The sequence below is a fragment of the Vicia villosa genome, linkage group LG4 (genome assembly GCF_029867415.1).
Source record: "Vicia villosa cultivar HV-30 ecotype Madison, WI linkage group LG4, Vvil1.0, whole genome shotgun sequence".
NCBI classification, from domain to species: Eukaryota; Viridiplantae; Streptophyta; class Magnoliopsida; order Fabales; family Fabaceae; genus Vicia; species Vicia villosa.
The window spans coordinates 41824370-41955071 of NC_081183.1; the positions used below are offsets into that span (position 1 = coordinate 41824370).

Consider the following 130702-nt stretch of genomic DNA (forward strand, 5'->3'; position numbering starts at 1 on the left):
GATTCAGTCAGTCAAAAGATTGTATATACAAGGGGCATGACATGTTATTATCTCATTCATCCGGGGCAATCAAGTCAAGATTCTGAGAATCTCTCAAAAGCATAAAACAGTTAGAGAGGCAAGCCTATCACTTGGGGCATGTTGCATTAGTCACAAATCTCAGCAAAAGCTATTTAGCTACTAGCAGCAGGGTCAGTATCTCCTTCGAAGTTCTAATTCCAGTAATCTCAAGAATCAAGTATACCAGGTTACCGACTCCGGGGGAAGATAGACTTCCCCATGCAAAGGGCCACATATGGCTAAGAAAATGTTTTCCAACAACAAGTGACATGGGGGCAATGAAAATTGAAATCTCAAGGGATCTTACCCACAAAGTTGTTTTCACAACAATATCCCCACAGAGTAATCCTCGAGGAATTATCTTCAAGTAATCTCTTCCCAACAGCGACTTGGTTCCCCAACACAGTTTACATCTCCAATACTGTCGGTTCTCCGCCATAATCTTCTTCTCCAACGGATTTATTCAAACTCGCTATCTCCATTAGAAGAAGAAACTCGAAAGACTATTCTTCTCTCTTGTCCCCGGTCAGGATACATCAGGATCAAATCACTTAAGCTACTTTCATCCCCGAGCGGTAATAAAAATCCCCAGCTGGGTATCCTCGAACGGAAGACAGGAATTCTCAACACAATCACCTTGTCATCATCTCCAGCAGCATACAGAGATTTATTTTCTCAACTAGCAATTGCTATACAAAATGACCAATATGCTTCGACTATATAGTCCATCCATACATCATTCACAACATACATAACATAATGCATTCTTGTTTATTTCGAGAACCTCATTACACAATACATGCATCATGACAGTGCATAAAACTAATTTTTTCCTTTTCAGGTCATTTCCTATTCAAAAGAACTTTATCATTCAAATACGGTGCAAAGACGATCGTATCAACGATTCAATCTTAACGCTCATTCAAGACACAAATGCAATTCTGATGCTTCATTCCAGGGCTTTCTCCAAAGATAATTCAAAGAACTTCTTATGCTTTCTAGGAACCTTTTTAGGTAGTCTTTTCTAAGACGTTTATCAACCTTTCTAGGTAGTCTTTTCTAAGACATTTATCAACCTTTTTAGGTAGTCTTTTCTAAGACGTTTATCAACCTTTTTAGGTAGTCTTTTCTAAGAAGTTTATCAGCCTTTTTAGGTAGTCTTTTCTAAGACGTTTCTTATCCTTTCTAGGAGCCTTTCTAGGTCAGTCTTGTTTAAGACATATCACATCCTTCCTAGGAGTCTTTCTAGGTCAGTCTTGTTTAAGACGTATCATAACCTTTCTAGGTAGTCTTCTCTAAGACGTTCATCATCATTTCTAGGAGCCTTTCTAGGTCAGTCTTGTTTAAGACGTATCATAAACTTTCTAGGTAGTCTTCTCTAAGACGTTTATCATCCTTTCTAGGAACCTTTCTAGGTAGTCTTCTCTAAGACGTTTATCATCCTTTCTAGGAACCTTTCTAGGTAGTCTTTTCTAAGACGTTTATCAACCTTTTTAGGTAGTCTTTTCTAAGACGTTTATCAACCTTTTTAGGTAGTCTTTTCTAAGAAGTTTATCAGCCTTTCTAGGTAGTCTTTTCTAAGACGTTTCTTATCCTTTCTAGGAGCCTTTCTAGGTCAGTCTTGTTTAAGACATATCACATCCTTCCTAGGAGCCTTTCTAGGTCAGTCTTGTTTAAGACGTATCATAACATTTCTAGGTAGTCTTCTCTAAGACATTCATCATCATTTCTAGGAGCCTTTCTAGGTCAGTCTTGTTTAAGACGTATCATAACCTTTCTAGGTAGTCTTCTCTAAGACGTTCATCATCATTTCTAGGAGCCTTTCTAGGTCAGTCTTGTTTAAGACGTATCATGTCCTTTCTATGAACCTTTCTAGGTAGTCTTCTCTAAGATGTTTCTTATCCTTTTTTAGGAGCCTGTTCCCAACCTCTTCAAGTAAACTTCTTTAACATAGTTATCCAATCTTTTCTAAAAACATCTTTTGCCCTTTCAAGGGAGCTTCCCAGTTAGTCTTCTCTAAGACAGTTCTTTCCGAGCTTTGTTTAAAGCCTAATCTTCTTTACATCAGTCAATTATCTACCCTATTCAGGAACCTCTCCAGGTAGTCTTTTGTAAGACATTATTTCATGCTGATGAATCTATTCTTCAAACGCAATCAACATATGATCCAGCCTGAAAAGCATCTGCTTAAGACAAGCATCTTGTCAAAAATCCGGATGGCATCTCTAAGCCCATCTCCATCATCATTTCCTGCATCAGCGAATGCAAATTTCTGGGTATTCTAGTGTTCAATCCTCTTCTACCTTCAGATCACAATTGGCAGACGCGCCAATCTACCTCTTCAAGTTTAAGAAGATTGAACAGGGGCAGATAGCTTAACGGGTATCCACGGATATTATAAACGGATTTTTAGTTACCCGTTTACTTACGGGTACGGATACGGATTTGATGGTATCCATACCCGCGGGTATCTATATCCGTTAATAGTGATTAAAATTACTTAAATATCCTTTTAAAATTAGTATACTTGAATATCTATTTAATATCAATTAGTATACTTTAATATTCTTTTAACATTTTCTCGCATTCTACATCAATATTCATTATAAGATGCTTTTAAATTTAATATAGTAAATGTATAACACATACTTTTTTATTAATAAAAAGATAAATTTTCTATTCAATATATAAAAAATTAGTAAATTTCAATTAAAAAAAGTATCCATGGGTATCCGTAAATACCCGCGGATATTTAAAATATCATGGATACCCACCCGGCAGATATCCACACGGGTATGGGGCGGATATGGATATCATTTTTATTAAATAGATGGGTAGCGGGAGACTAGTATCCGTACCCATGGGTATCCATTGCCATCCCTACTTACACCTAACAACAGCTGGAGATATATGTAGAAAATTTGAAGGGTTTAATGGATATGCACCGACAGTCATTCAATAGAAAACAAGTAATTTGTCATGTTATTAAAAAATTTTAAAAATAAAAGTGTGATGGAATTGGATACATAATTGTGATTGGTTGACAGTGTAAAACTATTTTACACTGTCAATGCATCACCCCTTTTCTCAAATTTGAAATAGCTAGTATAGGTGATCATGAACTTACTTGTAATGATTAATTGATAAAGTCCACTCACAAAAACATTTTCTTAACGCTAATCACTTTATCATATTTTTTGCTTTTGAATTTTTAAACAAAGCCAAATTTCAAATTTTCACTTAAAATTATCCACAAGATTGAATGATTGATGTGAGCATCAAGTTGCTAGGGATATCGCAAAAAGACCTTTATCATTATGGTTATCATAAACATATAGAAATTAAAAAACATATTTACTTATTTATTAAAAATATGCATTAACTTAAACCAAAATATCTATTGCAAATAAACATACACTAACCAAGCATGAAATTAGCCAACAGTTTTCTTTAAATGATGGTCTAATAGATTTAACATTGAGTTATCTCTCTCATTATTTTCTAGTACAATAATAAATTTGTGATTTTTCCAATTCGGAAGTGGAAAAGTAAGCTTAACAATGAAAGGAATGATGGAAATAAGTATAACTATGAAACTAAGTTTTTCTCCAGAGATTTAGAATGATTTATCATTCTCTAAATGTTGAATATGTAGTATTCTAAGGCAAGTACCAATTACTACATTAGTAAGAAATAGAAATTTGTTTTAAAAAAAATACAAAATAAACTAATATTTCAAAAAAATTACACATCTAATCATGTTTTGGGGTGTTTTCCACGTACGCGCCCTCTCAAATGGCGCCTCCTTTTTTTTAAATTTTTTTTCAGTTACCTGCAGATTTGGTGTTATCTGCGAATTTACCTGCAGACCAAACATTAAAATCCCCGTAGGTAAATTCGTAGGAAAATCCGCAGGTAACAATAAAACCGCAAGTAACTAAAACTTTTTTTAAAAAGGAATATGAGGCGCCATGTGGGATGACGCCTGCGTGGAAAACACCTCTAAACATGGTTAGATGGGTGACTTTTTTGAAATATTAGTTTGTTTTGTATTTTTTTTATAAACTTGGTTATTAAAAATAGGGTTAATACCCATTTTGCCCCCTGCCATATGGGATGTAGTTGAAAAATCCCCCTGCCAAAAAAAAAGTTTCAAGAAGTGCCTCGTAAAATTTCAGAAGTTTGATTTTGAATCTTTTTTCACGCCACCTCATTAAAAAGTCTGATGTGGAAAATTTTTTTTAATCTTTTTTATTATTTTTAATGACGTGGTTGGCTTAGGTGGCATTTTTATTATTTTTTATTTATTTTAATTCCATGTGGCATTTTTATTATTTTTTTATTGTTAATTTTAATGCCACATGTATTTTATATTATTTTTATTTTTGGTTAATATAAGAAAACATGTTAAAAATTTGTTGGAGGTGGGAGTTGAAACCACTCCCTGCTGAAGGATAGAAATACACTTAGAAGGGGGGGGGGGGGGGGTTTGAATAAGTGTAGCTTTAAAACTTGTAAGATAAAAACAATTTGCACAATGATTTTTATCCTGGTTCGTTGTTAACTAAACTACTCCAATCCACCCCCTTGGAGTGATTTACCTCACCTGAGGATTTAATCCACTAATCACACAAGATTACAATGGTTTTCCACTTAGACAACTTCTAAGTCTTCTAGAGTATACTGATTACAACCTGATCACTCTAGGAACAAACTGCTTAGATAGCCTCTAAGACTTTCTAAAGTATTCTGATCAACAACCTGATCACTCTAGTTCTTACAAATTAATGTAAACAAATTCTTTTAAGAGTTACAATGCTTCTTAAAAAGCTATTATCACAACTGTGATTTTCTCTTAAGTTTAAGCTTAATCTCACTAATATATTACAACAGCAATGTAGTGAGGTTGAAGATGAAGTTTGAGAGCTTTTTGAATTTGACAGCGTTTCTGTATATTTGCGCAAGTGTTGTGTCATACCCCAAAATGTGCCCATCATATTTCAGTCCATCTGACTTTCAAATGCTCAAAGATACACAAGAAAGAAGCATGCAGTCTCTCTCCTAAACAACAAACCCTCCAACTAGGGTTTTGCTTCTCTCAAAGTAAAATCAACTTCTGATACCTCAAGTGGACTTCATGGTCTCTCACATGCTTCAAAGGATCCTCATGCCAAGTTTCAAGCTCTGATTCAAAAGATTGCTCACTCAATGGCCCAAACGATCAATAATCGACTGGTTGACCTAAAAGTCAAACTATGGTCAAACCACAGTCAAAACTTCTGATTTTTGTTCAACATCCTCATTATGAAGTAACATTCATCATTTGATCAAGGTTTTATCATGATTCATCAAGGAGAGTTCAGAAATCATCAAAAGTCCAAGTTGCTAAATTAGGGTTTCTAGGTAAAAGTCAACTGAACTTTGACCAGCCGTAACTCTCTCATACTTTCTCAGATATTCCTCAACCAAAGCTCATTCTCAAGGAAATTTGATTCTCTACAACTTTGATGTTGGGCCCAAGGTCAAGAAATGCTTCCGCATAAGAGATATAAGCCAATACATTATAGGTCCTTCTAGAAGATCGCAAAAAGCTGTTTTTTGTCAGGAGCCATATCATTAAGATAAAATCTCCAAATGCAAAATATGTTCCAAAGTGGCTTGTAGAGGACATCATGGGCTTTCCTAAAAGTCCTAGAACATATTCATACGACAAAAATTGAGGGAGTTATGGTCTTTTGAAGTTGGTCAATCTTGGTGAAATGCATGAAGTCAATATGAGCAAAATGGATTTGTTGAACAAATGGGCCTAAGATTCTCATCTCAAACATGATCATAATCTTAATAAGGACCTCTAAAACCATGTTCATACTTATGTGATTCTTTTTATTTTATTTATTTATTTAGATTTTATTCAAATAAAAGCTAAATAAATAAGTAAAAAAAAACTAAAGTAAAGGAATTAATTTGCGTGGGCTTTGTTTTGGTTAAATGAAGGTCTAATAAACACCTTGAGGGCCAAGAAATGCATTGGTGCATGACCATGGTTTTATTTTTATTTATTTTGATAGTTATTTAATATAAATCAAAATAAATTGAAATAAAATACCTAAGATTGGATTCAGCCGTGAGAACTTATTTTCCAAGCCAAAATCAAATCTCCAAATTGATAGGAGCCATGTGAATGTGATTGGAAAGAAGTTGTACCAAAAATAGCAAGAATATATTACTTTTTTTTATCAAATTTCCATCCAACAATGATTTGATTTCTTTCCCATATGGTTGCCCTAATTCATTCCTATATATACTTAATAAGATCAGACTAGAAGGAGACGAAAAAAGGAGTGGAAGCATAGGGTTTCCAAACTTGCAAACTTTCACAAAAACTAGGGCAAGAGAAAACGAATTCTACAGCCTATTTACACCAATTGCAGTCATCCTATTAGCTTCCTGAAGGCGTTAGGAGCTTATTCCAATCGTTACTCAGTCTTGATCGAGCCTGTAAGCTATCGTTTGAGTCTCGCCGGAGGTAAGATTATCCACTTCTCGAATTCATTGATCCATGCATTATTAATCTATTTTCTGTGCCCAGTTATATTCAGGAACATGTTTGGAACGGATTGGAAGTACCACATGTGAGCTTCAGGCCTTTCGTCGTGATATGCCATGGTTGAAGTTTAAGAATGTATGGTCATCGGATCCATAGATGCAGTGATCGTTTGATCAAAGTAACCCCAGATTCGGATTCAGAATTCGATTTTATGGGGTTCTGGATGTTTTCTTGTATTGCATCGCGTTATGTTTTGTAGGTAGGAAACTGAGTTCGCCGGAGAAGACATATTGGTCACGCCGGAGGTGTGCTCTCAGTCCCGGTCAAATGTCGTTACCCAGTCGCTCTCTCGCGTGGTAGTTCCAAGATCCCGGATTGGTCAGTCAAACATAGCAGCTTCTCTCCCCTCTCCTAATTGGCTGCGCACAAATACCTGGGCCCCACGATTGAAACCTGTCCATTATGGTTTATGGTTTGTATTTCATATATTATTATTTTCACGTATAATATAATTGACTAACGGTTTACAGCACGCTTGGCAAGAGAAAAGAGGAGGCAACACACCAAACCTGGGTTCGAATCCCACCCAGTGTATATTATTTTTCAGGATTTTTTCCAACAGATCTCATGTGTTCTAGTCCTACGTCCTTACGACGTGTCATCACCTTTCCACCATCAGATGCTCACATAACCAGATCCAACGCCCAAGCACTGAAGGTCCACGATACACCCTCGGAAGCTGTTCACACTAGATCCCAGCTAAGTTTTTGTTTTTATTTTTCTTTCTATATTTTTATTTTTTATATTTTCTTTATTACTTTTCTTTTTCTTTCACTATAACTTTGTTTATTTTTTATTTAGTTTTTTAACAAATTAGTTTTAATTTCATACTTATTTATTTAATCGGGAATTCAACTTTTTTCATAAACATTAGAAATAATTGTTTTTAACAAATAAAAATTATTATGTTTATATATACTTTCAGCTAATTAATTAGATAATTATTTTGGGCTAATTCAATGCCTTAAAACCCGATTTTATCATGATCACTAATCGCTGTTATTACTAATCACTGTTATTATGTAGGTGTTATCCACTGACACATTTTTAGCCTTATAAACCTTTTTAGGTCACAATAAGTTTTCTTTTTAGGGTTTGTAGATCATTCATACACTAAAAGTTATTTTTCTTTGTGCAAATTTTTTCAGGGTTACCCCAGTATCCTCCGGTTACGCACCATATCGGATCAAAAGCTAAGTTTTTAATTCTTTTCCTATTTAAATATTATTTTACTTCTATTTTTGCCTTTTGCCCAAAATAGGGTTTGCCTCATTAGTTAATGAATCTGTCTTACATTCACCCCTATTATTTTCATTTTAATTTTCAGGGTCAATCGAAGGTTCGAGGGAGATCAAGGCATTCAATGTTTAAAACTTATTATTGATCCTTCTTATTTTTTTCGTCTGTTAATTTCCCCCGTCCCCGCAGGTGTTTATTGTAATAGCATAGGATTTTTATTTTCTGCAATTTTAAACTGCGTGGTTAGTAATCTTAGGGAGTGCAAGCCTTTAACAGAATTAGGATCACTAATTACAAGATAATATATATGAACTGAACCACATGATTGTTGCACCCACACACCTTTAGGGTAATCCCTCTGGTTGCCTTGTTGCCTTATACTGTTGCCTTAATTGCTGCCTTGTTGCCTTATTTTTGTTGCCTAAAAATAGTCAAGTCCCTCGATTCCGAGGATACCTAAAGCAAAGGTTGCCTTAAAGTTATTGAAACTCCCTCGAAGTTGCCTCGGTAAAAATGTGATGATTGTCCCAATTGCTAAGGTATCCTCGTATGATGCCTTAAATGACTATTATATCCTTCCCTTAGACTACCTGCCCTCTTTATGGCATGGGACAGTCTTGTGGCGAATGATGAACCTTGATGACCCTTCAACATCCAATTGAAAGACTTCCTGCCCTCTTATGGTATGGATAGACTCTTTCGCCCTGAAAAGCTAAAAGAACGATCTTTCAAAACTTAGGGTAGTTGCTACTAATTGCTTGCTCTAAAATTCAATTGCTTTTCACGCCTCTTTTCCAAATCAAAATTCCAAAAGACTACGCTTATTTACAAGCTAAAGTTCTTCTTCGAAAATCTTTTCAAACATTTCAAACAATTGAAACGAACAAGTGAGCTAAGCAATTAAGAGCCCATGGATAACCATGGATACAAAGGGTGCCTTACACCTTCCCTTTGTATAACTTACCCCCCGAACTCAAAATCTTTCAAAGGTCTTTCCTATTCTTTTAGCCTTTCCAATTGGATAAAATAAAAGTCGGTGGCGACTCTTGCTATCCGCAACATTTCGATAATAAAGTCAGTTCACCGTATTACAGAACTGGCGACTCTGCTGGGGATGCTTTCGATTAAAAGAGGGGTTACCTTAAAGTTTAGGATCACTTTAATTGTTTGCTTTGTTTGCTTTATTTTAAAGGCTGTTTTTGGTATTCTGCTGTGTGAAAGATCCTACACCCGGATCTAGTGTACCTTAGGTATGTGGCAAGAGACCAAGGAGACTGTACGACATGTATCGTTATGGTTGATCTGGTGGCCACCGTTAGTGCGACGCTTTGGTTTGTCCTGATGGCCCTTGAATATGATCGAGGAGACATTTGGCTACCGCGTGGTGTCATAAGCACTAATTCGCCCTTAGAACCCTAGTTGAACTTGACTTTAGCCTATAGGAAGTAGCGAGATAGTTGTCTTTGGATTCCTGACTGAATCCGGTTGATACTCGATGCTACACTCATTGAGATTGGACTCTAGGGACGCTTTTGGCTGGCCGATCGAGTGCCATGTTGAGACAATGCCCGCGAGAAAGATCAGGGATATGAGCACCATAGAACCCGGTTACTATTCTAGGACAGGTTGAACCAGCTAAACTTCAGTGGGGAGGGTACTTACCTACGAACTTCATGCAAGCTCCTAAGCCTAAGGACACTTGTGTGACTTGCTTGTGTGTGCTACTAACCCTTTCGTTTCCTTGCAGGTTTTTCTTGTAGGACTTATTTGTCCTTATCACCTTACGTTTTGCCTGATGCATTGCATCCGCATAACATCATGACATCATGACATCATAACATTGCATGTTTACTAACCCTTTCAAGGATCTTAGGGATTTAGGGTGCACAATTTCAGGTACTCTTATCAAGGACCGAAATCCTAATCAAGGGGCAAGAGGATTCATTTTCCTCTAGCCGCATACCTTCCAATTCAGAGACTTAGTACCTATCAAGGGGCAAGAGGATTTATTTTCCTCTAGCCATATTCAGAAGTTCCCGAATCAGAGGCTATGACCCACTGGATATGGTGAGCTTGATTCCCATAGAAGAACATCCAAAAATCAGAGTTCTTCAAACGAAGAAGCGACCAAATCATTTTTTGACGTTGCTAACTGAATTTCCAGAGATCCTTGAAAATATTGCATCTGCATTCATAACATTGCATCACAGGTTTCCACCACAGGTTTCTTACCCCCTCGTTGTTTATTTCAGCATCATGAATCTCGAGCAGTCAGTCAAAGACCTTCAAGCTCAGAACGCCCAGTTTCAAGATCTGATCCTTAACTTGTCCAAGGGGTAAGATGAACTGAAAGCACTCCTTACCAAGAATAAGAAGAAGAAATGCAAGAAGATTCTAAGGAAACGGCTTAGACCGATCTTGCAACTCAGGGATGCCGAGGCCTCTGAAGACAGTGACGAAGAGGATGATGCTAGTATCAAGACTGAGGCAAAAAGTAACCATGATTCTGCCAAGACTTCTGAGGAAGAAGAGGACTATCACCATGAGGATGAAAATCCTGATGACAAATACAAGTTGCTGGAGGAACGTATGAAAGCCATGGAAATTCAGAAGGTACCTGGACTGGATTTTGAAGATCTAGGACTCATCTCTGAAGTTGTTATACCTCCGAAATTCAAAATTCCAATTTTTGCAAAATACGATGGAGTCTCTTGTCCTAAGCTGCACTTGAGGTCTTATGTAAGGAAGATTCAACCTCATACTACCGATAAGAAGCTATGGATCCATTTTTTCCAAGAGAGCTTATCTGGAACTCAACTCGAATGGTACTATCAACTGGAAAGCACCAACATCCATACCTGGGATGATTTGGTTGTTGCTTTCTACCAGCAATACCAATACAATGTTGACCTCGCACCAACTCGCATGCAACTACAAAGCATGTCTATGGGACCCGAGGAAAGTTTCAAGGAGTATGCTCAAAAATGGAGAGATCTAGCCGGAAGAGTCAAACCCTCCTTAACTGATAGAGAATTGGTCGATATGTTTATGAGTACACTAACTGGTCCTTTCTATAGTCATTTGCTGGGAAGTTCATCATCTGGATTCACTGAACTCATACTGACTGGAGAACGTGTTGAAAGTGGTATCCGAAGCGGAAAAATTCAGGCGGCTACTTCTTCTGGTAACGTAAAAAGGCCATACAATGGAAAGAATGAATCCAACACCGTTGGGGCAGTCCTGGTCTCTAGTCAGGATCCAACACAACAACAACGGAAAGATGAACGTAAACAACAAGGTGGCCAACGTACTTGGAAATCAAAACCCAAGAGATCATTTACCCCATTACACATGCCATTGGCTCAAGCTTTGCAACACTTGCTCGATCGAAGTCTGATAACTCTACTGCCTCCATACTCAGCTCCTGCTAATCCCGTCCCCGGGTACAAACATCATGCAAGATGTGCTTACCATTCAAATAGTCCTGGTCACGATACAGAAGAGTGTGGGCCATTGAAACATAAAATTCAAGACTTGATTGAAGAAGGGATCGTTGAATTTGGCCAACCAGAGAAGCCACACAAAGTCTAAAGGATGGCTATTTAGATCATTAATTTACTCGCATTCGCAATTTCTTTCCTGTTTGTTTAAACATTCGTCTTATGTCAGACTCTATTTATTTTATCATAATCATTAATGCATTGCATACGTTTGTCTTGATTTATTTCTCTTCCTATTGCTATATTAAACTTTGTTTTTACTTGGTTTTCTTTATGATATTTAATTCTCGCTAAAGCTGTAAGCCTTTTGAGGGAGGATGACGAAAACGATACCGCAACCTCATACAGTATGCTTTTGAACGGACTATGCTGACGATGTACAGGCATTGTTTCAATTCCTAAACAGTGGAGATATAAGGATGTTAATCCCTCGTCAACCCCTTCGAGCCTAAGAAGTAGAAGTTTTCTTTCTCATATAGATTAAAACCTTTAATCATAACCTGGGGCAGGGTAGTTACTCAGTTACCTCAATTATACCAGGTGCTTTACACAAGTGATGGATTCCCGTAATTCTCAAGTCAGGCAGTCAATATCCACAAAAGAAAAAGAAAACTATTAAGTCAAAACCTATGAAGGAGACTTATCAAAAATCGAAACATCCCGCTGACTGTAATCTCAAAATAAACAGTTCAGGCAAAAGTTAGGGATAAAAAAGAGGTTACTACAAATCCTCGACAAAAGAAAAAATTACAAAAAGGATGACTGCCTTTTCAAATAAACGTTCGGTGCTTCAACCATCATCAAATTTCAACATTACGACTTCAAGACCTGCTAGAACTTAAATGCAAAGTTAACTGAGCATAAGATCGAAGAACATCACGAAGATTGGTATGGGTACAAATAAACTTTGAGCCTTTATCCTTTGTTTCTTAAACCGTAAGCCAAGCCACGTTACAACCCTTGAAAGTCCTAACTGAAGCATGGTTAGTTCGAAAGCATACTGTCACAAAAAGGGTATCCTGACTCCTTAAAGTTTACCAAAAATCCTGAGTTGATATCATGTTTTTACAAATATCACTTTCTTACATATTTTGTTTTACTAAAATCGTTTTTAAATTCCAAGGCAGATATATGCATTGCATTTTAATGAGTGTCATTATAAAACAATTTTGTCTACGTAATTTCAAATGTTTGGCATCAGGAAGAATCTGCATGGGGCATAATCAATGACTAAAAGTCCTCCTGACAAATAAATTTGCAGAGACGTCTCGTATGCATGACTCGATCAGCTAAAAGCTTGTTTACACAAGGGGCACGACATATTATTATCCCATCTATTGGGGGAAAGTTGGTCACGATTCATAGAATCTCTCAGAGGCACTGAAAAACTAGAGAAGTTAGTCCATCACTGGGGGCATGTCACATCAGTCACAAATCTCAACAAATACTATTTGGTTACTAGCATCAGACGATGTCAGTATCTGTCTCTCCTTTGAGGTTCTAATTCCAAATTCAAGTATCGAGCATACCAAGCTATTGATCCCAGGGGCAGGTATACTCTCGCAAGTGTTTTTCAACAGCAAGTACTCAAAGACAAGGGGTAATGGAAGATTGAAAATCTCTGGGAACCTTCCCCACAAAGCAGTTTCATAATATATCCCCACATAGTGAACTTTAAGAAGTTATCTTCAAGCAATCTATTCCCAACAGAAACTTGGTTCCCCAACGGAATTTATACCTCTGACATTGTCGGCTTCCCGACACGATCTTCTTCTCTAGCATGGTTTATTCAAACTCGCTATGTCCATTAAAGTTACCGCTCAGAAATCTGGTCGGATAGTATTCTCCTCTCTTGTCCCTAGGATACATCAGGATCAGGTCACTCGAGTTGATCTCATCCCCAAGCGAAGATCAAAAATCCCCAGCCGGATATCATCGAACAAAAGACAGGAATTTTCTTGTCATTATCTCCAACAACACACAGAGATTTATTTTCTCAACCGGCAGCTGCTATACAAAAATTATCAATATGCTCAGACTATATAGTCCATCCCTGCATCATTCATAAATACATGCATAACATACAGTACTCTCGTTTATTTCGAGAATCTCAATACATGCATCATGACATTGCATAAAATTAATCTTTCCTTTTCAGGTCATTTCATAATCAAAAGAATATTATCATCCAAGTGCGGTACAAATAAAATCGTATCAACGATTCAATCTCAACACTCATTCAAGACAAATACAATTCCGACACTTCATTCCGGGTCTTTCTTCAAAGATAATTCAGAAACAATCAAAGAACTTCTCATCCTTTCCAGGAACCTTTCTAGGTAGTCTTCTCTAAAGACATTTATCATCCTTTCCAGGAACCTTTCTAGGTAGTCTTGTTTAAGACATCTATCATCCTTTCTAGGAACCTTTCTAGGTAATCTTTTCTAAGATGTTTCATCCTTTCTAGGAGCCTTTCTAGGTAGTCTTGTTTAAGACATATCATATCCTTTCTAGGTAATCTTTTCTAAGATGTTTCATCCTTTCTAGGAGCCTTTCTAGGTAATCTTGTTTAAGACATTTCATATCCTTTCTAGGAGCCTTTATAGGTAGTCTTGTTTAAGACATATCATATCCTTTCTAGGAGCCTTTCTAGGTAGTCTTGTTTAAGACATATCACATCCTTTCTAGGAGCCTTTCTAGGTAGCCTTGTTTAAGACATTTCACATCCTCTCTAGGAGTCTCTCTAGGTGGTCTTCTCTAAGACATTCTTTACCCTTTTTAGGTTAGTTTTGTTCAAAGACATATCTCAACCTCTCAAAGATAATCTTACCTTAAATAGTTATCCAATCTGTTCTAAGACATCTCTTGCCCCTTCAAGGAGCCTCTCAGTTAATCTTCTACAAGACAGTTCTTCCTGAGCATTGGTTAAAGCCTAATCTCTTTTGCATCATCCAGGGATCTACCCTATTCAAGAACCTCTTCAGGTAGTCTTCTATAAGATATTACTTCATTTTAATGAATCTCTCCTTCAAATACAATCAATGCATATAACTCAGTCTGAAAAGCATCTGCTTCAGACAAATATCTTGTCCACATCCGGATGGCATCTTCAAGCCCAACTCCTACAAAAAGTCCCTATCTCAGCAAAGGCAAATTTCTTGGGTATTCTAGTGTTCAATCCCCTTCTAATTTTAGATTTCGACAGGCACACATGCCAATCTACATCCTCAAGTAAAAGAAGATTGAACAGGGGCAGCTGTCATACCCCAAAATTTGCCCATCATATTTCAGTCCATCTGACTTTCAAATGCTCAAAGATACACAAGAAAGAAGCATGCAGTCTCTCTCCTAAACAACAAACCCTCCAATTAGGGTTTTGCTTCTCTCAAAGTAAAACCAACTTCTTATACCTCAAGTGGACTTCATGGTCTCTCACATGCTTCAAAGGATCTTCATGCCAAGTTTCAAACTCTGATTCAAAAGATTGCTCACTCAATGGCCCAAACGATCAATAATCGACTGGTTGACCTAAAAGTCAAACTATGGTCAAACCACAGTCAAAACTTCTGATTTTTGGTCAACATCCTCATTATGAAGTAACATTCATCATTTGATCAAGGTTTGATCATGATTCATCAAGGAGAGTTCAGAAATCATCAAAAGTCCAAGTTGCTAAATTAGGGTTTCTAGGTAAAAGTCAACTGAACTTTGACCAGTCGTAACTCTCTCATACTTTCTCAGATATTCTTCAACTAAAGCTCATTCTCAAGGAAATTTGATTCTCTACAACTTTGATGTTGGGCCCAAGGTCAAGAAATGCTTCCGCATAAGAGATATAAGCCAATACATTACAGGTCCTTCTAGAAGATCGCAAAAAGCTATTTTTTGTCAGGAGCCATATCATTAAGATAAAATCTCTAAATGCAAAATATGTTCCAAAGTGGCTTGTAGAGGACATCATGGGCTTTCCTAAAAGTCCTAGAACATATTCATACGACAAAAATTGAGGGAGTTATGGTCTTTTGAAGTTGGACAATCTTGGTGAAATGCATGAAGTCAATATGAGCAAAATGGATTTATTGAACAAATGGGCCTAAGATTCTCATATCAAACATGATCATAAGCTTAATAAGGACCTCTAAAACCATTTTCATACTTATGTGATTCTTTTTATTTTATTTGTTTATTTAGATTTTATTCAAATAAAAGCTAAATAAATTAAGTAAAAAAAAACTAAAGTAAAGGAATCAATTTGCGTGGGTTTTGTTTTGGTCAAATGAAGGTCTAATAAACACCTTGAGGGCCAAGAAATGTCATTGGTGCATGACCATGGTTTTATTTTTATTTATTTTGATAGTTATTTAATATAAATCAAAATAAATTGAAATAAAATACCTAAGATTGGATTCAGTCGTAAGAACTTATTTTCCAAGCCAAAATCAAATCTCCAAATTGATAGGAGCCATGTGAATGTGATTGGAAAGAAGTTGTACCAAAAATAGCAAGAATATATTGCTTTTTTTATCAAATTTCCATCCAACAATGATTTGATTTCTTTCCCATATGGTTGCCCTAATTCATTCCTATATATACTTAATAAGATCAGACTAGAAGGAAACGAAAAAAGGAGTGGAAGCATAGGGTTTCCAAACTTGCAAACTTTCACAAAAACTAGGGCAAGAGAAAACGAATTCTACAGCCTATTTACACCAATTGCAGTCATCCTATTAGCTTCCTGAAGGCGTTAGGAGCTTATTCCAATCGTTACTCAGTCCTGATCGAGCGTGGAAGCTATCGTTTGAGTCTCGCCGGAGGTAAGATTATCCACTTCTCGAATTCATTGATCCATGCATTATTAATCTATTTTCTGTGCCCAGTTATATTCAGGAACATGTTTGAAACGGATTGGACGTACCACATGTGAGCTTCAGGCCTTTCGTCGTGATATGCCATGGTTGAAGTTTAAGAATGTATGGTCATCGGATCCATAGATGCAGTGATCGTCTCAAAGTAACCCCAGATTCGGATTCAGAATTCAATTTTATGGGGTTCTGGATGTTTTCTTGTATTGTATCGCGTTATGTTTTGTAGGTAGGAAACTGAGTTCGCCGGAGAAGACATATTGGTCGCGCCGGAGGTGTGCTCTCAGTCCCGGTTAAATGTCGTTACCCAGTCGCTCTCTCGCGTGGCAGTTCTAAGATCCCGGATTGGTCAGTCAAACATAGCAGCTTCTCTCCCCTCTCCTAATTGGCTGCGCACAAATACCTGGGCCCCACGATTGAAACCTGTCCATTATGGTTTATGGTTTGTATTTCATATATTATTATTTTCACGTATAATATAACTGACTAACGGTTTACAGCACGCTTGGCAAGAGAAAAGAGGAGGCAACACACCAAACCTGGGTTCGAATCCCACCCAGTGTATATTATTTTTCAGGATTTTTTCCAACAGATCTCATGTGTTCTAGTCCTACGCCCTTACGACGTGTCATCACCTTTCCACCATCAGATGCTCACATAACCAGATCCAACGCCCAAGCACTGAAGGTCCACGATACACCCTCGGAAGTTGTTCACACTAGATCCCAGCTAAGTTTTTGTTTTTATTTTTCTTTCTATATTTTTATTTTTTATATTTTCTTTATTACTTTTCTTTTTCTTTCAGTATAACTTTGTTTATATTTTATTTAGTTTTTTAACAAATTAGTTTTGATTTCATACTTATTTATTTAATCGGGAATTCGACTTTTTTCATAAACATTAGAAATAATTGTTTTTAACAAATAAAAATTATTATGTTTATATATACTTTCAGCTAATTAATTAGATAATTATTTTGGGCTAATTCAATGCCTTAAAACCCGATTTTATCATGATCACTAATCGCTGTTATTACTAATCACTGTTATTAGGTAGGTGTTATCCACTGACACATTTTTAGCCTTATAAACCTTTTTAGGTCACAATAAGTTTTCTTTTTAGGGTTTGTAGATCATTCATACACTAAAAGTTAGTTTTCTTTGTGCAAATTTTTTCAGGGTTACCCCAGTATCCTCCGGTTACGCACCATATCGGATCAAAAGCTAAATTTTTAATTCTTTTCCTATTTAAATATTATTTTACTTCTATTTTTGCCTTTTGCCCAAAATAGGGTTTGCCTCATTAGTTAATGAATCTGTCTTACACTCACCCCTATTATTTTCATTTTAATTTTCAGGGTCAATCGAAGGTTCGAGGGAGATCAAGGCATTCAATGTTTAAAACTTATTATTGATCCTTCTTATTTTTTACGTCTGTTAATTTCCCCCGTCCCCACAGATGTTTATTGTAATAGCATAGGATTTTTATTTTCTGCAATTTTAAACTGCGTGGTTAGTAATCTTAGGGAGTGCAAGCCTTTAACATAATTAGGATCACTAATTACAAGATAATATATATGAACTGAACCACATGATTGTTGCACCCACACACCTTTAGGGTAATCCCTCTGGTTGCCTTGTTGCCTTATACTGTTGCCTTAATTGCTGCCTTGTTGCCTTATTTTTGTTGCCTAAAAATAGTCAAGTCCCTCGATTCCGAGGATACCTAAAGCAAAGGTTGCCTTAAAGTTATTGAAACTCCCTCGAAGTTGCCTCGGTAAAAATGTGATGATTGTTCCAATTGCTAAGGTATCCTCGCATGATGCCTTAAATGACTATTATATCCTTCCCTTAGACTACCTACCCTCTTTATGGCATGGGACAGTCTTGTGGCGAATGATGAACCTTGATGACCCTTCAACATCCAATTGAAAGACTTCCTGCCCTCTTATGGTATGGATAGACTCTTTCGCCCTGAAAAGCTAAAAGAACGATCTTTCAAAACTTAGGGTAGTTGCTACTAATTGCTTGCTCTAAAATTCAATTGCTTTTCACGCCTCTTTTCCAAATCAAAATTCCAAAAGACTACGCTTATTTACAAGCTAAAGTTCTTCTTCGAAAATCTTTTCAAACATTTCAAACAATTCAAACGAACAAGTGAGCTAAGCAATTAAGAGCCCATGGATAACCATGGATACAAAGGGTGCCTTACACCTTCCCTTTGTATAACTTACCCCCCGAACTCAAAATCTTTCAAAGGTCTTTCCTGTTCTTTTAGCCTTTCCAATTGGATAAAATAAAAGTCGGTGGCGACTCTTGCTATCCGCAACATTTCGATAATAAAGTCAGTTCACTGTATTACATGTTGTATTAAGCTTCTCATCAGAACTTCTATTTATAGGCGTTTGAGAAGATGACCGTTGGGAGCATTTAATGCTTTGCGTATTCCGTACAGCATTGCATTTAATGTTTCACTCTTTTGTCAACTACCTCGAGCCTTGCTTTCGCTGTGTCTACTGATGGTGCCTTTAATAGCTTTCAACCTTCCTTTTGTCAGTCAGCGTAGCCTGCCAGCTAGTACTTGCTTCTGATCTGATGTTTGTGTAAACAACGTTTGAATATCATCAGAGTCAAACAGCTTGGTGCAGAGCATCTTCTTGTCTTCTGACCTTGATGTGCTTCTGAGCGTGATACCATGAGAACTTCAGTGTTTCTGCTTCTGATCTCAAGTCCTTCTGATGCTTCCATAGACCATGTTCTGATTCTGCTTGACCATCTTCTGATGTCTTGCCAGACCATGTTCTGATGTTGCATACTGAACCTTCTGAGTCAGTGCTTCTTGCGCTGATTTTGTGCATACTCTTTGTATAATTCCTGAAATGGAGATTGCATAGTATTAGAGTACCACATTATCTCATACAAAATTCATATACATTGTTATCATCAAAACTAAGAATATTGATCAGAACAAATCTTGTTCTAACAATCTCCCCCTTTTTGATGATGACAAAAACATACATAAATGATATGAATTTGCAATCAGAATATCAGACGGCTAAAGACAATTACACAGGCATAGCATAAGCATATAAACATATTGTGTGAATATGTCTCCCCCTGAGATTAACAATCTCCCCCTGAAATAAATAATCTCCCCCTGAAATAAATACTGGAAGAAATTTGTAAATAAAGGACTTCCCTGAGTATTTTCCTTTTCAGTTGAGACGATCACATATGCTTAGATCTTCAGAACATTCATAGCTTCTGATTCTTGCTTCTACAGGACAGCTTCAGAGCTTGAATTTCTTTTTGAGTCATTGCATGCTAGATTGTACCAGAGCATCATCAGAGCATCTCTACATCCTGAAATGTTACAGAACAAACTAAACGACAACAGTCAGAGCATGAATGAATCAGAACATAAAATATGTATCAGAACATATAATATGTATCAGAGCAAACACAATAATGTTTCAGAGCATATTTTAGAACTAAAAACATGCATCAGAACATATAAGGAATAAGAATGAGTTAGAGCATATTCTATCATCAGAATATCAGAACATTCTTCCTTCTTGCTTCTGATCTTGAAGCTTCATAGCACTCAGCTTGCTTCAATTTCCATGAGCTTGTTTCCATACTGAATTGCTTTTCCTCATGTATTTGCTTCTCATGTTGAGCTTTTAGAATTTCTTCAATCCTGCAAAACACGCAAAGACATAGATCTTGCAAGTTCTGTTAGAAATGTGGAGACTTTCTCCCAGCAACTGATAAAATAAATCAGATCATTTATCACATTTTTCTTCCCCTTTTTTGTCATAACATCAAAAAACAAAAAAGATTCAGATGAAAAACAAACAATATGAGAGAAGAAAGGATAATTTTCATTGATAGGCAAAGGAGAATTATCACAAAATACAAGGAAGATGCATAGAAGACAGATGCAAGAAACAAAGAAAAACAACTAAGACACAAAGACTAAGACGACCCTAGCTTAGACATAATCTTGGCCAGCATGTCATGAATCCCAGCATTGCTCTCAGTCTGTCTCTCCATGAAAGTGCGGAACTCAGCATTTGTAGTATCTTGCACGTCCATGCGAGAAGCTAGGTCAGCTTGGTTCTTCTGAATAACCTCTAGAGTCTTCACCAGAAGAGAGGGTTCACCAGAAGAAGCTTCACAACTTTTGTCCAGAGGGACAACATTCTGAACCGCAGCTTCCATAGTCAGATCATCACCTTGATTTTCCTCAACAGGAATAGTCCCAGCAGGACGATCTTCAGCATTAGCTTCTTCCATAGAAGCATCTCCTTCATATTCTGCAGCAGGAAGATCAGAATCTCCATTCTCAAGAGCCTGAAGAATGGCAGCAAGATTCCTTGGTGCAGAAGGACCTTCAACTTCTGGTGGGTCAACAACTTCTGGAGTGACCAAATTGGGGTCTTCCTCAGAAGGGTTTTCCCTCAGAAAGTCAAACAAGGACTTGAAGTCTCCAGCCAGAACTGGATACTTAGGTCTCTAGACCACAATATCCCTGCAAGGATTGTCCAGCAGCTCATCAACAAACATCTTCTCCTCAAGAATTCTCCTGTTTCTGATGGGATGATAATAGACACCATTATCAACTTCAAGAAGATATCCAGCATAACCAGGAGCAGCAGCCACTAGTCTCTTCTGAACAGCCAAAGCTCCCACCTGAAAATCTTGGCGAAAGCTTCTCCAGAGGTTTCTAGTAGAAACATCATCAAGATCATTGAAGAATGCATCTTTCAAGAGATCCAACCTACTGATAACTTCATTTCTGAACAGCTCCACGTAAATATGAGGTTCAGGTTCAGGAGGGTTGAAGGTGAATTTGTAGTCAGGGTAGAGAAGGCTGTATGGGTTTGATTTTCTGGTAGGAAAGGGATGGCATAGAGAAGGTGGAAGTGCTGTGGTTAAAGAAGATGGAATATCTGTGGAGATGGTTGAAGAGGATGGTATATTAGAGGGAAGAGTTGATGAGGATGGGATTTCAGAAGGAGTTGGGGGACAGATGTTTAGTGGAGTGGGGTTTAAAACAGGTGTAGAAAGAGATGGTTGAGGAGGATTTGGAATGGTGAAGGTGTTTTGAGGTTCAGAAGGAGGAGGTTGGATAGAAGATTGAGATTCAGAAGGAGGTGGTTGATATACTTGCCTGGAGAAATTACCCGTTCTTATTGCTTGAAAAGAATCTACTTTAAGAGGGTCATACGTAACTTTCTGCTTCTTAGCTTCCTTGGCAGCTTCTTCTGCAGCCTTTCTCTTCAGCCTTGCTTCTTGCTTCTTCTTATCCTTCTTCTGAAGGTCAGCTAGAGAAGGAAGCACTCTTCCACGAATCCATGCAGGATCAACAAAAGATTGAGTTCTAACAGAAGCTTCCAAGTAATGCTTAACGGCCTTGTGAAGTTCTGCTTGGAACAATGTAGCAAAGCCTTCAACTGGAGTTCTTCTAGACAGAATATCTGTGGGGATCACAGGAGAAGAAGTTATCTCCCTGATAAGTTGCAATCTTAACAAATCAACACCATTGATGACAGGGCCATGAATCATTCCAAAGAACCTGGACGTTCCAATAGTCCTTAGAGAGTCCATTAAATCACTTTCTATCAGAATATCTGAGATCATTCTGGCGAAAGGAATAGTATATCTGGGAAGGTGAGGGTACTTCTCACGTTCTTCATCTCTTGATTCTTCAATAGACAACTTCAGATTCTGAAAAAGAATGTTCGAGATGTTGATTTCAATTCTTCTTCCAATGCAGAAGAGAGTGTATTTGTGATCAGGACTGATATATGAGGAGGAGAACGATAGCCTTCTGTGATGGAGAGAACCCAGAATAATTTCAGCCCAAACTTGATAGAACGCCCTCAATGTACCAGTTTTATGAGATTCAATACCAGTAGCAAATGAGATTTGTTTTTCAACTTGTAGCCAACTAACTCTACCATGAAGAGGACCAGTGCATCCTTCTTCATCATCCAAGTTGTACAGTTTCCTGATCAGTTTCTCAGTTATCACAACTTCATGCCCTAACACGAAGGAGATGATAGCAGTTGGAGTAACGGTTGCATGAGCCCAGAAGTCTTTCAGAAGAGTCGGATAAATTGGTCCAACCAATCTACCAAGATAGTTTGACCAGCCTTGTGCCAAGATCCTTGCATCAGGTTGGAAACCATTTGCTTTCAGATTTTCAAAGTCAACATAAGACTCACAAAGAACTTCCATCTCTTCAGTAGGAATGGAGCAAGTTTTCAACGGAGCATACCCACGCTTGCTAAAAACCAGATGAGTGGAAGAAACTTCTGTTGGGCTTGAATAACTTGATGAAGGATTCATGGTGAGATGCTTAGTTACAGACACAAGCTAGGGTTTATGCGATGAATGCAGAAAGAGAGGGACGAATGAAGAGAGAGAGCGAAAAATATGAAATGAAGATGAAGCGGGGTATTTAAAAGATTGAATAAAGGAAAATAAAAAATGCAATATGTTTTAAGTGAAATGATTACAAAAAAAATGACATCAATTTGCATTTAATGAGATATGACGTTAGGAGAGATAAAGTGACAAAATGAAATGATTTGCACAGTTACCTAGGGCGGCGTCTCCTCAACTGCACGCATGCTTTTCTAGAAATAGTAAACACGTGTTCGTTTTCTGGAAAACTGGTGACAGCTGTTTTACTTTAAAAGAGATTCTGAATCAACTTAGATAATGAAACGTTAGTAATAACAGAATCAGAACTTCTAATTGATCATTATCAAAACTTTTTTTATACACATAATCCCAACACATTTCAGAATTTAACCATACATAAGATCTTCTCATCTTCTCATTCTAGGCATAAATGCATAGACTTAGCAAACTCCTTTCCAAGTGAAGCATTAGATGTTCCAAAAATAATATCATCAACATAAATTTGACAAATTAAAATGTCCTTCTTAGATGTTTTACAGAAGAGAGTCGTATCCACTTGTCCTCTAGTGAAACCATTGTCCAGAAGGAAGGAACTTAATCTTTCGTACCAAGCTCTAGGAGCTTGCTTCAATCCATACAATGACTTCTTAAGTTTGAAAACATGTTCTGGAGACTTAGAGTCTTCAAAACCAGGAGGTTGGTGGACATAGACTTCCTCATCTATATAGCCATTTAAGAAGGCACTCTTAACATCCATCTGATATAGAGTGATGTTATGTTGAGTGGCAAAAGAAATTAATAAGCGAATAGATTCTAACCTGGCCACTGGTGCAAAGGTTTCTGTATAGTCAATTCCTTCTTGTTGACTATAACCCTGAGCCACCAGTCTGGCTTTGTTTCTTACCACTTCTCCCTTCTCACTAAGCTTGTTTCTGAAAACCCACTTTGTACCAATGATGTTGAATCCTTTTGGTCTAGGAACCAAATCCCATACATCATTCCTTGTAAACTGATTTAGTTCTTCTTGCATGGCAATTATCCAGTCTGGATCTTCTAGAGCTTGATCAACAGAAGTTGGCTCGATCAAAGAAACAAGACCTAATTGACATTCTGCATTGTTCTTAAGGAATGCTCTGGTTCTGATAGGATCATCTTTCTTTCCAAGGATCACATCTTCTGAGTGAGCTGAGGTGAGTCTAAAAGATCTTCTGACTGTTGGCTCTTCAGAAATTCTGAGATTCTCTAAAGATGCAGCAACTTGATCTTCTGATTCTTTGCTTCTGAGATTTTCAGCTTCTAAAACTTTGCTTCTTGGTTCTTCAGCTTCTGATATATCAATATCTATATCTGCAAAATTCTCAAACTGCTTTGGCTTTTCAAGACCAAGCTTATCATCAAACCTGATATTGATTGATTCTTCTACAACCAATGTTTCAGTATTGTATACTCTATAGCCTTTAGAGCGTTCAGAATATCCAAGAAGGAAATAATTTTGTGCCTTAGAATCAAACTTACCAAGATGATCTTTAGTATTCAGAATGAAACAAACACATCCAAAAGGATGAAAATATGAAATGTTGGGCTTTCTGTTCTTCCACAATTCATAAGGAGTCTTATTTAGAATAGGTCTTATAGAGATTCTATTCTGAATATAACATGCAGTGTTTATTGCTTCTGCCCAGAAGTGCTTAGCCATATTGGTTTCATTGATCATGGTTCTGGCCATTTCTTGTAGAGTCCTATTCTTTCGCTCTACAACTCCATTTTGCTGTGGAGTTCTAGGGTAAGAGAAATCATGGGCAATACCATTTTCTTTGAAGAACTCCTCTGTAATATGGTGAACTGACTTTTATAATCGAAAATGTTGTGGTAAGCAAGAGTCGCCACCGACTTTTATTTTATCCAAATATCGGAAAGGCTAAAAGAACAGGAAAAACCTTTTAAATAAAATAGGGTTCGGGGGGTAATTATGCAAAGGGAAGGTGTAAGGCACCCTTTGCATCCATGGTTTTCCATGGGCTCTTAACTGCTTTGCTCTTTATTTTCAGAAATGTAGAAGAAAAGAATAGGGACTTTAGCTCGTAAATGAGCGTAGCGCTTTTGAAGATTTATGAGAAAGAATATGAAAAAAAAAGTTTTTTAGAGCAGGGCAAAGCAATTAAGGGCAATTACCTTATAGTTTGAAAATGAAGTTCTTTTAGCCTTTCAGGGTGAAAGGGTCTATCCTTGCCATAAGAGGGTAGGAAGCCTTTCATTTGGAGGTTGAAGGTTCGTCGCATTATCGTTCGCCATAAGACTGACCCATGCCATAGAGGGCAGGTAGTCTAAGGGAAGGATCAGAATAGCCTTTTCGTAGGCAGCCAGAGGATACCTCAGCCTTTTCGTAGGCAACTTCCGAGGGTCGAGATCATGTGTATTGAAGGTAGCATCATTAGGGACCATGATCTTAATCGAGGCAACATGGCTGAGGTATCCTCGTATTCGAGGGACTGGCTATTCTGCAAAAACACAAGGCAACAAGGCAATAGGCAACAGGCAACAGAGAGGTTACCCCAGAAGTGTGTGTGTGTGCACCAATCACGTGATCAGTATTCAGATATTTATCTTATAGTTAAGTGATTCTAGATTCAATTCAAAGTTATCACTCCCTAAAATTACTAACTACAGCAATTAATAATTAAAGCAATAACGGGAGAGGGAAATTGAAACCAGCGGAGGGAGAGGGAAATTGAAACCAGCGGAATAATAAACAATTAAGTCTAACGTAAGTAATAATTAGGGTTTAGGGTTACCGACTATGCGAAGCTTTGGTGTTTGGCAAACCCTGAAAAAGTGGGAAAATGGCAAACAGAAATAGGGTGAGTGCATTATCGGTTCGGAGGCAAACAAAGCTAACCCTAAAAAATAAAAAGATAAAGAAAATAAAATAAAATAAAATAAATAAAAGGCACTTAGCTTTGAATTTGATATGATATGGTTGGTGGTCGGAGGAAACCTCGGGGTTAACCCTGAAAATATATGGCAAAAGCAAAGGCAGAAGAGAGGTGAGTGTATACACAGTTCAAAGAGGTTTAAAGGGTAAATCCTAAAAATAAAAGGGGAACAAAATAGACTTTAAAATAAATTAATACTTAGCTTCGGCTCTTGATTGGCGCGTAGTCGGAAAGCGTCTGAAAAGTCAACCCTGAAAAGGCACAGAAAAAGAAATATTCAGTGTAGGGTTAATTCTCGCAAATCCTAATTAGGATTCAAACTGAGTATAATGGTAAGTTGATTTAATTAATTATTGGTCTCGCGACCTAATTAATTAAATCGGGGTAAGAATATTAAATCGAGTATAAAAATAATTTTAGGAATTTTTTGGAATTAAAATACAATAAATATGGATTTTTAAAGAATTTTAAATAATTAAAATTATACTTTAATAATTAAATAAAATAAGATAAAAATAAATAAATATATTTTTATTATTTGTGAAAAGGAAAAAAAATGAATAAATACTAATTTCATAAAAAGAATAACATGTGTAAAAAAGAAAAGCAAGAAAAAAAAACATATTCATATAAATAAATAAAAAAACAAGTTATGTAATTGAAAATAAAAAAAATTGAAAAATACTTAACTTTTGATCGGATGCGGCTCACGCGCGTGGCATATGGTGGATCTGCGCTCTTGAGATGCGTTGGATTGACTTGGATGACGATCTGATGGTTCTGGTGACGAAGGCACATGATAGCGCGTACGCCACAACGCATGTGATCTCTGGATTTAAAAAAAGAAGAACGCGCGTGTTTTTGTACCAATGAAGAGGCGACGCGTCATCATCTTCTTCCCTCCTCCGTCGTCTAAAGTCTGCAACGACTTTTAGTGACGGCATTTAACCGTTGCCATAGCCCTGTTCTTACGAATATAGCCAGAACAACATATAAACCTTTCGCGAGGCCATGAACGAGTTCGTCTGGACCTCGTGAATTCGCCTATGGCCTTAATTAGGCCTAAAAATACCTGTAATGAAAAGCCCTAAAAGGAAACCCTAACATCTAACAATGGTATGTTACGATATATGCGCGCAATTGAATAATCATCCACACAGAAACCATCCACGCATCATAATAAACAGAATTATGCCATCAAAACATGTGTATGCATCATGAATCGAAGCAATTGAAGAAAATTAAGTTCATACTAACCGTGGCTAAATGGAGAGTTTTCTGGGAGTATTGATGTCGTGCAATGATCCACACACCTTCAATGAACACCTAGGGACGTATTGGAACCTTTGAATCTCTTTGAATTGTCCCCTAACCTCAAAACCGAATTCAAGTTTTCTTGAGTTTTTGGAAGTTTGTTATGGTTTTTGGAGGCAAGGAATCCGTAACCCTAGCATCTGACTCTGTTATGTACTTATAGAGGAATGTTTAGGGCAACAAAATTGAATCAAATCCTCTTTAATCTTTGATTTGTATGTTATGGAGATTTAATTGAAAATTTCTCATGAATGCTTTCTATATTTGCTTAATTTCAATCCAATTTCTTCAAATATATTATTTGCACGAATTTAATTGATTATTTTGACATGAATGGTGATTGGATTTGATTCCCATATATTTTTTAATCAAATATTTGATTTTCTATAATTTATATGAATTATTTATCACCTTTATTTGATTAATAATTCATAAAAATTCAAATAAAAATCAAATAATTCGTGGACAACATGTATGGGGCCTTTGATGATTTGTGAATCAAGTTTGGATCATGAGATATTGGGCCTATTTGCAAAAAAGTTCATTTTGAATCCTTTTTCTCACATTTTTCTCTCCAAAATAGTCCAACTTTGACAAGGCCTATCTCCCTCAATTTTTGAGGTATGGAAGTGTTCTAGGACTTTTTAGAAACCTTAGAGAGTCCTCTAACCAGTGTATTTGGTCTCGTATCAAAATGATTTTCCATGCTCCTTGTATGTTCTTTTGAAAAAAATGTCTTTTGGTTGACTTTCGAAAAGGACCTGTAATGTTTTGGTACATATCTCTCAAATGAAGCATTTTTAGACTTGGCATGTGAGAGTCAAAGTTGTAGAGAATCAATTTTCCTTCAAGATGAGCTTTGGATGGAAAATTTTGGATGTTCCATGTGAAAGTTATGGCTGGTCAAAGTTAAGTTGACTTTTCCTATACAAAACCCTAATTTAGAAACTTTTTGATTTGTTGATTTTTGATCTTTCCATGATGAACCATGATCAATTCTTGATCAAATGGTGAATGATACTTCCATATGAGGATCTTGACAAAAAATCAGGAGTTTTGACTTTACTTTGACCATAGTTGACTTTTAGGTTAACCTAGTCGACTGTTGACTTTTTGAACAATTGAGTGACCAATCTTTTGAGATGAGACTTGATATTTGTCATGGAGATGATGTGAGATATATTGAGCCATATGAGATGCCGTGGAGCCATTGATTTACTGTTTTTCCTTTTAACAAACCAAACCCTAGTTCTCTGATCTTTGCTTAGGAGAGTATGTCTAGGAGCTTTAGGTATTGATTTGAATTTGAGCAAGAGAAATAGTATGGGCAAATTTTGGGGTATGACATCCTCAAAGAATCTGTTCTCAAATTCACCACCATGATCACTTCTGACCTTTATGGTTTTGCACTCCTTCTCAGATTGAATCTGAGTGCAGAATTCAAAGAACACTGAATGAGACTCATCCTTGTGTTTTAAGAACTTTACCCATGTCCAACGGCTATAATCATCTACGATGACTAATCCATATTTCTTCCCTCTGACAGATGCTGTTTTGACTAGTCCAAACAGATCAATGTGCAGAAGTTCTAACGGCCTTGAGGAAGAGACAACATTCTTAGATTTGAATGCAGGTTTGGAGAACTTGCCCTTCTGACATGCTTCACAAAGAGCATCTGATTTGTATTTCAGATTTGGGAGTCCTCTGACCAGATTTAGTTTGTTAATCTGAGAAATCTTTCTCAAACTAGCATGTCCTAATCTTCTGTGCCAGACCCATTGCTCTTCAGAAACAGACATAAGACAAGTCACATTCTGCTTCTCAATATCAGAAAGATCAATCTTATAAATGTTGTTCTTTCTCTTGCCTGTAAATAGGATTGAGCCATCCTTCTGACTTACAGCCTTGCAAGACTTTTGATTGAAGATTATGTCATAACCATTGTCACTTAATTGACTTATGGACAATAAGTTATGCGCTAATCCTTCTACAAGAAGTACATTAGTTATGGAAGGAGAGTTACCAATACTTATGGTTCCAGAGCCAGTAATCTTGCCCTTCTGATCTCCTCCAAACTTGACTTCTCCACCAGATTTAAGCACCAGGTCTTGGAACATAGACCTTCTTCCCGTCATGTTTCGCGAGCACCCAGAGTCCAGGTACCATGACATTTTGTGCTTTGTCTTCTTTGCTGCTAAGGATATCTGCAACAGAAATTATCTTCTCCTTAGGTACCCACAGTTTCTTGGGTCCTTTCTTGTTAGTTTTCCTCAAGTTCTGATTGTACTTGGGTTTAGCATGATAAGTAACAGGAGGAACAGCATGATATTCTTTAGGTTTGGCAGCATGATATTTTTTAGGTTGTGTCACTTGCTTCTTGGTGTGTGTAGTGTTAAAGCTTTTGGCATGTGAAGTGAGCCTAATATCATGTGAGTGGCCATATTTGAACTGATCATACAATGGCTTGTATGTGATTTTCAAATCATCAACAGGTTCAAATTTGTGTGAGGTATCACCCTCATAGCCAAAACCAAACCTTTTGTTTCCAGAAACACCATATATCATAGAAGCAAGATGACTTCTGCTAATACTTCTAGATAGGAACTTTCTTAAACTCGAGTCATATTCTTTCAGAATATGATTGAGACTAGGAATGGATTTTTCTGATTCAGAAGGAGATCCAATATCTTTGGATAATTTTAAAACTTTTTCCTTCAGTTCAAAATTTTCCACTTCCAGCTTCTTAGTTTCAAATTCAAATTGCTTTTTCAGCTTTTTGTATTTGATACTAAGATGAGCCTTGAGTTCCAGAAGTTCAGTTAAACTGGAAACTAACTCTTCTCTAGATAGTTCAGAAAATACCTCTTCAGAATCTGATTCTGATGTAGATTCTGATCCATCATCCACTGTGGCCATCAGTGCAAGGTTTGCCTGCTCACTTTTAGAGTCTGATTCTGATTCTGATTCAGAATCATCCCATGTTGCCATAAGACCCTTCTTCTTATGAAAATTCTTCTTGGGATTCTCCTTCTGAAGTTTTGGACATTCATTCTTGAAGTGTCCAGGCTCATTGCACTCATAGCAGATGACCTTCTTCTTGTCAGATCTTCTGCCTCCAGAAGATTCTCCTCTTTCAGGCTTCCTTGAACTTCTGAAGCTCTTGAACTTCCTTTGCTTGCTCTTCCAGAGATGGTTTACCCTTCTGGAGATCATGGATAGTTCATCTTCTTCTTCTTCTGATTCTGATTCTTCAGAATCTACTTCTTCAGCCTGAAAAGCGTTAGTGCATTTTTTATAATTAGATTTTAATGCAATAGACTTACCTTTCTTCTGAGGCTCATTTGCATCCAGCTCTATCTCATGGCTTCTCAAGGCACTGATTAGCTCTTCAAAAGAGACTTCATTCAGATTCTTTGCTATCTTGAATGCAGTCACCATTGGACCCCATCTTCTGGGCAAGCTTCTGATGATCTTCTTTACATGATCAGCCTTGATGTAGCCTTTGTCCAGAACTCTTAATCCAGCAGTTAGCGTTTGAAATCTTGAGAACATCTTCTCAATATTTTCATCATCCTCCATCTTGAAGGCTTCATATTTCTGGATTAGGGCAAGAGCTTTGGTCTCCTTGACTTGAGCATTTCCTTCATGGGTCATTTTCAATGACTCATATATATCATAGGCAGTTTCTCTGTTAGATATCTTCTCATACTCAGCATGAGAGATAGCATTCAGCAAAACATTCCTACATTTATGATGATTTTTGAAAAGCTTCTTTTGATCATCATTCATTTCTTGTCTTGTAAGCCTTACGCTAGTAGCTTTGACTGGATGTTTGTAACCATCCATCAGAAGATCCCATAAGTCACCATCTAGACCAAGGAAGTAACTTTCAAGTTTATCTTTCTAGTATTCAAAGTTTTCACCATCAAATACTGGTGGTCTAGTATAACCATTGTTACCATTTCCATTGTATTGCTCAGCTGAGCCAGATGTAGATGTATGTGATGGATCTTCACCAGCCATCTTGTACTGAAGCGTTTTTCTCTTCCTGAATCTTTTCTAAACACGGTTAAGTGCTTGCACCTTAGAACCGGCGCTCTGATGCCAATTGAAGGATAGAAAAACACTTAGAAAGGGGGGTTTGAATAAGTGTAGCTTTAAAACTTGTAAGATAAAAACAATTTGCACAATGATTTTTATCCTGGTTCGTTGTTAACTAAACTACTCCAGTCCACCCCCTTGGAGTGATTTACCTCACCTGAGGATTTAATCCACTAATCACACGAGATTACAATGGTTTTCCACTTAGACAACTTCTAAGTCTTCTAGAGTATACTGATCACAACCTGATCACTCTAGGAACAATCTGCTTAGATACCCTCTAAGACTTTCTAGAGTATACTGATCAACAACCTGATCACTCTAGTTCTTACAACTTAATGTAAACAAATTCTTTTAAGAGTTACAATGCTTCTAATAAAGCTATTATCACAACTGTGATTTTCTCTTAAGTTTAAGCTTAATCTCACTGAGACATTACAACAGCAATGTAGTGAGGTTGAAGATGAAGTTTGAGAGCTTTTGATTTGAACAACGTTTGTGCAAGTTTGTTCAGAGTTCGTAACCTTGCTTCTCATCAGAACTTCATATATATAGGCGTTTGAGAAGATGACTGTTGGGAGCATTTAATGCTTTGCGTATTCCGTACAGCATTGCATTTAATGTTTCACTCTTTTGTCAACTACCTCGAGCCTTGCTTTCGCTGTGTCTACTGACGTTGCCTTTAATAGCTTTCAACGTTCCTTTTGTCAGTAAGTGTAGCCTGCCAGCTAGTACTTGCTTCTGATCTGATGTTTTTGTAAACAACGTTTGAATATCATCAGAGTCAAACAGCTTGGTGCAGAGCATCTTCTTATCTTCTGACCTTGAAGTGCTTCTAAGCGTGATACCATGAGAACTTCAGTGTTTCTGCTTCTGATCTCAAGTCCTTTTGATGCTTCCATAGACCATGTTCTGATTCTGCTTGACCATCTTCTGATGTCTTGCCAGACCATGTTCTGATGTTGCATACTGAACCTTTTGAGTCAGTGCTTCTTGCGCTGATTTTGTGCATACTCTTTGTATAATTCCTGAAATGGAGATTGCATAGTATTAGAGTACCACATTATCTCATACAAAATTCATATACATTGTTATCATCAAAACTAAGAATATTGATCAGAACAAATCTTGTTCTAACAAGTTGAACCTACTCCCTTCCATTTGAAAGTCCAACGCCTAACCACTAAGCTAAGTGGTTTGTTTTCTTTAATAAATACTTTGAATGGTATTAATAACATACTGCATTTCTATTTACAATTCCAATAGTATATATATTTACATTAAAAGCAATACTGCATGGTATTATTTACTGAATGGTATTATTTAAAATTCCAATACTGCATGGTAATATATACTGAAATAATACTGAATGATATTATTTACAATTCCAATATTTCATCTAATATATATATATATATATATATATATATATATATATATATATATATATATATTATTTTTATTTACAATTACAATTCCAATACTATATACTAATTAATACTAATAGTTTAAATTAATTTATATATTTCAATATTTTATACTAGATGCAGTATACATTAAAAGCATAATATTAAATAGTATATTATTATTTATTAAAGCGTAGTATTAAAAAATATGTAAATTAGTATGCAGTATTGTAACACCCCACACATATATGTCTAGAATAATATGCATAAAGTATTAATTATGGTTCATAAGACAACAATTACATAATGTTTGCAGCGGAAATAGAAGTACACGAATACATAAGCCGAATGTATCATGGCCAAAATATAAGTACATCATATCAGTACATATCCAAAATACAATAACTAGTAAGCACGATAAGGAACTAAAAGAAACATCCAAGCATCGCCAAAAGATCTAATCCATCTTTCCCTTACCGCGATCTTGCCTCGAACCACCTGAAAAGAAATAATTGGAATGGGATGAGATTACTAAATCTCAGTGAGTCCACCTATCCTATTAGTCCGCTCGGATCTATAGGGATCATACAAATAATGAGCGAATCCACCATGGGTTCGGGGTTATTCTCACTTCCGGTACAAATACGGAGTAAACAAAGTGGCTCGTCCACCATTGGACTTGCCTCAAACAAATACACACCGTATAGCAAACAAGTATGTAAACCCGCATCCACACACGGGGAATCTAGAAGTGTAAATAAACCTCGGCTAGATTATGGAATAAATGCATCCTCGATGAGTAACCTCCTGCCTATTGTCAAGGGACTTGTACAAGCACACTACAAGATGGTTAAACGGGTTCGCACAAGCCTAAATGGCCGCGAGATGACCTTAGCCTAATTGGCGTCATTGTCCCATTAACCTTCTTCACGCAAGTGAGTTACGCCGAGTACAAACCGCCACCTTGACGCCTGAGCCCATCGGGCGAAAGCCTAGTATTAGTCTACGTGACTTCACTAGAGGTGAGTTACCTCATTATGCATTAGCCTACATGGCCGCATAACCCCATCATATCGAGCATGCAAGTGTGTTAACGCCAAGTGAGTAAGAACCCCGTACGGCACTCACGAGCACACTGCAACGGTAGCTCAGATGCACACCTTATCGAACAATACACATGAACGGGTTATTCCATTGGACTACACGGTACGGGAAGACTCATAGACCACATAGTCGGAGTGACATCCCAATCTAGCCTTGCGGCCACTTCGATTCAAGCATACAGAAATATGACATAATGTCAAGGTCACAAACAATACAATCAATCCAATCGTTTAACCAAAACGACAGCGTTCTCATATTTCCAAGTGTATTACACAATGACATAACACAACATTCAAGAATAATGAAGAAAATTCAACAAAACAACATAATATCCACATGTTACCGGTGTCGCTCTTAACTATATGTACGTCAGATATATCGAAAAATAATATTTAAACACCAAGGCTAATTTTCCTAGATAGTATACTTAATTAGCTTTCTAACGATATATGGTATGCGTCATACGGGTACACGAAACGGGAGATATGAATTTCCCAAGCTGCTGAATTTTTCCTTTCCCACTCAGTGTAACCGGTTACACCAGAACCCGTAACCGGTTACGGACACGCAAAATGCCCAGATTTCCCAATTTTCAACAGCGTAACCGGTTACACCAAAATCCGTAACCGGTTACACTGTACCAGAATCATTTTTCTGCATTTTTAAGGGTTCTAAACCAGTCCCAAAATGCTTCTAAGTTTATCCCCTGCATTACTAACAAAATTCCACGAATTTAAAACATGCACATTATTCAGAATCACCAACAAGCAAAGGATTTAAGGCAATACAACATGATTAGCTTCATTGATTCATTAATCATCACACAATCCCTAAACCCCAAATAGAAACCCCAACATGCAAAAACCCCATGGTTACTAACTAGGGACTCACCTTAGAGATTGAGAAGATGATGAGAATGGAGCTGAGAGCAGAATAGAAGATGATGATAGAGATAGAGCTTGGACAGATTTAGTGCATGCAAGGATGGAGCTGAGTTTGGATCAAGTTTGGAGGCTTCTTCTTCTCTTCCTCCCTCTTCCACGTTTCTTTCTCTTCTTTCTATAAAATTCTGGTTTTTGTTCAAATGGTTAGAATATCACCAAGAACCAAACAAGTTCTTATTCTCATTTAAGTGGGAAATGTCCATAATGCCCTCATTCTTACTAATTGGCATGATTTATGTGACTCATTAGCAAGAATGTGTATCATATTTGTCCATTACTCATCTCAATTTAATTTGGAATTGGTAATTGGACAATTATAATACCGGATATTACAAGTATATTATTATTTATTAAAGCATATATATAAAACGTAAATATGTAAATTAGTATATATATATGTATTAAAGAAGCTACAGTAAAATATAGTATATAAAACATATAAAATATAGTATATAAAACATAGTGTTAAAAAATTTATAGTAAATAGTATATAAAATATATATTAAAAAAGTTACAGTAAATAGTATATAATTAGTTGTATATAATTATTAATTAAATGTAAATCATTAGCTGGATACTATAAGAATAATTAAATGCAAACATATAACAATTTGGAATTACATCCCCGTGGCTAGGCGCTGCATCTTGAAGTGGCAAGGAGTGGGTTCAACTCTCACCTCCAACAAATTTTTAATATGTTTTCTGCACTTCTTGAAACTTTTTTTTAGGAAACTCATTCATTCTGTCTTTTGGCTATGTGATGAGAGACTTTTTACTTAGGTATTTTGAGATTTTACTATCAAATATGATGTGTTATAGTTTCTAACTAAGAAGTTACAAAAATATTGCATGAGCTTTTAGGACATTAAACATAAAAATTAAAACTAAAAAATTGGCATGAAATAGTAATTTTTTTTATAAGGAAGAAATTGTATTAAAGCGAGCACAAGATACTCAACCGGAATACAAGAAATAAAGACCGAATTAAAAGATCCGGCACAAAGTTAATCTCAAGTTAAAAATTTTACAACAAAGATTATCCCACGACACTCTTTCCTCCTACCATTAAATAAAATAGTATCTTTAATAACTAACTCATTTTCTTCATATGACTAGTCAATACTTCATGTTTACAAGGCATAAAATGTATAACTTTTATTACATCGAGTTTTAATGCATTCCTACCTATTATTTCCTTTTTGATATTCTCCATATCTATTATGAAAGGATAAAAGTGAAATAAAATAATAAAAAATTAATTAATTGAAATATAACTCTAATGACCATTAAGATTTTTAAGTCATATTTTTACTAAGGTTAAGAGATCATATAAGTGAGCTTAAAAGACAAACACATCAATACAACTAAAAGACACTATTTTATTGAAGATTATAAACACATTAAATCACCTAAGAGATATTTCAAAATAATTTAATTTGAAGAGTGAGAGTTTTCACAGTATAAAGTGATCAACAATTTAGTATTTTAGCATGACAAAAATAAAAAATTATGTCTAAAGTTCTTAAATTTGTTTATGTTATGATTATTTTTCTTTTCTTATTCATCAAAAGTTCGTGTTATGTTGGTAAGTACACATTGTTAATTTTTATTATTTAACTTTATTTAGTTATCTTATACATAATTTTCACTCTTTATTATTAACATACTTTTTTTTCTTATTTGAAATCAAAGGATTGGATTTATGCAGTTCTGATAAAGATTGTCCTCGTATACCTTGTTTGTTTACTGGAGTTCCAAAGTGCATAGATCACATTTGTGAATGTGTATAATATTAATGGTACTTCTAACATACATCTGTTATAGTTGTTTAATAAATGATATTATTTTTATCATTTCTTTCATGCTTTAATAATTGGTTTTTGTTCCTTTAAATTTATTTGATCAATTTAAAACTATATTATTATATGGTGCAAGATTTGTAAACTTTGTTCTCTTTCAAGTTATTTTTAGAGTAATGTCACTAAACAGTTAAAACTATCCTCTTTAACAAAAAAACTGGTTTAAAACTCGTGAGCAACCTGAGTTAATTAATTACCATTCGAATATATTAATTACCATATCAAATCTAAACAATATTTATATTTGAATGAAATATAAAATATATAGTTGTTGAACAAAATAGTAAGCACTTTTTGTGTATCGTATAAAAAAAAAAACTAGTGCGAAATTAAAACTGTTCAATAATTTTTATAATTTTGAGGAAGGTGATTTAAAAGATATTTGTTGATAGAGCTAAAGTAAAATGACGGTAAATAAAAATAAGTTTTGCATATGGAATGAGGTTATTGGAGTTAGATTTCATTATCCTATTTTAATGTACCCTTCTGATCAGTTACATATATTTTAAAAATCACTTAATATTATCACCAATCACTATATGAATAATATTTATGTATGAATAATATTTATGTCTAAATATTGAGGTGATATCAATTTTATTATTTAACTGACGATTTCCCAGTCGGTTAATCAATATAATAGTATTAAGCGTCAATAGTGTATGTGTGTTAGCTGGTATTTTTCGACACCATATTATTGAAGAAAATGAAATATTTTCTAAGATTGGAAGTTTTCGACAAATTTGTATGTTTGGGAGTCATTTGAGAATGTACGTATAAACACCGTCTTTACATCTTTTTTACAGTTTTATACAATTTTACCATTTTCAGAATTATATTCTCGTATTTACAGAATTTTACATTCTTGCAATTTAACATTTAATTGACTTTATTTTAATCCATTTACAAGTTCATAACTTTACTCTAAAAGCTACATAGATCAAACAAACTTTTCATTAATAAGAACAAGTTTTGTGTCGAAGTGTTTTAAATTATCAAAAGATAGAATTTGAAATATTAAACACATGTCCTAGGATCGATTTAGTCGATCATGTTAGTAACCAACAATCTTTGTTTTTGGAAGAGTAACGCTTGTTTACCAATTTTCACGGTAAACAATGTGAGTGTTAAACCTTAATCCATATCTAGAATTTAGTACTTAATAAATGAAAATCTTATATCTAGCTATGAAAAGCATTTCTATGTAAATTTCAAAATCATATATTAAATTAGAATTTGCTACACTATAACAAGCATTAATAACGAGGATAATCAACATTGTTAATGAATGACTAGGACATGCATAATATCATAATCAAAATGAATACTTGAGTGTTTGGATAAATATATCTAACCCTAAAAAAAGAGGTTTTGGATACTCTTTCTCCTATTAGCTTTACACAACTGGTAAAGAAAGAGGTGACAAAGCATCAATGATCAATCTCTTTGATCGGATAAAGCTACCATATATATCTCATATCTTCTAAAGTGCTCTTTGCGTTGTCAGTTGAGACAAATAGAGTAATAAGTGAACTTAAAAGGGATTAAGTCTTGCTCCATTCAACGGATCTTTACTAATTGGTAAAAGAAAGAATATTTTGGTAACATTAATAAATGATCAATTGCTCACTAGGGGGTGAAATCATACGGTGAAACTATGTTGTTGTTGGATTGATATTATGTCCATCTTGCAAAATCATACGGTGAAACTATGTTGTTATTGTTTCTTAATGTTGGGACATGTTAATTTCATGGAATGAAATATTATAGTATGTTATAACATGATTGGATATGGTTTAGATGATTAATGATTGAAGGAGATGTGTTTAGAAGGGGTATTTTAAGTAAAATGCAGGGAACATTCGATTTCTTAGCGAAATATTTCAAGAACAATTGATTGATATTATGAATGTGTGATAAATCTAGAAAATTGTATGTGTCAATTAATTGACACCCCTGACCAATCGATTGGTCTGTTGTTGCGAGTGAAAATTTTGGATATAATGTTCATGTCAATCAATTGGATGATCAGACGTAAACTTGTTATGTGGCGTGTAAGTGGAATAGTTTAGGTTGAAGTGGGTTGTTTAAAAGCTTCACCTGAGGTTTAATTAATAAGTTAAGTGAAGCACTTGAGAGGAAAACATATATGAATTCCAAATCTTACTTTATTGTGATGTTATATTTTCATGTATACTTATATGCTAATTATCGGTTGGATGTTGGTGAGGAACATTTGTTCTAAAAGTCCTATTGGTGAGGAACCTTTGTTCTAAAAGTTCTATTTGGTGAGGAAACTTTGTTCTAAAAGTCATATTAGTCAACTATTATGTGTGCTTATGAACCATACTGTGATGTGTTTGTGTTGGTGAACCATGTTATGATTTGTTTTCTTGTGTTAAATGTATAATAATTGAATTAATCATATGATGATAAGTGAAACCTAGGTTATGACTAGGTGAATGAATTAGAAAGATAACTTTGATTATGGTAAATAACTTAGGTTGAAATGCTCAGATGTAAGATGAGCCTCCCATTTGATTACCTCCTAGTAGGAATAAGAGTATGAAGTTATATATAGTTGCGTCTGATTCGACAATAGGAAGCATGTTAGCCTAAGAGGATGAAAATGGCATAGAAAGAGCCATATATTACCTCAGTCGAATCTTAGTCGACGCAGAAACTAGGTATAATGATATTGAAAAATTATGTTTATGTCTATATTTTTCATGTACTAAGTTGAAGCAATATATAAAGCCGGTTGATGTGTATGTTTCGTCGCATTATGATATTATTAAACATATGTTATCCAAACCAATTTTGCATAGTCGAATTGGGAAATGGACTTTGGCGTTAACTGAATATTCTTTGACGTATGTCCCTTTAAAGGCCATAAAAGGTCAAATTTATGCTAATTTCATAGTAGATCATGGTTTGGTCGAGGCATCGCAAAATATGACTGACCTTCGTCCTTGGCATTTATACTTTGATGGTTCTAGTCACAAAAATGGCGCAGGGGTTGGCGTATTAATTATTTCCCCTCAGGGAATTCCAACTAAATTCAAATGTCGGATCAATGGTTCTTGTTCTACTAATGAAGTTGAGTACGAGGCTCTGATTACTGGTTTGAGAGTCTTAGTAAATTTGGGGGCATCCCAAGTTGAAATAAGAGGTGATTCTGAGCTGGTAATAAGGCATATTGCATTAGAGAAAATTTAGTTATTTATTATGCCTTAGTGACTCAATTATTAGAACATTTTAAATAAGTCGATATAGCCCATGTTCCATGAGTGGAAAATTGTGAGGCAAATGAATTAGCATAAATAGCTTCACGTTACAAAGTTTCCAAAGGTAAACTGGAAGAATTAGTCGAAGTAAAGGAGAAAGAAGATTCATTTTCTTGGCCTACAGACGGTTTGTCCATGGCAAAACTGGGGGGTAGATGAAGATGTCGACTTCAACAAAGTAGAAAATGGCGAAATTTTTGTCATAGACAATATGTCCGATTTGGATTGGCGAAGGCCATTACTTCAGTATTTGAAAAATCCACTCGGGATAACTGATCGGAAAATTAAATATAGAGCGTTGAGCTACGTGATTCTAGGAAACGAGTTATATAAAAAGACTGTTGAAGGCGTATTGCTGAAATGTCTTAGCAAGGCCAATGTATATATAGCAATATCAAAAGTTGATGGTGGGTCTTGTGGGGCTCACCAGTCGGGTCACAAGATGAAATGGATGTTGTTTCGAAAAGGCCTATACTGGCCGACAATGCTAAAGGATTGCATTGAATTTGCTAAAGACTACCAAGAATGTCAGAAGTTTTTCAGTCATTCAACATGTACCAACTAGTGAGATGCATGCTATAATTAAGCCTTGGCCTTTTCGAGGATGGGCTTTATATTTAATAGGGGAAATTAAACCTTCTTCGTCTAAACAGCATAAGTACATTTTAGTGGGGATAGATTACTTCACAAAGTGGATAGAAGCAATTCCCATAATTAATGTCGATCAGGAAGTTGTGATTAGTTTTATACAGAAACATATTATTTTTATATATGGGACACCGAAAAATATTACTACTAATCAAGGATCAATTTTCACTGGTCGAAAAATGCAAGATTTTGCAGTTGAGACGAGGTTTAGATTGCTGACTTCAACGTCATATTATGCTCAGGCTAATGTTCAGGTCAAAGCAGCTAACAAAGTGATCATAAATCTAATAAATAAACACGTGGGAATAAAGCCAAAATAAATGGCATCAAACTCTTGACCAAGTTTTATGGGCATGTCGAACATCTCCAAAAGAAGCAACAAACACTACACCCTTTCGTCTAACTTTTGGGCATGATGTTGTACTACCCATTGAAATTTATTTGTAATCAACTAGAATTCAAAGACAATATGATATTCCATCAGATCAATATTGGGATATGATTTTAGATGAATTAGTGTATTTAGATGAAGAAAGGTTGACAGCTTTAGATACGTTGGTTAAACAAAAACAAAGGGTGGCGAAAGCAATTAATAAGAAAGTAAAAGCAAAAGTGTTTGTAGTAAATCATTATGTGTGGAAAGTAATTCTACCTATGGACCATAATGGTAAATCATTAGGTAAATGGTCACCAAATTGGGATGGACCATTTAAAATATTGCAAGTATCCACACATAATGCCTATGAGATTGAAGAGTTAACTTTAGATCGTCGAATCCTGAGAGTCAATGGAAAATATTTGAAAATATATAAACCTATACTTCAGGAAATTCATATAACAGAAACATAGGAAAAATATATTAGAATGGCCAAGCATGGACAAGAAGTACAAAATGTTGTTTATCCAAGAAACATCATACAAAAGCAAATCATAAAAGTACACGGCCTAAAACATTGGGAATTTGGTCTTAAAATTGACTAGCCTGGTTGTTTCAAAAGTGAGCTTCGAATTGAGTTTTTTCTTTGATCCCAAGGTCCTTTTCACCATGATCCATTCCTATGAGGGCCTATTGATTAATGTTGTTAGAGGAAGGAAGGTTTTCGACTTGAGCTAGAGTAGTTTTCTCTTGTTCAAGTTCAGCTATTTTCTTATTGAGTTCAACAATTTGAGCTTGATAATCAGAAATTTTGTTGTTAATCCTTTTCTCTTTGTCAGAATATTCTTGAACCTTCTCTCGAAGTTCTTCGACCTTCTTGGCAAAGGCAGCACTGAAATCCCACTCTCTGCGCATTTCAAGAAACTTATTCTTCACTTGAAGATTAGTGTTCTTTCTTAGTATTAGATCTCGCCAGAGTTGGTCGAAATATGCTTCAAAGTCGAAGAAATATTGAGCAATTGGTGAAGGAAGTGGTGCCTTGATGATTTCGTCGAGCATTTTCATTATTTCTCTACCAAGGGTGTCAGATTCTTCAAGAAACAGTAGAAAGTCGGGTTCAAAGAGATCAAGGATACAATGGGAGCATCGATGTCGTCTTCATGAGCTTCGACTTGAACTGGATTACTCACATTGGAGGAAGATTCTCTAAGTTTTTGCGAGCGTAAGAGAGCTTCTGAAGGGTTAGTTTTCTTCAAATCTAAAATTTATGACTGATAGAGAGAACTATTAGAATTTTTTTATCTTCAATCACATTGTTGATTTGAACCTGTGGATCAATTTGGTGAGGTTCGACATCTGGAATTGGGGTGATTGTCTCGATAGAGGGTTGAGGATTAGTTTCCTTGTGAACTTATGGAGGAATTGACTGATTTCCGACAATTGAAGCCATTTGGGTCGTTTCAGAGTTGTCTTTAGTCGTTGAATTAGTAACAACTATAGCTTATTGGGTTCGGCCAGGAAGAGTGTTGGTTGAATAAGCAACACTTTCAAAAGAATCAGTCTTCTGTGGACTGGGGAGGTTAATTTTTTCTGAACTCAGTTTGACAACAGCCTCAGTGTTCTTGGGAGTTTGATTGGGAGAATCCAGAACTATTGTTGGTTCCTATAGACAAAATTTTCAAACCAATTTAAGAAATAAGTTAAGTTGAGAAAAGACAAACTGAAAATAAGATTTACCTCGGCTTGGGATTTCAACGTTGATGGTTCATTTTGACCACTTACAACCGGTTTGGGAGTAGGTGGAGGTTTCTTGGTAATTTTATTCTTTTTCTTCGATGGAGTCGGAGCAGGGGGTCGAGAAAAAAATCTCACCTTCATCATCCTTTGGTGAAGTGGTTTTTTTAGAGTCTTCGCTTACAATTAACTGGTGATAACATAAATACAAGGTAAGAATATTATTAAACAGAGTTGATTCGTTAAGGGACGAAAAAGAGAAGTGAGAAGATTTACCTTTCTCACAATGGTTGTCATGGGTTTTTTGATGATGGTGGTAGTGTTCGAGCTACTTTGACGCTTTCGAGCCTGAGAAAACAAATCGAATCAAGAAAATAATGCAAGGAATACTCACAAGCCAAGATAGGAATACCTGTCTAGTTAGAGGTTGTTCATCTTCGAAAATTGGGTCATTACCGTCGAGACCTGTGCAGGCAAAGTTAGGAAATTTGTTCTCTTAATAAATAAAATAAAGTTGAAGTCACAAAGGCTTACTTATGTTTAATTTGTCTTCTAAGACAGTGAAGGCTGCGTTCAACTTTTCGACGAAAGCGGTGACATCTAATTGTTGATTGTATTGGCGCCAACAGTTGTCAAACTCTTTAGTCGTCAAGCAAGAAGTCTGAAAGAAAATTTTGGGAGCTCCAGAAATTGTTTATTATGAAACTTTAGACAATCTACATGTTATCGAGAAGTGAAGGTTCTTCCCGACCAACAAATATCAGTTTCACAAGTATAGAGACTTTTGGGTAACATTTGGCTGAGGCCAAATTGTCGAGACACCAGGTTTGGTTGATAACATGTGAAACTTTCCGATTGACTCTATTCTATAGGATAGAAGGGTTGGAGTCAAAAATGTCGCCAAAACAGCATTCAGGTGGACATGTTTTGTCGGTGTCTTTCCTGGGAAGATAGCCCTAAACCAGGCGGGGCCGAAGCATCTATTGGAGAATGGAGCCAAAAAGACGAAAGAAAAACCTTACAGAGTAAGAAAATTTTGATTAACTTCATGAAGTTCATTTTGTTAGACTCACACTGGGGAGTCTGCAAAGCAAGTTTGATGCCTTCGACACGTCGTTCGTGCATGACTTCCATGATCGTCGGTGAAATGGTGAAGCCAATGTGTGATTCTAATGTGGCATTTAGCCAATGTTGTAATAACCAGTAGAGGCCTGATAAGGACATTTGTTTTGGTTTTGAATGTAGATGTATGATCCTTAAAGAAGCAAGTCCTAATGCATGATAAAGATAGGCTAATAAGGGTTTGCCCAATGAGATCTTTCAACCTTCATGTATCTGGATAGCCATAGGGATGTAGGCTTTTGCTACTTGTAAAGACCCTGGACAAAACAAGAAGTATGATAACCAAAAGGTTAAAAAGGCTGCATGTTCTTCATCAGACACCTCAACATCGTCTGTAACATGGTGCTCCATAATATACTTGGTGATGGTGGCGTTGCTAAAATTGAATTCCATCTCTGTTGGAATTGTAGGGTCGAAGGTCTCTCCTAGAGATGAAAGCCCCGTGATAGCTGCAATGTCGAAAAGCTTAGGGGTCATCATCCCACAAGGAAAACGGAAAGTGTTAGTCGAGCCTTCCCAAAAGAAGAGAGAGGAGAGCAGCATGCTGGAATTAACTTTGTGACCATTCCTCGACAGTTGAATGGCGTCAATGCCTAATTCTTCCCACCTTTGTTGTTTCTTCGCCTGAATATTGTTAAGCCAAGCCAAGTAATCTTTGTTTCCAGGCGGAGGAGTCAAACAGAATACTTTCATAGCAGGGTCCATGAACTTCAAGTCTAGTTGACAGTTTTTCTCAAATGCAACGGGCATAGTGGATGAAAAAGAGGGAAAAACGTTTGTACCTTGCAAGGGTGTGACCGGTGATCTAGATACGGCCCTGAGAAAGACAAAAGTTTGTCAGAAGCATGAAAAGGAATCAGCATTTTATTTTTCCAGATAGTGAGTTTCGTTTCATCCGATGCAGGTTGGGGAGCGAAATCTAACCCTTTTTCTTCCTCTTCACGGGATATAATGGCAGCCAGAGGGTTAACGTCAGTGTTGTAGACAGTGGATATGGCAGCCATTGTTAAGAATTTTGAGTGTTAAGAGTTGGAAAGGAAAAGATTTTCAGAGAAGCTAATAGAATATAGGTGAAGAAGAGTTTTGGAAGAAAATGTTGAAAGGCTATTATAGGAAGATTTTTGATCTAGGAATTGCATCATTAAAGTAAGAGTCTGGAAGAAAACGTCATTTCAATTGTTTTGGAAACTGAAACGAGGAAGTGGTGGCAGTTAATAGCCCACTACCTAGGTAAACAGAATTCGAATGAGATCTTAGCATAGGTGTTTTGGCTCTCAAAAGCTTGGGAAATGAGAGGAGAATGATCCTTTATTTATAGTTGAGCTCAAAGATCAGGAAGCGTGTGAAATGATGAGAAATTGTATAAATTCGTGTGAAGGTTGAAGGCATGAGAAGTGTGACTTGCAATTCATAAAAACTCAACCAAAACTTCTGTTTCGAGGTTCTAATCACCTTTTGTCAGCTTTTTAAACTTGTTTAGACTAAATTTGCACCTTAATTCGTGCAATATATCGAGTATCAAATGCATTTGCAAAATGATCAATGTGGATTTTTCAGTTTCAAGGTCTCTTGTTCACCAATGTACAACTCACAACGTATGAGGCTTTTTTATTTCATTCTTTTTGCATTTGAAAGACATTGTTACAAGGAACACAATGTGCCAGAAAGTTTACATTTGGACATTTGAGCAAAATGTTATGTATCTTTGAAATTAGGAAAAACCAACTGATTTTTATACTTAGAAAAATTTCTAAGTATAGAGCTTCAAAATGAGCTATAATGTTTTGTGTAATTCCAAGGTCTTCCTCAATGATTTAGCTCTTGATCCTTGAAGATGATTTATAGAGCACATCGAGAAGAGTTCATAGAGAAAAAAGAGGCACTCAAAAAGTTGAGAAATGAACTAGTTATGGTCTTTGAAAGTTGATGAAAATTTCTTGAAAACTCCATAGATGACCTATAATCTTTTGCAATCTTTCATAATCTTCCATCCCCAATTAGCTATTGCATATCAAAGATGAAATGAAGTAGACACACTCAAGATTATAGTGCAAAAAGAGTGGGCTCAAAATGAAGAAAATTGATCAATTTGATCCTTTGAAGTTGACCCAAAATTATTTGAACTTTAAAGGAGGACCTATAATGTCTTCACATCTTTGATGACTTTCTAAGCAAAATCACTTATTAACTTGTGAAGAGAAGTTGTTGATGGTGTTAAGGATAATCATTTGAAAAAAGAAGCACCCAAAAATGCTGAAAATTGAGAGAGTTATGCCCTTTTGGTGATGGGATTATGAAACATCTTGAACCAACTTTGAATCTCTTGCACATTGCTTGCTATCTAAGGCATTATGAAGTATATTTGACCTTGAAATGATGTTATCTTGAAGCAAACTTAAAGATGAAGCTCAAAGCTTGATGAAACTTGTTGAAGAAGGAATGGAAATAAACACATGAATCTATAGAGTTTATAGATGAATCAAGCCACATGATCTTAAGATGACTTGACCAAATGAAGTTAAAAGGTGCTCAAAACATGACACTTTGATGATGGGAGTATTCTTTTGACATTTAAGCCATTAAGCTTCCATGAATGACTAGTTACCTGAGAGTCAATCCTCAAAACCCTAATTTAGGAGAGGACATGAATGCACTTGATTCAACACCTACAATGTACCAAATATGATGAAAAAAACATCATTTTGTATTTTGATTAAAGATTAGTATAACAAAGAAATGTATTTACACGATGAACAAACATGAGTGCTTGGTGATCCCTCAAAAGGCAAGATTAGCACAAAACCAAAAGTCACTTTCAAGATTGTGATCTTGATGTGTTGCATGAATGTAAGATGATCGAGGATCCTTAAGTTCAAAAATCAGGGTATGACACAAACGTGACCCGTGTCCATAGAACGTGGAATGGGATTGGCCGGGAAGAAATTTTCCAAGGAAACAGAGATATGGCCCACGTCCATAGTCCTAGACGTAGGATCGTCCAAGAAGATACTTTGTTGTGCATTCTTGAATAACAACTCATTTGAGTTTATGTGAACTCATGTTGTATTTTTTTCATACAAAGCTTAATTTCCCTCAGATGCTTAAGTTCTTGTTCTACTGTGAGTGTACACAAGTAGAACGAATTTGAATGGCTTAAGTTAAGAAATCAATAATAGATCCATTTAGAACCAAGTGGATCCATAAGATAGAGGAACTGAGTGAGATTATTATTTCACCCACTATTATTGTTGTTTTCAGGTGTTTATTTGCAGGTTAAATGCAAGGACAAGTTTGTTTGACGATGTTGCGAAGACTTTTGTTATCGTGATCTTCCGCTATGGGTTATGTGCAAATGTGGATATTATACATAGATCTTATTTTTTGATTAGGCACTCATGTATATCAATTTCCATATTTGTATATTTTATTTTGGACATGTATATATAGTGATGTTGTTAGGCACTTGGGTTGTATCAGTACCAATTAACATTGCGTATAATGTGTTTTCTAGAAGTATATTATACAGGGTGTTACACTCCACCTCCACTATTTATTTCCTAAAGAATTCTCCTTCAATTACTGATGTTACTCTCTATTTTCTATTCGATAAAACCTGAATGAATCAAATGGGATGTCAAGACCTCTATTTAAAAGGTATGAATACACATTTTTTCCTAACAACCACATCAGGTTCCACAACAAGCATCTGTAGTAGCTTTTAAGAAGAAGACTATATTAGAATGTTGACTTTTGATGAGGTGATTTAAAACTCTGACTGTTCGAGGGTTCAAAACCCTAAATATTATATATGCTGCAGAGATCATCTCAGCCCTAAATATATGTTGCTAGTGTGTTAGCCATGATGGAAAGACATCTTGATAACAACTTATCAGCTCTGGGCTTTATCTTTCATTTTCCGTAGTCAATCATTCCGAAGGTAACTAAGTCTTGATAACATGTGATGAAGTAATAAACCCATAACTATATAGTTCTCATTTAGGTTGTTGAGTTTCTATATAAAATAAATATTGTTTCATTTCATGTACTGTTTCATAGTGAAATAAGAATCAAATTGATATATATAAGATAATTGATATATAAATAATTATAAGTAATGCAGCCATGGTGTGTGTGATAAGTAAAATAAGAATTAAAATTAGAATTAAAATTAGAATCAGAATCGAAGAAAGAATGGAAATGGCTAATTATGTTATTAGACTATCACTTCCAATATAATCAGATATATGATCAATCGTAATGTTATTACAAGTACTATCCTAAATAAATATATTTCTATATCAGAAGAATACAAAACTTAGGGATTACGTACCTAGTCATGCATCGTGACAGTTTTGGTGACATGCATAGCAAGAAAATAAAACAATTCAAAAAATTCCAACTATGTCCAAATACCTAAAATATAATGGAAAATAGAAAAAACTATAAAATAAAATCAAAAAAATAAACCAAATTGACTATAAATTTCTAAAATTCAAATAAAGGTAGCTCAAATTTTTTTGGAATTTTTTGAGAATATGAAAAATTCAAAAAAATTAAAAAGTGGTCAAGATGAAGGAATTTGGGATTTTTAGACCGCATTCCCGTAAGAAGTCCCTTCTATGGGAGTCTTGATCCTTGATTTTTTTAGGGATTTTTAGGCCAAATTTTAAAAGAATTCGACAAAGTACGAAAAAACACTATTTGCAACTCCAGAATACACAATTTTGGGCGAGAGTAGTACTAGGATGGGTGACCTCCTGGGAAGTCCTTGTGTTGCACCTCTTTTTGCGGATTTTTAAATGTTATTTTTTTATTTTTGTTAATCGGCGTAAAAGAATCGGAGAAAGTAAGAGAAAACAAATATTTTAGAGTTAATTATATGCATTATGCCGCTAAGAAGTGAAAGAAATCAAATATATACAATTAAAGCGCAAAGGGTAACAGGTGCGATCATACCAGCACTAATGCACCGGATCCCATCAGAACTCCGCAGTTAAGCGTGCTTGGGCGAGAGTAGTACTAGGATGGGTGACCTCCTGGGAAGTCCTTGTGTTGCACCTCTTTTTGCGGATTTTTAAATGTTATTTTTTTATTTTTGTTAATCGGCGTAAAAGAATCGGAGAAAGTAAGAGAAAACAAATATTTTAGAGTTAATTATATGCATTATGCCGCTAAGAAGTGAAAGAAATCAAATATATACAATTAAAGCGCAAAGGGTAACAGGTGCGATCATACCAGCACTAATGCACCGGATCCCATCAGAACTCCGCAGTTAAGCGTGCTTGGGCGAGAGTAGTACTAGGATGGGTGACCTCCTGGGAAGTCCTTGTGTTGCACCTCTTTTTGCGGATTTTTAAATGTTATTTTTTTATTTTTGTTAATCGGCGTAAAAGAATCGGAGAAAGTAAGAGAAAACAAATATTTTAGAGTTAATTATATGCATTATGCCGCTAAGAAGTGAAAGAAATCAAATATATACAATTAAAGCGCAAAGGGTAACAGGTGCGATCATACCAGCACTAATGCACCGGATCCCATCAGAACTCCGCAGTTAAGCGTGCTTGGGCGAGAGTAGTACTAGGATGGGTGACCTCCTGGGAAGTCCTTGTGTTGCACCTCTTTTTGCGGATTTTTAAATGTTATTTTTTTATTTTTGTTAATCGGCGTAAAAGAATCGGAGAAAGTAAGAGAAAACAAATATTTTAGAGTTAATTATATGCATTATGCCGCTAAGAAGTGAAAGAAATCAAATATATACAATTAAAGCGCAAAGGGTAACAGGTGCGATCATACCAGCACTAATGCACCGGATCCCATCAGAACTCCGCAGTTAAGCGTGCTTGGGCGAGAGTAGTACTAGGATGGGTGACCTCCTGGGAAGTCCTTGTGTTGCACCTCTTTTTGCGGATTTTTAAATGTTATTTTTTTATTTTTGTTAATCGGCGTAAAAGAATCGGAGAAAGTAAGAGAAAACAAATATTTTAGAGTTAATTATATGCATTATGCCGCTAAGAAGTGAAAGAAATCAAATATATACAATTAAAGCGCAAAGGGTAACAGGTGCGATCATACCAGCACTAATGCACCGGATCCCATCAGAACTCCGCAGTTAAGCGTGCTTGGGCGAGAGTAGTACTAGGATGGGTGACCTCCTGGGAAGTCCTTGTGTTGCACCTCTTTTTGCGGATTTTTAAATGTTATTTTTTTATTTTTGTTAATCGGCGTAAAAGAATCGGAGAAAGTAAGAGAAAACAAATATTTTAGAGTTAATTATATGCATTATGCCGCTAAGAAGTGAAAGAAATCAAATATATACAATTAAAGCGCAAAGGGTAACAGGTGCGATCATACCAGCACTAATGCACCGGATCCCATCAGAACTCCGCAGTTAAGCGTGCTTGGGCGAGAGTAGTACTAGGATGGGTGACCTCCTGGGAAGTCCTTGTGTTGCACCTCTTTTTGCGGATTTTTAAATGTTATTTTTTTATTTTTGTTAATCGGCGTAAAAGAATCGGAGAAAGTAAGAGAAAACAAATATTTTAGAGTTAATTATATGCATTATGCCGCTAAGAAGTGAAAGAAATCAAATATATACAATTAAAGCGCAAAGGGTAACAGGTGCGATCATACCAGCACTAATGCACCGGATCCCATCAGAACTCCGCAGTTAAGCGTGCTTGGGCGAGAGTAGTACTAGGATGGGTGACCTCCTGGGAAGTCCTTGTGTTGCACCTCTTTTTGCGGATTTTTAAATGTTATTTTTTTATTTTTGTTAATCGGCGTAAAAGAATCGGAGAAAGTAAGAGAAAACAAATATTTTAGAGTTAATTATATGCATTATGCCGCTAAGAAGTGAAAGAAATCAAATATATACAATTAAAGCGCAAAGGGTAACAGGTGCGATCATACCAGCACTAATGCACCGGATCCCATCAGAACTCCGCAGTTAAGCGTGCTTGGGCGAGAGTAGTACTAGGATGGGTGACCTCCTGGGAAGTCCTTGTGTTGCACCTCTTTTTGCGGATTTTTAAATGTTATTTTTTTATTTTTGTTAATCGGCGTAAAAGAATCGGAGAAAGTAAGAGAAAACAAATATTTTAGAGTTAATTATATGCATTATGCCGCTAAGAAGTGAAAGAAATCAAATATATACAATTAAAGCGCAAAGGGTAACAGGTGCGATCATACCAGCACTAATGCACCGGATCCCATCAGAACTCCGCAGTTAAGCGTGCTTGGGCGAGAGTAGTACTAGGATGGGTGACCTCCTGGGAAGTCCTTGTGTTGCACCTCTTTTTGCGGATTTTTAAATGTTATTTTTTTATTTTTGTTAATCGGCGTAAAAGAATCGGAGAAAGTAAGAGAAAACAAATATTTTAGAGTTAATTATATGCATTATGCCGCTAAGAAGTGAAAGAAATCAAATATATACAATTAAAGCGCAAAGGGTAACAGGTGCGATCATACCAGCACTAATGCACCGGATCCCATCAGAACTCCGCAGTTAAGCGTGCTTGGGCGAGAGTAGTACTAGGATGGGTGACCTCCTGGGAAGTCCTTGTGTTGCACCTCTTTTTGCGGATTTTTAAATGTTATTTTTTTATTTTTGTTAATCGGCGTAAAAGAATCGGAGAAAGTAAGAGAAAACAAATATTTTAGAGTTAATTATATGCATTATGCCGCTAAGAAGTGAAAGAAATCAAATATATACAATTAAAGCGCAAAGGGTAACAGGTGCGATCATACCAGCACTAATGCACCGGATCCCATCAGAACTCCGCAGTTAAGCGTGCTTGGGCGAGAGTAGTACTAGGATGGGTGACCTCCTGGGAAGTCCTTGTGTTGCACCTCTTTTTGCGGATTTTTAAATGTTATTTTTTTATTTTTGTTAATCGGCGTAAAAGAATCGGAGAAAGTAAGAGAAAACAAATATTTTAGAGTTAATTATATGCATTATGCCGCTAAGAAGTGAAAGAAATCAAATATATACAATTAAAGCGCAAAGGGTAACAGGTGCGATCATACCAGCACTAATGCACCGGATCCCATCAGAACTCCGCAGTTAAGCGTGCTTGGGCGAGAGTAGTACTAGGATGGGTGACCTCCTGGGAAGTCCTTGTGTTGCACCTCTTTTTGCGGATTTTTAAATGTTATTTTTTTATTTTTGTTAATCGGCGTAAAAGAATCGGAGAAAGTAAGAGAAAACAAATATTTTAGAGTTAATTATATGCATTATGCCGCTAAGAAGTGAAAGAAATCAAATATATACAATTAAAGCGCAAAGGGTAACAGGTGCGATCATACCAGCACTAATGCACCGGATCCCATCAGAACTCCGCAGTTAAGCGTGCTTGGGCGAGAGTAGTACTAGGATGGGTGACCTCCTGGGAAGTCCTTGTGTTGCACCTCTTTTTGCGGATTTTTAAATGTTATTTTTTTATTTTTGTTAATCGGCGTAAAAGAATCGGAGAAAGTAAGAGAAAACAAATATTTTAGAGTTAATTATATGCATTATGCCGCTAAGAAGTGAAAGAAATCAAATATATACAATTAAAGCGCAAAGGGTAACAGGTGCGATCATACCAGCACTAATGCACCGGATCCCATCAGAACTCCGCAGTTAAGCGTGCTTGGGCGAGAGTAGTACTAGGATGGGTGACCTCCTGGGAAGTCCTTGTGTTGCACCTCTTTTTGCGGATTTTTAAATGTTATTTTTTTATTTTTGTTAATCGGCGTAAAAGAATCGGAGAAAGTAAGAGAAAACAAATATTTTAGAGTTAATTATATGCATTATGCCGCTAAGAAGTGAAAGAAATCAAATATATACAATTAAAGCGCAAAGGGTAACAGGTGCGATCATACCAGCACTAATGCACCGGATCCCATCAGAACTCCGCAGTTAAGCGTGCTTGGGCGAGAGTAGTACTAGGATGGGTGACCTCCTGGGAAGTCCTTGTGTTGCACCTCTTTTTGCGGATTTTTAAATGTTATTTTTTTATTTTTGTTAATCGGCGTAAAAGAATCGGAGAAAGTAAGAGAAAACAAATATTTTAGAGTTAATTATATGCATTATGCCGCTAAGAAGTGAAAGAAATCAAATATATACAATTAAAGCGCAAAGGGTAACAGGTGCGATCATACCAGCACTAATGCACCGGATCCCATCAGAACTCCGCAGTTAAGCGTGCTTGGGCGAGAGTAGTACTAGGATGGGTGACCTCCTGGGAAGTCCTTGTGTTGCACCTCTTTTTGCGGATTTTTAAATGTTATTTTTTTATTTTTGTTAATCGGCGTAAAAGAATCGGAGAAAGTAAGAGAAAACAAATATTTTAGAGTTAATTATATGCATTATGCCGCTAAGAAGTGAAAGAAATCAAATATATACAATTAAAGCGCAAAGGGTAACAGGTGCGATCATACCAGCACTAATGCACCGGATCCCATCAGAACTCCGCAGTTAAGCGTGCTTGGGCGAGAGTAGTACTAGGATGGGTGACCTCCTGGGAAGTCCTTGTGTTGCACCTCTTTTTGCGGATTTTTAAATGTTATTTTTTTATTTTTGTTAATCGGCGTAAAAGAATCGGAGAAAGTAAGAGAAAACAAATATTTTAGAGTTAATTATATGCATTATGCCGCTAAGAAGTGAAAGAAATCAAATATATACAATTAAAGCGCAAAGGGTAACAGGTGCGATCATACCAGCACTAATGCACCGGATCCCATCAGAACTCCGCAGTTAAGCGTGCTTGGGCGAGAGTAGTACTAGGATGGGTGACCTCCTGGGAAGTCCTTGTGTTGCACCTCTTTTTGCGGATTTTTAAATGTTATTTTTTTATTTTTGTTAATCGGCGTAAAAGAATCGGAGAAAGTAAGAGAAAACAAATATTTTAGAGTTAATTATATGCATTATGCCGCTAAGAAGTGAAAGAAATCAAATATATACAATTAAAGCGCAAAGGGTAACAGGTGCGATCATACCAGCACTAATGCACCGGATCCCATCAGAACTCCGCAGTTAAGCGTGCTTGGGCGAGAGTAGTACTAGGATGGGTGACCTCCTGGGAAGTCCTTGTGTTGCACCTCTTTTTGCGGATTTTTAAATGTTATTTTTTTATTTTTGTTAATCGGCGTAAAAGAATCGGAGAAAGTAAGAGAAAACAAATATTTTAGAGTTAATTATATGCATTATGCCGCTAAGAAGTGAAAGAAATCAAATATATACAATTAAAGCGCAAAGGGTAACAGGTGCGATCATACCAGCACTAATGCACCGGATCCCATCAGAACTCCGCAGTTAAGCGTGCTTGGGCGAGAGTAGTACTAGGATGGGTGACCTCCTGGGAAGTCCTTGTGTTGCACCTCTTTTTGCGGATTTTTAAATGTTATTTTTTTATTTTTGTTAATCGGCGTAAAAGAATCGGAGAAAGTAAGAGAAAACAAATATTTTAGAGTTAATTATATGCATTATGCCGCTAAGAAGTGAAAGAAATCAAATATATACAATTAAAGCGCAAAGGGTAACAGGTGCGATCATACCAGCACTAATGCACCGGATCCCATCAGAACTCCGCAGTTAAGCGTGCTTGGGCGAGAGTAGTACTAGGATGGGTGACCTCCTGGGAAGTCCTTGTGTTGCACCTCTTTTTGCGGATTTTTAAATGTTATTTTTTTATTTTTGTTAATCGGCGTAAAAGAATCGGAGAAAGTAAGAGAAAACAAATATTTTAGAGTTAATTATATGCATTATGCCGCTAAGAAGTGAAAGAAATCAAATATATACAATTAAAGCGCAAAGGGTAACAGGTGCGATCATACCAGCACTAATGCACCGGATCCCATCAGAACTCCGCAGTTAAGCGTGCTTGGGCGAGAGTAGTACTAGGATGGGTGACCTCCTGGGAAGTCCTTGTGTTGCACCTCTTTTTGCGGATTTTTAAATGTTATTTTTTTATTTTTGTTAATCGGCGTAAAAGAATCGGAGAAAGTAAGAGAAAACAAATATTTTAGAGTTAATTATATGCATTATGCCGCTAAGAAGTGAAAGAAATCAAATATATACAATTAAAGCGCAAAGGGTAACAGGTGCGATCATACCAGCACTAATGCACCGGATCCCATCAGAACTCCGCAGTTAAGCGTGCTTGGGCGAGAGTAGTACTAGGATGGGTGACCTCCTGGGAAGTCCTTGTGTTGCACCTCTTTTTGCGGATTTTTAAATGTTATTTTTTTATTTTTGTTAATCGGCGTAAAAGAATCGGAGAAAGTAAGAGAAAACAAATATTTTAGAGTTAATTATATGCATTATGCCGCTAAGAAGTGAAAGAAATCAAATATATACAATTAAAGCGCAAAGGGTAACAGGTGCGATCATACCAGCACTAATGCACCGGATCCCATCAGAACTCCGCAGTTAAGCGTGCTTGGGCGAGAGTAGTACTAGGATGGGTGACCTCCTGGGAAGTCCTTGTGTTGCACCTCTTTTTGCGGATTTTTAAATGTTATTTTTTTATTTTTGTTAATCGGCGTAAAAGAATCGGAGAAAGTAAGAGAAAACAAATATTTTAGAGTTAATTATATGCATTATGCCGCTAAGAAGTGAAAGAAATCAAATATATACAATTAAAGCGCAAAGGGTAACAGGTGCGATCATACCAGCACTAATGCACCGGATCCCATCAGAACTCCGCAGTTAAGCGTGCTTGGGCGAGAGTAGTACTAGGATGGGTGACCTCCTGGGAAGTCCTTGTGTTGCACCTCTTTTTGCGGATTTTTAAATGTTATTTTTTTATTTTTGTTAATCGGCGTAAAAGAATCGGAGAAAGTAAGAGAAAACAAATATTTTAGAGTTAATTATATGCATTATGCCGCTAAGAAGTGAAAGAAATCAAATATATACAATTAAAGCGCAAAGGGTAACAGGTGCGATCATACCAGCACTAATGCACCGGATCCCATCAGAACTCCGCAGTTAAGCGTGCTTGGGCGAGAGTAGTACTAGGATGGGTGACCTCCTGGGAAGTCCTTGTGTTGCACCTCTTTTTGCGGATTTTTAAATGTTATTTTTTTATTTTTGTTAATCGGCGTAAAAGAATCGGAGAAAGTAAGAGAAAACAAATATTTTAGAGTTAATTATATGCATTATGCCGCTAAGAAGTGAAAGAAATCAAATATATACAATTAAAGCGCAAAGGGTAACAGGTGCGATCATACCAGCACTAATGCACCGGATCCCATCAGAACTCCGCAGTTAAGCGTGCTTGGGCGAGAGTAGTACTAGGATGGGTGACCTCCTGGGAAGTCCTTGTGTTGCACCTCTTTTTGCGGATTTTTAAATGTTATTTTTTTATTTTTGTTAATCGGCGTAAAAGAATCGGAGAAAGTAAGAGAAAACAAATATTTTAGAGTTAATTATATGCATTATGCCGCTAAGAAGTGAAAGAAATCAAATATATACAATTAAAGCGCAAAGGGTAACAGGTGCGATCATACCAGCACTAATGCACCGGATCCCATCAGAACTCCGCAGTTAAGCGTGCTTGGGCGAGAGTAGTACTAGGATGGGTGACCTCCTGGGAAGTCCTTGTGTTGCACCTCTTTTTGCGGATTTTTAAATGTTATTTTTTTATTTTTGTTAATCGGCGTAAAAGAATCGGAGAAAGTAAGAGAAAACAAATATTTTAGAGTTAATTATATGCATTATGCCGCTAAGAAGTGAAAGAAATCAAATATATACAATTAAAGCGCAAAGGGTAACAGGTGCGATCATACCAGCACTAATGCACCGGATCCCATCAGAACTCCGCAGTTAAGCGTGCTTGGGCGAGAGTAGTACTAGGATGGGTGACCTCCTGGGAAGTCCTTGTGTTGCACCTCTTTTTGCGGATTTTTAAATGTTATTTTTTTATTTTTGTTAATCGGCGTAAAAGAATCGGAGAAAGTAAGAGAAAACAAATATTTTAGAGTTAATTATATGCATTATGCCGCTAAGAAGTGAAAGAAATCAAATATATACAATTAAAGCGCAAAGGGTAACAGGTGCGATCATACCAGCACTAATGCACCGGATCCCATCAGAACTCCGCAGTTAAGCGTGCTTGGGCGAGAGTAGTACTAGGATGGGTGACCTCCTGGGAAGTCCTTGTGTTGCACCTCTTTTTGCGGATTTTTAAATGTTATTTTTTTATTTTTGTTAATCGGCGTAAAAGAATCGGAGAAAGTAAGAGAAAACAAATATTTTAGAGTTAATTATATGCATTATGCCGCTAAGAAGTGAAAGAAATCAAATATATACAATTAAAGCGCAAAGGGTAACAGGTGCGATCATACCAGCACTAATGCACCGGATCCCATCAGAACTCCGCAGTTAAGCGTGCTTGGGCGAGAGTAGTACTAGGATGGGTGACCTCCTGGGAAGTCCTTGTGTTGCACCTCTTTTTGCGGATTTTTAAATGTTATTTTTTTATTTTTGTTAATCGGCGTAAAAGAATCGGAGAAAGTAAGAGAAAACAAATATTTTAGAGTTAATTATATGCATTATGCCGCTAAGAAGTGAAAGAAATCAAATATATACAATTAAAGCGCAAAGGGTAACAGGTGCGATCATACCAGCACTAATGCACCGGATCCCATCAGAACTCCGCAGTTAAGCGTGCTTGGGCGAGAGTAGTACTAGGATGGGTGACCTCCTGGGAAGTCCTTGTGTTGCACCTCTTTTTGCGGATTTTTAAATGTTATTTTTTTATTTTTGTTAATCGGCGTAAAAGAATCGGAGAAAGTAAGAGAAAACAAATATTTTAGAGTTAATTATATGCATTATGCCGCTAAGAAGTGAAAGAAATCAAATATATACAATTAAAGCGCAAAGGGTAACAGGTGCGATCATACCAGCACTAATGCACCGGATCCCATCAGAACTCCGCAGTTAAGCGTGCTTGGGCGAGAGTAGTACTAGGATGGGTGACCTCCTGGGAAGTCCTTGTGTTGCACCTCTTTTTGCGGATTTTTAAATGTTATTTTTTTATTTTTGTTAATCGGCGTAAAAGAATCGGAGAAAGTAAGAGAAAACAAATATTTTAGAGTTAATTATATGCATTATGCCGCTAAGAAGTGAAAGAAATCAAATATATACAATTAAAGCGCAAAGGGTAACAGGTGCGATCATACCAGCACTAATGCACCGGATCCCATCAGAACTCCGCAGTTAAGCGTGCTTGGGCGAGAGTAGTACTAGGATGGGTGACCTCCTGGGAAGTCCTTGTGTTGCACCTCTTTTTGCGGATTTTTAAATGTTATTTTTTTATTTTTGTTAATCGGCGTAAAAGAATCGGAGAAAGTAAGAGAAAACAAATATTTTAGAGTTAATTATATGCATTATGCCGCTAAGAAGTGAAAGAAATCAAATATATACAATTAAAGCGCAAAGGGTAACAGGTGCGATCATACCAGCACTAATGCACCGGATCCCATCAGAACTCCGCAGTTAAGCGTGCTTGGGCGAGAGTAGTACTAGGATGGGTGACCTCCTGGGAAGTCCTTGTGTTGCACCTCTTTTTGCGGATTTTTAAATGTTATTTTTTTATTTTTGTTAATCGGCGTAAAAGAATCGGAGAAAGTAAGAGAAAACAAATATTTTAGAGTTAATTATATGCATTATGCCGCTAAGAAGTGAAAGAAATCAAATATATACAATTAAAGCGCAAAGGGTAACAGGTGCGATCATACCAGCACTAATGCACCGGATCCCATCAGAACTCCGCAGTTAAGCGTGCTTGGGCGAGAGTAGTACTAGGATGGGTGACCTCCTGGGAAGTCCTTGTGTTGCACCTCTTTTTGCGGATTTTTAAATGTTATTTTTTTATTTTTGTTAATCGGCGTAAAAGAATCGGAGAAAGTAAGAGAAAACAAATATTTTAGAGTTAATTATATGCATTATGCCGCTAAGAAGTGAAAGAAATCAAATATATACAATTAAAGCGCAAAGGGTAACAGGTGCGATCATACCAGCACTAATGCACCGGATCCCATCAGAACTCCGCAGTTAAGCGTGCTTGGGCGAGAGTAGTACTAGGATGGGTGACCTCCTGGGAAGTCCTTGTGTTGCACCTCTTTTTGCGGATTTTTAAATGTTATTTTTTTATTTTTGTTAATCGGCGTAAAAGAATCGGAGAAAGTAAGAGAAAACAAATATTTTAGAGTTAATTATATGCATTATGCCGCTAAGAAGTGAAAGAAATCAAATATATACAATTAAAGCGCAAAGGGTAACAGGTGCGATCATACCAGCACTAATGCACCGGATCCCATCAGAACTCCGCAGTTAAGCGTGCTTGGGCGAGAGTAGTACTAGGATGGGTGACCTCCTGGGAAGTCCTTGTGTTGCACCTCTTTTTGCGGATTTTTAAATGTTATTTTTTTATTTTTGTTAATCGGCGTAAAAGAATCGGAGAAAGTAAGAGAAAACAAATATTTTAGAGTTAATTATATGCATTATGCCGCTAAGAAGTGAAAGAAATCAAATATATACAATTAAAGCGCAAAGGGTAACAGGTGCGATCATACCAGCACTAATGCACCGGATCCCATCAGAACTCCGCAGTTAAGCGTGCTTGGGCGAGAGTAGTACTAGGATGGGTGACCTCCTGGGAAGTCCTTGTGTTGCACCTCTTTTTGCGGATTTTTAAATGTTATTTTTTTATTTTTGTTAATCGGCGTAAAAGAATCGGAGAAAGTAAGAGAAAACAAATATTTTAGAGTTAATTATATGCATTATGCCGCTAAGAAGTGAAAGAAATCAAATATATACAATTAAAGCGCAAAGGGTAACAGGTGCGATCATACCAGCACTAATGCACCGGATCCCATCAGAACTCCGCAGTTAAGCGTGCTTGGGCGAGAGTAGTACTAGGATGGGTGACCTCCTGGGAAGTCCTTGTGTTGCACCTCTTTTTGCGGATTTTTAAATGTTATTTTTTTATTTTTGTTAATCGGCGTAAAAGAATCGGAGAAAGTAAGAGAAAACAAATATTTTAGAGTTAATTATATGCATTATGCCGCTAAGAAGTGAAAGAAATCAAATATATACAATTAAAGCGCAAAGGGTAACAGGTGCGATCATACCAGCACTAATGCACCGGATCCCATCAGAACTCCGCAGTTAAGCGTGCTTGGGCGAGAGTAGTACTAGGATGGGTGACCTCCTGGGAAGTCCTTGTGTTGCACCTCTTTTTGCGGATTTTTAAATGTTATTTTTTTATTTTTGTTAATCGGCGTAAAAGAATCGGAGAAAGTAAGAGAAAACAAATATTTTAGAGTTAATTATATGCATTATGCCGCTAAGAAGTGAAAGAAATCAAATATATACAATTAAAGCGCAAAGGGTAACAGGTGCGATCATACCAGCACTAATGCACCGGATCCCATCAGAACTCCGCAGTTAAGCGTGCTTGGGCGAGAGTAGTACTAGGATGGGTGACCTCCTGGGAAGTCCTTGTGTTGCACCTCTTTTTGCGGATTTTTAAATGTTATTTTTTTATTTTTGTTAATCGGCGTAAAAGAATCGGAGAAAGTAAGAGAAAACAAATATTTTAGAGTTAATTATATGCATTATGCCGCTAAGAAGTGAAAGAAATCAAATATATACAATTAAAGCGCAAAGGGTAACAGGTGCGATCATACCAGCACTAATGCACCGGATCCCATCAGAACTCCGCAGTTAAGCGTGCTTGGGCGAGAGTAGTACTAGGATGGGTGACCTCCTGGGAAGTCCTTGTGTTGCACCTCTTTTTGCGGATTTTTAAATGTTATTTTTTTATTTTTGTTAATCGGCGTAAAAGAATCGGAGAAAGTAAGAGAAAACAAATATTTTAGAGTTAATTATATGCATTATGCCGCTAAGAAGTGAAAGAAATCAAATATATACAATTAAAGCGCAAAGGGTAACAGGTGCGATCATACCAGCACTAATGCACCGGATCCCATCAGAACTCCGCAGTTAAGCGTGCTTGGGCGAGAGTAGTACTAGGATGGGTGACCTCCTGGGAAGTCCTTGTGTTGCACCTCTTTTTGCGGATTTTTAAATGTTATTTTTTTATTTTTGTTAATCGGCGTAAAAGAATCGGAGAAAGTAAGAGAAAACAAATATTTTAGAGTTAATTATATGCATTATGCCGCTAAGAAGTGAAAGAAATCAAATATATACAATTAAAGCGCAAAGGGTAACAGGTGCGATCATACCAGCACTAATGCACCGGATCCCATCAGAACTCCGCAGTTAAGCGTGCTTGGGCGAGAGTAGTACTAGGATGGGTGACCTCCTGGGAAGTCCTTGTGTTGCACCTCTTTTTGCGGATTTTTAAATGTTATTTTTTTATTTTTGTTAATCGGCGTAAAAGAATCGGAGAAAGTAAGAGAAAACAAATATTTTAGAGTTAATTATATGCATTATGCCGCTAAGAAGTGAAAGAAATCAAATATATACAATTAAAGCGCAAAGGGTAACAGGTGCGATCATACCAGCACTAATGCACCGGATCCCATCAGAACTCCGCAGTTAAGCGTGCTTGGGCGAGAGTAGTACTAGGATGGGTGACCTCCTGGGAAGTCCTTGTGTTGCACCTCTTTTTGCGGATTTTTAAATGTTATTTTTTTATTTTTGTTAATCGGCGTAAAAGAATCGGAGAAAGTAAGAGAAAACAAATATTTTAGAGTTAATTATATGCATTATGCCGCTAAGAAGTGAAAGAAATCAAATATATACAATTAAAGCGCAAAGGGTAACAGGTGCGATCATACCAGCACTAATGCACCGGATCCCATCAGAACTCCGCAGTTAAGCGTGCTTGGGCGAGAGTAGTACTAGGATGGGTGACCTCCTGGGAAGTCCTTGTGTTGCACCTCTTTTTGCGGATTTTTAAATGTTATTTTTTTATTTTTGTTAATCGGCGTAAAAGAATCGGAGAAAGTAAGAGAAAACAAATATTTTAGAGTTAATTATATGCATTATGCCGCTAAGAAGTGAAAGAAATCAAATATATACAATTAAAGCGCAAAGGGTAACAGGTGCGATCATACCAGCACTAATGCACCGGATCCCATCAGAACTCCGCAGTTAAGCGTGCTTGGGCGAGAGTAGTACTAGGATGGGTGACCTCCTGGGAAGTCCTTGTGTTGCACCTCTTTTTGCGGATTTTTAAATGTTATTTTTTTATTTTTGTTAATCGGCGTAAAAGAATCGGAGAAAGTAAGAGAAAACAAATATTTTAGAGTTAATTATATGCATTATGCCGCTAAGAAGTGAAAGAAATCAAATATATACAATTAAAGCGCAAAGGGTAACAGGTGCGATCATACCAGCACTAATGCACCGGATCCCATCAGAACTCCGCAGTTAAGCGTGCTTGGGCGAGAGTAGTACTAGGATGGGTGACCTCCTGGGAAGTCCTTGTGTTGCACCTCTTTTTGCGGATTTTTAAATGTTATTTTTTTATTTTTGTTAATCGGCGTAAAAGAATCGGAGAAAGTAAGAGAAAACAAATATTTTAGAGTTAATTATATGCATTATGCCGCTAAGAAGTGAAAGAAATCAAATATATACAATTAAAGCGCAAAGGGTAACAGGTGCGATCATACCAGCACTAATGCACCGGATCCCATCAGAACTCCGCAGTTAAGCGTGCTTGGGCGAGAGTAGTACTAGGATGGGTGACCTCCTGGGAAGTCCTTGTGTTGCACCTCTTTTTGCGGATTTTTAAATGTTATTTTTTTATTTTTGTTAATCGGCGTAAAAGAATCGGAGAAAGTAAGAGAAAACAAATATTTTAGAGTTAATTATATGCATTATGCCGCTAAGAAGTGAAAGAAATCAAATATATACAATTAAAGCGCAAAGGGTAACAGGTGCGATCATACCAGCACTAATGCACCGGATCCCATCAGAACTCCGCAGTTAAGCGTGCTTGGGCGAGAGTAGTACTAGGATGGGTGACCTCCTGGGAAGTCCTTGTGTTGCACCTCTTTTTGCGGATTTTTAAATGTTATTTTTTTATTTTTGTTAATCGGCGTAAAAGAATCGGAGAAAGTAAGAGAAAACAAATATTTTAGAGTTAATTATATGCATTATGCCGCTAAGAAGTGAAAGAAATCAAATATATACAATTAAAGCGCAAAGGGTAACAGGTGCGATCATACCAGCACTAATGCACCGGATCCCATCAGAACTCCGCAGTTAAGCGTGCTTGGGCGAGAGTAGTACTAGGATGGGTGACCTCCTGGGAAGTCCTTGTGTTGCACCTCTTTTTGCGGATTTTTAAATGTTATTTTTTTATTTTTGTTAATCGGCGTAAAAGAATCGGAGAAAGTAAGAGAAAACAAATATTTTAGAGTTAATTATATGCATTATGCCGCTAAGAAGTGAAAGAAATCAAATATATACAATTAAAGCGCAAAGGGTAACAGGTGCGATCATACCAGCACTAATGCACCGGATCCCATCAGAACTCCGCAGTTAAGCGTGCTTGGGCGAGAGTAGTACTAGGATGGGTGACCTCCTGGGAAGTCCTTGTGTTGCACCTCTTTTTGCGGATTTTTAAATGTTATTTTTTTATTTTTGTTAATCGGCGTAAAAGAATCGGAGAAAGTAAGAGAAAACAAATATTTTAGAGTTAATTATATGCATTATGCCGCTAAGAAGTGAAAGAAATCAAATATATACAATTAAAGCGCAAAGGGTAACAGGTGCGATCATACCAGCACTAATGCACCGGATCCCATCAGAACTCCGCAGTTAAGCGTGCTTGGGCGAGAGTAGTACTAGGATGGGTGACCTCCTGGGAAGTCCTTGTGTTGCACCTCTTTTTGCGGATTTTTAAATGTTATTTTTTTATTTTTGTTAATCGGCGTAAAAGAATCGGAGAAAGTAAGAGAAAACAAATATTTTAGAGTTAATTATATGCATTATGCCGCTAAGAAGTGAAAGAAATCAAATATATACAATTAAAGCGCAAAGGGTAACAGGTGCGATCATACCAGCACTAATGCACCGGATCCCATCAGAACTCCGCAGTTAAGCGTGCTTGGGCGAGAGTAGTACTAGGATGGGTGACCTCCTGGGAAGTCCTTGTGTTGCACCTCTTTTTGCGGATTTTTAAATGTTATTTTTTTATTTTTGTTAATCGGCGTAAAAGAATCGGAGAAAGTAAGAGAAAACAAATATTTTAGAGTTAATTATATGCATTATGCCGCTAAGAAGTGAAAGAAATCAAATATATACAATTAAAGCGCAAAGGGTAACAGGTGCGATCATACCAGCACTAATGCACCGGATCCCATCAGAACTCCGCAGTTAAGCGTGCTTGGGCGAGAGTAGTACTAGGATGGGTGACCTCCTGGGAAGTCCTTGTGTTGCACCTCTTTTTGAGAAAGTAAGAGAAAACAAATATTTTAGAGTTAATTATATGCATTATGCCGCTAAGAAGTGAAAGAAATCAAATATATACAATTAAAGCGCAAAGGGTAACAGGTGCGATGATTCTTTTACGCCGATTAACAAAAATAAAAAAATAACATTTAAAAATCCGCAAAAAGAGGTGCAACACAAGGACTTCCCAGGAGGTCACCCATCCTAGTACTACTCTCGCCCAAGCACGCTTAACTGCGGAGTTCTGATGGGATCCGGTGCATTAGTGCTGGTATGATCGCACCTGTTACCCTTTGCGCTTTAATTGTATATATTTGATTTCTTTCACTTCTTAGCGGCATAATGCATATAATTAACTCTAAAATATTTGTTTTCTCTTACTTTCTCCGATTCTTTTACGCCGATTAACAAAAATAAAAAAATAACATTTAAAAATCCGCAAAAAGAGGTGCAACACAAGGACTTCCCAGGAGGTCACCCATCCTAGTACTACTCTCGCCCAAGCACGCTTAACTGCGGAGTTCTGATGGGATCCGGTGCATTAGTGCTGGTATGATCGCACCTGTTACCCTTTGCGCTTTAATTGTATATATTTGATTTCTTTCACTTCTTAGCGGCATAATGCATATAATTAACTCTAAAATATTTGTTTTCTCTTACTTTCTCCGATTCTTTTACGCCGATTAACAAAAATAAAAAAATAACATTTAAAAATCCGCAAAAAGAGGTGCAACACAAGGACTTCCCAGGAGGTCACCCATCCTAGTACTACTCTCGCCCAAGCACGCTTAACTGCGGAGTTCTGATGGGATCCGGTGCATTAGTGCTGGTATGATCGCACCTGTTACCCTTTGCGCTTTAATTGTATATATTTGATTTCTTTCACTTCTTAGCGGCATAATGCATATAATTAACTCTAAAATATTTGTTTTCTCTTACTTTCTCCGATTCTTTTACGCCGATTAACAAAAATAAAAAAATAACATTTAAAAATCCGCAAAAAGAGGTGCAACACAAGGACTTCCCAGGAGGTCACCCATCCTAGTACTACTCTCGCCCAAGCACGCTTAACTGCGGAGTTCTGATGGGATCCGGTGCATTAGTGCTGGTATGATCGCACCTGTTACCCTTTGCGCTTTAATTGTATATATTTGATTTCTTTCACTTCTTAGCGGCATAATGCATATAATTAACTCTAAAATATTTGTTTTCTCTTACTTTCTCCGATTCTTTTACGCCGATTAACAAAAATAAAAAAATAACATTTAAAAATCCGCAAAAAGAGGTGCAACACAAGGACTTCCCAGGAGGTCACCCATCCTAGTACTACTCTCGCCCAAGCACGCTTAACTGCGGAGTTCTGATGGGATCCGGTGCATTAGTGCTGGTATGATCGCACCTGTTACCCTTTGCGCTTTAATTGTATATATTTGATTTCTTTCACTTCTTAGCGGCATAATGCATATAATTAACTCTAAAATATTTGTTTTCTCTTACTTTCTCCGATTCTTTTACGCCGATTAACAAAAATAAAAAAATAACATTTAAAAATCCGCAAAAAGAGGTGCAACACAAGGACTTCCCAGGAGGTCACCCATCCTAGTACTACTCTCGCCCAAGCACGCTTAACTGCGGAGTTCTGATGGGATCCGGTGCATTAGTGCTGGTATGATCGCACCTGTTACCCTTTGCGCTTTAATTGTATATATTTGATTTCTTTCACTTCTTAGCGGCATAATGCATATAATTAACTCTAAAATATTTGTTTTCTCTTACTTTCTCCGATTCTTTTACGCCGATTAACAAAAATAAAAAAATAACATTTAAAAATCCGCAAAAAGAGGTGCAACACAAGGACTTCCCAGGAGGTCACCCATCCTAGTACTACTCTCGCCCAAGCACGCTTAACTGCGGAGTTCTGATGGGATCCGGTGCATTAGTGCTGGTATGATCGCACCTGTTACCCTTTGCGCTTTAATTGTATATATTTGATTTCTTTCACTTCTTAGCGGCATAATGCATATAATTAACTCTAAAATATTTGTTTTCTCTTACTTTCTCCGATTCTTTTACGCCGATTAACAAAAATAAAAAAATAACATTTAAAAATCCGCAAAAAGAGGTGCAACACAAGGACTTCCCAGGAGGTCACCCATCCTAGTACTACTCTCGCCCAAGCACGCTTAACTGCGGAGTTCTGATGGGATCCGGTGCATTAGTGCTGGTATGATCGCACCTGTTACCCTTTGCGCTTTAATTGTATATATTTGATTTCTTTCACTTCTTAGCGGCATAATGCATATAATTAACTCTAAAATATTTGTTTTCTCTTACTTTCTCCGATTCTTTTACGCCGATTAACAAAAATAAAAAAATAACATTTAAAAATCCGCAAAAAGAGGTGCAACACAAGGACTTCCCAGGAGGTCACCCATCCTAGTACTACTCTCGCCCAAGCACGCTTAACTGCGGAGTTCTGATGGGATCCGGTGCATTAGTGCTGGTATGATCGCACCTGTTACCCTTTGCGCTTTAATTGTATATATTTGATTTCTTTCACTTCTTAGCGGCATAATGCATATAATTAACTCTAAAATATTTGTTTTCTCTTACTTTCTCCGATTCTTTTACGCCGATTAACAAAAATAAAAAAATAACATTTAAAAATCCGCAAAAAGAGGTGCAACACAAGGACTTCCCAGGAGGTCACCCATCCTAGTACTACTCTCGCCCAAGCACGCTTAACTGCGGAGTTCTGATGGGATCCGGTGCATTAGTGCTGGTATGATCGCACCTGTTACCCTTTGCGCTTTAATTGTATATATTTGATTTCTTTCACTTCTTAGCGGCATAATGCATATAATTAACTCTAAAATATTTGTTTTCTCTTACTTTCTCCGATTCTTTTACGCCGATTAACAAAAATAAAAAAATAACATTTAAAAATCCGCAAAAAGAGGTGCAACACAAGGACTTCCCAGGAGGTCACCCATCCTAGTACTACTCTCGCCCAAGCACGCTTAACTGCGGAGTTCTGATGGGATCCGGTGCATTAGTGCTGGTATGATCGCACCTGTTACCCTTTGCGCTTTAATTGTATATATTTGATTTCTTTCACTTCTTAGCGGCATAATGCATATAATTAACTCTAAAATATTTGTTTTCTCTTACTTTCTCCGATTCTTTTACGCCGATTAACAAAAATAAAAAAATAACATTTAAAAATCCGCAAAAAGAGGTGCAACACAAGGACTTCCCAGGAGGTCACCCATCCTAGTACTACTCTCGCCCAAGCACGCTTAACTGCGGAGTTCTGATGGGATCCGGTGCATTAGTGCTGGTATGATCGCACCTGTTACCCTTTGCGCTTTAATTGTATATATTTGATTTCTTTCACTTCTTAGCGGCATAATGCATATAATTAACTCTAAAATATTTGTTTTCTCTTACTTTCTCCGATTCTTTTACGCCGATTAACAAAAATAAAAAAATAACATTTAAAAATCCGCAAAAAGAGGTGCAACACAAGGACTTCCCAGGAGGTCACCCATCCTAGTACTACTCTCGCCCAAGCACGCTTAACTGCGGAGTTCTGATGGGATCCGGTGCATTAGTGCTGGTATGATCGCACCTGTTACCCTTTGCGCTTTAATTGTATATATTTGATTTCTTTCACTTCTTAGCGGCATAATGCATATAATTAACTCTAAAATATTTGTTTTCTCTTACTTTCTCCGATTCTTTTACGCCGATTAACAAAAATAAAAAAATAACATTTAAAAATCCGCAAAAAGAGGTGCAACACAAGGACTTCCCAGGAGGTCACCCATCCTAGTACTACTCTCGCCCAAGCACGCTTAACTGCGGAGTTCTGATGGGATCCGGTGCATTAGTGCTGGTATGATCGCACCTGTTACCCTTTGCGCTTTAATTGTATATATTTGATTTCTTTCACTTCTTAGCGGCATAATGCATATAATTAACTCTAAAATATTTGTTTTCTCTTACTTTCTCCGATTCTTTTACGCCGATTAACAAAAATAAAAAAATAACATTTAAAAATCCGCAAAAAGAGGTGCAACACAAGGACTTCCCAGGAGGTCACCCATCCTAGTACTACTCTCGCCCAAGCACGCTTAACTGCGGAGTTCTGATGGGATCCGGTGCATTAGTGCTGGTATGATCGCACCTGTTACCCTTTGCGCTTTAATTGTATATATTTGATTTCTTTCACTTCTTAGCGGCATAATGCATATAATTAACTCTAAAATATTTGTTTTCTCTTACTTTCTCCGATTCTTTTACGCCGATTAACAAAAATAAAAAAATAACATTTAAAAATCCGCAAAAAGAGGTGCAACACAAGGACTTCCCAGGAGGTCACCCATCCTAGTACTACTCTCGCCCAAGCACGCTTAACTGCGGAGTTCTGATGGGATCCGGTGCATTAGTGCTGGTATGATCGCACCTGTTACCCTTTGCGCTTTAATTGTATATATTTGATTTCTTTCACTTCTTAGCGGCATAATGCATATAATTAACTCTAAAATATTTGTTTTCTCTTACTTTCTCCGATTCTTTTACGCCGATTAACAAAAATAAAAAAATAACATTTAAAAATCCGCAAAAAGAGGTGCAACACAAGGACTTCCCAGGAGGTCACCCATCCTAGTACTACTCTCGCCCAAGCACGCTTAACTGCGGAGTTCTGATGGGATCCGGTGCATTAGTGCTGGTATGATCGCACCTGTTACCCTTTGCGCTTTAATTGTATATATTTGATTTCTTTCACTTCTTAGCGGCATAATGCATATAATTAACTCTAAAATATTTGTTTTCTCTTACTTTCTCCGATTCTTTTACGCCGATTAACAAAAATAAAAAAATAACATTTAAAAATCCGCAAAAAGAGGTGCAACACAAGGACTTCCCAGGAGGTCACCCATCCTAGTACTACTCTCGCCCAAGCACGCTTAACTGCGGAGTTCTGATGGGATCCGGTGCATTAGTGCTGGTATGATCGCACCTGTTACCCTTTGCGCTTTAATTGTATATATTTGATTTCTTTCACTTCTTAGCGGCATAATGCATATAATTAACTCTAAAATATTTGTTTTCTCTTACTTTCTCCGATTCTTTTACGCCGATTAACAAAAATAAAAAAATAACATTTAAAAATCCGCAAAAAGAGGTGCAACACAAGGACTTCCCAGGAGGTCACCCATCCTAGTACTACTCTCGCCCAAGCACGCTTAACTGCGGAGTTCTGATGGGATCCGGTGCATTAGTGCTGGTATGATCGCACCTGTTACCCTTTGCGCTTTAATTGTATATATTTGATTTCTTTCACTTCTTAGCGGCATAATGCATATAATTAACTCTAAAATATTTGTTTTCTCTTACTTTCTCCGATTCTTTTACGCCGATTAACAAAAATAAAAAAATAACATTTAAAAATCCGCAAAAAGAGGTGCAACACAAGGACTTCCCAGGAGGTCACCCATCCTAGTACTACTCTCGCCCAAGCACGCTTAACTGCGGAGTTCTGATGGGATCCGGTGCATTAGTGCTGGTATGATCGCACCTGTTACCCTTTGCGCTTTAATTGTATATATTTGATTTCTTTCACTTCTTAGCGGCATAATGCATATAATTAACTCTAAAATATTTGTTTTCTCTTACTTTCTCCGATTCTTTTACGCCGATTAACAAAAATAAAAAAATAACATTTAAAAATCCGCAAAAAGAGGTGCAACACAAGGACTTCCCAGGAGGTCACCCATCCTAGTACTACTCTCGCCCAAGCACGCTTAACTGCGGAGTTCTGATGGGATCCGGTGCATTAGTGCTGGTATGATCGCACCTGTTACCCTTTGCGCTTTAATTGTATATATTTGATTTCTTTCACTTCTTAGCGGCATAATGCATATAATTAACTCTAAAATATTTGTTTTCTCTTACTTTCTCCGATTCTTTTACGCCGATTAACAAAAATAAAAAAATAACATTTAAAAATCCGCAAAAAGAGGTGCAACACAAGGACTTCCCAGGAGGTCACCCATCCTAGTACTACTCTCGCCCAAGCACGCTTAACTGCGGAGTTCTGATGGGATCCGGTGCATTAGTGCTGGTATGATCGCACCTGTTACCCTTTGCGCTTTAATTGTATATATTTGATTTCTTTCACTTCTTAGCGGCATAATGCATATAATTAACTCTAAAATATTTGTTTTCTCTTACTTTCTCCGATTCTTTTACGCCGATTAACAAAAATAAAAAAATAACATTTAAAAATCCGCAAAAAGAGGTGCAACACAAGGACTTCCCAGGAGGTCACCCATCCTAGTACTACTCTCGCCCAAGCACGCTTAACTGCGGAGTTCTGATGGGATCCGGTGCATTAGTGCTGGTATGATCGCACCTGTTACCCTTTGCGCTTTAATTGTATATATTTGATTTCTTTCACTTCTTAGCGGCATAATGCATATAATTAACTCTAAAATATTTGTTTTCTCTTACTTTCTCCGATTCTTTTACGCCGATTAACAAAAATAAAAAAATAACATTTAAAAATCCGCAAAAAGAGGTGCAACACAAGGACTTCCCAGGAGGTCACCCATCCTAGTACTACTCTCGCCCAAGCACGCTTAACTGCGGAGTTCTGATGGGATCCGGTGCATTAGTGCTGGTATGATCGCACCTGTTACCCTTTGCGCTTTAATTGTATATATTTGATTTCTTTCACTTCTTAGCGGCATAATGCATATAATTAACTCTAAAATATTTGTTTTCTCTTACTTTCTCCGATTCTTTTACGCCGATTAACAAAAATAAAAAAATAACATTTAAAAATCCGCAAAAAGAGGTGCAACACAAGGACTTCCCAGGAGGTCACCCATCCTAGTACTACTCTCGCCCAAGCACGCTTAACTGCGGAGTTCTGATGGGATCCGGTGCATTAGTGCTGGTATGATCGCACCTGTTACCCTTTGCGCTTTAATTGTATATATTTGATTTCTTTCACTTCTTAGCGGCATAATGCATATAATTAACTCTAAAATATTTGTTTTCTCTTACTTTCTCCGATTCTTTTACGCCGATTAACAAAAATAAAAAAATAACATTTAAAAATCCGCAAAAAGAGGTGCAACACAAGGACTTCCCAGGAGGTCACCCATCCTAGTACTACTCTCGCCCAAGCACGCTTAACTGCGGAGTTCTGATGGGATCCGGTGCATTAGTGCTGGTATGATCGCACCTGTTACCCTTTGCGCTTTAATTGTATATATTTGATTTCTTTCACTTCTTAGCGGCATAATGCATATAATTAACTCTAAAATATTTGTTTTCTCTTACTTTCTCCGATTCTTTTACGCCGATTAACAAAAATAAAAAAATAACATTTAAAAATCCGCAAAAAGAGGTGCAACACAAGGACTTCCCAGGAGGTCACCCATCCTAGTACTACTCTCGCCCAAGCACGCTTAACTGCGGAGTTCTGATGGGATCCGGTGCATTAGTGCTGGTATGATCGCACCTGTTACCCTTTGCGCTTTAATTGTATATATTTGATTTCTTTCACTTCTTAGCGGCATAATGCATATAATTAACTCTAAAATATTTGTTTTCTCTTACTTTCTCCGATTCTTTTACGCCGATTAACAAAAATAAAAAAATAACATTTAAAAATCCGCAAAAAGAGGTGCAACACAAGGACTTCCCAGGAGGTCACCCATCCTAGTACTACTCTCGCCCAAGCACGCTTAACTGCGGAGTTCTGATGGGATCCGGTGCATTAGTGCTGGTATGATCGCACCTGTTACCCTTTGCGCTTTAATTGTATATATTTGATTTCTTTCACTTCTTAGCGGCATAATGCATATAATTAACTCTAAAATATTTGTTTTCTCTTACTTTCTCCGATTCTTTTACGCCGATTAACAAAAATAAAAAAATAACATTTAAAAATCCGCAAAAAGAGGTGCAACACAAGGACTTCCCAGGAGGTCACCCATCCTAGTACTACTCTCGCCCAAGCACGCTTAACTGCGGAGTTCTGATGGGATCCGGTGCATTAGTGCTGGTATGATCGCACCTGTTACCCTTTGCGCTTTAATTGTATATATTTGATTTCTTTCACTTCTTAGCGGCATAATGCATATAATTAACTCTAAAATATTTGTTTTCTCTTACTTTCTCCGATTCTTTTACGCCGATTAACAAAAATAAAAAAATAACATTTAAAAATCCGCAAAAAGAGGTGCAACACAAGGACTTCCCAGGAGGTCACCCATCCTAGTACTACTCTCGCCCAAGCACGCTTAACTGCGGAGTTCTGATGGGATCCGGTGCATTAGTGCTGGTATGATCGCACCTGTTACCCTTTGCGCTTTAATTGTATATATTTGATTTCTTTCACTTCTTAGCGGCATAATGCATATAATTAACTCTAAAATATTTGTTTTCTCTTACTTTCTCCGATTCTTTTACGCCGATTAACAAAAATAAAAAAATAACATTTAAAAATCCGCAAAAAGAGGTGCAACACAAGGACTTCCCAGGAGGTCACCCATCCTAGTACTACTCTCGCCCAAGCACGCTTAACTGCGGAGTTCTGATGGGATCCGGTGCATTAGTGCTGGTATGATCGCACCTGTTACCCTTTGCGCTTTAATTGTATATATTTGATTTCTTTCACTTCTTAGCGGCATAATGCATATAATTAACTCTAAAATATTTGTTTTCTCTTACTTTCTCCGATTCTTTTACGCCGATTAACAAAAATAAAAAAATAACATTTAAAAATCCGCAAAAAGAGGTGCAACACAAGGACTTCCCAGGAGGTCACCCATCCTAGTACTACTCTCGCCCAAGCACGCTTAACTGCGGAGTTCTGATGGGATCCGGTGCATTAGTGCTGGTATGATCGCACCTGTTACCCTTTGCGCTTTAATTGTATATATTTGATTTCTTTCACTTCTTAGCGGCATAATGCATATAATTAACTCTAAAATATTTGTTTTCTCTTACTTTCTCCGATTCTTTTACGCCGATTAACAAAAATAAAAAAATAACATTTAAAAATCCGCAAAAAGAGGTGCAACACAAGGACTTCCCAGGAGGTCACCCATCCTAGTACTACTCTCGCCCAAGCACGCTTAACTGCGGAGTTCTGATGGGATCCGGTGCATTAGTGCTGGTATGATCGCACCTGTTACCCTTTGCGCTTTAATTGTATATATTTGATTTCTTTCACTTCTTAGCGGCATAATGCATATAATTAACTCTAAAATATTTGTTTTCTCTTACTTTCTCCGATTCTTTTACGCCGATTAACAAAAATAAAAAAATAACATTTAAAAATCCGCAAAAAGAGGTGCAACACAAGGACTTCCCAGGAGGTCACCCATCCTAGTACTACTCTCGCCCAAGCACGCTTAACTGCGGAGTTCTGATGGGATCCGGTGCATTAGTGCTGGTATGATCGCACCTGTTACCCTTTGCGCTTTAATTGTATATATTTGATTTCTTTCACTTCTTAGCGGCATAATGCATATAATTAACTCTAAAATATTTGTTTTCTCTTACTTTCTCCGATTCTTTTACGCCGATTAACAAAAATAAAAAAATAACATTTAAAAATCCGCAAAAAGAGGTGCAACACAAGGACTTCCCAGGAGGTCACCCATCCTAGTACTACTCTCGCCCAAGCACGCTTAACTGCGGAGTTCTGATGGGATCCGGTGCATTAGTGCTGGTATGATCGCACCTGTTACCCTTTGCGCTTTAATTGTATATATTTGATTTCTTTCACTTCTTAGCGGCATAATGCATATAATTAACTCTAAAATATTTGTTTTCTCTTACTTTCTCCGATTCTTTTACGCCGATTAACAAAAATAAAAAAATAACATTTAAAAATCCGCAAAAAGAGGTGCAACACAAGGACTTCCCAGGAGGTCACCCATCCTAGTACTACTCTCGCCCAAGCACGCTTAACTGCGGAGTTCTGATGGGATCCGGTGCATTAGTGCTGGTATGATCGCACCTGTTACCCTTTGCGCTTTAATTGTATATATTTGATTTCTTTCACTTCTTAGCGGCATAATGCATATAATTAACTCTAAAATATTTGTTTTCTCTTACTTTCTCCGATTCTTTTACGCCGATTAACAAAAATAAAAAAATAACATTTAAAAATCCGCAAAAAGAGGTGCAACACAAGGACTTCCCAGGAGGTCACCCATCCTAGTACTACTCTCGCCCAAGCACGCTTAACTGCGGAGTTCTGATGGGATCCGGTGCATTAGTGCTGGTATGATCGCACCTGTTACCCTTTGCGCTTTAATTGTATATATTTGATTTCTTTCACTTCTTAGCGGCATAATGCATATAATTAACTCTAAAATATTTGTTTTCTCTTACTTTCTCCGATTCTTTTACGCCGATTAACAAAAATAAAAAAATAACATTTAAAAATCCGCAAAAAGAGGTGCAACACAAGGACTTCCCAGGAGGTCACCCATCCTAGTACTACTCTCGCCCAAGCACGCTTAACTGCGGAGTTCTGATGGGATCCGGTGCATTAGTGCTGGTATGATCGCACCTGTTACCCTTTGCGCTTTAATTGTATATATTTGATTTCTTTCACTTCTTAGCGGCATAATGCATATAATTAACTCTAAAATATTTGTTTTCTCTTACTTTCTCCGATTCTTTTACGCCGATTAACAAAAATAAAAAAATAACATTTAAAAATCCGCAAAAAGAGGTGCAACACAAGGACTTCCCAGGAGGTCACCCATCCTAGTACTACTCTCGCCCAAGCACGCTTAACTGCGGAGTTCTGATGGGATCCGGTGCATTAGTGCTGGTATGATCGCACCTGTTACCCTTTGCGCTTTAATTGTATATATTTGATTTCTTTCACTTCTTAGCGGCATAATGCATATAATTAACTCTAAAATATTTGTTTTCTCTTACTTTCTCCGATTCTTTTACGCCGATTAACAAAAATAAAAAAATAACATTTAAAAATCCGCAAAAAGAGGTGCAACACAAGGACTTCCCAGGAGGTCACCCATCCTAGTACTACTCTCGCCCAAGCACGCTTAACTGCGGAGTTCTGATGGGATCCGGTGCATTAGTGCTGGTATGATCGCACCTGTTACCCTTTGCGCTTTAATTGTATATATTTGATTTCTTTCACTTCTTAGCGGCATAATGCATATAATTAACTCTAAAATATTTGTTTTCTCTTACTTTCTCCGATTCTTTTACGCCGATTAACAAAAATAAAAAAATAACATTTAAAAATCCGCAAAAAGAGGTGCAACACAAGGACTTCCCAGGAGGTCACCCATCCTAGTACTACTCTCGCCCAAGCACGCTTAACTGCGGAGTTCTGATGGGATCCGGTGCATTAGTGCTGGTATGATCGCACCTGTTACCCTTTGCGCTTTAATTGTATATATTTGATTTCTTTCACTTCTTAGCGGCATAATGCATATAATTAACTCTAAAATATTTGTTTTCTCTTACTTTCTCCGATTCTTTTACGCCGATTAACAAAAATAAAAAAATAACATTTAAAAATCCGCAAAAAGAGGTGCAACACAAGGACTTCCCAGGAGGTCACCCATCCTAGTACTACTCTCGCCCAAGCACGCTTAACTGCGGAGTTCTGATGGGATCCGGTGCATTAGTGCTGGTATGATCGCACCTGTTACCCTTTGCGCTTTAATTGTATATATTTGATTTCTTTCACTTCTTAGCGGCATAATGCATATAATTAACTCTAAAATATTTGTTTTCTCTTACTTTCTCCGATTCTTTTACGCCGATTAACAAAAATAAAAAAATAACATTTAAAAATCCGCAAAAAGAGGTGCAACACAAGGACTTCCCAGGAGGTCACCCATCCTAGTACTACTCTCGCCCAAGCACGCTTAACTGCGGAGTTCTGATGGGATCCGGTGCATTAGTGCTGGTATGATCGCACCTGTTACCCTTTGCGCTTTAATTGTATATATTTGATTTCTTTCACTTCTTAGCGGCATAATGCATATAATTAACTCTAAAATATTTGTTTTCTCTTACTTTCTCCGATTCTTTTACGCCGATTAACAAAAATAAAAAAATAACATTTAAAAATCCGCAAAAAGAGGTGCAACACAAGGACTTCCCAGGAGGTCACCCATCCTAGTACTACTCTCGCCCAAGCACGCTTAACTGCGGAGTTCTGATGGGATCCGGTGCATTAGTGCTGGTATGATCGCACCTGTTACCCTTTGCGCTTTAATTGTATATATTTGATTTCTTTCACTTCTTAGCGGCATAATGCATATAATTAACTCTAAAATATTTGTTTTCTCTTACTTTCTCCGATTCTTTTACGCCGATTAACAAAAATAAAAAAATAACATTTAAAAATCCGCAAAAAGAGGTGCAACACAAGGACTTCCCAGGAGGTCACCCATCCTAGTACTACTCTCGCCCAAGCACGCTTAACTGCGGAGTTCTGATGGGATCCGGTGCATTAGTGCTGGTATGATCGCACCTGTTACCCTTTGCGCTTTAATTGTATATATTTGATTTCTTTCACTTCTTAGCGGCATAATGCATATAATTAACTCTAAAATATTTGTTTTCTCTTACTTTCTCCGATTCTTTTACGCCGATTAACAAAAATAAAAAAATAACATTTAAAAATCCGCAAAAAGAGGTGCAACACAAGGACTTCCCAGGAGGTCACCCATCCTAGTACTACTCTCGCCCAAGCACGCTTAACTGCGGAGTTCTGATGGGATCCGGTGCATTAGTGCTGGTATGATCGCACCTGTTACCCTTTGCGCTTTAATTGTATATATTTGATTTCTTTCACTTCTTAGCGGCATAATGCATATAATTAACTCTAAAATATTTGTTTTCTCTTACTTTCTCCGATTCTTTTACGCCGATTAACAAAAATAAAAAAATAACATTTAAAAATCCGCAAAAAGAGGTGCAACACAAGGACTTCCCAGGAGGTCACCCATCCTAGTACTACTCTCGCCCAAGCACGCTTAACTGCGGAGTTCTGATGGGATCCGGTGCATTAGTGCTGGTATGATCGCACCTGTTACCCTTTGCGCTTTAATTGTATATATTTGATTTCTTTCACTTCTTAGCGGCATAATGCATATAATTAACTCTAAAATATTTGTTTTCTCTTACTTTCTCCGATTCTTTTACGCCGATTAACAAAAATAAAAAAATAACATTTAAAAATCCGCAAAAAGAGGTGCAACACAAGGACTTCCCAGGAGGTCACCCATCCTAGTACTACTCTCGCCCAAGCACGCTTAACTGCGGAGTTCTGATGGGATCCGGTGCATTAGTGCTGGTATGATCGCACCTGTTACCCTTTGCGCTTTAATTGTATATATTTGATTTCTTTCACTTCTTAGCGGCATAATGCATATAATTAACTCTAAAATATTTGTTTTCTCTTACTTTCTCCGATTCTTTTACGCCGATTAACAAAAATAAAAAAATAACATTTAAAAATCCGCAAAAAGAGGTGCAACACAAGGACTTCCCAGGAGGTCACCCATCCTAGTACTACTCTCGCCCAAGCACGCTTAACTGCGGAGTTCTGATGGGATCCGGTGCATTAGTGCTGGTATGATCGCACCTGTTACCCTTTGCGCTTTAATTGTATATATTTGATTTCTTTCACTTCTTAGCGGCATAATGCATATAATTAACTCTAAAATATTTGTTTTCTCTTACTTTCTCCGATTCTTTTACGCCGATTAACAAAAATAAAAAAATAACATTTAAAAATCCGCAAAAAGAGGTGCAACACAAGGACTTCCCAGGAGGTCACCCATCCTAGTACTACTCTCGCCCAAGCACGCTTAACTGCGGAGTTCTGATGGGATCCGGTGCATTAGTGCTGGTATGATCGCACCTGTTACCCTTTGCGCTTTAATTGTATATATTTGATTTCTTTCACTTCTTAGCGGCATAATGCATATAATTAACTCTAAAATATTTGTTTTCTCTTACTTTCTCCGATTCTTTTACGCCGATTAACAAAAATAAAAAAATAACATTTAAAAATCCGCAAAAAGAGGTGCAACACAAGGACTTCCCAGGAGGTCACCCATCCTAGTACTACTCTCGCCCAAGCACGCTTAACTGCGGAGTTCTGATGGGATCCGGTGCATTAGTGCTGGTATGATCGCACCTGTTACCCTTTGCGCTTTAATTGTATATATTTGATTTCTTTCACTTCTTAGCGGCATAATGCATATAATTAACTCTAAAATATTTGTTTTCTCTTACTTTCTCCGATTCTTTTACGCCGATTAACAAAAATAAAAAAATAACATTTAAAAATCCGCAAAAAGAGGTGCAACACAAGGACTTCCCAGGAGGTCACCCATCCTAGTACTACTCTCGCCCAAGCACGCTTAACTGCGGAGTTCTGATGGGATCCGGTGCATTAGTGCTGGTATGATCGCACCTGTTACCCTTTGCGCTTTAATTGTATATATTTGATTTCTTTCACTTCTTAGCGGCATAATGCATATAATTAACTCTAAAATATTTGTTTTCTCTTACTTTCTCCGATTCTTTTACGCCGATTAACAAAAATAAAAAAATAACATTTAAAAATCCGCAAAAAGAGGTGCAACACAAGGACTTCCCAGGAGGTCACCCATCCTAGTACTACTCTCGCCCAAGCACGCTTAACTGCGGAGTTCTGATGGGATCCGGTGCATTAGTGCTGGTATGATCGCACCTGTTACCCTTTGCGCTTTAATTGTATATATTTGATTTCTTTCACTTCTTAGCGGCATAATGCATATAATTAACTCTAAAATATTTGTTTTCTCTTACTTTCTCCGATTCTTTTACGCCGATTAACAAAAATAAAAAAATAACATTTAAAAATCCGCAAAAAGAGGTGCAACACAAGGACTTCCCAGGAGGTCACCCATCCTAGTACTACTCTCGCCCAAGCACGCTTAACTGCGGAGTTCTGATGGGATCCGGTGCATTAGTGCTGGTATGATCGCACCTGTTACCCTTTGCGCTTTAATTGTATATATTTGATTTCTTTCACTTCTTAGCGGCATAATGCATATAATTAACTCTAAAATATTTGTTTTCTCTTACTTTCTCCGATTCTTTTACGCCGATTAACAAAAATAAAAAAATAACATTTAAAAATCCGCAAAAAGAGGTGCAACACAAGGACTTCCCAGGAGGTCACCCATCCTAGTACTACTCTCGCCCAAGCACGCTTAACTGCGGAGTTCTGATGGGATCCGGTGCATTAGTGCTGGTATGATCGCACCTGTTACCCTTTGCGCTTTAATTGTATATATTTGATTTCTTTCACTTCTTAGCGGCATAATGCATATAATTAACTCTAAAATATTTGTTTTCTCTTACTTTCTCCGATTCTTTTACGCCGATTAACAAAAATAAAAAAATAACATTTAAAAATCCGCAAAAAGAGGTGCAACACAAGGACTTCCCAGGAGGTCACCCATCCTAGTACTACTCTCGCCCAAGCACGCTTAACTGCGGAGTTCTGATGGGATCCGGTGCATTAGTGCTGGTATGATCGCACCTGTTACCCTTTGCGCTTTAATTGTATATATTTGATTTCTTTCACTTCTTAGCGGCATAATGCATATAATTAACTCTAAAATATTTGTTTTCTCTTACTTTCTCCGATTCTTTTACGCCGATTAACAAAAATAAAAAAATAACATTTAAAAATCCGCAAAAAGAGGTGCAACACAAGGACTTCCCAGGAGGTCACCCATCCTAGTACTACTCTCGCCCAAGCACGCTTAACTGCGGAGTTCTGATGGGATCCGGTGCATTAGTGCTGGTATGATCGCACCTGTTACCCTTTGCGCTTTAATTGTATATATTTGATTTCTTTCACTTCTTAGCGGCATAATGCATATAATTAACTCTAAAATATTTGTTTTCTCTTACTTTCTCCGATTCTTTTACGCCGATTAACAAAAATAAAAAAATAACATTTAAAAATCCGCAAAAAGAGGTGCAACACAAGGACTTCCCAGGAGGTCACCCATCCTAGTACTACTCTCGCCCAAGCACGCTTAACTGCGGAGTTCTGATGGGATCCGGTGCATTAGTGCTGGTATGATCGCACCTGTTACCCTTTGCGCTTTAATTGTATATATTTGATTTCTTTCACTTCTTAGCGGCATAATGCATATAATTAACTCTAAAATATTTGTTTTCTCTTACTTTCTCCGATTCTTTTACGCCGATTAACAAAAATAAAAAAATAACATTTAAAAATCCGCAAAAAGAGGTGCAACACAAGGACTTCCCAGGAGGTCACCCATCCTAGTACTACTCTCGCCCAAGCACGCTTAACTGCGGAGTTCTGATGGGATCCGGTGCATTAGTGCTGGTATGATCGCACCTGTTACCCTTTGCGCTTTAATTGTATATATTTGATTTCTTTCACTTCTTAGCGGCATAATGCATATAATTAACTCTAAAATATTTGTTTTCTCTTACTTTCTCCGATTCTTTTACGCCGATTAACAAAAATAAAAAAATAACATTTAAAAATCCGCAAAAAGAGGTGCAACACAAGGACTTCCCAGGAGGTCACCCATCCTAGTACTACTCTCGCCCAAGCACGCTTAACTGCGGAGTTCTGATGGGATCCGGTGCATTAGTGCTGGTATGATCGCACCTGTTACCCTTTGCGCTTTAATTGTATATATTTGATTTCTTTCACTTCTTAGCGGCATAATGCATATAATTAACTCTAAAATATTTGTTTTCTCTTACTTTCTCCGATTCTTTTACGCCGATTAACAAAAATAAAAAAATAACATTTAAAAATCCGCAAAAAGAGGTGCAACACAAGGACTTCCCAGGAGGTCACCCATCCTAGTACTACTCTCGCCCAAGCACGCTTAACTGCGGAGTTCTGATGGGATCCGGTGCATTAGTGCTGGTATGATCGCACCTGTTACCCTTTGCGCTTTAATTGTATATATTTGATTTCTTTCACTTCTTAGCGGCATAATGCATATAATTAACTCTAAAATATTTGTTTTCTCTTACTTTCTCCGATTCTTTTACGCCGATTAACAAAAATAAAAAAATAACATTTAAAAATCCGCAAAAAGAGGTGCAACACAAGGACTTCCCAGGAGGTCACCCATCCTAGTACTACTCTCGCCCAAGCACGCTTAACTGCGGAGTTCTGATGGGATCCGGTGCATTAGTGCTGGTATGATCGCACCTGTTACCCTTTGCGCTTTAATTGTATATATTTGATTTCTTTCACTTCTTAGCGGCATAATGCATATAATTAACTCTAAAATATTTGTTTTCTCTTACTTTCTCCGATTCTTTTACGCCGATTAACAAAAATAAAAAAATAACATTTAAAAATCCGCAAAAAGAGGTGCAACACAAGGACTTCCCAGGAGGTCACCCATCCTAGTACTACTCTCGCCCAAGCACGCTTAACTGCGGAGTTCTGATGGGATCCGGTGCATTAGTGCTGGTATGATCGCACCTGTTACCCTTTGCGCTTTAATTGTATATATTTGATTTCTTTCACTTCTTAGCGGCATAATGCATATAATTAACTCTAAAATATTTGTTTTCTCTTACTTTCTCCGATTCTTTTACGCCGATTAACAAAAATAAAAAAATAACATTTAAAAATCCGCAAAAAGAGGTGCAACACAAGGACTTCCCAGGAGGTCACCCATCCTAGTACTACTCTCGCCCAAGCACGCTTAACTGCGGAGTTCTGATGGGATCCGGTGCATTAGTGCTGGTATGATCGCACCTGTTACCCTTTGCGCTTTAATTGTATATATTTGATTTCTTTCACTTCTTAGCGGCATAATGCATATAATTAACTCTAAAATATTTGTTTTCTCTTACTTTCTCCGATTCTTTTACGCCGATTAACAAAAATAAAAAAATAACATTTAAAAATCCGCAAAAAGAGGTGCAACACAAGGACTTCCCAGGAGGTCACCCATCCTAGTACTACTCTCGCCCAAGCACGCTTAACTGCGGAGTTCTGATGGGATCCGGTGCATTAGTGCTGGTATGATCGCACCTGTTACCCTTTGCGCTTTAATTGTATATATTTGATTTCTTTCACTTCTTAGCGGCATAATGCATATAATTAACTCTAAAATATTTGTTTTCTCTTACTTTCTCCGATTCTTTTACGCCGATTAACAAAAATAAAAAAATAACATTTAAAAATCCGCAAAAAGAGGTGCAACACAAGGACTTCCCAGGAGGTCACCCATCCTAGTACTACTCTCGCCCAAGCACGCTTAACTGCGGAGTTCTGATGGGATCCGGTGCATTAGTGCTGGTATGATCGCACCTGTTACCCTTTGCGCTTTAATTGTATATATTTGATTTCTTTCACTTCTTAGCGGCATAATGCATATAATTAACTCTAAAATATTTGTTTTCTCTTACTTTCTCCGATTCTTTTACGCCGATTAACAAAAATAAAAAAATAACATTTAAAAATCCGCAAAAAGAGGTGCAACACAAGGACTTCCCAGGAGGTCACCCATCCTAGTACTACTCTCGCCCAAGCACGCTTAACTGCGGAGTTCTGATGGGATCCGGTGCATTAGTGCTGGTATGATCGCACCTGTTACCCTTTGCGCTTTAATTGTATATATTTGATTTCTTTCACTTCTTAGCGGCATAATGCATATAATTAACTCTAAAATATTTGTTTTCTCTTACTTTCTCCGATTCTTTTACGCCGATTAACAAAAATAAAAAAATAACATTTAAAAATCCGCAAAAAGAGGTGCAACACAAGGACTTCCCAGGAGGTCACCCATCCTAGTACTACTCTCGCCCAAGCACGCTTAACTGCGGAGTTCTGATGGGATCCGGTGCATTAGTGCTGGTATGATCGCACCTGTTACCCTTTGCGCTTTAATTGTATATATTTGATTTCTTTCACTTCTTAGCGGCATAATGCATATAATTAACTCTAAAATATTTGTTTTCTCTTACTTTCTCCGATTCTTTTACGCCGATTAACAAAAATAAAAAAATAACATTTAAAAATCCGCAAAAAGAGGTGCAACACAAGGACTTCCCAGGAGGTCACCCATCCTAGTACTACTCTCGCCCAAGCACGCTTAACTGCGGAGTTCTGATGGGATCCGGTGCATTAGTGCTGGTATGATCGCACCTGTTACCCTTTGCGCTTTAATTGTATATATTTGATTTCTTTCACTTCTTAGCGGCATAATGCATATAATTAACTCTAAAATATTTGTTTTCTCTTACTTTCTCCGATTCTTTTACGCCGATTAACAAAAATAAAAAAATAACATTTAAAAATCCGCAAAAAGAGGTGCAACACAAGGACTTCCCAGGAGGTCACCCATCCTAGTACTACTCTCGCCCAAGCACGCTTAACTGCGGAGTTCTGATGGGATCCGGTGCATTAGTGCTGGTATGATCGCACCTGTTACCCTTTGCGCTTTAATTGTATATATTTGATTTCTTTCACTTCTTAGCGGCATAATGCATATAATTAACTCTAAAATATTTGTTTTCTCTTACTTTCTCCGATTCTTTTACGCCGATTAACAAAAATAAAAAAATAACATTTAAAAATCCGCAAAAAGAGGTGCAACACAAGGACTTCCCAGGAGGTCACCCATCCTAGTACTACTCTCGCCCAAGCACGCTTAACTGCGGAGTTCTGATGGGATCCGGTGCATTAGTGCTGGTATGATCGCACCTGTTACCCTTTGCGCTTTAATTGTATATATTTGATTTCTTTCACTTCTTAGCGGCATAATGCATATAATTAACTCTAAAATATTTGTTTTCTCTTACTTTCTCCGATTCTTTTACGCCGATTAACAAAAATAAAAAAATAACATTTAAAAATCCGCAAAAAGAGGTGCAACACAAGGACTTCCTAACTGCGGAGTTCTGATGGGATCCGGTGCATTAGTGCTGGTATGATCGCACCTGTTACCCTTTGCGCTTTAATTGTATATATTTGATTTCTTTCACTTCTTAGCGGCATAATGCATATAATTAACTCTAAAATATTTGTTTTCTCTTACTTTCTCGAATTCTTTTACGTAATCCCTAAGTTTTGTATTCTTCGGATATAGAAATATATTTATTTAGGATAGTACTTGTAATAACATTACGATTGATCATATATCTGATTATATTGGAAGTCATAGTCTAATAACATAATTAGCCATTTCCATTCTTTCTTCGATTCTGATTCTAATTTTAATTCTTATTTTACTTATCACACACACCATGGCTGCATTACTTATAATTATTTATATATCAATTATCTTATATCAATTTGATTCTTATTTCACTATGAAGCAGTACATGAAATGAAACAATATTTATTTTATATAGAAACTCAACAACCTAAATGAGTTTATTACTTCATCATACCATGTTATCAAGACTTAGTTACCTTCGGAATGATTGACTACGGAAAATGAAAGATAAAGCCCAGAGCTGATAAGTTGTTATCAAGATGTCTTTCAATCATGGCTAACACTTGCAACATATATTTAGGGCTGCGATGATCTCTCCAGCATATATAATATTTAGGGTTTTGAACCCTCGAACAGTCAGAGTTTTAAATCACCTCATCAAAAGTCAACATTCTAATATAGTCTTCTTCTTAAAAGCTACTACAGGGTGGTTGGGCAAAAATAGGGCGATTAAAGCCCCACTTGGCTGGGCTGGAAGAAACTTATTGAGAAAGAAAATAATGCTTGTTGTGGAACCTGATGTGGTTGTTAGGAAAAAATATGTATTCATACCTTTTAAATAGAGGTCTTGACATCCCATTTGATTCATTCAGGTTTTATCGAATAGAAAATAGAGAGTAACATCAGTAATTGAAGGAGAATTCTTTAGGAAATAAATAGTGGAGGTGGAGTGTAACACCCCGTATAATATACTTCTAGAAAACACATTATACGCAATGTTAATTGGTACTGATACAACCCAAGTGCCTAACAACATCACTATATATACATGTCCAAAATAAAATATACAAATATGGCACTTGATATACATGAGTGCCTAATCAAAAAATAAGATCTACGTATAATATCCACATTTGCACATAACCCATAGCGGAAGATCACGATAACAAAAGTCTTTGCAACATCATCAAACAAACTTGTCCTTGCATTTAACCTGCAAATAAACACCTGAAAACAACAATAATAGTGGGTGAAATAATAATCTCACTCAGTTCCTCTATCTTATGGATCCACTTGGTTCTAAATGGATCTATTATTGATTTCTTAACTTAAGCCATTCAAATTCGTTCTACTTGTGTACACTCACAGTAGAACAAGAACTTAAGCATCTGAGGGAAATTAAGCTTTGTATGAAAAAAATACAACATGAGTTCACATAAACTCAAATGAGTTGTTATTCAAGAATGCACAACAAAGTATCTTCTTGGACGATCCTACGTCTAGGACTATGGAGGTGGGCCATATCTCTGTTTCCTTGGAAAATTTCTTCCCGGCCAATCCCATTCCACGTTCTATGGACACGGGTCACATTTGTGTCATACCCTGATTTTTGAACTTAAGGATCCTCGATCATCTTACATTCATGCAACACATCAAGATCACAATCCTGAAAGTGACTTTTGGTTTTGTGCTAATCTTGCCTTTTGAGGGATCACCAAACACTCATGTTTGTTCATCGTGTAAATACATTTCTTTGTTATACTAATCTTTAATCAAAATACAAAATGATGTTTTTTTCATCATATTTGGTACATTGTAGGTGTTGAATCAAGTGCATTCACGTCCTCTCCTAAATTAGGGTTTTGAGGATTGACTCTCAGGTAACTAGTCATTCATGGAAGCTTAATGGCTTAAATGTCAAAAGAATACTCCCATCATCAAAGTGTCATGTTTTGAGCACCTTTTAACTTCATTTGGTCAAGTTCATCTTAAGATCATGTGGCTTGATTCATCTATAAACTCTATAGATTCATGTGTTTATTTCCATTCCTTCTTCAACAAGTTTCATCAAGCTTTGAGCTTCATCTTTAAGTTTGCTTCAAGATAACATCATTTCAAGGTCAAATATACTTCATAATGCCTTAGATAGCAAGCAATGTGCAAGAGATTCAAAGTTGGTTCAAGATGTTTCATAATCCCATCACCAAAAGGGCATAACTCTCTCAATTTTCAACATTTTTGGGTGCTTCTTTTTTCAAATGATTATCCTTAACACCATCAACAACTTCTCTTCACAAGTTAATAAGTGATTTTGCTTAGAAAGTCATCAAAGATGTGAAGACATTATAGGTCCTCCTTTAAAGTTCAAATAATTTTGGGTCAACTTCAAAGGATCATATTGATCAATTTTCTTCATTTTGAGCCCACTCTTTTTGCACTATAATCTTGAGTGTGTCTACTTCATTTCATCTTTGATATGCAATAGCTAATTAGGGATGGAAGATTATGAAAGATTGCAAAAGATTATAGGTCATCTATGGAGTTTTCAACAAATTTTCATCAACTTTCAAAAACCATAACTAGTTCATTTCTCAACTTTTTGAGTGCCTTTTTTTTCTTCTATGAACTCTTCTCGATGTGCTCTATAAATCATCTTCAAGGATCAAGAGCTAAATCATTGAGGAAGACCTTGGAATTACACAAAACATTATAGCTCATTTTGAAGCTCTATACTTAGAAATTTTTCTAAGTATAAAAATCAGTTGGTTTTTCCTAATTTCAAAGATACATAACATTTTGCTCAAATGTCCAAATGTAAACTTTCTGGCACATTGTGTTCCTTGTAACAATGTCTTTCAAATGCAAAAAGAATGAAATAAAAAAGCCTCATACGTTGTGAGTTGTACATTGATGAACAAGAGACCTTGAAACTGAAAAATCCACATTGATCATTTTGCAAATGCATTTGATACTCGATATATTGCACGAATTAAGGTGCAAATTTAGTCTAAACAAGTTTAAAAAGCTGACAAAAGGTGATTAGAACCTCGAAACAGAAGTTTTGGTTGAGTTTTGATGAATTGCAAGTCACACTTCTCATGCCTTCGACCTTCACACGAATTTATACAATTTCTCATCATTTGACACGCTTCCTGATCTTTGAGCTCAACTATAAATAAAGGATCATTCTCCTCTCATTTCCCAAGCTTTTGAGAGCCAAAACACCTATGCTAAGATCTCATTCGAATTCTGTTTACCTAGGTAGTGGGCTATTAACTGCCACCACTTCCTCGTTTCAGTTTCCAAAACAATTGAAATGACGTTTTCTTCCAGACTCTTACTTTAATGATGCAATTCCTAGATCAAAAATCTTCCTATAATAGCCTTTCAACATTTTCTTCCAAAACTCTTCTTCACCTATATTCTATTAGCTTCTCTGAAAATCTTTTCCTTTCCAACTCTTAACACTCAAAATTCTTAACAATGGCTGCCATATCCACTGTCTACAACACCGACGTTAACCCTCTGGCTGCCATTATATCCCGTGAAAAGGAAGAAAAAGGGTTAGATTTTGCTCCCCAACCTGCATCGGATGAAACGAAACTCACTATCTGGAAAAATAAAATGCTGATTCCTTTTCATGCTTCTGACAAACTTTTGTCTTTCTCAGGGCCGTATCCAGATCACCGGTCACACCCTTGCAAGGTACAAACGTTTTTCCCTCTTTTTCATCCACTATGCCCGTTGCATTTGAGAAAAACTGTCAACTAGACTTGAAGTTCATGGACCCTGCTATGAAAGTATTCTGTTTGACTCCTCCGCCTGGAAACAAAGATTACTTGGCTTGGCTTAACAATATTCAGGCGAAGAAACAACAAAGGTGGGAAGAATTAGGCCTTGACGCCATTCAACTGTCGAGGAATGGTCACAAAGTTAATTCCAGCATGCTGCTCTCCTCTCTCTTCTTTTGGGAAGGCTCGACTAACACTTTCCGTTTTCCTTGTGGGATGATGACCCCTAAGCTTTTCGACATTGCGGCTATCACGGGGCTTTCATCTCTAGGAGAGACCTTCGACCCTACAATTCCAACAGAGATGCAATTCAATTTTAGCAACGCCACCATCACCAAGTATATTATGGAGCACCATGTTACAGACGATGTTGAGGTGTCTGATGAAGAACATGTAGCCTTTTTAACCTTTTGGTTATCATACTTCTTGTTTTTGTTAGAACAAGATTTGTTCTGATCAATTATCTTAGTTTTGATGATAACAATAATATGAATTTTGCTTAAGATAATATGGTACTCTAATCCAATGCAATTTCCCTTTCAGGAAATATATAAAGAGTACGCATAATTCAGCGCTCAGAAGCTTTGTCTCAAGGGTTCAGCATGCAACATCAGAACATGGTCTGGCAAGACATCAGAAGATGGTCGAAGCAGAATCAGAACATGGGTCTATGGAAGCATCAGAAGAACATGAGATCAGAAGCACTGAAGCTCAGAAGATGGTATCACGCTCAGAAGCACTTCAAGGTCAGAAGATCAGAAGATGCTATGCACCAAGCTGTTTGACTCCGATGATATTCAAACGTTGTATTCACAAACATCAGATCAGAAGAAAGTACAAGTGGCAAGCTACGCTGACTGACAAAAGGAACGTTAAAAGCTATTAAAGGCTACGTCAGTAGACACAGCGTGAACAAGGCTCGAGGTAGTTGACAAAAGCGTATAACATTAAATGCGATGCTGTACGGAACACGCAAAGCATTAAATGCACTCAACGGTCATCTTCTCAAACGCCTATAAATATGAAGTTCTGATGAGAAGCAAGGTTAACAATTCTGAACAAAACAACGCTTATCAAACTTGCTGAAACGCTGTTCAAATCAAAACTCAGAATCTTCATCTTCATCAAAGCTCACTACATTGCTTTTGTAATATATTAGTGAGATTAAGCTTAAACGATTAAGAGAAATATCACAGTTGTGATTATCGCTTTTAAGAAGCATTTGTAAACTCTTAGAATTGATTACATTAAGTTGTAAGGAACTAGAGTGATCGTGTTGATCAGAATACTCTAGGAAGTCTTAGGAGTGAACTAAGCAGATTGTAACTAGAGTGATCGTGTTGATCAGTAGACTCTAGAAAAGTCTTAGAGGGTATCTAAGCAGTTGTTCCTGGAGTGATCAGTGTGTGATCAGAAGACTCTGGAAGACTTAGTTGCGGACTAAGTGGAAAACCATTGTAATCCGTGCGATTAGTGGATTAAATCCTCAGTTGAGGTAAATCATCTCTGCGGGGGTGGACTGGAGTAGTTTAGTTAACAACGAACCAGGATAAAAATAACTGTGCAATTTATTTTTATCTGTCAAGTTTTTAAAGCTACACTTATTCAAACCCCCCTTTCTAAGTGTTTTTCTATCCTTCAATTGGCATCAGAGCGCCGGTTCTAAGGTGCAAGCACTTAACCGTGTTTAGAAAAGATTCAGGAAGAGAAAAACGCTTCAGTAAAAGATGGTTGATGAAAGTGAAAAGTCTACACCTACACCTGCATCTACATCTGGCTCTGCTGAGCAATACAACGGTAACAATGGTTATACTAGACCGCCGGTATTTGATGGTGAAAACTTTGAATACTGGAAAGATAAACTGGAAAGTTACTTTCTGGGTCTAGATGGTGATCTATGGGATCTTCTGATGGATGGTTACAAACATCCTGTAAATGCCAGAGGCGTAAAGCTGACAAGGCAAGAAATGGATGATGATCAGAAAAAGCTTTTCAGGAATCATCATAAATGCAGAACTGTTTTGCTGAATGCTATCTCTCATGCTGAGTATGAGAAGATATCTAACAGGGAAACGGCTTATGACATATATGAGTCCTTGAAAATGACTCATGAAGGAAATGCTCAAGTCAAGGAGACTAAAGCTCTAGCTTTAATCCAGAAGTATGAAGCCTTCAAGATGGAGGATGATGAAGACATTGAAAAGATGTTTTCAAGATTTCAAACTCTTACTGCTGGATTGAGAGTTCTTGACAAGGGATACACCAAGGCTGATCATGTAAAGAAGATCATCAGAAGCTTACCCAGAAGATGGGGTCCTATGGTGACTGCATTCAAGATTGCAAAGAATCTGAATGAAGTTTCTCTGGAAGAGCTTATCAGTGCCTTGAGAAGTCATGAAATAGAGCTGGACGCAAATGAGCCTCAAAAGAAAGGTAAGTCTATTGCATTAAAATCTAATATCAAGAAATGCACTAACGCTTTTCAGGCTAGAGAAGAAGATCCTGAAGAATCAGAATCTGAAGAAGAAGATGAACTGTCTTTGATCTCCAGAAGGCTAAATCAACTCTGGAAGACCAAGCAAAGGAAGTTCAGAGGCTTCAGAAGTTCAAAGAAATTTGAACGTGGAGAATCTTCTGATGACAGAAGATTTGACAAGAAGAAGGTCATGTGCTATGAATGCAATGAGCCTGGACACTACAAGAATGAATGTCCAAATCTTCAGAAGGAAAATCCCAAGAAGAAGTTTCATAAGAAGAAAAGTCTTATGGCAACCTGGGATGAGTCAGAAGATGATTCAGACTCTGAAGACGAGCAGGCTAACTGTGCGCTGATGGCGACAGAAGATGACGGATCAGAATCTACATCAGAATCAGATTCTGAAGAGATATCCTTGACTGCAAAAAGGACAAAGCACAACATGTCATGGTACCTGGACTCTGGATGCTCGCGACACATGACAGGAAGAAGGTCTATGTTCCAAGACCTGGTGCTTAAGTCTGGAGGAGAAGTCAAGTTTGGAGGAGATCAGAAGGGCAAGATAATTGGCTCTAGAACTATAAAGTCTGGTAACTCTCCTTCCATTTCTAATGTACTTCTTGTAGAAGGATTAACACATAACCTCTTATCTATCAGTCAATTAAGTGACAATGGTTATGATATAATCTTTAATCAAGAGTCTTGCAAGGCTGTAAATCAGAAGGATGGCTCAATCCTATTTACAGGCAAGAGGAAGAACAACATTTATAAGACAGATCTACAAGATCTTATGAGTCAGAAGGTGACTTGTCTTATGTCTGTTTCTGAAGAGCAGTGGGTCTGGCACAGAAGATTAGGTCATGCTAGTTTGAGAAAGATTTCTCAGATTAACAAACTGAATCTGGTCAGAGGACTCCCTAATCTGAAATTCAAATCAGATGCTCTTTGTGAAGCATGTCAGAAGGGCAAGTTCTCCAAACCTGCATTCAAGTCCAAGAATGTTGTTTCTACCTCAAGGCCACTAGAACTCTTGCACATTGATCTGTTTGGCCCAGTCAAAACAGCATCTGTCAGAGGGAAGAAATATGGATTAGTCATCGTAGATGATTATAGCCGCTGGACATGGGTAAAATTCTTAAAACACAAGGATGAGACTCATTCAGTGTTCTTTGATTTCTGCATTCAGATTCAATCTGAAAAAGAGTGTAAAATCATAAAGGTCAGAAGTGATCATGGTGGTGAATTTGAGAACAGATCCTTTGAAGAATTCTTCAAAGAAAATGGTATTGCCCATGATTTCTCTTGTCCTAGAACTCCACAGCAAAATGGGGTTGTAGAACGAAAGAATAGGACTCTGCAAGAAATGGCCAGAACCATGATCAATGAAACCAATATGGCTAAGCATTTCTGGGCAAAAGCAATAAACACTGCATGCTATATTCAGAATAGAATCTCTATCAGACCTATTCTAAATAAGACTCCCTATGAATTGTGGAAGAATAGAAAGCCCAACATTTCATATTTCCATCCTTTTGGATGTGTATGCTTTATTCTGAACACTAAAGATCATCTTGGTAAGTTTGATTCCAAAGCACAAAAATGTTTCCTTCTTGGATATTCTGAACGCTCAAAAGGCTACAGAGTATACAATACTGAAACATTGATTGTAGAAGAATCAATCAATATCAGGTTTGATGATAAGCTTGGTTCTGAAAAACCAAAGCAGTTTGATAATTTTGCAGATTGTGATATTGATATATCAGAAGTTGTTGAGCCAAGAAGCAACGCATCAGAAGCAGAGCTTCTCAGAAGCAAAGAATCTGAAGATCAAGTATCAGCTTCTCTGGAGGATCTAAGTATTTCTGAAGAACCATCTGTCAGAAGATCATCCAGACTCATCTCTGGTCATTCAGAAGATGTCATTCTTGGAAAGAAGGATGATCCAATCAGAACAAGAGCATTCCTTAAGAACAATGTAGATTGTCAATTAGGTCTTGTATCTTTGATCGAGCCAACTTCTGTTGATCATGCTCTAGAAGATCCAGACTGGATAATTGCTATGCAAGAAGAACTGAATCAGTTTACAAGGAATGATGTTTGGGATCTTGTTCCTAGACCAGATGGATTCAATATAATTGGTACAAAATGGGTCTTCAGAAACAAGCTCAGTGAGAAAGGTGAAGTGGTAAGGAACAAAGCCAGACTGGTGGCTCAGGGTTATAGTCAGCAAGAAGGGATTGATTATACAGAAACCTTTGCACCAGTGGCCAGGTTAGAATCTATTCGTCTATTAATTTCATTTGCCACTCAACATAACATCACTCTTTATCAGATGGATGTCAAGAGTGCCTTCTTAAATGGTTATATAGATGAAGAAGTTTATGTCCATCAACCTCCTGGTTTTGAAGACTCTATGTCTCCTAATCATGTTTTTAAACTTAAGAAATCATTGTATGGATTGAAACAGGCTCCCAGAGCTTGGTATGAACGCTTAAGTTCTTTCCTTCTGGATAATGGTTTCACTAGAGGAAAAGTGGACACTACTCTCTTTTGTAAAACCTTTAAAAGGGATATTTTAATTTGTCAAATATATGTAGATGATATTATTTTTGGAACATCTAATGCTACACTTGGAAAGGAGTTTGCTAAGTCTATGCAGGCTGAGTTTGAAATGAGCATGATGGGAGAACTCAAGTATTTCCTTGGAATACAAATAAATCAAACATCAGAAGGAACGTATGTTCATCAAACCAAGTATGTGAAGGAACTTCTGAAGAAGTGTAATCTTCTAGACTGCAAAGAAGCCAAAACTCCTATGCATCCAACATGCATCCTAGGTAAGGATGAGGTAAGTAAGAAGGTAGATCAGAAGTTATACAGAGGTATGATTGGATCTCTTCTATATCTGACTGCTTCTAGACCTGACATTCTGTTCAGTGTTTGTTTGTGTGCTAGATTCCAATCAGATCCTAGAGAATCTCATTTAACTGCTGTTAAGAGAATTCTAAGGTATCTGAAAGGTACTACTAATGTTGGCTTAGTTTACAGAAAATCTAAAGAATACAACTTAGTAGGATTCTGCGATGCTGATTATGCTGGAGACAGAATTGAAAGAAAAAGTACTTCAGGAAGTTGCCAGTTTCTTGGAAGTCATTTGATCTCTTGGTATAGCAAGAAGCAAGCAACTATTGCTCTATCAACAACAGAAGCAGAATATGTCGCTGCTGCTGGTTGTAGTTGTCGCTACCGCGAAAATTAACAGAGTCGCCACTAACATATTTATCCTGAAAAGGAAGGGAATGCCAGCAAACCACAAAACAAAACAACGGTCTCACGACCAGAGAAAAAGGGTAAGGGAGTCGGTTACGCGAGGGGAAGGTATTAGCACCCCTCGCGCCCATCGTACTCGATGGTATCCACGCCTGTGTCTAAATCTATGGGTGTGTAACAAATCTACGCTAATATGGACTAAAATGAATGCAGAATGTAGGGAAAAGAAAGGATTATGCTCGCACGGGCCCTACCCCGCTGCCTACGTATCTGTTTTGCAGAATCAGAGTTACCGTAGCTCGGCTAACTAATTTTTGTTTGTTTTGTGTTTTTTAGGTGAACGAGTTACATCACACTCCGCTGCTCGACCTTTGGAGACTTATGCTTGGGAATGGAGCGGAAATAACAAGTTCTTAAGAAAAGAAAATCAAAGAGTGTGGTTTGTGTTTTAAAGAATGCATGAGGAAAACCTAAGCTAAGGGGGAAAGCTTGCTACCTAATGTTATCATACAAAGGGTGCAAATCTAACTAAACTAACAACCTACGAGAAAAGGGGGAAGCAAACAAGTATAGCACACAAACGAGCATCCGCTCGTGAAGCAAACAAACCAACGGTACTGACCGAGTGGTAGAAAAGCGGTCCCGCCATAGCCAAGGGGAGCAGCTCAACCCAAGTCAACCAAGCATTAGACCTCGCGAAAATGATCGGGCCATAGACAAGAGGGCGGACCCCTCTCAGCAACCAAGCCGTCACGGATCGTAAAGGAAAACGGTGCGTGCGTACACCGAGCATCAACGTCGAGCGACGCGAGCTATAAGAAAGGCGGGGGTCCGATTGCATGAACCCTTTACCTGACATACTCGATAACAAGATCTTTTGCACGTTCGGAAGCAAGCAACGCGAGGCGTGCGCATACCAAACAGACTCGATGAGACTAGGCGGGGGTTGATTACGAACCCTTGACCGCATGCCTTCCATGAGGACTTAACGGAGTGCCATATAGGACTTATTACACCGTGACTCCCTGCCGCAAAGCACAAATGTAAACACACCAACAAAAACAGAGCCTCTTTCGAGGGCTTGGCCAGATGCATGTCTAAGTCCTACTTCTCATGTTAAAGGATGATGCGAGAAAGCGATAAAGTGCGAGAGAAATAAAATGAAAAGGGATCAATACCAAACGGATGATGATCCGTAAACTAAAGCGAAGCAAAGCGAAGAAACTAGAATCCCGCGAGCGAGCTAGCAAAGCAAAAACAAATGGTCAGCACACCGATTAGCCATAAAGCGCACAAATGTCGACTCGCATGTCGAGCATAATCACGATACACCTGCAAGAGTAACAAGCAAACCAAACAAGCAGATATAAAGTGATAAGATCGTGTCTCCAAGTCGAGAGCACGATACGAGTCAATGAGATATAATCGTATTCCGCAAGTGAAGCGGAACACTCAAGCAATGAGTATCAATCGGTGACCGTCCAAACGCCTTGCACACTAGCACACAAGTTAGAGATAACAAACATCGCAATCGGAATTGCGTTCTTATTATAAAGCGAAAGAAAAACGATCAAATAATATGAATATGAAATGAATAACAAAACTTCAAAGAGAAATCAAACATAAACGGGATACAAATTAATGAGAAACAAGCATTTAACTAGATAGTACACTTCTCAAGCTTTCCAACGGTATAAGGAACATGTAAAACAAAGCTATGAGTAAAAAGTTATGCACGAAAGAAATTAGAAAAGAAAAGAACCAAAAACAAGTAAGGGAACCGGTTCCCCTATATGGGAACCCGGGTTCCAGCACAAAAACACACACAGGAACCGGTTCCCCCAGACTGGGAACCGGGTTCCAGGGCATTCTGCCCAAGTCACGAACCAAAAGAACACAGCAGGAACCGGTTCCCCCAAACTAGGAACCGGGTTCCAGGGCACTCTGCCCAAAAACCAAAGCAACACAACACAGCAGGAACCGGTTCCCCCAAACTGGGAACCGGGTTCCAGGGCATTCTGCCCAAAACCAAAGCGCTTTAGATTGAGCAGGAACCGGTTCCTCCATTTTGGGAACCGAGTTCCACTGTAGGAAAACCAAATTTTATCATTTTTAAAGACTTGGAAACCATTCCCACTCAATCTAAACCAACACCAACTCGCAAGCATCACGCACAACATCAAAGCGCAACCGAAACATAGTGAAACAATCATGGGAACAAGGCACGGTATCAAGGCAAAGATCGATAGCACAAGAGAATATGTGAACCAAATATCAATGTGAGGCATGCTATTAGCAATAAGCGAGCAATTATCAAGCACCAAAGCGACAAAACCAAACATATATTGATTTCAATGATTAAGCACAAATGAAACATATTGGAAAGAAGTAGACATAAGTCCCTACGTCAATTAGGCCAAACAAACACAAACCAAACAAAGCGCGACGCGTAGAGCCGAACCACAACTCAAACATCATCACCAACAATCACGTAGACGCGACATAAGCGACAAGCATTAACACATACAATGGTAATCAAACTATGACAATACCTCAAGTAATGATTTAAGCACCTACCGAAGCAAATAGCAAGCAAAAGATTTCAACACATGCATTGGCACAAACACCTTGAGTGTGAAACAAGATACAAGTATTAACAACAACAATCACATCAATATGTCACCAACGGCAAGAATTAACACATGTGAAGATGATCAATTATAGCAAATGTACTCAAGTCATAACCTAAGCATTAAACTAGGCCATTATCAAGCAAAAATTCTACACAAGCATTTAAACGAACACTTGGAGTGTATCGCAAGACACATGCATGAATGTTAACAATATTGCACACATAATCACCAAGGAGCCATGGATTCGAACGCAAATAGCGTAATTCTAGCCACAATTCATATGAACACAATTAACAATACACAAATTCATCGATCAATCATCATCACACATCCATTGAGACAAGAGCAAGAAGTAAATCTAAATTTGAATTCATGTAATGATCATCAATCAAGCACTTAATTCATGATTAGAAAGCTTACCGAATGAAGATCTAAACCGACGCGCGAACACGAACACGACACGTATGCGAACACGACGCGAAGCGAAAAGCGAATCCCAAGGAGAGTGAGAGAGGGGCGCGCAAGCTAGGGAGAGAGGAGGAGAAGAACTTCGAACTCGGAACTTTGATTTTCAATCCATGTTGTTCTTGATCTTGAAGAAAATTGATGAATATTGATGAAAGCTTTATGTAATTTGTGGTTTTGATCTATGAGAATTGAGAGAGAATTGAGAGAATGTGTTTGTGAAGTATTGGTGAATTGAAATTATGAGAGTTCCCCCCTTGATTTGTGAAGAGCAAAATGTTTATATATTGTCAACGCGAAATGTCCAAATTGCCCTCGGTGCGTCTCATTTTGGCTCGCTTTTAAGGAAACTCGGTTCGGCTCTGAATCCCGGAACGAAACCGATGCCATTATGAAGATGACCAAATTTGTGATCCGTCGCCGCGAGAATCACCTTAATCCGATAAGCGATGAAGAAAATACGCCTGTTTGAATGACGAGAAACGTCGATCCATCCGGCGCGACTGTGCGAAATTTTGTGAGTACCGCTCAAAGAACTCGATAAAACCCTATCTTCGGCTCAGAATCTGAACAGGCATGTGTGACGAAGAATCGAAGCTAACAAAATTTCTGAGAGAATACCGCCGGAATGGACTTCATACGATAAAAATCGAAGAAGTTATGAATTTTCGAACTCGGCGCGACATACCCGAAAACACACTTTTTACCGAAACAACGCGACGATCCTTAAAATTCTGGGAATTTTCCATGCATATTTGGCCTTCGGTCCGAACATATGAAATCTTGGTAATGACGCCACGGAGCTCCAGTTAAATTTTCAAGCGAATCCGACGAGCGGATTAGGAGATATGAATTTTCCGAGGCGCAGAACCTTACATTCAGCATTATTCTTCACTATGAAACCTCAAGTAATTTGCCAATTTGAAGACCTTCCTTAAAGAATTAGCTCCCGAGCCGAACACGAAAGTTGTAGATCTTGTCGAAACAATGGGGACAACGCGGGAACTTAACTCGTATCACCTTTCAAATAGTATTTATGAATTTCCTCGTACTTTCACCGTTTAAACCACTCTTTCACACTTTACCCTCCTAAACCCATGAAAACTCTTTATTCTTTTTCTTCCATTTTTGGATGACGAAATAAACGTCATTATTAACTTATAGCTCCAATAAAGAGGGCAAATTTTGGGGTGCAACAGCTGCCCCTATTCAAACTTCTTGAACCTGGCGAGTGAGAAACGAAAGTTTCGAACCGTCGAGGTGGAAGGAGGTTGAATACCAGAATGAACTCGAAAATTTGCGCTCTTGACCAATAGAAGATTCCGTCTTGTAATAAGAAGGAATGTACCACCCCGCGAGCAGGGGAAAAAACTTCAACTGATCTGGATAATAAATATGCTCCAACTTGTGAAAAAAAAGAGGAACGGGCACCCACAGGCAGGGGAAAACACTTCAAATGATCTGGGCATCAAGAGAAGGAACATCTCGACTGATCTGAATATCAGGCGTAGCAAATGTCTCCGAACTTGCATCGGGATAGATGTCTTAAGTCGATCTGGGAATCGAGGGAGGTACGCCGGTTGATCTGGACATCAACGGGTAAAAGTATCTCTGATCTGGGAATCTGGGCAGACATCTCTTCTGATGCAATTAAATCATCAGGTAGATATTCCAACTAATCTGGGAATTAGCGGCTAGCTCCTTCGTAAGACCACGGGGATCCGGAGGCGGTTCCTTCAACTGAAATGGAAATCAGGATAGGAACAATATCTCTTCCGAACTGTGTACGCCGGGGAAAGAATGCCTTTAAACTGATCTGGACATGATGCCAGAAAATAAGTAGGACAATCTTCATCTGAAAGACAAAGTCGATCAGGCAAACATCTCCATCTGATCTGATGATATCAGTGGCTTGCTCCTTAGTAAGATCACGGGAGATCCGGAGGCGGTTCCTTCAACTAATCTAAAACTGGATATTAGGATAGGAACGGATGTTTCTTCCGAACTGTGTACGCCGGGTAAAGAAAACGTCCTCAACTGATAGTAAGGTATCAGGACTGGGCAAACGAGTTTCTTCTTCTGAACGAACTAAATCGTCAGGGAGTAGATATTTCCCACTGATCTGACGTATCAGAGGGCTTGCTCCTTCGGAAGATCTTGGGAGATCCGGAGGCGGTTCCTTCAACTGAAAGTATGATTTATCAGGAATGGGAACAAATATCTTCCACCGATCTGGGGGCATCGGGAATAGGAATGTCTTTGAACTGATCTGAGCCATGCCAGAAAATAAGTAGAACAATCCTCTTCTGATTCGAAACATCAGGATAAGCGCCTGTATTGACTAGGCGAATATTACTCTCTAGGGAGCATTTGAATCTTCATAACTTTCCTGCAGAAAAGAGACAGATATGATATGATTAATGTATGATGTATGTATGAATGTGTATGGAATAACGTTTCCGAGGAGGAAGACGCTATACGCTTTTGAGAATGCAATGCAAATGATGCGTGATTCGAACGTTGCTTAGAGAGACAACGGAGGAGCACTGAATTGCTGAAGAAGTCCTGGAGAGAGTATGGTACTCTGCGGAGAGGACAAGATGGGTGACCAAGGGTCACAAACTGTGAGCTGGCCAAGATGGATCAGAAATCTGCTGGAGACGATCAAATTTGGATGCGAGCTCTGGGTGGGGAATAAATCTTGCTTGAAGATATGAACATCTCACTTAACTGCTTGGGGAATACCCTTGCAACTTCATATGGAGAAGCAAACTCTCGACACTCTGGGGATGTGAAGGTAAAGACAAGTTATGGAGATAACTCTGATGAAGAGTAACCAACTTGCTTGTATAGGACGCATTCCGCTGGGGATGTCCTAGATGAGAACAGATCCTGCTGAGGATGCATGTGAATCTCTGCTGAGGGAAGAAATTCAGTGGGGGAAGATGAATACTTCTGCAAAGCGAACTGCTGAGGGTATGAGAGATCCGCTGGGGATAGGGAACTTAGCATAAGAACCTTCTGTTAAGGCAACTCCACTGGGGAATAAGATGACTCTCTTGGGGAAAACAGGTCAGTCTGTTGGAGAGAGAGACACTCTACTGGGGAAAATGAGGCATTCAGGCAAGGAACCTCATTAAGAGCTAGCTGGGGAATCAGGCACCATTCATCATGATTCAACTGGGGAGAAGTCATTCCGTCGGGAATAAGGCCTTCTGGAGCATAGAGAATGCATTAAGATGAACTTTGCTGAGAATATGAGAATCCTGGAGCAAAGAAAGTCTCATATGAAAGTACTCAGCTGGGGGAGTGAGAATCTCTCATTAAGAAGCACTCGGCTGGGGAGCGAGAATCTCTCATGATTAAGTCCGCCGATATGCTGGTGCAACGCGCTGGCAAGCATGTACCTGCGAGACAAACAAATGCAAATGCCCCTGGATATAGCATGGTATCTTAGCCTGCCATCCTGGTTACACAAAACTTCGAAGTAGATTCAAAGGATTTTATCATTTCTAATCATGTATTGTAAAAGCAATGCAGTTTTCATATGCAAAGTTTAACACAAACTCATGACGTTTTATGCAAACAAAACAGTAAAAGAAAGTAGCTTTTGAGATGAAAAGAAGTTTATTAAACATGCCCGAAAGAGGGCGAATACATTTCCGAAGCAGTTCCTAGTAAGAGGTAACCACAATTTATTGAGTACAAGAGAAATGGCAATGTGAAACGGATATCCATTGGTTTCGATCCCGCTATCACCTTTATAACTCCGACGTTCTCATCTCCTTGCTTTGGAAGACCGTACTCATTAGGATTGATCACTGCCCGATTTACAACTGATTGATACGACCTCACCAAACTTGTGGACCCGACAGGGTTTAAGAGTGCCTTTAGGGATTTGAGCTGCCAGGTGCATACTCAAGAACACGGAGTCTTGCTTATCCCTCGGTCGGGAGCCCCAAACAAAGTGATTGGATGTTGTGAATGCTTTAGGGATTTGAGCTGCCAGGTGCAAACTCAAGAACACGGAGTCTTGCTTATCCCTCGGTCGGGAGCCCTAAGCATGTATGAAGAGTGATTGCCAAGGTGGCATGCGAGATGTAGTCATTCGCTTTTGTCCCCTTTTTGCCTAAGCCGCCCTTTCGGGTTTTCAACTTAGCGGGTATATTTGTTTCTTTTTCATTCTTTTGCCTGATTCATTTTCTTTTCTTTTTTTTTCTTCTTTCCTTTTTTTTTTGTCAGGTCTATGCGAAGTATTTTTTGACTACATCTGCGTTCACAGGGTGCGGAAAGTTCTCGCCATCCATCGTTGCAAGCATCATGGCGCCGCCAGAGAATACTTTCTGCACAACAAAGGGGCCTTCATACGTCGGAGTCCACTTGCCTCGAGGATCGCCTTGAGGGAGAATGATTCTTTTGAGTACCAGATCACCTGGTTTGTAGCTTTGGGGTCGCACCCGCTTGTCAAAAGCTTTCCTCATCTTCTTTTGGTACACCTGACCATGTCCGATAGCCGCTAAGCGTTTTTCATCAATGAGGTTCAACTGATCCATCCGATTTTGTACCCATTCTGACTCGTCAAGCTCGACGTCTTTCATAATCCTCAAGGAAGGAATCTCAACTTCAACAGGCAATACCGCTTCCATACCATAAACAAGTGAGAAAGGAGTTGCCCCAGTCGATGTACGCACAGAGGTGCGATAGCCATGCAAGGCGAAAGGCAACATCTCGTGCCAATCTCGGTAGGTCACTACCATCTTCTGCACAATCTTCTTAATGTTCTTGTTGGCCGCTTCGACAGCGCCATTCATCTTCGGACGATACGGGGAAGAATTGTGATGCTTGATCTTGAAGGACTCACAAAGCTCCTTCATCAACTTATTATTAAGATTCGATCCATTATCAGTAATGATCTTCTCAGGAATCCCATAACGACAGATTATGTTGTGTTTGATAAAGCGAGTAATCACTTGTTTGGTAACATTCGCATAAGATGCGGCTTCAACCCACTTGGTGAAGTAATCGATGGCAACCAAAATGAAGCGATGTCCATTAGAAGCAGTAGGCTTAATCTCTCCAATCATGTCAATGCCCCACATTGCAAAAGGCCACGGAGAAGTCAAGACATTCAAAGGCACAGGCGGCACGTGCACTTTATCAGCATAGATCTGGCACTTGTGACAAATTCTGACATGGTTATGACAATCAGTTTCCATAGTGGACCAATAGTAACCAGCCCTCAAGATCTTCTTAGCCATTGTATGCCCACTAGAATGGGTACCAAACTCGCCTTCGTGCATTTCCTCTATGATTTTCGAAGCTTCTTCCTTCACAACACATCGGAGCAACACACCGTCATGATGCCTCTTGTACAACACCCCACCGTTGAGGTAAAACTTAGCTGCAAACCTTCTCAGAAACTTCTTATCAGTCACCGACGCTTCGGGAGGATACTCTTGAGTTTCGAGGAACTTTTTGATATCATGATACCATGGATTTCCATCCAGTTCAACATCAGCCTCAAAGCAGAATGCCGGCTCATCCAACCTATTGATGGTGATGTTAGGCGCTTCATTGGCCCATTTCACTTTGAACATGGAAGCCAAAGTAGCGAGAGCATCAGCAAGATTGTTCTCTTCTCTAGAAATATGCTCGAATGTGATCTCATCAAAGTATGGAATGAGTCTCATCACATGCTCCCTGTATGGAATCAGATTCTGATGGCGAGTTTCCCAATCTCCATTGATCTGGCTAATGACAAGATTGGAATCCCCATAAACTTTCAAGTACTTGATTCGCAAATCGATCGCAGCTTCGATGCCATAGATGCAGGCTTCATACTCAGCCATGTTATTAGTGCAATCAAAACAGATTCTGGCTGTAAACGGAATATGAAAACCTGAAGGAGAAGTAATTACAGCTCCAACACCATTCCCGAGTGCATTAGAGGCACCATCGAACACGAGCGTCCATCGCGATCCTGGTTCGGGTCCTTCCTCTGGTCCGGGAATGTTACAATCTCTGATGTACAAAACATCCTCATCGGGGAATTCAAACTTCATCGGTTCATAATCTTCGACAGGCTGATGCGCAAGATAATCTGCCAACACACTACCTTTGATGGCTTTCTGGGTAGTATACTGGATATCATATTCAGTCAAGATCATTTGCCACCTGGCTACTCTTCCGGAAAGAGCGGGCTTCTCAAAAACATACTTGATAGGATCCATCTTGGAAATCAACAAGGTGGTGTGAACCAACATATACTGCCTCAGCCGGCGAGCAGCCCACACCAAAGCACAGCAAGTTTTCTCGAGCAGTGAGTATCGGGATTCACAGTCGGTAAACTTTTTGCTAAGGTAGTATATTGCATGCTCTTTTCGGCCAGACTCATCATGTTAACCCAGCACACATCCCATTGAATTTTCAAGAACTGTGAGGTACATAATCAAAGGCCTTCCTGGAACTGGAGGCATTAGTATCGGAGGTTCTTGCAGATACTCTTTCACTTTTTCAAATGCTTTTTGACAATCATTATTCCACCTGGCCGTCTGATCTTTTCTTAGCAACTTGAATATTGGTTCACAAGTGGCCGTAAGATGAGAGATGAATCTAGCAATGTAGTTCAACCTCCCTAAGAAACCACGAACCTCTTTTTCTGTTCTCGGCTCAGGCATCTCTTGTATGGCTTTTACTTTGGCAGGATCGACCTCAATACCTTTTCCACTAACAACAAAGCCCAACAACTTTCCGGATCGCACTCCGAAAGTGCATTTGTTTGGATTCAACCTCAGTCTGAATTCCCGAAGCCTTTCAAACAACTTCTGCAAATGGACCAAATGCTCTTCTTCAGTGTGAGACTTTGCAATCATGTCGTCGACATACACTTCAATCTCTTTGTGAATCATGTCGTGAAAAAGAGTCACCATGGCACGCTGATACGTTGCCCCTGCGTTTTTCAACCCAAAAGGCATGACTTTGTAGCAAAAAGTTCCCCACGGTGTGATAAACGTTGTTTTCTCCATGTCTTCTGGTGCCATCTTGATTTGATTGTACCCAGAGAAGCCATCCATAAAGGAAAACACTTTGAAATGAGCAGTATTATCCACCAACACATCAATATGAGGGAGAGGAAAATCATCTTTCGGACTCGCCCTATTCAGATCTCTGTAATCAACACACATCCGGACCTTTCCGTCCTTCTTAGGTACAGGAACAATATTCGCAACCCACGGCGGGTAATTCACAACTTGCAGAAAGCCAGCATCAAACTGTTTCTCAACCTCTTTCTTAATCTTCTCAGACATATCTGGGCGAGTCCTTCGAAGCTTCTGCTTGACAGGAGGACTATCTTCCTTGAGAGGTAGACGGTGCACCACAATATTCGTATCAAGACCTGGCATATCCTCATAGGACCATGCAAAGATATCCGCATACTCTTTCAACATAACAATAAGCCTCTGCTTCACACTATTCTCAAGCGCAGCCCCTACCTTGACTTCTCGGACCTGCTCTTTAGTGCCAACATTTACCATCTCAATTGCCTCCTGATGCGGCTGAATCGCTTTCTTTTCTTCCTGTTTCAATAATCTGGCCAACTCATCAGGAAGGTCACAATCTTCATAAGCTTCCTCCTCGGCTTGGTAGATCGGATTGTCAAAATCATAATAAGCAATAGCGGAACTGTTACCAATGGAATCCGTGGTAGTGGAACATCTGCATGATTGACGTTTTTATTTTAGTTTTATTTTTATTAAGCTATGTGCAAGTGTGTGCAAAACATTGCCATTTAAAGGAAAAAATTAAAAAGAAAGACAATGAGCAAAACATTTGAATGCAAAAACGTCCTTTTATTTCATGATTAACTTTGAAAATGCGAACTGCATGGCCCTACAAATGATTCACTACGCCTTGGGCAGAGCGTAGGAATTATGTCATGATAAGAAAAGTAAAAACAAGGAATTTACTCCTGAGCCTGTGTAACTTGGATGACATCTTCGATTGTCCAGTTGCAAGGCATCTCTCCAGGAATACTTGGACGGATCCAGCTATCAAAGTCACAGTCACTATCCACCTCTTCACCATTGACAATGGCATTAACCTGACCGTCTTGAATGACACCCCCGCTCACAAACTTGATCGGGCTAAGGATATTAGGCTTTGGCGACGCAATACGCTTTCCAGGACTGAAACCAAGACCATTCTTGTCAAATTTGGGACGCACATCAATTACTTGCCCCCAGCCTTCCACCTTTCCAGTCTCAACAACAACCTGAGCGTCTTTCAGAGAAGACATAATCGTTTCTGGCTTCGTTATCTCATAAGGAGGAGTTCTCACAGCATTTACAGCTTCGAACGCTTGGAATGGCGTCTCATGTATTTCACCTTCGATCTCCACATACCGGAAAGAAGACAAGTGACTCACGATGTAATCCTCCTCACCACAAACCGTCACCACTTTACCATCAACCGGATACTTCAACTTCTGATGAAGAGTGGATGTCACAGCGCCAGCCTTGTGAATCCACGGTCGTCCTAACAAACAACAGTAGGCGGGTTGAATATCCATCACAAAAAAAAGTTACAGTGAAGATCTGAGGACCAACTTGGATTGGCAGATCTACTTCTCCGAACACAGACCTCTTTGAACCATCAAAAGCGCGTACCACCAACTCACTGGGCCTCAACTCAACACCAGCATAGTCAATTCTCATAAGGGCCGATTTGGGAAGCACATTCAAGGAAGAACCAGTATCAACCAACACACGAGACAAAGTCGTCCCCTTACACTCCATTGAAATATGCAACGCCTTGTTGTGGTTTCTCCCCTCAGGAGGAAGATCACAATCTGTAAATCCCAAACCATTCCCAGCGGAGATGTTATTGGCTACCGCCTCTAGTTGATTCACAGATATTTCATGTGGGACGTAAGCACCATTCAGAATTTTCAAGAGAGCATCTCTATGACCTTCTGAACACAATAGCAGTTGCAAGATGGAGATCTTTGACTGGGTCTGACCCAACTGCTCAACAACCTTGTAATCAGACTTCCTGATAATTCTCAACAGTTCCTCCACATCCTTGGAAGACACAGCACTATCAGGTGCCCCATTCTGAGTTGGAGACTTCTGGACATCAGTCACTACTTGCTTCCCTTTTGCCTTAGCCAGAGCATCAGCATTACTTTGAACAAGCTGAGGAGAGAACACCCTACCACTGCGAGTAATTCTACCAGTACCGGCGAAATTATCAGTGTTTGCAACTGAGGCCTCAACAAGCTTCTCTTTAGATGGCTCGTTTTTTTTCCTTCGTGCCATAGTAATATACATCTGAACCATAATGCCAAGGGACAGCCTTCTCACTCTCATATGGAATAGGCCCTGGCACAGTAATCATCAAAGCCGCTGGTTGTTCCTCATACGGGATACTGACGGGTACCTGAATAGGCACTTGGATACTTATCGGAACAACAGGCTCATAAGGAATTGAGATCACAAACACTTCACCGTCGTTGCCCTTCGCATTTCTCAACCTTCGATAGAACTGAAGAGGACCCTCATCAATCAGCTTTTGTACCATACCTTTCAAGTCATCACAACCTTCGGGTTGACTTTTACACTTCTCACAATCAATACCACAGCCCGGGGAGATACCACTATTAATCAGATGTTGCTTCACAGACACGAGAGGGAAGGTCAAACAACCCACGTCAGATATAACACTTATCTCTTCACTCTCAATGGCATTCACACCCGAACCTCCGTGAGCAGGCATCGGATTATTGGCAATATTGGGTGTAGGAGTGAACTGAATTATCTTTTGATCCAACAAGTCCTGGACTTTGTTCTTCAATGCAATACACTTCTCCGTATCATGACCAGCGGCACCTGAATGGAAAGCACATCGTGCATTTGCATTATAATTCGGAGATTGTGTGTCCGGAGCATTCGGAGCATCTCTCAAAGTAATCTTCTCAATATTGAGCAAATGTTGCAGTACTTGAGCATAAGTCATAGGAATTGGATCAATCTTTCTGTGAGGCCTGGTCCTGGGAGGATAACGATCATTATTGGAACGCTGTCCCTGCTGATGTTGTTGTTGCGGTACTGGAATCATGACAGCATTAACCTGTGAATTGCTTCTCCCTGGACCCCTTCTTCCATATATGGCATCCGCATTTCCTTCTTTCCTTCTGGCATAACCTTCAGCTTGCTTCTTACCACTAGCAGAATTAGAAGAAGCTCCCAACTGAATTTTTCCCATCTTTAAACCCATCTCAACACGCTCGCCATATCTCACCATTTCAGAAAAGTTGGCTGAAGCACTACAGGCCAAGTAATAGTGTCCAGATAGAGTACTTGTGAACATATCAATCATCTCACGCTCAGTCATGGGTGGCTGAACTCTTGCGGCTAACTCACGCCATTTCTGAGCGTACTCTTTGAAAGATTCTTTAGATCCTTGAACCAAACTCTGCAACTGAGTTCGATTAGGCGCCATGTCAACGTTGTACTGATAGTGCTTAATGAAAGCCTCCACAAGATCTCTCCAAGAATGAATATGAGTGCGCTCAAGTTGAACATACCACTCCAAGGAAGCCCCAGCCAAGCTATCCTGGAAGAAATGCATCAGAAAACCTTCATCCTCTGAATAAACTGACATCTTGCGATAGTAAGCCTTGACATGAGTCATAGGACAAGTCGCCCCATTGTATTTGTCAAAAGATGGAACTTTGAACTTTGGTGGAATCCTCACACCAGGAACCAACCCCAAGTCATTGATATCCATGCCTAACACCCCTTTGCCTTCAACAGCTCTGAGACGTTCTTCAATCAGACGATACCTCTCGGCTTCCTCAGGTGCACCATCAGCACTATGCCTCGATACCTGATCAAAGTTTTCAACATTGAAATCCAAATTATCACGGTTATGATTGTCTCTCCTTCCCAACAGACGAGACGGAGGTGGAGGTGGAAACCCATGATTCTGATTGAAAGGATTATAGTGCCCTCCCAAGCGATCAAACTCATTCGGATCATGGTGATCGTCAATCCTGCCAGACACATCGTCAAACAACCTCGAATGTCCTCCATTATCAACCCTTCTGGAATTCTCGACGAGAACTCGCAAGTCATCCTGCCCCTTGGTCACATTAGTCAATGCTTCCATAAATTGCGCCATCTGCGCATTCATCTGCTCTGTCAATTGAGCTCTCATCTGAGCCATTTGTTCCTGAATCTGTTCCATCTGTCTTCTCTGATTGCTCCTAGTCGGATACGGATGATTAGCCGTCTTAGAACTCCTTCTGATAACAAAACAGCGAGACATAAGATATAAGACCTGCAAAACCTGCAAATATATGACATGTATGATATATGAATGATATGCATGAAATGTTTGTCAATTTTCAGGTATCCAAGAGTTCATCCCACTTTCAGATAGGACATAGCAACCCTGATACCGAATATATTTGAATAACAATCCACACCCACGAGAATAATTCAGCAAACTGAGCATACTTCATTCAAACATAACAGAGAATTTGAGTTCATACAATCAGGTTCATAACCGCGTCACAAAGTACTCATAAGGCATACAAAAGAAATTCAGAACATCAACATGCGACCCCATCCAACAATCCTGGACATGGGTGCCAAATATCAAGAACAAACATCAAATACATCCCACAGTGATACTAGGATCGCCTGGCAACAGAATGAGCTTCCCCATCTCCTCTCGGTTGGGCTCGGAGTCTTGTTAATTCTTCTTCAAGTCGAGCAGACTTGGCTTTTTCTTCCATCAATTGTTTTTCTGAATCCTGCATCTTTCTCTTGCTATTGTTTTCGGACCTTCGCAACTTCGCACATTCCTGTTGTCTTCGATACAAGCTTTCTCCCATCAAGTCATGAGATCGCCTTTGAGCATGTGTCAAGTTTGAACCTTCACCTTGCGCATGCTTGAGCTTACGAGCCAACTCCGCCTTTTCACAATCTTGAAAATACCTCTCTAGGCCAACCTCTCGGTCTTTTGATTTCAGCTTGAGGTTGTCTGCTTCAGTTTGAATATAGAGTTCAGCCGCAACGGTATCAGATAAAACCGTGGGAGGTTGCTCATACAATGGGCGTGACCTCGCAAATGGCAGCAACAGATTTGCCACTCTTGCTTCGACCCACTTTCGGTAAGGACCCATAGCAATAGGAACTTTCTTGCTCAAAGTATCCTGATCCCTCTTGTGAACTTTAGTCCAAGCATACGCTATCTTTTCTAACTCCCGGGAATCTTCACCATCAGCAAAATACACCAATTCAAACGCTTCTACATCATCCTGAGCCCTTTCCATTGCGTATCCCAATTGACGATAGGCGAGTGTGGGATTGTAACTAATGCAACCTCTAGTTCCCATGAGAGGAACGTTGGGATATCGACCGCAACTAGTGATAATGTTCCGAACCTTCCCCACACAATAATTCCACCTGATATCATAAGATGTGAGGTTAACAATCCTATCTGACCATTTAAGAGAACTCTTCTTGAGCACAAAAGGTCCCCTCACCGGCAAGTGCAACATGAACCAACGATACAACAATGGAAGACAAGAACCAACAACATATCCTCCTTTCTTACTTCTCGAATGGATCGAAAAATAAGCATCCGCAAGCAATGTTGGAACGGGGTTTTTGTTCATAAAGACACAAATCGCCGCCAAACTCACAAAGTTTTCTCTTGATGGGAATAAGACAATACCATAGATCATGATAGCAAGCAAACGACTAAAGTCAACCCACTGCTCCTTCTTAGCCGCATCCTCAGCCTTACCAATCAGAAAACAAAGATAGAAACCAGAAACACCTCCCGATGACTTCCAATTTATTTTCACCTCCTTTATACCCATGTGAAGAGCTTCAGCTATTTTTTCAAATCTCACAACCTCGGGAACCCGAACGAAAGGTACATCATCAGTGATCCGTATGTTGAGTATGTGAGAAAACTCCTCGAGTGTCGGCACCAATTGATAGTCTTGAAATGTAAAACATCTCAAGTGCGGATCATAGAACTGAAATAAGGTGATCAAAGCCATTGGATCAAAAGATGTATTGAGGATGGAGAGCAAATTTCCATAATCATGATTGAAGTCACGGAGAACCTCCCCTTCCAACCGAGAACTCAAACCAATCAACCCCGAAACATCAATATCCGGAATCTTATAAGCTCTGGTGTGCCTTGTACGCTCTTTGACAGTATCAGTGGGAATGTCCATCTTCACCTTGGGTGAACTCCTGAATATCCCTGAAAATATGACATGCAAATGCTTATTATTATACATTTTTTTTGTGCATTTCTTTTGGAGATAAATATGCTATGATGCAAAGTGGTGGGACTTGTTGCCGCCCACCAGGCATTCTGGACTGCCGGTAACACACATAATACAGAGCCAAAGGTTCGGCCCCCAAATGGTATACCACACGGAACACGGAATGTCAATCCACAGAACCAAAGCCCGTAGTCAACAACACACTGGAACAGAACACAGACTACCACTCGAACAAGAACCATAGTACCCCACGAACAGGAACCAACAGTACACTCGAACAAGAACAGCGGTAACCCACGAACAAGAACAACGGTAACCCACGAACAAGATCCGAAGTCACCATCAATGTACCTGTTAAGCAATGATTGATTCCCGCCCCACTCACGGGTAAATCTAGGCCAAGGTAGGTCAAAAAGCCAACAGAGGATCGAATGTAGGCGTTATCATACGATATTGCCTCATTCCACCAAGCTCTGCCCGTGGATACGTGATCAGATCAATCAGGCATACGCCTTCTGTCCGTCACGGCCACTCTAGTCCTAGTTCCTATGGTATCACTCATAGCCTGGGTATTGGGCCTTTTACCTCTTGAAACACCCGCCCAACAAACAGAGATCCAGACAGTCCAGAATATGATGCAAAAAAGTAAAAGCGCACATAGAATGCAATGCAAACAGGTAAATATGCAAAGCAATAAAAACACCCAAAGATAAACACACAAGCGCTAGGATCGACTCGCTAGGTCCGGACCAGCAACAGGTCAAGACGTCCCCAGCAGAGTCGCCAGCTGTCGCTACCCCGCGAAAATTAACAGAGTCGCCACTAACATATTTATCCTGAAAAGGAAGGGAATGCCAGCAAACCACAAAACAAAACAACGGTCTCACGACCAGAGAAAAAGGGTAAGGGAGTCGGTTACGCGAGGGGAAGGTATTAGCACCCCTCGCGCCCATCATACTCGATGGTATCCACGCCTGTGTCTAAATCTATGGGTGTGTAACAAATCTACGCTAATATGGACTAAAATGAATGCAGAATGTAGGGAAAAGAAAGGATTATGCTCGCACGGGCCCTACCCCGCTGCCTACGTATCTGTTTTGCAGAATCAGAGTTACCGTAGCTCGGCTAACTAATTTTTGTTTGTTTTGTGTTTTTTAGGTGAACGAGTTACATCACACTCCGCTGCTCGACCTTTGGAGACTTATGCTTGGGAATGGAGCGGAAATAACAAGTTCTTAAGAAAAGAAAATCAAAGAGTGTGGTTTGTGTTTTAAAGAATGCATGAGGAAAACCTAAGCTAAGGGGGAAAGCTTGCTACCTAATGTTATCATACAAAGGGTGCAAATCTAACTAAACTAACAACCTACGAGAAAAGGGGGAAGCAAACAAGTATAGCACACAAACGAGCATCCGCTCGTGAAGCAAACAAACCAACGGTACTGACCGAGTGGTAGAAAAGCGGTCCCGCCATAGCCAAGGGGAGCAGCTCAACCCAAGTCAACCAAGCATTAGACCTCGCGAAAATGATCGGGCCATAGACAAGAGGGCGGACCCCTCTCAGCAACCAAGCCGTCACGGATCGTAAAGGAAAACGGTGCGTGCGTACACCGAGCATCAACGTCGAGCGACGCGAGCTATAAGAAAGGCGGGGGTCCGATTGCATGAACCCTTTACCTGACATACTCGATAACAAGATCTTTTGCACGTTCGGAAGCAAGCAACGCGAGGCGTGCGCATACCAAACAGACTCGATGAGACTAGGCGGGGGTTGATTACGAACCCTTGACCGCATGCCTTCCATGAGGACTTAACGGAGTGCCATATAGGACTTATTACACCGTGACTCCCTGCCGCAAAGCACAAATGTAAACACACCAACAAAAACAGAGCCTCTTTCGAGGGCTTGGCCAGATGCATGTCTAAGTCCTACTTCTCATGTTAAAGGATGATGCGAGAAAGCGATAAAGTGCGAGAGAAATAAAATGAAAAGGGATCAATACCAAACGGATGATGATCCGTAAACTAAAGCGAAGCAAAGCGAAGAAACTAGAATCCCGCGAGCGAGCTAGCAAAGCAAAAACAAATGGTCAGCACACCGATTAGCCATAAAGCGCACAAATGTCGACTCGCATGTCGAGCATAATCACGATACACCTGCAAGAGTAACAAGCAAACCAAACAAGCAGATATAAAGTGATAAGATCGTGTCTCCAAGTCGAGAGCACGATACGAGTCAATGAGATATAATCGTATTCCGCAAGTGAAGCGGAACACTCAAGCAATGAGTATCAATCGGTGACCGTCCAAACGCCTTGCACACTAGCACACAAGTTAGAGATAACAAACATCGCAATCGGAATTGCGTTCTTATTATAAAGCGAAAGAAAAACGATCAAATAATATGAATATGAAATGAATAACAAAACTTCAAAGAGAAATCAAACATAAACGGGATACAAATTAATGAGAAACAAGCATTTAACTAGATAGTACACTTCTCAAGCTTTCCAACGGTATAAGGAACATGTAAAACAAAGCTATGAGTAAAAAGTTATGCACGAAAGAAATTAGAAAAGAAAAGAACCAAAAACAAGTAAGGGAACCGGTTCCCCTATATGGGAACCCGGGTTCCAGCACAAAAACACACACAGGAACCGGTTCCCCCAGACTGGGAACCGGGTTCCAGGGCATTCTGCCCAAGTCACGAACCAAAAGAACACAGCAGGAACCGGTTCCCCCAAACTAGGAACCGGGTTCCAGGGCACTCTGCCCAAAAACCAAAGCAACACAACACAGCAGGAACCGGTTCCCCCAAACTGGGAACCGGGTTCCAGGGCATTCTGCCCAAAACCAAAGCGCTTTAGATTGAGCAGGAACCGGTTCCTCCATTTTGGGAACCGAGTTCCACTGTAGGAAAACCAAATTTTATCATTTTTAAAGACTTGGAAACCATTCCCACTCAATCTAAACCAACACCAACTCGCAAGCATCACGCACAACATCAAAGCGCAACCGAAACATAGTGAAACAATCATGGGAACAAGGCACGGTATCAAGGCAAAGATCGATAGCACAAGAGAATATGTGAACCAAATATCAATGTGAGGCATGCTATTAGCAATAAGCGAGCAATTATCAAGCACCAAAGCGACAAAACCAAACATATATTGATTTCAATGATTAAGCACAAATGAAACATATTGGCAAGAAGTAGACATAAGTCCCTACGTCAATTAGGCCAAACAAACACAAACCAAACAAAGCGCGACGCGTAGAGCCGAACCACAACTCAAACATCATCACCAACAATCACGTAGACGCGACATAAGCGACAAGCATTAACACATACAATGGTAATCAAACTATGACAATACCTCAAGTAATGATTTAAGCACCTACCGAAGCAAATAGCAAGCAAAAGATTTCAACACATGCATTGGCACAAACACCTTGAGTGTGAAACAAGATACAAGTATTAACAACAACAATCACATCAATATGTCACCAACGGCAAGAATTAACACATGTGAAGATGATCAATTATAGCAAATGTACTCAAGTCATAACCTAAGCATTAAACTAGGCCATTATCAAGCAAAAATTCTACACAAGCATTTAAACGAACACTTGGAGTGTATCGCAAGACACATGCATGAATGTTAACAATATTGCACACATAATCACCAAGGAGCCATGGATTCGAACGCAAATAGCGTAATTCTAGCCACAATTCATATGAACACAATTAACAATACACAAATTCATCGATCAATCATCATCACACATCCATTGAGACAAGAGCAAGAAGTAAATCTAAATTTGAATTCATGTAATGATCATCAATCAAGCACTTAATTCATGATTAGAAAGCTTACCGAATGAAGATCTAAACCGACGCGCGAACACGAACACGACACGTATGCGAACACGACGCGAAGCGAAAAGCGAATCCCAAGGAGAGTGAGAGAGGGGCGCGCAAGCTAGGGAGAGAGGAGGAGAAGAACTTCGAACTCGGAACTTTGATTTTCAATCCATGTTGTTCTTGATCTTGAAGAAAATTGATGAATATTGATGAAAGCTTTATGTAATTTGTGGTTTTGATCTATGAGAATTGAGAGAGAATTGAGAGAATGTGTTTGTGAAGTATTGGTGAATTGAAATTATGAGAGTTCCCCCCTTGATTTGTGAAGAGCAAAATGTTTATATATTGTCAACGCGAAATGTCCAAATTGCCCTCGGTGCGTCTCATTTTGGCTCGCTTTTAAGGAAACTCGGTTCGGCTCTGAATCCCGGAACGAAACCGATGCCATTATGAAGATGACCAAATTTGTGATCCGTCGCCGCGAGAATCACCTTAATCCGATAAGCGATGAAGAAAATACGCCTGTTTGAATGACGAGAAACGTCGATCCATCCGGCGCGACTGTGCGAAATTTTGTGAGTACCGCTCAAAGAACTCGATAAAACCCTATCTTCGGCTCAGAATCTGAACAGGCATGTGTGACGAAGAATCGAAGCTAACAAAATTTCTGAGAGAATACCGCCGGAATGGACTTCATACGATAAAAATCGAAGAAGTTATGAATTTTCGAACTCGGCGCGACATACCCGAAAACACACTTTTTACCGAAACAACGCGACGATCCTTAAAATTCTGGGAATTTTCCATGCATATTTGGCCTTCGGTCCGAACATATGAAATCTTGGTAATGACGCCACGGAGCTCCAGTTAAATTTTCAAGCGAATCCGGCGAGCGGATTAGGAGATATGAATTTTCCGAGGCGCAGAACCTTACATTCAGCATTATTCTTCACTATGAAACCTCAAGTAATTTGCCAATTTGAAGACCTTCCTTAAAGAATTAGCTCCCGAGCCGAACACGAAAGTTGTAGATCTTGTCGAAACAATGGGGACAACGCGGGAACTTAACTCGTATCACCTTTCAAATAGTATTTATGAATTTCCTCGTACTTTCACCGTTTAAACCACTCTTTCACACTTTACCCTCCTAAACCCATGAAAACTCTTTATTCTTTTTCTTCCATTTTTGGATGACGAAATAAACGTCATTATTAACTTATAGCTCCAATAAAGAGGGCAAATTTTGGGGTGCAACAGTAGTACACAGATGCTCTGGATGAAGAGTCAGTTAGAAGATTATCAGATATTTGAGAGTAACATTCCTATATTCTGTGATAATACTTCTACTATATGTTTATCTAAGAATCCTATTCTTCATTCAAAAGCTAAACATATTGAGATTAAACATCATTTCATAAGGGACTATGTTCAGAAGGGTGTTATATCTTTAAACTTTGTTGATACAGACCATCAATGGGCTGATATCTTTACAAAACCCCTGGCTGAAGATAGGTTTAAGTTCATTCTGAAGAACATCAGTATGGATTTATGCCCAGAATGAGAAGATGAGAAGTTCTCATGTATGAGTATCTTCTGAAATGAAAATGGATTATTTTTTTATATCAGAAGTTCTGATTGAAATCTTTTAGAAATTATGATTCGGTTATTACTAACGTTTCATTGTCTAAGTTGATTCAGAACCTCTTTTAAAGCAAAACAGCTGTTACGTTTTATCTCGGGATGGTAAACCTGTCGTTACTATTCGTGGATAAACGTGCGTGCAGTTGAAGGGACACCGACCATAGGTAACTGTGCTAGTCACCTCATTTGTCTTTATTATCTCTCCTCACGTCACGTAACATTAAATGCTTTTCATCATTCGTTTCATTTTATTTTCCTTTTAAATACTCTTCAAACTCTTCTCTTTCCCTCTCATCTCTCTCTATCTCTTTGCATTCCTCATCAAGTTTTTCTCTCTCTCTTTTTTTTCGTCTCTTGCTCAAACAATTTTTTTAAAAAAAAAAAAAAAAAATCCTAGCTCAAACCTAGCGTTCACCCTAAGCCTGTTGAAGATCTATGACTCAAAGGCGACAGATCTCTGCATATCTCGGGATGGCTCTCCTAATACCTCTCAAGTCAGACCTCTTCTTTGATGTTGTTATCAACTTTCACCCAAAGACAGAAGACTTTCTTGAGTTATGGGAGGAGGTTAAGAATGATATTCTTAACTTCTATGTTAAGGGAAAGCCCCGTTTGCAACATTAGCTCTCTGTCTGTGAACTGTCCCTCTCTTCCTCTTTGGTCACTTGGATCTCTCCTACAGTGGAGGTTCTAGTCTGGAAGACAAGAGTCCACAGGGATTCTTGATGGGTTGACACAGAGCGTGTCCTGCTAGGGTGCTGTTTTTAATTTTTGTAGTCATTTCCTCTTTGGATGACTTTTTATGTATTTGCTAGGAATGTTTCTCATCTTGTTAAACATAGGAACCTTTTGTAATATCTTTTTTGATTATCAATGAAAAGTTTCTTTGATTTACATTCCAGTGACTCTATTTGTCGTTTTATGCATCTGAATCTTTTGAAATATTCTTTTTGATGTTATGACAAAAAGGGGGAGAAGATAAATGATAAATGATTTGATTAATCTATCAGTTGCTGGGTAAAGCTCCCACACATTCACTAACAAGAACTGCAAGTTCTACATGGTTTAAGTGTTTTGCAGGTATAAAGAAGTGAAGAGAATCTTCAAAGCAAAAAGCAAACACAGAAGCAAAACCATGGAAACTGAAGCAAGCCGAGTGCTGTCAAGCTTCAGAAATCAGAAGCAAGAAAGAAGAATGAATCAGAAGCACTGATAATAGAATTTGATCTATATTTGTCTACTTGATTTGACAAAATTCTATTTGCTCTGATACATTATTTGCTCTGATACATATAATGTTATGGCTCTGATACATATAATGTGTTCTAACATACATTTTATGTTCTAACTCGTTCATGCTGACTTTTGTCGTTTAGTGTTTGTTCTGTAACATTTCAGGATGTAGAGATGCTCAGATGATGCTCTGGTACATTTAACAATGTTCTGATACAAATCTAGCATGAAGTGATGTTGGTAGAAATTCAAAGTTCTGAAGCTATCCGAGGGAAGCAGAAATCAGAAGCTGCGAATGTTCTAAAGATCCAGAAAACTCAAGTTCTGAAGCTGTCCTAAATGGAAGCAGAAATCAGAAGCTGTGAATGTTCAGAAGATCAAAGAAATTCAAGTTCTGAAGCTGTCCTGAATGGAAGCAGAAATCAGAAGCTGTGAATGTTCAGAAGATCAAAGAAATTCAAGTTCTGAAGCTGTCCTAGATGGAAGCAGGAATCAGAAGCTGTGAGTGTTCTAAGGATCTAAGGAAATTCTAGTTCTGAAGCTGTCCTATGGAAGCAGAAGTCAGAAGCTATGAATTCTCTGAAGACAAGAAGCTTATATGATCGTCTCTACCGAAATAATCAGGGAAGTCTTTTATTAAAGTTCTTCGAGTATTTATTTCAGGGGGAGATTATTTATCTCAGGGGGAGATTGTTAATCTCAGGGGGAGACATATTCATATGCTTATGCTATAGCTGTGTAATTTGTCTTTTGCCTTCTATTCTTTCTGATCGCAAATTCATATCATTTATATATGTTTTTGTCATCATCAAAAAGGGGGAGATTGTTAGAACAAGATTTGTTCTGATCAATTATCTTAGTTTTGATGATAACAATAATATGAATTTTGCTTAAGATAATATGGTACTCTAATCCAATGCAATTTCCCTTTCAGGAAATATATAAAGAGTACGCATAATTCAGCGCTCAGAAGCTTTGTCTCAAGGGTTCAGCATGCAACATCAGAACATGGTCTGGCAAGACATCAGAAGATGGTCGAAGCAGAATCAGAACATGGGTCTATGGAAGCATCAGAAGAACATGAGATCAGAAGCACTGAAGCTCAGAAGATGGTATCACGCTCAGAAGCACTTCAAGGTCAGAAGATCAGAAGATGCTATGCACCAAGCTGTTTGACTCTGATGATATTCAAACGTTGTATTCACAAACATCAGATCAGAAGAAAGTACAAGTGGCAAGCTACGCTGACTGACAAAAGGAACGTTAAAAGCTATTAAAGGCTACGTCAGTAGACACAGCGTGAACAAGGCTCGAGGTAGTTGACAAAAGCGTATAACATTAAATGCGATGCTGTATGGAACACGCAAAGCATTAAATGCACTCAACGGTCATCTTCTCAAACGCCTATAAATATGAAGTTCTGATGAGAAGCAAGGTTAACAATTCTGAACAAAACAACGCTTATCAAACTTGCTGAAACGCTGTTCAAATCAAAACTCAGAATCTTCATCTTCATCAAAGCTCACTACATTGCTTTTGTAATATATTAGTGAGATTAAGCTTAAACGATTAAGAGAAATATCACAGTTGTGATTATCGCTTTTAAGAAGCATTTGTAAACTCTTAGAATTGATTACATTAAGTTGTAAGGAACTAGAGTGATCGTGTTGATCAGAATACTCTAGGAAGTCTTAGGAGTGAACTAAGCAGACTGTAACTAGAGTGATCGTGTTGATCAGTAGACTCTAGAAAAGTCTTAGAGGGTATCTAAGAAGTTGTTCCTGGAGTGATCAGTGTGTGATCAGAAGACTCTGGAAGACTTAGTTGCGGACTAAGTGGAAAACCATTGTAATCCGTGCGATTAGTGGATTAAATCCTCAGTTGAGGTAAATCATCTCTGCGGGGGTGGACTGGAGTAGTTTAGTTAACAACGAACCAGGATAAAAATAACTGTGCAATTTATTTTTATCTGTCAAGTTTTTAAAGCTACACTTATTCAAACCCCCCTTTCTAAGTGTTTTTCTATCCTTCAGTTTTGTCCAGGGTCTTTACAAGTAGCAAAAGCCTACATCCCTATGGCTATCCAGATACATGAAGGTTGAAAGATCTCATTGGGCAAACCCTTATTAGCCTATCTTTATCATGCATTAGGACTTGCTTCTTTAAGGATCATACATCTACATTCAACACCAAAACAAATGTCCTTATCAGGCCCCTACTGGTTATTACAACATTGGCTAAATGCCACATTAGAATCACACATTGGCTTTACCATTTCACCGACTATCATGGAAGTCATGCACGAACGACGTGTCGAAGGCATCAAACTTGCTTTGCAGACTCCCCAGTGTGAGTCTAACAAAATGAACTTCATGAAGTTAATCAAAATTTTCTTACTCTGTAAGGTTTTTCTTTCGTCTTTAGCTCCATTCTCCAATAGATGCTTCGGCCCCGCCTGGTTTAGGGCTATCTTCCCAGGAAAGACACCGACAAAACATGTCCACCTGAATGCTGTTTTGGCGACATTTTTGACTCCAACCCTTCTATCCTATAGAATAGAGTCAATCGGAAAGTTTCACATGTTATCAACCAAACCTGGTGTCTCGACAATTCGGCCTCAGCCAAATGTTACCAAAAGTCTCTATACTTGTGAAACTGATATTTGTTGGTCGGGAAGAACCTTCACTTCTCGATAACATGTATATTGTCTAAAGTTTCACAATAAACAATTTCTGGAGCTCCCAAAATTTTCTTTCAGACTTCTTGCTTGACGACTAAAGAGTTTGACAACTGTTGGCGCCAATACAATCAACAATTAGATGTCACCGCTTTCGTCGAAAAGTTGAACGCAGCCTTCACTGTCTTAGAAGACAAATTAAACATAAATAAGCCTTTGTGACTTCAACTTTATTTTATTTATTAAGAGAAAAAATTTCCTAACTTTGCCTGCACAGGTCTCGACAGTAATGACCCAATTTTCGAAGATGAACAACCTCTAACTAGACAGGTATTCCTATCTTGGCTTGTGAGTATTCCTTGCATTATTTTCTTTATTCGATTTGTTCTCTCAGGCTCGAAAGCGTCAAAGTAGCTCGAACACTACCACCATCATCAAAAAACCCAAGACAACCATTGTGAGAAAGGTAAATCTTCTCACTTCTCTTTTTCGTCCCTTAACGAATCAACTCTGTTTAATAATATTCTTACCTTGTATTTATGTTATCACCAGTTAATTGTAAGCGAAGACTCTAAAAAAACCACTTCACCAAAGGATGATGAAGGTGAGATTTTTTCTCGACCCCTTGCTCCGACTCCAGCAAAGAAAAAGAATAAAATTACCAAGAAACCTCCACCTACTCCCAAACCGGTTGTAAGTGGTCAAAATGAACCATCAACGTCGAAATCCCAAGCCGAGGTAAATCTTATTTTCAGTTTGTCTTTTCTCAACTTAACTTATTTCTTAAATTGGTTTGAAAATTTTGTCTATAGGAACCAACAATAGTTCTGGATTCTCCCAATCAAACTCCCAAGAACACTGAGGCTGTTGTCAAACTGAGTTCAGAAAAAATTAACCTCCCCAGTCCACAGAAGACTGATGCTTTTGAAAGTGTTGCTTATTCAACCAACACTCTTCCTGGCCGAACCCAATAAGCTATAGTTGTTACTCATTCAACGACTAAAGACAACTCTGAAACGACCCAAATGGCTTCAATTGTCGGAAATCAGTCAATTCCTCCATCAGTTCACAAGGAAACTAATCCTCAACCCTCTATCGAGACAATCACCCCAACTCCAGATGTCGAACCTCACCAAATTGATCCACAGGTTCAAATCAACAATGTGATTGAAGATAAAAATTCTAACAGTTCTCTCAATCAGTCATAAATTTTAGATTTGAAGAAAACTAACCCTTCAGAAGCTCTCTTACGCTCGCAAAAACTTAGAGAATCTTCCTCCAATGTGAGTAATCCAGTTCAAGTCGAAGCTCATGAAGACGACATCGATGCTCCCATTGTATCCTTGATCTCTTTGAACCTGACTTTCTACTGTTTCTTGAAGAATCTGACACCCTTGGTAGAGAAATAATGAAAATGCTCGACGAAATCATCAAGGCACCACTTCCTTCACCAATTGCTCAATATTTCTTCGACTTTGAAGCATATTTCGACCAACTCTGGCGAGATCTAATACTAAGAAAGAACACTAATCTTCAAGTGAAGAATAAGTTTCTTGAAATGCGCAGAGAGTGGGATTTCAGTGCTGCCTTTGCCAAGAAGGTCGAAGAACTTCGAGAGAAGGTTCAAGAATATTCTGACAAAGAGAAAAGGATTAACAACAAAATTTCTAATTATCAAGCTCAAATTGTTGAACTCAATAAGAAAATAGTTGAACTTGAACAAGAGAAAACTACTCTAGCTCAAGTCGAAAACCTTCCTTCCTCTAACAACATTAATCAATAGGCCCTCATAGGAATGGATCATGGTGAAAAGGACCTTGGGATCAAAGAAAAAACTCAATTCGAAGCTCACTTTTGAAACAACCAGGCTAGTCAATTTTAAGACCAAATTCCCAATGTTTTAGGCCGTGTACTTTTATGATTTGCTTTTGTATGATGTTTCTTGGACAAACAACATTTTGTACTTCTTGTCCATGCTTGGCCATTCTAATATATTTTGCCTATGTTTCTGTTATATGAATTCCTGAAGTATAGGTTTATATATTTTCAAATATTTTCCATTGACTCTCAGGATTCGACGAACTAGAGTTAACTCTTCAATCTCATAGGCATTATGTGAGGATACTTGCAATATTTTAAATGGTCCATCCCAATTTGGTGACCATTTACCTAATGATTTACTATTTTGGTCCATAGGTAGAGTTACTTTCCACACATAATGATTTACTACAAACACTTTTGCTTTTACTTTCTTATTAATTGCTTTCGCCACCCTTTGTTTTTGTTTAACCAACGTATCTAAAGCTGTCAACCTTTCTTCATCTAAATACACTAATTCATCTAAAATCATATCCCAATATTGATCTGATGGAATATCATATTGTCTTTGAATTCTAGTTGATTACAAATAAATTTCAACGGGTAGTACAACATCATGCTCAAAAGTTAGACGAAAGGGTGTAGTGTTTGTTGCTTCTTTTGGAGATGTTCGACATGCCCATAAAACTTGGTCAAGAGTTTGATGCCATTTATTTTGGCTTTATTCCCACGTGTTTCTTTATTAGATTTATGATCACTTTGTTAGCTGCTTCGACCTGAACATTAGCCTGAGCATAATATGACGTTGAAGTCAGCAATCTAAACCTCGTCTCGACTGCAAAATCTTGCATTTTTCGACCAGTGAAAACTGATCCTTGATTAGTAGTAATATTTTTCGGTGTCCCATATCTAAAAATAATATGTTTCTGTATAAAACTAATCACAACTTCCTGATCGACATTAATTATGGGAATTGCTTCTATCCACTTTGTGAAGTAATCTATCCCCACTAAAATGTACTTATGCTGTTTAGACGAAGAAGGTTTAATTTCCCCTATTAAATATAAAGCCCATCCTCGAAAAGGCCAAGGCTTAATTATAGTATGCATCTCACTAGTTGGTACATGTTGAATGACTAAAAAACTTCTGACATTCTTGGCAGTCTTTAGCAAATTCAATGCAATCCTTTAGCATTGTCGGCCAGTATAGGCCTTTTCGAAACAACATCCATTTCATCTTGTGACCCGACTGGTGAGCCCCACAAGACCCACCATCAACTTTTGATATTGCTATATATACACCGGCTTTGTTAAGACATTTCAGCAATACGCCTTCAGCAGTCTTTTTATATAACTCGTTTCCTAGAATCACGTAGCTCAACGCTCTATATTTAATTTTCCGATCAGTTATCCCGAGTGGATTTTTCAAATACTGAAGTAATGGCCTTCGCCAATCCAAATCGGACATATTGTCTATGACAAAAATTTCGCCATTTTCTACTTTGTTGAAGTCGACATCTTCATCTACTCCCCCCCAGTTTTGCCATGGACAAACCGTCTGTAGGCCAAGAAAATGAATCTTCTTTCTCCTTTACTTCGACTAATTCTTCCAGTTTACCTTTGGAAACTTTGTAACGTGAAGCTATTTATGCTAATTCATTTGCCTCACAATTTTCCACTCATGGAACATGGGCTATATCGACTTATTTAAAATGTTCTAATAATCGAGTCACTAAGGCATAATAAATAACTAAATTTTCTCTAATGCAATATGCCTTATTACCAGCTCAGAATCACCTCTTATTTCAACTTGGGATGCCCCCAAATTTACTAAGACTCTCAAACCAGTAATCAGAGCCTCGTACTCAACTTCATTAGTAGAACAAGAACCATTGATCCGACATTTGAATTTAGTTGGAATTCCCTGAGGGGAAATAATTAATACGCCAACCCCTGCGCCATTTTTGTGGCTAGAACCATCAAAGTATAAATGCCAAGGACGAAGGTCAGTCATATTTTGCGATGCCTCGACCAAACCATGATCTACTATGAAATTAGCAAAAATTTGACCTTTTATGGCCTTTAAAGGGACATACGTCAAAGAATATTCAGTTAACGCCAAAGTCCATTTCCCAATTCGACTATGCAAAATTGGTTTGGATAACATATGTTTAATAATATCATAATGCGACGAAACATACACATCAACCGGCTTTATATATTGCTTCAACTTAGTACATGAAAAATATAGACATAAACATAATTTTTCAATATCATTATACCTTGTTTCTGCGTCGACTAAGATTCGACTGAGGTAATATATGGCTCTTTCTATGCCATTTTCACCCTCTTGGGCTAACATGCTTCCTATTGTCGAATCAGACGCAACTATATATAACTTCATACTCTTATTCCTACTAGGAGGTAATCAAATGGGAGGCTCATCTTACATCTGAGCATTTCAACCTAAGTTATTTACCATAATCAAAGTTATCTTTCTAATTCATTCACCTAGTCATAACCTAGGTTTCACTTATCATCATATGATTAATTCAATTATTATACATTTAACACAAGAAAACAAATCTGTCATACCCCAAAATTTGCCCGCATGTAGTTGCAAATGTCATTTTATTTCAAATAAGTGACATGACATGGTTGGTAAGGATTTGAGGGTAAAAGATACAAGAGCGAGTGTTCCCGGGCTCGATTCTCACTTTTAACTTTTCGCCCTTTTATTTGTTTTCTAATTTTAATTCTAACTTTATTTTTATTTATTCAAAAAATCACAAAAAATTGCATTTTTATTATTTTAATATTCAATTTTCGTTTTACTATTTAAGCATTTTTTAAAAATATTAATTTTTTAAGTTTTTTTCATTTTTATTCACAAAATATCCAAAAAAATAAAATAAAAAAATAATTTGTTCATTTTTAAAAATGTTGCATTTTAGGAATGAATCAATATAATTGATCCAATATATTAAGAATTGAAATCAAATTAAATTTGATTTTAATTTTTTAATTATATGATTTAATTATTTGATCATTACCTTTTTTATTTAACCTAAGAAATTTAATATAAATAAGAGACTAATCCTAACTACAAGGGGGGAGACTTTTCCATAATTTTTCTAAACCTATTCTCTCCAACCTTTCGTACACAGAGAACCCTTATTTCACACTTTTGAGACCAACAATAAACCACTGTTTTCGGTCTTGTGTTGTATATTCAGTAACGATTATCTAACCGTTTTCTAACAAAGTTTCACTAACATTAACAATGATGCTTTGTATTCACGCTTGCATTCAGAAAGTTTCAGAAAAGAAAAGAGAGAGCAATAAGAAGTTAAACCACTATTAACCGAGTAGATTTTTCTTGCATCAATTTTGGTTTTGTTTCTGTTACAGGTTGTTGTTAAGGGGACGGAAATTACAAGGATTGGTAGCAAAAATAATCTAACAGAATCGCAAAAGCTAGAGCGTTCAAGAATTTTTTGCAGACCAAGAAATCGATCAATTCAATCCGTCCTGGTGTTCGTGAAAGCTCTCTCGACGCTCTCGGAAGTGACTTGGACCGATACCAACATCCAGAACATCCAGAATTATCTCCAGCAAAGTCACGGTTTGCGTCAAATTTCTCGAACTCGATTACGCTTATATAATCATCATAAATAACATATGAATGTATATTCTGGATCGTTATCATGTTTAGAAGCTACCTGTGCCATTTAATTTGTGTTCAGTTGCAGATTGAAGGTCGTGCCATGGCTAGGGTTCATAAGCCTTGAATTGGGGATTGCTAGTTAGAGATGAAATTAGCCAAAATAAATGCCCCCATCGTGTTCAGAGGACAATTTCTAATCGAATCATGTTATTATTGAGAATTTATTTGAGGTATTTTGTGATCTACATGTTTGCAGGTGCTATAGCCATGGCGAAAAAGCGTTGCTAAAAGCCTTTACGTTTTTCCAGAAATTCGAATGGGGAAGAAGACCCCTGTGGCGCGTTTCGTTTAAGTTCCTTTCTGAATAATTTATTTTGTATATTAATTGTCACGTGTGGTACACTAACATCAAAGCATTGCAGCTTCGTTGGTCAAAACAAAAGAGTTAAAACCCAGGGCACTTGTGTTCGATCCCTCCCTGGGACGTTAATTTTGCTATATTATTTCTTTGGTTGGTATCACTTGCAGATCCAACGCAACACATTCAGGCACGCGCATCATGCTCCCTCATCCAACGACCGTCAGATCTCTATCGCTACAGATCCAACGCCTACAGAGTTGAAGGTCTACCATGATCTTCCCAGAATCATCCACACCTGATCCAAGTGCCCAGCTAAGAAACTTTCCCTTTTTTTATTTATTTTTCTCTCTTTTTTCAATTACATAGTTTAGTTTTATTTATAAATTTATATTTATTCTTTCAAACCTTTTATTAAATATTTTCTCTTTTAATAAAATTTGTTATAAAATTATCTTTGCTTCTCAAAAAACATAAAAATAAAAATATTTAATTTAATTATTAATATCATCTTTTGCTTGATTAAATTAATTAATTTAATATGTTTAAACTATTTAGTTGGTTATAAGTATTTTATTACATATTAAGATTAAATAATTTAATCGAAAACATATTTTTGTCAAATTAATTAATTTGGGTTTTATTTATTTTATTAACCATGATTAACTTGTGCCCGAATCAGGGTTTGCAAGGTTTGTCCTTAGATCTCTCATACATTGAAAATTGTTTTGCGCATTCTTTTCAGGTTTATTATCATACATCTTCCGACTACGCGCCACAAAAGAACGAAGCTAAGTTCTAAAACTTTCTTTTATTATTATTATTATTTATTTATTTTATATGATTAGGGTTTAATTTCCTCGTCAATAGAACTCCTCCTACACTTATATTTTTGTCAATTCTCTGATCAGGTTCAAGGCTTAAGGCTCGAGGCAAACCTTTGCCCATCAACCTTCTGATCGAAGCTAAGTATTTGATTTTGTTTTTAAAAGTCTATTTTGTTTCCTTTTGATTTTAGGGTTTGCCCTTAACCTTTCTTGAACTGTGCATACATTCACCTATTACTTTGCCTTTGCCATTTTCAGGGTTAACCCTGAGGTTTCCTCCGACTGCAACCATATCAGATCAAATCAAGCTAAGTACTTTTGTTTATTTTATTATTTTAAATTCATTATATCCTTATTGTTAGGGTTAACTGTGTTCGCCTTCGAACCGATAAATGCACTCACCCTATTTTTGTTTATTTTTACCTTTTCAGGGTTTGTCAAACTGCCAAAGCTACGAGTTTGGTAACCCTAAACTCTAACCTTTTATTCTTCTGTTTTTAATTATTACTTATGTCAAACCCTATTAAGGGATCCGCTGGTTACAATTTCCCTCCCCATATCTGTGTTGGTTATATTATTTAAATGCGTGGTTAGTAATCCTAGGGAGTGCAACCTTTGAATTGAACATAGAATCACTAATTTTACAAGATAATATATTCGAATATGATCGCGTGATTGATGCACACACGCACACTTTTGGGTAACCTCTCTGTTGCCTTGTTGCCTGTTGCCTTGTTGCCTTGTATTTTGTGTAGAATAGCCAGTCCCTCGAATACGAGGATACCTCAGCCATGTTGCCTCGATTAAAGGTCATGGTCCCTAATGATGCTGCCTTCGATACACTAACATGACCTCGACCCTCGGAAGTTGCCTACGAAAAGGCTGAGGTATCTTCTGGTTGCCTACGAATAAGGCTTATTCTGATCCTTACCTTAGACTACCTGCCCTTCTATGGCATGGGACAGTCTTATGGCAAAGGATGCTTCGACGACCCTTCAACCTCCAAACGAAAGGCTTCCTGCCCACTTATGGCAAGGATTGACCCTTTCATTCTGAAAGGCTAAAAAGAGACCTATCATCTGAGTTTAAGGTAATTGCTCCTAATTGCCTTGCCATGCTCTATTTTCTATATTCTTTCTCAAAGTTCTTCAAAAAAACTGGCTACGCTCATTTACGAGCTAAAGTCCATTTTTCCTCTTTCATCTACATTTTCTGAAAACGAGCAAGCAAAGCAATTAAGAGCCCATGGAAAACCATGGATGCAAAGGGTGCCTTACACCTTCCCTTTGCATAAATTACCCCCCGAACTTAGGTTTCTTAAAAAGGTTTTTTTCTGTTTCTTTTTGCCTTTCTGATTTAGTTTGGATAAAATAAAAGTCGGTGGCGACTCATGCTTAACCGCGACATTTCGATCGATAAAAAGTCAGTTCACCGTATTACAGAACTGGCGACTCTGCTGGGGATTTAATTCGATAAAAGAGGGGTTACCTTAAAAGTTTAGGATTCACCTTAAATGTTTTCTATTGTTTGCTTTGCTTGTTTTATTTTTCAGGGCTGTTTTGGGAAAATTGAAGGACGAATCCTATTCCCGGATTCAAGAACACTTAAGATTAGGAGCGGCATAGTCATGGAGACCCCCCTTGTGCATGCTTGGGGTTGGTCAAAATGAAGTTCGCGCTTGAGTTAGGCCTCCACTGGTTATTGTGTACCTCTTTTGCATGAGAGAGGTCTATGCATGTATCTTTGGGTGCGTCGGAGCTCAAGGACCTTTAGTCACCTTTAACCCATCCTGACTTTTAGGAACGTAGTGGGAGGGCTATTCTTGGTGCATGCCAAGTTATGGTCGCTACCCGATACTACAGCTCAGATAGGTTTCTTCCTAAAGTATCTTGCGTGGTATGCATGTACCATGTTTGAGGGTGCTTTAGAGGGGGCTGACAATTCTGGGTAACTCGGTGAAACCCGTTGCTGAAATCTCCTTATCCATAGAAATACCCTTGGGAAGGACACCTGATCAGACCCCATGCAAGCCTTAAGCCAAAAATTATGTGACTTGTGTGACTTGCGTGACTTGCCTATGCTTGCTACTAACCTTCGTTTCCTTGCAGGTTTTGTTAAAATGACTTGTTTGTCCTTACTATCTCACAGTACGCCTAATGCACTGCATTCACATGACATCATGACATCCTAAGCATAACATGATTTAACTAACCCTTTCAAGGATCTTAGGAATTTAGGGCGCACAATTTCAGGTGCTCTTATCAAGGACTGAATTCCTATCTAGGGGCAAGAGGACTTATTTTCCTCTGGCCACGTACCTTCCAATTCAAAGACACCGCACCTATCAAGGGGCAAAAGGATTTATTTTCGTTTGGCCTTATACCTTCCAATTCAAAGGCTCAGTACCCATCAAGGGGCAAGAGGATTTATTTTCCTCTAGCCATGTACCTTCAAATTCAGAGGTATCCCGAATCAGAGGCGATGACCCACTCGATATGGTGAGCTTGATTCTCAAAGAAAGACGTTCAAAGATAAAGTTCAGATTTATTCAGACAAATGCGCGACCAAATCATTTCCTAAAGTTGCTAACTAAATTCCTAAAGATCCTTGAAAATATTGCATTTGCATTCATAACATCGCATAACAGGTTTCTTACAATAGGTCTCTCATCCTCCCTCGCTGTTTATTTCAGCATCATGGACCTGGAACAATCTGTCAAAAATCTCCAAGCTCAGAACAACCAATTCCAAGAGATGATCTTTAACTTGGCCAAGGGGCAAGAAGAACTAAAGGCACTTCTGATCGAGAAAGAGAAGGATCAACATAGGCAACAAGATGGTCAAGGTAAATGGAAATCCAAACCCAAGCGATCATTCACTCCGTTGCACATGCCGATGTCTCAAGTTCTGCAACAACTGCTCAACCAGAACTTGATAACCTTATTACCTTCATATTCAATCCCTACAAATCCTGCTCCTGGGTATAAGTACCATGCGAGATGTGCTTATCATTCGAATAGTCCTGTCCATGACACAGAGGATTGTGGACCATTGAAGCATAATATCCAAGACTTAATTGACGACAAGATTATTGACTTCAATTCAATTAAGGGGCCTTACATGGATAATACTATGCGTAACCAACAAGTTGGGGAAGCTCTGATCTCCACATCAGCATCACAACCACAACGTAAGCATAACGCGCCTAAAAGACAATTCACAAAGATCAACATGACTTTGGCTGAAGCGTTGCAACAGATGCTGAAGAAAGGACTAATGGCTTTGAGAGATCCTCCTCGGAATCCTAAGACTTTGTCTCATCAGTATAATCCTAACGCAAGATGTGCTTACCACTCCGACAGCAACGGACATGACACTAATGATTGCTGGCTATTGAAGAATAAAATCCAAGACCTCATTGATGATAAGATCATTGATTTCAACTCACCTGAGGAACCTCATATGGCTAATGCTGGGAACAATCGGAAAGGTCACAATGAACCCAACCAATCTGTGGGGACAATTCTGACCTCTACACCAGTTCCACAACAAAGACGCAAGTCAGATGCACCTAGGCGTCGATTCACAAAGATTAATATGACGCTGGCTCAGGCATTACGACACTTGTTGAAGTCAGAATTGATTACTTTGAAGGACCCTCCGAGGAACCCTAGTACTTCTTCTTCTTGTTATAATCCTAATGCAAGGTGTGCATATCACTCTAATAGTCCTGGACATGACACCAACAATTGCTGGACATTGAGGAACAAGATTCAAGATATGATCGATGCCGGTGAAATCGAATCCCCTCATCTCAAGACTCCTGTAGTGATCACTGCTCCCATGCATAGTCATGACAAGACTGATTGACGTCTAGATGGATGAACTTTCAGATCATTAGATTTACTTTCATTTGCAATTTCTATTCTGTTTGTTTAAACGTTCAAATTATGATAGACATTATCTGTTTTAATAATCATCATCAGTGCATTGCATATGTTTGTCTTGAATAAATTATTTCGTTATCACTCATTTTAAATTATGTCTTTATTCTGCATATGTTTTTGTGATACTCAACTCCTGCTAAAGTTGTATGCCTTTTGAGGGAGGATGACGAAAACGATACCGCAACCTCATACAGTATGCTTTTGAGCGGACTATGCTGACGATGTACAAGCATTGTTTCAATTCCTAAACAGTGGAGATATAAGGATGTTAATCCCTCGTCAACCCCTTTGAGCCTAAGAAGTAGAAGTTTCTTTCTTGTACTAATTAAAACCCTTGATCATAACCTGGGGCATGGTAGTTCTCAGTTAATTTGGCTGTGCATTCTATTTTAAGAGAATCATTCAATACACCTTTCAACAAAGGTTTCAATCACAACCGTTCATCCGCACACATCAAAGAAGTGTTGGAGATGTCAATCAAAAGCCAATAATGGTTCATCAATCATTAAGCAAGGCAGTCAATATCTTTCAAAAAAAATGATGAAAAAACATATATACAAAGAAAAGCCTGCTAAGTCAAAAATCAAAAAGGTGACTTAGGCAAAAATCAAGGCATCCCGCTGACTGTAATCTAAAAAAAAAAATAGTTCAGGCAAAAGTTAGGGATATCAAAAAGATGAAAAAGAGAAGTCAATAAATTTCGGAACAACACAATGTTGTGACTACCAAAAGGAAG

General features: G+C 38.1%; 2 protein-coding genes, 1 long non-coding RNA gene and 127 other non-coding genes across 130 annotated transcripts; 57 read left to right on the forward strand and 73 right to left on the reverse strand.

Moving 5' to 3' along the window:
- The first annotated feature begins 35953 nt into the window (after window positions 1-35953).
- LOC131594744 (uncharacterized) lies at window positions 35954-36438 on the forward strand. The gene is made up of 2 exons (XR_009281482.1): window positions 35954-36089; window positions 36197-36438. It is a non-coding gene; the product is annotated as an uncharacterized LOC131594744 (long non-coding RNA).
- A 12034-nt stretch (window positions 36439-48472) lies between these two features.
- On the forward strand, window positions 48473-48591 carry LOC131600594 (5S ribosomal RNA). Its single transcript, XR_009283208.1, has one exon. It is a non-coding gene; the product is annotated as a 5S ribosomal RNA (ribosomal RNA).
- Window positions 48592-48751: 160 nt separating this feature from the next.
- LOC131600712 (5S ribosomal RNA) lies at window positions 48752-48870 on the forward strand. The gene has a single exon (XR_009283325.1). It is a non-coding gene; the product is annotated as a 5S ribosomal RNA (ribosomal RNA).
- A 160-nt stretch (window positions 48871-49030) lies between these two features.
- LOC131600783 (5S ribosomal RNA) lies at window positions 49031-49149 on the forward strand. Its single transcript, XR_009283391.1, has one exon. It is a non-coding gene; the product is annotated as a 5S ribosomal RNA (ribosomal RNA).
- Window positions 49150-49309: 160 nt separating this feature from the next.
- Window positions 49310-49428, forward strand: LOC131600900 (5S ribosomal RNA). Its single transcript, XR_009283502.1, has one exon. It is a non-coding gene; the product is annotated as a 5S ribosomal RNA (ribosomal RNA).
- A 160-nt stretch (window positions 49429-49588) lies between these two features.
- LOC131600954 (5S ribosomal RNA) lies at window positions 49589-49707 on the forward strand. Its single transcript, XR_009283557.1, has one exon. It is a non-coding gene; the product is annotated as a 5S ribosomal RNA (ribosomal RNA).
- Window positions 49708-49867: 160 nt separating this feature from the next.
- On the forward strand, window positions 49868-49986 carry LOC131600601 (5S ribosomal RNA). The gene has a single exon (XR_009283214.1). It is a non-coding gene; the product is annotated as a 5S ribosomal RNA (ribosomal RNA).
- Window positions 49987-50146: 160 nt separating this feature from the next.
- LOC131600612 (5S ribosomal RNA) lies at window positions 50147-50265 on the forward strand. Its single transcript, XR_009283227.1, has one exon. It is a non-coding gene; the product is annotated as a 5S ribosomal RNA (ribosomal RNA).
- Window positions 50266-50425: 160 nt separating this feature from the next.
- On the forward strand, window positions 50426-50544 carry LOC131600624 (5S ribosomal RNA). The gene has a single exon (XR_009283240.1). It is a non-coding gene; the product is annotated as a 5S ribosomal RNA (ribosomal RNA).
- A 160-nt stretch (window positions 50545-50704) lies between these two features.
- On the forward strand, window positions 50705-50823 carry LOC131600635 (5S ribosomal RNA). The gene has a single exon (XR_009283253.1). It is a non-coding gene; the product is annotated as a 5S ribosomal RNA (ribosomal RNA).
- Window positions 50824-50983: 160 nt separating this feature from the next.
- Window positions 50984-51102, forward strand: LOC131600647 (5S ribosomal RNA). Its single transcript, XR_009283264.1, has one exon. It is a non-coding gene; the product is annotated as a 5S ribosomal RNA (ribosomal RNA).
- A 160-nt stretch (window positions 51103-51262) lies between these two features.
- On the forward strand, window positions 51263-51381 carry LOC131600659 (5S ribosomal RNA). Its single transcript, XR_009283275.1, has one exon. It is a non-coding gene; the product is annotated as a 5S ribosomal RNA (ribosomal RNA).
- A 160-nt stretch (window positions 51382-51541) lies between these two features.
- LOC131600671 (5S ribosomal RNA) lies at window positions 51542-51660 on the forward strand. Its single transcript, XR_009283286.1, has one exon. It is a non-coding gene; the product is annotated as a 5S ribosomal RNA (ribosomal RNA).
- Window positions 51661-51820: 160 nt separating this feature from the next.
- LOC131600682 (5S ribosomal RNA) lies at window positions 51821-51939 on the forward strand. The gene has a single exon (XR_009283297.1). It is a non-coding gene; the product is annotated as a 5S ribosomal RNA (ribosomal RNA).
- Window positions 51940-52099: 160 nt separating this feature from the next.
- LOC131600693 (5S ribosomal RNA) lies at window positions 52100-52218 on the forward strand. Its single transcript, XR_009283308.1, has one exon. It is a non-coding gene; the product is annotated as a 5S ribosomal RNA (ribosomal RNA).
- A 160-nt stretch (window positions 52219-52378) lies between these two features.
- Window positions 52379-52497, forward strand: LOC131600705 (5S ribosomal RNA). The gene has a single exon (XR_009283319.1). It is a non-coding gene; the product is annotated as a 5S ribosomal RNA (ribosomal RNA).
- A 160-nt stretch (window positions 52498-52657) lies between these two features.
- LOC131600718 (5S ribosomal RNA) lies at window positions 52658-52776 on the forward strand. Its single transcript, XR_009283332.1, has one exon. It is a non-coding gene; the product is annotated as a 5S ribosomal RNA (ribosomal RNA).
- Window positions 52777-52936: 160 nt separating this feature from the next.
- On the forward strand, window positions 52937-53055 carry LOC131600730 (5S ribosomal RNA). Its single transcript, XR_009283344.1, has one exon. It is a non-coding gene; the product is annotated as a 5S ribosomal RNA (ribosomal RNA).
- Window positions 53056-53215: 160 nt separating this feature from the next.
- LOC131600742 (5S ribosomal RNA) lies at window positions 53216-53334 on the forward strand. Its single transcript, XR_009283355.1, has one exon. It is a non-coding gene; the product is annotated as a 5S ribosomal RNA (ribosomal RNA).
- Window positions 53335-53494: 160 nt separating this feature from the next.
- Window positions 53495-53613, forward strand: LOC131600754 (5S ribosomal RNA). The gene has a single exon (XR_009283365.1). It is a non-coding gene; the product is annotated as a 5S ribosomal RNA (ribosomal RNA).
- A 160-nt stretch (window positions 53614-53773) lies between these two features.
- On the forward strand, window positions 53774-53892 carry LOC131600755 (5S ribosomal RNA). The gene has a single exon (XR_009283366.1). It is a non-coding gene; the product is annotated as a 5S ribosomal RNA (ribosomal RNA).
- Window positions 53893-54052: 160 nt separating this feature from the next.
- LOC131600756 (5S ribosomal RNA) lies at window positions 54053-54171 on the forward strand. Its single transcript, XR_009283367.1, has one exon. It is a non-coding gene; the product is annotated as a 5S ribosomal RNA (ribosomal RNA).
- A 160-nt stretch (window positions 54172-54331) lies between these two features.
- Window positions 54332-54450, forward strand: LOC131600757 (5S ribosomal RNA). The gene has a single exon (XR_009283368.1). It is a non-coding gene; the product is annotated as a 5S ribosomal RNA (ribosomal RNA).
- Window positions 54451-54610: 160 nt separating this feature from the next.
- On the forward strand, window positions 54611-54729 carry LOC131600758 (5S ribosomal RNA). The gene has a single exon (XR_009283369.1). It is a non-coding gene; the product is annotated as a 5S ribosomal RNA (ribosomal RNA).
- A 160-nt stretch (window positions 54730-54889) lies between these two features.
- LOC131600765 (5S ribosomal RNA) lies at window positions 54890-55008 on the forward strand. The gene has a single exon (XR_009283374.1). It is a non-coding gene; the product is annotated as a 5S ribosomal RNA (ribosomal RNA).
- A 160-nt stretch (window positions 55009-55168) lies between these two features.
- On the forward strand, window positions 55169-55287 carry LOC131600776 (5S ribosomal RNA). The gene has a single exon (XR_009283385.1). It is a non-coding gene; the product is annotated as a 5S ribosomal RNA (ribosomal RNA).
- A 160-nt stretch (window positions 55288-55447) lies between these two features.
- On the forward strand, window positions 55448-55566 carry LOC131600789 (5S ribosomal RNA). Its single transcript, XR_009283398.1, has one exon. It is a non-coding gene; the product is annotated as a 5S ribosomal RNA (ribosomal RNA).
- A 160-nt stretch (window positions 55567-55726) lies between these two features.
- On the forward strand, window positions 55727-55845 carry LOC131600801 (5S ribosomal RNA). The gene has a single exon (XR_009283409.1). It is a non-coding gene; the product is annotated as a 5S ribosomal RNA (ribosomal RNA).
- A 160-nt stretch (window positions 55846-56005) lies between these two features.
- Window positions 56006-56124, forward strand: LOC131600813 (5S ribosomal RNA). The gene has a single exon (XR_009283420.1). It is a non-coding gene; the product is annotated as a 5S ribosomal RNA (ribosomal RNA).
- Window positions 56125-56284: 160 nt separating this feature from the next.
- LOC131600825 (5S ribosomal RNA) lies at window positions 56285-56403 on the forward strand. Its single transcript, XR_009283431.1, has one exon. It is a non-coding gene; the product is annotated as a 5S ribosomal RNA (ribosomal RNA).
- Window positions 56404-56563: 160 nt separating this feature from the next.
- LOC131600836 (5S ribosomal RNA) lies at window positions 56564-56682 on the forward strand. The gene has a single exon (XR_009283442.1). It is a non-coding gene; the product is annotated as a 5S ribosomal RNA (ribosomal RNA).
- A 160-nt stretch (window positions 56683-56842) lies between these two features.
- Window positions 56843-56961, forward strand: LOC131600848 (5S ribosomal RNA). The gene has a single exon (XR_009283453.1). It is a non-coding gene; the product is annotated as a 5S ribosomal RNA (ribosomal RNA).
- Window positions 56962-57121: 160 nt separating this feature from the next.
- Window positions 57122-57240, forward strand: LOC131600860 (5S ribosomal RNA). Its single transcript, XR_009283464.1, has one exon. It is a non-coding gene; the product is annotated as a 5S ribosomal RNA (ribosomal RNA).
- Window positions 57241-57400: 160 nt separating this feature from the next.
- Window positions 57401-57519, forward strand: LOC131600871 (5S ribosomal RNA). Its single transcript, XR_009283475.1, has one exon. It is a non-coding gene; the product is annotated as a 5S ribosomal RNA (ribosomal RNA).
- A 160-nt stretch (window positions 57520-57679) lies between these two features.
- On the forward strand, window positions 57680-57798 carry LOC131600882 (5S ribosomal RNA). The gene has a single exon (XR_009283486.1). It is a non-coding gene; the product is annotated as a 5S ribosomal RNA (ribosomal RNA).
- Window positions 57799-57958: 160 nt separating this feature from the next.
- LOC131600894 (5S ribosomal RNA) lies at window positions 57959-58077 on the forward strand. The gene has a single exon (XR_009283497.1). It is a non-coding gene; the product is annotated as a 5S ribosomal RNA (ribosomal RNA).
- Window positions 58078-58237: 160 nt separating this feature from the next.
- LOC131600906 (5S ribosomal RNA) lies at window positions 58238-58356 on the forward strand. Its single transcript, XR_009283508.1, has one exon. It is a non-coding gene; the product is annotated as a 5S ribosomal RNA (ribosomal RNA).
- A 160-nt stretch (window positions 58357-58516) lies between these two features.
- LOC131600918 (5S ribosomal RNA) lies at window positions 58517-58635 on the forward strand. The gene has a single exon (XR_009283519.1). It is a non-coding gene; the product is annotated as a 5S ribosomal RNA (ribosomal RNA).
- A 160-nt stretch (window positions 58636-58795) lies between these two features.
- LOC131600930 (5S ribosomal RNA) lies at window positions 58796-58914 on the forward strand. The gene has a single exon (XR_009283532.1). It is a non-coding gene; the product is annotated as a 5S ribosomal RNA (ribosomal RNA).
- A 160-nt stretch (window positions 58915-59074) lies between these two features.
- LOC131600940 (5S ribosomal RNA) lies at window positions 59075-59193 on the forward strand. Its single transcript, XR_009283542.1, has one exon. It is a non-coding gene; the product is annotated as a 5S ribosomal RNA (ribosomal RNA).
- A 160-nt stretch (window positions 59194-59353) lies between these two features.
- Window positions 59354-59472, forward strand: LOC131600948 (5S ribosomal RNA). The gene has a single exon (XR_009283550.1). It is a non-coding gene; the product is annotated as a 5S ribosomal RNA (ribosomal RNA).
- A 160-nt stretch (window positions 59473-59632) lies between these two features.
- Window positions 59633-59751, forward strand: LOC131600949 (5S ribosomal RNA). The gene has a single exon (XR_009283551.1). It is a non-coding gene; the product is annotated as a 5S ribosomal RNA (ribosomal RNA).
- Window positions 59752-59911: 160 nt separating this feature from the next.
- LOC131600950 (5S ribosomal RNA) lies at window positions 59912-60030 on the forward strand. Its single transcript, XR_009283553.1, has one exon. It is a non-coding gene; the product is annotated as a 5S ribosomal RNA (ribosomal RNA).
- A 160-nt stretch (window positions 60031-60190) lies between these two features.
- LOC131600951 (5S ribosomal RNA) lies at window positions 60191-60309 on the forward strand. Its single transcript, XR_009283554.1, has one exon. It is a non-coding gene; the product is annotated as a 5S ribosomal RNA (ribosomal RNA).
- A 160-nt stretch (window positions 60310-60469) lies between these two features.
- LOC131600952 (5S ribosomal RNA) lies at window positions 60470-60588 on the forward strand. The gene has a single exon (XR_009283555.1). It is a non-coding gene; the product is annotated as a 5S ribosomal RNA (ribosomal RNA).
- Window positions 60589-60748: 160 nt separating this feature from the next.
- On the forward strand, window positions 60749-60867 carry LOC131600953 (5S ribosomal RNA). Its single transcript, XR_009283556.1, has one exon. It is a non-coding gene; the product is annotated as a 5S ribosomal RNA (ribosomal RNA).
- Window positions 60868-61027: 160 nt separating this feature from the next.
- Window positions 61028-61146, forward strand: LOC131600955 (5S ribosomal RNA). Its single transcript, XR_009283559.1, has one exon. It is a non-coding gene; the product is annotated as a 5S ribosomal RNA (ribosomal RNA).
- A 160-nt stretch (window positions 61147-61306) lies between these two features.
- Window positions 61307-61425, forward strand: LOC131600956 (5S ribosomal RNA). Its single transcript, XR_009283560.1, has one exon. It is a non-coding gene; the product is annotated as a 5S ribosomal RNA (ribosomal RNA).
- A 160-nt stretch (window positions 61426-61585) lies between these two features.
- On the forward strand, window positions 61586-61704 carry LOC131600957 (5S ribosomal RNA). The gene has a single exon (XR_009283561.1). It is a non-coding gene; the product is annotated as a 5S ribosomal RNA (ribosomal RNA).
- A 160-nt stretch (window positions 61705-61864) lies between these two features.
- LOC131600958 (5S ribosomal RNA) lies at window positions 61865-61983 on the forward strand. Its single transcript, XR_009283562.1, has one exon. It is a non-coding gene; the product is annotated as a 5S ribosomal RNA (ribosomal RNA).
- Window positions 61984-62143: 160 nt separating this feature from the next.
- Window positions 62144-62262, forward strand: LOC131600959 (5S ribosomal RNA). The gene has a single exon (XR_009283563.1). It is a non-coding gene; the product is annotated as a 5S ribosomal RNA (ribosomal RNA).
- Window positions 62263-62422: 160 nt separating this feature from the next.
- On the forward strand, window positions 62423-62541 carry LOC131600595 (5S ribosomal RNA). Its single transcript, XR_009283209.1, has one exon. It is a non-coding gene; the product is annotated as a 5S ribosomal RNA (ribosomal RNA).
- A 160-nt stretch (window positions 62542-62701) lies between these two features.
- Window positions 62702-62820, forward strand: LOC131600596 (5S ribosomal RNA). The gene has a single exon (XR_009283210.1). It is a non-coding gene; the product is annotated as a 5S ribosomal RNA (ribosomal RNA).
- A 160-nt stretch (window positions 62821-62980) lies between these two features.
- Window positions 62981-63099, forward strand: LOC131600597 (5S ribosomal RNA). The gene has a single exon (XR_009283211.1). It is a non-coding gene; the product is annotated as a 5S ribosomal RNA (ribosomal RNA).
- A 160-nt stretch (window positions 63100-63259) lies between these two features.
- On the forward strand, window positions 63260-63378 carry LOC131600598 (5S ribosomal RNA). Its single transcript, XR_009283212.1, has one exon. It is a non-coding gene; the product is annotated as a 5S ribosomal RNA (ribosomal RNA).
- Window positions 63379-63538: 160 nt separating this feature from the next.
- On the forward strand, window positions 63539-63657 carry LOC131600600 (5S ribosomal RNA). Its single transcript, XR_009283213.1, has one exon. It is a non-coding gene; the product is annotated as a 5S ribosomal RNA (ribosomal RNA).
- A 160-nt stretch (window positions 63658-63817) lies between these two features.
- On the forward strand, window positions 63818-63936 carry LOC131600602 (5S ribosomal RNA). Its single transcript, XR_009283215.1, has one exon. It is a non-coding gene; the product is annotated as a 5S ribosomal RNA (ribosomal RNA).
- A 173-nt stretch (window positions 63937-64109) lies between these two features.
- LOC131600603 (5S ribosomal RNA) lies at window positions 64110-64228 on the reverse strand. Its single transcript, XR_009283216.1, has one exon. It is a non-coding gene; the product is annotated as a 5S ribosomal RNA (ribosomal RNA).
- Window positions 64229-64388: 160 nt separating this feature from the next.
- Window positions 64389-64507, reverse strand: LOC131600604 (5S ribosomal RNA). The gene has a single exon (XR_009283217.1). It is a non-coding gene; the product is annotated as a 5S ribosomal RNA (ribosomal RNA).
- A 160-nt stretch (window positions 64508-64667) lies between these two features.
- LOC131600605 (5S ribosomal RNA) lies at window positions 64668-64786 on the reverse strand. The gene has a single exon (XR_009283219.1). It is a non-coding gene; the product is annotated as a 5S ribosomal RNA (ribosomal RNA).
- Window positions 64787-64946: 160 nt separating this feature from the next.
- LOC131600606 (5S ribosomal RNA) lies at window positions 64947-65065 on the reverse strand. Its single transcript, XR_009283220.1, has one exon. It is a non-coding gene; the product is annotated as a 5S ribosomal RNA (ribosomal RNA).
- A 160-nt stretch (window positions 65066-65225) lies between these two features.
- LOC131600607 (5S ribosomal RNA) lies at window positions 65226-65344 on the reverse strand. The gene has a single exon (XR_009283221.1). It is a non-coding gene; the product is annotated as a 5S ribosomal RNA (ribosomal RNA).
- A 160-nt stretch (window positions 65345-65504) lies between these two features.
- LOC131600608 (5S ribosomal RNA) lies at window positions 65505-65623 on the reverse strand. Its single transcript, XR_009283222.1, has one exon. It is a non-coding gene; the product is annotated as a 5S ribosomal RNA (ribosomal RNA).
- A 160-nt stretch (window positions 65624-65783) lies between these two features.
- Window positions 65784-65902, reverse strand: LOC131600609 (5S ribosomal RNA). The gene has a single exon (XR_009283223.1). It is a non-coding gene; the product is annotated as a 5S ribosomal RNA (ribosomal RNA).
- Window positions 65903-66062: 160 nt separating this feature from the next.
- Window positions 66063-66181, reverse strand: LOC131600610 (5S ribosomal RNA). Its single transcript, XR_009283225.1, has one exon. It is a non-coding gene; the product is annotated as a 5S ribosomal RNA (ribosomal RNA).
- A 160-nt stretch (window positions 66182-66341) lies between these two features.
- LOC131600611 (5S ribosomal RNA) lies at window positions 66342-66460 on the reverse strand. Its single transcript, XR_009283226.1, has one exon. It is a non-coding gene; the product is annotated as a 5S ribosomal RNA (ribosomal RNA).
- Window positions 66461-66620: 160 nt separating this feature from the next.
- Window positions 66621-66739, reverse strand: LOC131600613 (5S ribosomal RNA). The gene has a single exon (XR_009283228.1). It is a non-coding gene; the product is annotated as a 5S ribosomal RNA (ribosomal RNA).
- A 160-nt stretch (window positions 66740-66899) lies between these two features.
- LOC131600614 (5S ribosomal RNA) lies at window positions 66900-67018 on the reverse strand. Its single transcript, XR_009283229.1, has one exon. It is a non-coding gene; the product is annotated as a 5S ribosomal RNA (ribosomal RNA).
- A 160-nt stretch (window positions 67019-67178) lies between these two features.
- LOC131600615 (5S ribosomal RNA) lies at window positions 67179-67297 on the reverse strand. The gene has a single exon (XR_009283231.1). It is a non-coding gene; the product is annotated as a 5S ribosomal RNA (ribosomal RNA).
- Window positions 67298-67457: 160 nt separating this feature from the next.
- LOC131600616 (5S ribosomal RNA) lies at window positions 67458-67576 on the reverse strand. Its single transcript, XR_009283232.1, has one exon. It is a non-coding gene; the product is annotated as a 5S ribosomal RNA (ribosomal RNA).
- Window positions 67577-67736: 160 nt separating this feature from the next.
- Window positions 67737-67855, reverse strand: LOC131600617 (5S ribosomal RNA). Its single transcript, XR_009283233.1, has one exon. It is a non-coding gene; the product is annotated as a 5S ribosomal RNA (ribosomal RNA).
- A 160-nt stretch (window positions 67856-68015) lies between these two features.
- LOC131600618 (5S ribosomal RNA) lies at window positions 68016-68134 on the reverse strand. Its single transcript, XR_009283234.1, has one exon. It is a non-coding gene; the product is annotated as a 5S ribosomal RNA (ribosomal RNA).
- Window positions 68135-68294: 160 nt separating this feature from the next.
- LOC131600619 (5S ribosomal RNA) lies at window positions 68295-68413 on the reverse strand. Its single transcript, XR_009283235.1, has one exon. It is a non-coding gene; the product is annotated as a 5S ribosomal RNA (ribosomal RNA).
- Window positions 68414-68573: 160 nt separating this feature from the next.
- On the reverse strand, window positions 68574-68692 carry LOC131600621 (5S ribosomal RNA). The gene has a single exon (XR_009283237.1). It is a non-coding gene; the product is annotated as a 5S ribosomal RNA (ribosomal RNA).
- Window positions 68693-68852: 160 nt separating this feature from the next.
- LOC131600622 (5S ribosomal RNA) lies at window positions 68853-68971 on the reverse strand. The gene has a single exon (XR_009283238.1). It is a non-coding gene; the product is annotated as a 5S ribosomal RNA (ribosomal RNA).
- Window positions 68972-69131: 160 nt separating this feature from the next.
- LOC131600623 (5S ribosomal RNA) lies at window positions 69132-69250 on the reverse strand. Its single transcript, XR_009283239.1, has one exon. It is a non-coding gene; the product is annotated as a 5S ribosomal RNA (ribosomal RNA).
- Window positions 69251-69410: 160 nt separating this feature from the next.
- Window positions 69411-69529, reverse strand: LOC131600625 (5S ribosomal RNA). The gene has a single exon (XR_009283241.1). It is a non-coding gene; the product is annotated as a 5S ribosomal RNA (ribosomal RNA).
- A 160-nt stretch (window positions 69530-69689) lies between these two features.
- Window positions 69690-69808, reverse strand: LOC131600626 (5S ribosomal RNA). The gene has a single exon (XR_009283243.1). It is a non-coding gene; the product is annotated as a 5S ribosomal RNA (ribosomal RNA).
- Window positions 69809-69968: 160 nt separating this feature from the next.
- LOC131600627 (5S ribosomal RNA) lies at window positions 69969-70087 on the reverse strand. The gene has a single exon (XR_009283244.1). It is a non-coding gene; the product is annotated as a 5S ribosomal RNA (ribosomal RNA).
- Window positions 70088-70247: 160 nt separating this feature from the next.
- LOC131600628 (5S ribosomal RNA) lies at window positions 70248-70366 on the reverse strand. Its single transcript, XR_009283245.1, has one exon. It is a non-coding gene; the product is annotated as a 5S ribosomal RNA (ribosomal RNA).
- Window positions 70367-70526: 160 nt separating this feature from the next.
- LOC131600629 (5S ribosomal RNA) lies at window positions 70527-70645 on the reverse strand. The gene has a single exon (XR_009283246.1). It is a non-coding gene; the product is annotated as a 5S ribosomal RNA (ribosomal RNA).
- Window positions 70646-70805: 160 nt separating this feature from the next.
- Window positions 70806-70924, reverse strand: LOC131600630 (5S ribosomal RNA). The gene has a single exon (XR_009283247.1). It is a non-coding gene; the product is annotated as a 5S ribosomal RNA (ribosomal RNA).
- Window positions 70925-71084: 160 nt separating this feature from the next.
- Window positions 71085-71203, reverse strand: LOC131600631 (5S ribosomal RNA). Its single transcript, XR_009283249.1, has one exon. It is a non-coding gene; the product is annotated as a 5S ribosomal RNA (ribosomal RNA).
- A 160-nt stretch (window positions 71204-71363) lies between these two features.
- LOC131600632 (5S ribosomal RNA) lies at window positions 71364-71482 on the reverse strand. Its single transcript, XR_009283250.1, has one exon. It is a non-coding gene; the product is annotated as a 5S ribosomal RNA (ribosomal RNA).
- Window positions 71483-71642: 160 nt separating this feature from the next.
- LOC131600633 (5S ribosomal RNA) lies at window positions 71643-71761 on the reverse strand. Its single transcript, XR_009283251.1, has one exon. It is a non-coding gene; the product is annotated as a 5S ribosomal RNA (ribosomal RNA).
- A 160-nt stretch (window positions 71762-71921) lies between these two features.
- On the reverse strand, window positions 71922-72040 carry LOC131600634 (5S ribosomal RNA). Its single transcript, XR_009283252.1, has one exon. It is a non-coding gene; the product is annotated as a 5S ribosomal RNA (ribosomal RNA).
- A 160-nt stretch (window positions 72041-72200) lies between these two features.
- Window positions 72201-72319, reverse strand: LOC131600637 (5S ribosomal RNA). The gene has a single exon (XR_009283254.1). It is a non-coding gene; the product is annotated as a 5S ribosomal RNA (ribosomal RNA).
- Window positions 72320-72479: 160 nt separating this feature from the next.
- Window positions 72480-72598, reverse strand: LOC131600638 (5S ribosomal RNA). The gene has a single exon (XR_009283255.1). It is a non-coding gene; the product is annotated as a 5S ribosomal RNA (ribosomal RNA).
- Window positions 72599-72758: 160 nt separating this feature from the next.
- Window positions 72759-72877, reverse strand: LOC131600639 (5S ribosomal RNA). The gene has a single exon (XR_009283256.1). It is a non-coding gene; the product is annotated as a 5S ribosomal RNA (ribosomal RNA).
- Window positions 72878-73037: 160 nt separating this feature from the next.
- Window positions 73038-73156, reverse strand: LOC131600640 (5S ribosomal RNA). Its single transcript, XR_009283257.1, has one exon. It is a non-coding gene; the product is annotated as a 5S ribosomal RNA (ribosomal RNA).
- A 160-nt stretch (window positions 73157-73316) lies between these two features.
- On the reverse strand, window positions 73317-73435 carry LOC131600641 (5S ribosomal RNA). The gene has a single exon (XR_009283258.1). It is a non-coding gene; the product is annotated as a 5S ribosomal RNA (ribosomal RNA).
- A 160-nt stretch (window positions 73436-73595) lies between these two features.
- Window positions 73596-73714, reverse strand: LOC131600642 (5S ribosomal RNA). The gene has a single exon (XR_009283259.1). It is a non-coding gene; the product is annotated as a 5S ribosomal RNA (ribosomal RNA).
- Window positions 73715-73874: 160 nt separating this feature from the next.
- Window positions 73875-73993, reverse strand: LOC131600643 (5S ribosomal RNA). Its single transcript, XR_009283260.1, has one exon. It is a non-coding gene; the product is annotated as a 5S ribosomal RNA (ribosomal RNA).
- Window positions 73994-74153: 160 nt separating this feature from the next.
- On the reverse strand, window positions 74154-74272 carry LOC131600644 (5S ribosomal RNA). The gene has a single exon (XR_009283261.1). It is a non-coding gene; the product is annotated as a 5S ribosomal RNA (ribosomal RNA).
- A 160-nt stretch (window positions 74273-74432) lies between these two features.
- LOC131600645 (5S ribosomal RNA) lies at window positions 74433-74551 on the reverse strand. Its single transcript, XR_009283262.1, has one exon. It is a non-coding gene; the product is annotated as a 5S ribosomal RNA (ribosomal RNA).
- Window positions 74552-74711: 160 nt separating this feature from the next.
- Window positions 74712-74830, reverse strand: LOC131600646 (5S ribosomal RNA). Its single transcript, XR_009283263.1, has one exon. It is a non-coding gene; the product is annotated as a 5S ribosomal RNA (ribosomal RNA).
- A 160-nt stretch (window positions 74831-74990) lies between these two features.
- LOC131600648 (5S ribosomal RNA) lies at window positions 74991-75109 on the reverse strand. The gene has a single exon (XR_009283265.1). It is a non-coding gene; the product is annotated as a 5S ribosomal RNA (ribosomal RNA).
- Window positions 75110-75269: 160 nt separating this feature from the next.
- On the reverse strand, window positions 75270-75388 carry LOC131600649 (5S ribosomal RNA). Its single transcript, XR_009283266.1, has one exon. It is a non-coding gene; the product is annotated as a 5S ribosomal RNA (ribosomal RNA).
- A 160-nt stretch (window positions 75389-75548) lies between these two features.
- On the reverse strand, window positions 75549-75667 carry LOC131600650 (5S ribosomal RNA). The gene has a single exon (XR_009283267.1). It is a non-coding gene; the product is annotated as a 5S ribosomal RNA (ribosomal RNA).
- A 160-nt stretch (window positions 75668-75827) lies between these two features.
- Window positions 75828-75946, reverse strand: LOC131600651 (5S ribosomal RNA). Its single transcript, XR_009283268.1, has one exon. It is a non-coding gene; the product is annotated as a 5S ribosomal RNA (ribosomal RNA).
- A 160-nt stretch (window positions 75947-76106) lies between these two features.
- Window positions 76107-76225, reverse strand: LOC131600653 (5S ribosomal RNA). Its single transcript, XR_009283269.1, has one exon. It is a non-coding gene; the product is annotated as a 5S ribosomal RNA (ribosomal RNA).
- A 160-nt stretch (window positions 76226-76385) lies between these two features.
- On the reverse strand, window positions 76386-76504 carry LOC131600654 (5S ribosomal RNA). Its single transcript, XR_009283270.1, has one exon. It is a non-coding gene; the product is annotated as a 5S ribosomal RNA (ribosomal RNA).
- Window positions 76505-76664: 160 nt separating this feature from the next.
- Window positions 76665-76783, reverse strand: LOC131600655 (5S ribosomal RNA). Its single transcript, XR_009283271.1, has one exon. It is a non-coding gene; the product is annotated as a 5S ribosomal RNA (ribosomal RNA).
- A 160-nt stretch (window positions 76784-76943) lies between these two features.
- Window positions 76944-77062, reverse strand: LOC131600656 (5S ribosomal RNA). Its single transcript, XR_009283272.1, has one exon. It is a non-coding gene; the product is annotated as a 5S ribosomal RNA (ribosomal RNA).
- Window positions 77063-77222: 160 nt separating this feature from the next.
- LOC131600657 (5S ribosomal RNA) lies at window positions 77223-77341 on the reverse strand. The gene has a single exon (XR_009283273.1). It is a non-coding gene; the product is annotated as a 5S ribosomal RNA (ribosomal RNA).
- A 160-nt stretch (window positions 77342-77501) lies between these two features.
- On the reverse strand, window positions 77502-77620 carry LOC131600658 (5S ribosomal RNA). Its single transcript, XR_009283274.1, has one exon. It is a non-coding gene; the product is annotated as a 5S ribosomal RNA (ribosomal RNA).
- A 160-nt stretch (window positions 77621-77780) lies between these two features.
- On the reverse strand, window positions 77781-77899 carry LOC131600660 (5S ribosomal RNA). Its single transcript, XR_009283276.1, has one exon. It is a non-coding gene; the product is annotated as a 5S ribosomal RNA (ribosomal RNA).
- A 160-nt stretch (window positions 77900-78059) lies between these two features.
- Window positions 78060-78178, reverse strand: LOC131600661 (5S ribosomal RNA). The gene has a single exon (XR_009283277.1). It is a non-coding gene; the product is annotated as a 5S ribosomal RNA (ribosomal RNA).
- Window positions 78179-78338: 160 nt separating this feature from the next.
- On the reverse strand, window positions 78339-78457 carry LOC131600662 (5S ribosomal RNA). The gene has a single exon (XR_009283278.1). It is a non-coding gene; the product is annotated as a 5S ribosomal RNA (ribosomal RNA).
- Window positions 78458-78617: 160 nt separating this feature from the next.
- LOC131600663 (5S ribosomal RNA) lies at window positions 78618-78736 on the reverse strand. Its single transcript, XR_009283279.1, has one exon. It is a non-coding gene; the product is annotated as a 5S ribosomal RNA (ribosomal RNA).
- A 160-nt stretch (window positions 78737-78896) lies between these two features.
- LOC131600664 (5S ribosomal RNA) lies at window positions 78897-79015 on the reverse strand. Its single transcript, XR_009283280.1, has one exon. It is a non-coding gene; the product is annotated as a 5S ribosomal RNA (ribosomal RNA).
- A 160-nt stretch (window positions 79016-79175) lies between these two features.
- On the reverse strand, window positions 79176-79294 carry LOC131600665 (5S ribosomal RNA). The gene has a single exon (XR_009283281.1). It is a non-coding gene; the product is annotated as a 5S ribosomal RNA (ribosomal RNA).
- Window positions 79295-79454: 160 nt separating this feature from the next.
- On the reverse strand, window positions 79455-79573 carry LOC131600666 (5S ribosomal RNA). Its single transcript, XR_009283282.1, has one exon. It is a non-coding gene; the product is annotated as a 5S ribosomal RNA (ribosomal RNA).
- Window positions 79574-79733: 160 nt separating this feature from the next.
- On the reverse strand, window positions 79734-79852 carry LOC131600667 (5S ribosomal RNA). The gene has a single exon (XR_009283283.1). It is a non-coding gene; the product is annotated as a 5S ribosomal RNA (ribosomal RNA).
- Window positions 79853-80012: 160 nt separating this feature from the next.
- Window positions 80013-80131, reverse strand: LOC131600669 (5S ribosomal RNA). The gene has a single exon (XR_009283284.1). It is a non-coding gene; the product is annotated as a 5S ribosomal RNA (ribosomal RNA).
- Window positions 80132-80291: 160 nt separating this feature from the next.
- LOC131600670 (5S ribosomal RNA) lies at window positions 80292-80410 on the reverse strand. Its single transcript, XR_009283285.1, has one exon. It is a non-coding gene; the product is annotated as a 5S ribosomal RNA (ribosomal RNA).
- Window positions 80411-80570: 160 nt separating this feature from the next.
- LOC131600672 (5S ribosomal RNA) lies at window positions 80571-80689 on the reverse strand. The gene has a single exon (XR_009283287.1). It is a non-coding gene; the product is annotated as a 5S ribosomal RNA (ribosomal RNA).
- A 160-nt stretch (window positions 80690-80849) lies between these two features.
- LOC131600673 (5S ribosomal RNA) lies at window positions 80850-80968 on the reverse strand. Its single transcript, XR_009283288.1, has one exon. It is a non-coding gene; the product is annotated as a 5S ribosomal RNA (ribosomal RNA).
- Window positions 80969-81128: 160 nt separating this feature from the next.
- On the reverse strand, window positions 81129-81247 carry LOC131600674 (5S ribosomal RNA). Its single transcript, XR_009283289.1, has one exon. It is a non-coding gene; the product is annotated as a 5S ribosomal RNA (ribosomal RNA).
- Window positions 81248-81407: 160 nt separating this feature from the next.
- LOC131600675 (5S ribosomal RNA) lies at window positions 81408-81526 on the reverse strand. The gene has a single exon (XR_009283290.1). It is a non-coding gene; the product is annotated as a 5S ribosomal RNA (ribosomal RNA).
- Window positions 81527-81686: 160 nt separating this feature from the next.
- On the reverse strand, window positions 81687-81805 carry LOC131600676 (5S ribosomal RNA). Its single transcript, XR_009283291.1, has one exon. It is a non-coding gene; the product is annotated as a 5S ribosomal RNA (ribosomal RNA).
- A 160-nt stretch (window positions 81806-81965) lies between these two features.
- LOC131600677 (5S ribosomal RNA) lies at window positions 81966-82084 on the reverse strand. The gene has a single exon (XR_009283292.1). It is a non-coding gene; the product is annotated as a 5S ribosomal RNA (ribosomal RNA).
- Window positions 82085-82244: 160 nt separating this feature from the next.
- On the reverse strand, window positions 82245-82363 carry LOC131600678 (5S ribosomal RNA). The gene has a single exon (XR_009283293.1). It is a non-coding gene; the product is annotated as a 5S ribosomal RNA (ribosomal RNA).
- Window positions 82364-82523: 160 nt separating this feature from the next.
- LOC131600679 (5S ribosomal RNA) lies at window positions 82524-82642 on the reverse strand. The gene has a single exon (XR_009283294.1). It is a non-coding gene; the product is annotated as a 5S ribosomal RNA (ribosomal RNA).
- Window positions 82643-82802: 160 nt separating this feature from the next.
- LOC131600680 (5S ribosomal RNA) lies at window positions 82803-82921 on the reverse strand. Its single transcript, XR_009283295.1, has one exon. It is a non-coding gene; the product is annotated as a 5S ribosomal RNA (ribosomal RNA).
- Window positions 82922-83081: 160 nt separating this feature from the next.
- LOC131600681 (5S ribosomal RNA) lies at window positions 83082-83200 on the reverse strand. Its single transcript, XR_009283296.1, has one exon. It is a non-coding gene; the product is annotated as a 5S ribosomal RNA (ribosomal RNA).
- A 160-nt stretch (window positions 83201-83360) lies between these two features.
- LOC131600683 (5S ribosomal RNA) lies at window positions 83361-83479 on the reverse strand. Its single transcript, XR_009283298.1, has one exon. It is a non-coding gene; the product is annotated as a 5S ribosomal RNA (ribosomal RNA).
- A 160-nt stretch (window positions 83480-83639) lies between these two features.
- LOC131600684 (5S ribosomal RNA) lies at window positions 83640-83758 on the reverse strand. The gene has a single exon (XR_009283299.1). It is a non-coding gene; the product is annotated as a 5S ribosomal RNA (ribosomal RNA).
- Window positions 83759-96280: 12522 nt separating this feature from the next.
- Window positions 96281-107873, reverse strand: LOC131597113 (uncharacterized). Its single transcript, XM_058869826.1, has 5 exons — window positions 107424-107873; window positions 106065-107240; window positions 105646-105955; window positions 105304-105522; window positions 96281-96426 (listed from the first exon to the last, which is right to left on the reverse strand). The coding sequence occupies exons 1-5, from the start codon at window positions 107871-107873 to the stop codon at window positions 96281-96283; spliced, it is 2301 nt and encodes a 766-aa protein (XP_058725809.1).
- A 448-nt stretch (window positions 107874-108321) lies between these two features.
- On the reverse strand, window positions 108322-109950 carry LOC131597114 (uncharacterized). Its single transcript, XM_058869827.1, has one exon. The coding sequence runs from the start codon at window positions 109948-109950 to the stop codon at window positions 108322-108324; it is 1629 nt and encodes a 542-aa protein (XP_058725810.1).
- Between the last annotated feature and the right edge of the window lie 20752 nt (window positions 109951-130702).

Coding starts and splice junctions, on each gene's coding strand:
- LOC131597114 (XM_058869827.1), bottom strand. CDS start 109,950: ATGTATAATAATAAGCATTTGCATGTCATATTTTCAGGGATATTCAGG.
- LOC131597113 (XM_058869826.1), bottom strand. CDS start 107,873: ATGGAACAGATTCAGGAACAAATGGCTCAGATGAGAGCTCAATTGACA. Junction 107,241..107,423: donor GAGCTGTTGAAGGCAAAGGG/GTGTTAGGCATG, acceptor CATTTCTTCCAG/GATAGCTTGGCTGGGGCTTC. Junction 96,427..105,303: donor TGGTGTTGAGTTGAGGCCCA/GTGAGTTGGTGG, acceptor AATTGTGGCTAG/AATTACGCTATTTGCGTTCG.